The sequence below is a fragment of the Myotis nattereri genome (genome assembly GCF_964212035.1).
Source record: "Myotis nattereri genome assembly, chromosome: 4".
In the NCBI taxonomy this organism is placed as follows: Eukaryota; Metazoa; Chordata; class Mammalia; order Chiroptera; family Vespertilionidae; genus Myotis; species Myotis nattereri.
The window spans coordinates 102,046,883-102,157,645 of record NC_138079.1 but is presented as its reverse complement, the minus strand read 5'-3'; the positions used below and the strand labels follow the sequence as shown (position 1 = coordinate 102,157,645).

The 110,763-nt window shown below is 52.8% G+C and overlaps 3 protein-coding genes across 4 annotated transcripts; 2 read left to right on the top strand and 1 right to left on the bottom strand.

Moving 5' to 3' along the window:
- Nucleotides 1–1,702: 1,702 nt before the first annotated feature.
- On the top strand, nucleotides 1,703–15,344 carry TELO2 (telomere maintenance 2). 2 transcript variants are annotated; one of them, XM_081088844.1, is made up of 22 exons: nucleotides 1,725–1,796; nucleotides 2,638–2,973; nucleotides 3,623–3,900; nucleotides 5,599–5,667; nucleotides 5,945–6,092; nucleotides 6,431–6,533; nucleotides 6,771–6,839; nucleotides 6,973–7,114; nucleotides 7,195–7,331; nucleotides 7,846–7,925; nucleotides 8,154–8,255; nucleotides 8,391–8,510; nucleotides 9,067–9,155; nucleotides 9,368–9,459; nucleotides 9,717–9,833; nucleotides 9,947–10,018; nucleotides 11,145–11,309; nucleotides 12,018–12,109; nucleotides 12,761–12,860; nucleotides 13,039–13,103; nucleotides 13,363–13,478; nucleotides 14,759–15,344. In XM_081088844.1, exons 2-22 carry the CDS (start codon nucleotides 2,639–2,641, stop codon nucleotides 14,863–14,865), a joined length of 2,598 nt encoding a protein of 865 aa, XP_080944970.1. In that variant the 5' UTR covers nucleotides 1,725–1,796; nucleotide 2,638; the 3' UTR covers nucleotides 14,866–15,344. The 2 variants fall into 2 exon arrangements, with proteins under 2 accessions (XP_080944971.1, XP_080944970.1); XM_081088845.1 differs by lacking the exon at nucleotides 8,391–8,510 and having other exon boundaries at nucleotides 1,703–1,796.
- Nucleotides 15,345–15,446: 102 nt separating this feature from the next.
- IFT140 (intraflagellar transport 140) lies at nucleotides 15,447–108,317 on the bottom strand. The gene is made up of 30 exons (XM_081089344.1): nucleotides 108,265–108,317; nucleotides 103,006–103,183; nucleotides 98,021–98,242; nucleotides 90,439–90,560; nucleotides 90,114–90,256; nucleotides 88,090–88,265; nucleotides 86,879–86,970; nucleotides 86,256–86,362; nucleotides 85,395–85,540; nucleotides 79,408–79,611; nucleotides 79,199–79,271; nucleotides 76,907–76,998; nucleotides 71,277–71,404; nucleotides 69,083–69,200; nucleotides 67,344–67,474; nucleotides 65,170–65,338; nucleotides 63,300–63,431; nucleotides 59,676–59,875; nucleotides 30,877–31,054; nucleotides 29,905–30,095; nucleotides 29,307–29,402; nucleotides 28,806–28,938; nucleotides 28,583–28,726; nucleotides 27,820–27,948; nucleotides 27,492–27,674; nucleotides 23,959–24,165; nucleotides 23,514–23,726; nucleotides 23,272–23,438; nucleotides 21,633–21,774; nucleotides 15,447–16,212 (listed from the first exon to the last, which is right to left on the bottom strand). The coding sequence occupies exons 2-30, from the start codon at nucleotides 103,150–103,152 to the stop codon at nucleotides 16,006–16,008; spliced, it is 4,392 nt and encodes a 1,463-aa protein (XP_080945470.1). The 5' UTR covers nucleotides 103,153–103,183; nucleotides 108,265–108,317; the 3' UTR covers nucleotides 15,447–16,005.
- TMEM204 (transmembrane protein 204) lies at nucleotides 36,997–58,707 on the top strand. The gene is made up of 3 exons (XM_081089345.1): nucleotides 36,997–37,900; nucleotides 42,962–43,117; nucleotides 56,993–58,707. Exons 1-3 carry the CDS (start codon nucleotides 37,621–37,623, stop codon nucleotides 57,235–57,237), a joined length of 681 nt encoding a protein of 226 aa, XP_080945471.1. The 5' UTR covers nucleotides 36,997–37,620; the 3' UTR covers nucleotides 57,238–58,707.
- Nucleotides 108,318–110,763: the final 2,446 nt, after the last annotated feature.

The following is a 110,763-nucleotide window of genomic DNA, read 5'->3' as shown; positions in this document are numbered from 1 at the left end:
AATTGACCCTGAGAAAAGAATAAAGGCATTTTTCCCCCAGATATGTAAAGGCTTAAGAAATTGATCTTCTGTGCACTGTTTTGTGAGAAGTTACTGAATCATAGGAAAATAGAGGAATAGATGATTGCAGTCACTGTAGGAAGTGGAGATCGAGGGCTCTAATCCATAAGTGGACTGGGAGGAATTTCCAGAGCGACTCAAGACGTCACCATCCTCACTCCTCCCTCCCTGTCACCCCCCCCACATCCAATCCATCATTTGTATTCTGCAGAAATATCCTAGGTCAGCCAGTTTTCACCACCTGGCCCCCACCAGCCACCCCGCTGGCTCCCTGCATCCCCTGCCGTCCATTCTCCCAATTGCACCCAGAGTGCACGTTTTAAAATGAGACCGTCATTAATCACTCATTTTCTTCCCTGCTTACTTTTTCGGATCACTATTTGCCATTTGGTGTATTGCTCATGTCCTTTATTTTCTCACTTGATATGTGAGAAGGAACTTAATCTGCTTCATTCTCTTCCCTGGAAGAGTGCTTGCTGCACGCATTTAATGAATGTATGTTGGATGAATAACTGTTTCCCAGATGTTTCCACAAGGACATACAGCCAGCGATTTTCAACCGGTGTGCCACAAGAATTTTTAAAACATGCAATACCTGACCTTTTCCCCCTTAGATCAGTGGTTCTCAACCTTGGCTGCACATTAGAATCACCTGGGAATCTTTAAAATCCTGGAATCAGGATTTTAAAAAGAAGCCCAGAAATCAGGATTTTAAAAAGATTCCCAGGTGATTCTCATGTGCAGCCAAGGTTGAGAACCACTCACTGCCTTAGATTGTCAAATAAAACAAATGGCAACAGCCAATACAATAGCATCCGGCGTGAAAGAATCAAAATTATACCTGTTTTTGTCAGATCGGCAAGTAATGTATTTTTTGGTGTGCTGCAGAGTTTTAGTAATTAGTGATGTGTACCACGAGATGAAAGAGGTTGAAAATCACTGGTCTGGGCTGAAATGGCAGGTTCTTGTGAAGTCTTCCCGGATCACTCCCGCAGGCTGCCACGCGCTCTGCCAGGACGGAAGGTACCCTGCCTGCGCTGTGCATTACGGCGGCTACTGCCTACAGGTGTGGCTGGTGCGACCAAGGAACTGGCCTGCTCCTTTGGTTTGATTTCAGCTAATGTCCATAGCCACCTGTGGCTGGTGGTCACATGCTGAACGTGCGGCTCCTATGCCAGGACCCGGACTCACACCGCTACAGTCACGCATCCCCACACCAGCCCCGTAGTCACTGCTTCCCTGTCTGCAGGGCGTTTTCCTATCACGGTCGCACCCTGGAGCGCAGGGCCTGGCCTCGGGGACGGCCGGTGCTCCATGGAGCCGGTGTAGAGCGCGCACGCGTGGCGCCCGGGAGAGAACTGGCCTCGGGAGCTGAGAGCGGGCTGGAGATGACTCCGGGTAACGAGCACACGGAGGCAGAAGAAGGGCGCCCCCTCGCGCACTGCGGAACCCGGCTCCGAGCCAGGTCGGGGCGCGCGGCCCCACCCACAGGGTGACGCCGCCCCCCCTCCGGCCCCTGCGCCGCGCGGCACAGACCCCGCCCCCCGCCCGGCGCAGGCGCAGATGCGGCCGCCCGCTCCGCCCCTTCTGGCTTCCGGGCTTCGCGGATTCGTCGCGGTCGGTCAGCTGACCCACCAGCTCAAAGAAGTTCCGCGGCAGCTCTGCCCGGGCCCGGGAGCTCGTGCTCCGCGGCCGCGCGATGGGCCCCAGCTCAGAGCTGGGTCTCGGCGACCCCAGTGAGTCGGAAGCGCGTGCACAGCGGCGGCGCGGGGTCTGAGACCCCTGCCCTCTGCGAGGCCCTCCTCCCGGCCCGGAGACCCCACCCCCACCCCACGAGGCCCCTCCCGTCGCTCGCGCCGCGAGGTGGGCTGCAGCCGCACGCTGGGTGGGGGGCGCGGGACGGCTGATCGCTGCTGTTGGCCCGCATGCACTCTGCGTGCCGCCGCCCTCGTAGACCCGGCTGGGTCGGGAGGCACCAGGCCCTGGGGGACACCGTTGGGCCCCTAATACAGGCTTATCGAGAGGCTGGGTGCACTGGTAACAGACTGGCGCCTACTTAATGGTACTTAGTCCTGCCGGGGCGCTCGACCCGAAATAAATACTACTCACAGACGGCGATGGTTTCAAAAAGAAAAAAAAAAAAAAAGGGGGGGAGTTTGGCGAGTGGAAGTCCGAAGGGCATTGATGGGTTCCTCGAGACCAGGTCTCCCAACCTCAGCACTGGTGACATTTGGTTTGGATAATCCTCTGTTGTGGGGGCTGTGTATGTGGAATGTTTTACCAGCATCCCTGGCCCCTGCCATCTCCAGCTACTGGCATGTGTCCCTGGACGGGCTGACCTACTGTAGAGGGGGTCATAGAGGGCCTCCGGTCCTGAAAAGGACTCTCGGTGAAAACAGTGAAAGAGGTGGGAGGGAGGGGATACTGCTGGGTGACAGAAGGGGTGAAGAGGAATGAGGTCCCCAGGAAGTTTGCTTAATAAGAGGCCAGAGGGTGGGAGATGCGTCCTTCTCCGAGACTGGGTCCCATGTGGGTGCCCATGGCTCCGTGCGCTTTCACGTCCTTTCCTCTGAACAGGATGGATCCAGTGCCGTCTTCGGTCCGGCTCACTGTCCGGGAGGCTGTTCACACCCTTTCCTCTTCAGAGGATGGTGGCTGCATCTTCTCCACCCTGGGGTCCCTGAAGCGCTATCTTGGAGGAACGGAGAACCCGGCCCTCCCTGGGGAGGAGGAGGAGTTTGCCAGGGTCCATTTTTCAGCCGTTCTCAGATGTCTGGTCAGCAAGCTGAACCCGGACTGGCTGGGGCTGCTGCCCAATGGCCAGTTGGAGGAGTTGTGGGCCAGCTTCTTCCTGGAGGGCCCAGCTGACCAAGCCTTCCTGGTGCTGATGGAGGCCCTTGAGGACACGGCTGGGTGAGTGGGGCTGCGTCTCATTACGGGGTGGCTGGTCACGTCCAAAGCATACGCATGGCCTGAGGGATTGCAAACCAATAGCAGGGCACCTGAAAACCAAACCTGGTTTGTGTTCATCTCTGCAACGAGGGTGTTCCAGTCCCTGCGGCTGGGGCAGTGGGTTAGCTCCAGACTGAAGTGTCGGGTGGCAGTGCATGGCCATCGCCCTCTCCTTCACCCTGTGGCTCCCAGCTCTGCAGTGAGGCACCCAGGTGCCCCAGCAAGCTCCTGGGACCCCTCACTTGGGGGGGGGGTCCTAGATTCCACATCAGAGCACAGGACAGTCCTTGTGGGATGCCTGGTTGGAAAGCGGGGCTGCTGAAGAGAGCAGGCCCGTATGAAAACCACGGCCAGGAGAGGGCGGTGGTGTCCAGAGTGATTCCAAGCGTAGGGGGCGGCACTGGGCCCAGCAGGTGCTTGTGCCCCGCTGGCAATCTTAGCTACTTAGTGAGATTTAAATACTCTTCCTTTCAACGTATGTGGAGGGAATAGCGCCCGTTAAGTTGTTGGGATTACCTGTTTCATGACGGCCGTTGCTGCTCCCATTGGCCGAGGATGCTGCGGATGGAGGAGGTTGGGGTTCCGCCCCTCACACCTGCTCTTGGTTCAGTCCCAGTTTCCGTCTGATGAAGATGGCAAGGCTGCTGGCCCGGTTCCTGAAGGCGGGCAGGATGGCTGCAGTCATGGAGGGGCAGTGTCGGCAGCAGGCGGAGCTGGCTTTTCCTCGGCTCCAGGAGGCGCTCCTAATCAAGGTGGTGGGCTTGCCCGACCGCCTGGGCAACTGCCTGCAGCAGGAGAACCTGGCTGAGTTCTTCCCTCAGAGCTACTTTCCTCTGCTCGGGGAGGAGGCCGTGCGGGTGCTGCAGGCGGTCGTGGACTCTCTCCGAGGTGAGCCCGCCCCACCCCCAAAGTGACCCTCTTCCAGCCATTCTCTTGATCTGCCGTCCCCTTCATCTCCCTGGCCTCTGGGCGCTTTGCCGTCTCTGGGTGGTGCTGTTGGTGGGTCAGACGTTGTCTCCTGTTTGGGGCGACAATGACCCACATCCTGAAGTTTTACCCACTTCGTGGCTGTTGACCTTGGAGGTGGAGCTGACACTTTATTTTTTTTAAATATATTTTTATTGATTTCAGAGAGAAGGGAGAGGGGTGGAGAGATAGAAACATCAATGATGAGAGAGAATCATTGATTGGCTGCCTCCTGCCCGCCCCCCACTGGGATCAAGCCTGCAATCTGGGCATGTGCCCTTGACCAGAATCAAACCTGGGACCCTTCAGTCCGCAGGCCGACGCTCTACCCACCGAGCCAAACCGGCCAGGACATGGAGCTGACTCTTGATTTCTTCAGTTCTTGGGTGGACATTGGAGAAGTCAGCCAGATGGGGCTGCTCACTGCTGGGCCCTTAGTGTCGATGGGAACATCTGAAAACTGTTCTTACTGTGACAGGGCTCGTCTGACGTGACCGTTGACGAGGGCCTGCTTGTCCTTGTTAGCTTGCGGCTCTCAGTGTCTTTGTCACTGGCCATCTTGGCTGCCTGGAGGGAGCGGCTTCTTATTCACCCCCTCATCACAAAGTCTTTGAAGCGTCATTTGTGGGGTCAGGTGTCTCGCATGGGCGTGCCCAGCGCTCCAGCAGCTGAGGTGGTGGAGCTGGTGCCGCGTCAGGTGCTGCTCAAGGCCCTTCACGCGTGTTGCTTCGTGGAGTCCCAGGACTGTCCTTGAAGGAGGCAGCATCACTGTCTAGGGGGAGGGACCACAGGGAGGTGAGGCTCTTACCTTGCCAGGCCTCCAGCCCCACTGCCTTTTACTGGGTGATGCCCTGGGATGTTCTGAAGGTGCCCAGAATGTCTAGTCTACTTCACCGGCAGGGGCTGTGCGGGCGCCCCTCTCTAGATCACAAACTCCGAATTCCTGTCGTTCCCACTGTGCGTGGGTCCTGCCTGAAACCTGGTCGGCTCCACCATCCTGGCTCTGCTTGTGGAGCCGGTATGGCCCACCCTCTCCTGGTTCCTGTGTCCTTGTTTCCTCCCTTCCCCACTCTGGGCGGCTCAGAGCCCAACCTGTGTCTGTGAGTAGCTGACCGCCTTGGCCAGGCCCCTCTCGTGCTTCTCCTGGTGCTACCACACTCGTCCCTACTTCGGAGGATCATTGTGACAATTAAGTGATCAAATGTGTGTAACGGTTTTTAAAACAGTTATTATTGTTGGCTCTTCAAGTTAGAACAGACCTATTATGATTATGGTTGGTTGCAGCGGCTCTCAACCTGTGGTCGCAACCCTTTCACAGGGGTCGCCTAAGACCATCGGAAAACACATATATAATTACATATTGTTTTTGTGATGAATCACTATGCTTTAATTCTGTTCAATTTGTAACCATGAAATTGGGGGTCACCACAACATGAGGAACTGTATTAAAGGGTCGCGGCAGGAGGAAGGTTGAGAACCACTCGTTTAGAGTGAATGAATTGGCATTTTTATGACACGGAGTCTGCCTGCCCAGTAATGAGGGCTGGCCCCACTTGTCAGGTATTCTTCGGTAGCCTTGCCGTAGCCCTCCTTTAAAATCTCCTTTCCTTCCTGTCCTAGGCGGCTCAGACTGCTCTGTCTCCTTTGTGTCTCAGGTCGTGGGGAAAGCCTGTGTCTACGGGAGGCAGAGTGAGTGTTTCCTGTCTGGGGAGAAGCTACAGCGTGTTCTGGCCCCCTCCCCCTTCCTCTTGGTGGCTGTCCTGTGGGTGGGGGGGCATTTTTCCCTGGCAGAGGGTCGGAGCATGGCTGTGTGTCCTGAAACAGCAGCAGTCCCCTTGCCTGGGCTTGGTCGTGGGTGGGCTGATGCCACCTGTCGTGGGCTCCTTGGTGGGGGCTTGGCTATGCAGCCGGTGGGCCTGTGGGCTGCGGATACTGGATGCCCATGGCCCTGTTGGCTTTCCCGCAGAGGAGATCCTGGGTGTGCTGGTGCCCCGGCTGACAGCACTCACCCAGGGCAGCTGCCTCTGGCAGCGGGTCTGCTGGCGCCTGATGGAATGCGTGCCCGACCGGGCCATGGAGGCCGTGCTGACAGGGCTTGTGGAGACTGCTTCTGGGTAAGAACCAAGGTACCCGCCCACTGTAAGTGCTTCTCTTCCAAGAAGGCAGGAGGTGGGTCCAGGTGACACCTTACCTGCCATCCCTGTGTAGATAGTCAGTTTCTGGTCCCTCATAGGGAAGGCTGGCACCCCTGCTCTAGGGGAAGTATTTAACCTGCGATGCAGCCAGATGCATTGAGGTGCTGGGCTCTCCTGGTTTCCGTGTTAATCAGGAAGAGGGAGAATCAGGATCCACTCGGAGCTGAAACACCCCCCGGGCTCCCTGGGGTTAGAGCAGAGCCCAGGATCCAGCCCCATGTGTTGAGATCCCCTCCCCCCTCACCGGTGCCTCACAGGCCTCAAGTTCTCGCTCGACTGTTGGGGAACCTGGTTTTGAAGAGTAAGAAGGCCCGGTTTGTGATGACCCAGAAGCTTCTGTTCCTGCAGTACCGATACCCGGTGAGAGTGCCGCAAGGTGGGCGCGGCCCACCTCAGGCCCCAGGGAAATGACTGTACCGAGTGTAGCGGGAACAGTGCTCATTTCTGGGAAATGCCCGTCCTTTAGCCCAAACCCGTTCCTGCTCTGGGACTCCTGCGCAGACAGCCCTTGGCTCCCTGGGCAACTCTGGCCAGGCAGGTGGCAGGCGGTGGTATCTGCCTGGCAGACAGTGACGAGATGCTCGGCTTCCTTTGCAGACACCTGTGCTGCAGAGCCTGCTGGGGTACCTGGCCATGGACAGCCAACGGCGCCCACTCCTCGTACAGGCAAGTCCTGTCGGGCCCTCAGTCCCTGCAGCGTCCCAGGGCCGCCTACTGGTGGGACGGGGAGGGAGCCTCCTGCCTGGGTGGAGGGGAGGCTGGGGCTGTCTGACCAGGCCGGGCTTGTGCTGCCCACCAGGCGCTGAAGGAGCTCATGGAGACGTGGGGCAGCAGCAGCGCCATCCGCCACGCACCCCTGGCCCAGCAGTGCTATGTCAGCAAAGCTGTCTTAATCTGCTTGGCGCACCTGGGGGACGCTGAGCTCCAGGACAGCCGGGACGGTGAGCAGGTGGCACGGGCACCCTGTCCCCATTGCCCCCTTCCCCAGGCACATTCAGCATGTATGCGTTGGTTTCCCCAGAGCTGCTGGCCAGCCTAATGGCAGGAGTGAAGTGCCGCCTGGACAGCAGTTTACCAGCCGTGCGCCGCCTGGGCATGGTCGTGGCCGAGGTGGCCAGTGCCCGGATCCACCCTGAGGGGCCTCCCCTGAAGTTCCAGGTGAGCGAGGGCTGTGCCCACGTGGTCTCCCCAAGCTGCTGTCGCTCCAGCCTCGATGTCACCTCACCTTCCTGGGTCTCATGGAGCTCATGGAGCATCTCTGTTAGTGCGGACTCGGCCTTGGTGGCCCTCCCGAGGGTTCACAGCTGAGAGGGAGTGGAGGTATTGCCCCTCAGCTGGGCCCGAGCAGGCCCCCCAGGGGATCCGTGGGTGTTTAACTCTCAGGTCATCCTAGGCATCCCCTCCTCGCCATCCGCTGAGCCCTCAGGGCATTGCCACGTTTACTGTGTCCTGGGGGATTCTTATTCTCGGCTCCCTCAGGATGGGGGGGCCCTCTAGCCTTCAGTACACCCAGTGCTGCCCTCTGCAAGGTGGAGGCTTGGAAGGTTGCCCTTGGAAGGCTCTGGCTGTCAGAGGCTGGACCAGGGCTGCAGCGGGAGGGCCTTGGAGGGGCCCTGGCTCTGCTGCTCCTGCCAGACCCATCCCAGCTGACTCCAGATCTTTCCTGTTGCAGTATGAAGAGGATGAACTGAGCTGCGAGATGCTGGCCTTGGCCACCCCGCAGCCCGCTGCGGACAGCCCCTCGGAGGCGGGGTGAGTTCCTCCCATTCGGGGGGCTGGGCACGGTGGGCACGGTGGGCCGGGTGGGGCAGCTTCTGCACGCGCTGGGACTCTGTCTTGTAATCCTGGACCCACATTGCCGAGACAGAAGCTCAGTAGACTAGGGTTGGGGTGGAAGGAGTGTTTCCTTGGGAAGCATAGATTCTGGGACCAGAAACTTGTGAGTTAGTCCCTGAAGGGTTCCTCCTTGTTTCCCAAAAGCTCACCTGTCCCTCCAGTCGCTGCAGAGACCCCTGACAAACAGACTGTAGAGGGTGGAGTCCCGCAGGTGCGGCCACAGGGCTCTGACTCTGAGCTTGACAGGTAGGACGGAGATCTTGGGGAGGGGGTGGGAGTGGGGAGGCACTGAGGCCTGGGGCAACCCCATGCTGGTATCAGAGCCACGAGGTGAACTCAAGGGGTGATGGCCTCGTCTCAAAACAATGGGTCAGCCTACAGCACCGGACTGGCTCTGAGCTCTCTCCAGTCTTTCGCCCAGTATGAGGACCAGCATGGAGGGCCTCAGCGTCACTGTAGCCTTACCCTGTCTGTCTTTCTTGAAGCTTCAGGGACTGGGAGGTGAATTCTTATGTTTTATTATTTACTTACTTATTTGTGTATGTATGTATTTATGTTAATCCTCACCCGAGGGTATTTTTTCATTGGTGTTTAGGGAGAGTAGAAGAGAGAGGGAAAGAGAGAGAAACATTAATGTGAGAGAAACACATTGATTGGTTGCCTCCTGCACAAGCCCTGACCAGGGCCTGGGCCGGGGTGGAGCCTGAAACCAAGGTGCGTGCCCTTGACCAGAGTCCAACCCGGACCCTTTGGTCCTCAGGACGATGCTCTATCCACTGAGCCAAACCAGCGAGGGCTATTTTTTAAGTACTCATTGGTTGCTTCTAATATATGTCCTGACTGGAGAGCAAACCCACAACCTTGGGATGTCGGGACATCAGGATGACGCTCTAACCAATTGGTCTACCTGGCCAGGGCCTGGGACATGAATTTTGGTGACTCAGGAGCTTGTCCTGTTGGTGGAGGGTGCCCAGCCTCAGCTCTCAGGCACTCCCTCCTGGCTGCTTTCTGCTCCTGGGTGACCAGCAGGCTCCTCATGTCTGTGATTCTTCCACAGCGATGATGAATTTGTTCCCTATGACATGTCGGGGGACCAAGAGCTGAAGAGTGGCAAGGTGCCCATGTACGTCCGGGACTGCATGGAAGGTGGGCCTCTCCACATGGCATGGGTCCCTGCTGAGTGCCCTGTGGCAAGGCCCCAACCCCAAGCACAGCCCTGCCCTGGGATGGTTGGTCCATGGCATCTGTTCATGTTCTGGGGGTTCACCTGCCTTCTGCCCAGCGCCCAGACCCTGGCTGCTGGCTCTGCTGTGGTCAAGGTCAGGGCCAAGGAATGATGGAGGCCTGTTTTGGTTCAGCCCTGACCACATCCGAGGACTGGGAGCGCTGGGAGGCAGCCCTGCGGGCCCTTGAGGGGCTGGTCGTCAGGAACCCGGCTGCCACTCGGGAGGTGAGCAGGTAGAGGGACTGGGCCGGCAGGGTCATGGGAGTGAGCAATGCCCTCGGAGCCTAGTGTGGCTCGTGTTGTATGTTTCGTTGGTTCTCTGTCCCCTTAGGAGGCCTGTGTCTGGGGCCTCTGCTGGGATGGGAGGTGGAGAACAGGGTCCCAGGCTGTCCAAGAGGTGTCCCTTCCATTGTAAAGAAACGGAACGCTGTGGGGGACCCGGGGCAGGCCCGGGGGCTGAAGGCGCCCTGACCTGTTTGCAGGTGAGTGTGGAGCTAGCGCAGGTGCTCCTGCACCTGGAGGAGAAGACGAGCGTGGCGGGATTTGAGGGGCTGCGCCAGAGAGGCCTGGTGGCCGTCACCGTCACAGACCCGGCCCGGGTGAGTCCCGCTGGCTATGGGGTGCCAGGGTTGTGCCCCCCCAGCTAGTGTCTGTGTGGGGGCCCTACCTCTGGAGTTGTGATCCACTGCGACCTCTCATCTGCCTGGCTCAGGTGGCGGAGTATCTGACCTCACAGTTCTACGCCATCAACTACAGCCTCCGGCAGCGCATGGACATTCTGGACGTGAGTGCCCTGGGGCCCCTGTCCCACTTGTCAGGCCCAAGCTGCCCTCATGGGAGGGGCCAGGCCTGGTGCAACGCCAGGGAGCTGGTGTTTGCCAAAATCTACCTGGGCAGAGCCAGAGGCCTCCTGAGTACCTGTCACTGGACCTGAGCCTGAGACCAGCATCTGTGTGATCTGCTGCAGTGTGGATGTGTTGGGAAGTAGTTTTCCTAAGTGAAATAAGCGAGACACAACACAGACACTGTATGATTACACATACATGAGATCCTAAGGAGTTAAAGTCTTAGACAAAGTAGATGGTGGGTGCCGTGGGCTGAGGGAGGGGGCGAGTTAGTGTTTAATGGGGACAGAGGGTCATTTTGGGAGGCTGAACCAGTTCTGGAGGTGGATGGTGGTGATGGTTGCACAGCAGCGTGCAGGTACTTAATGTCACTGAACGACGCACTTGACGCTGATTAAGATGCTACGTGTTATGTAGAGCAGCGTCGCCAACCGGTGGTCTGCGGACCACTGGTGATCCGTGAGTTCTGAAAGGTTGGCGACCGCTGATGTAGAGTGAAGCAAAGACTAAGGCAACACAAAAAATACAGCATTTTGCTGTTTACAACTCAATGGCATTTGGTACATTTGCAATGTTGTGTGTCTATCAGATCTGTCTACTTTCAGAACATCTTGCATCTCCCACAAGCACTTCCTCCCCTGTAACCACCAGTCCACTCTGTTCTCTGTGGATTTGCCTGTTCTGGGTGCTTCCTATAAGGGAAGTCGTACTGGCGGCCACCTAGGTCTGGCTTCTTCCACTCGTGTTTTCAGGGCCCACCCACATGTAGCTTCATTACCCTTTCCTGTGAGGCAGCGGTCAGGACTGGATGAGCTTTGGGAAGAGAAGTGGCCCTTGTGATGGGAGTGAAGGCTCTGGCTGGTCTCCAGGGAGCATGCCCCCCTTCCCCTCCTGTCCCCCACAAAGCGAAGTGATTATGGGGTACGTGGCACTGACTTTCTAGGGGGTTTCCTGAAGCTCCCCCTCGACGCAAGAGCTGCTGGTGCTAACGGGACACTCGGTTTACCTTGAGCTAGAAATCCTTCCCCAGATCGACAGCGGCTGCCCGGGGTCTCTCCCCTTTAGGTCCTGGCTCTGGCAGCCCAGGAGCTGTCTCGGCCCGGGCGCCTCAGGAGGACTTCCCAGTGTGGCTCCCCAGGCCCCACCTGCCCGCCCAGCTGCGCCGTGGCTCCCACCTGGCGGGCTGTGGTGGACGAGAGGATCAGAAGGAAGACCCGGCGGTTCTCAAAGGTCAGCCAGGACTCGGGTCGGGCCCTCGTGGGTGGGGGCTTTGGGCAGGCTGGAGGCCCGGTCTGCATGGACGGGGTGGCTGCAGTGCTGGTGTTCTGTGAAAGGAGAGTTTTGGGCACAAACGGAGGGACGTGACATGCTGTAGGGCATCAAACTGAACTGGTTTTAAGACATGGATGCAGAGTTAGGTATGAAAAAAGGGCCCAGGAATCCTGTCAGCAGCAGGTGACCTGGTCTGGGCTGTGTTGGGGGTCTGCTAGGCTAGGCTGATCTTGCCCCCCAGGGACATTTGGCCATGTCTGGAGACATTCTTTTTTTTAAAAAATATATTTTTTGTTGATTTCAGAGAGGAAAGGAGAGGGGAGAGAGAGATAGAAACATCAATGATGAGAGAGAACCACTGATTGGCTGCCTCCTGCACGCCCCCTACTAGGGATTGAGCCTGCAACCCAGGCATGTGCCTTTGACTGGAATTGAACCTGGGACCCTTCAGTCCTCAGACCGACGCTCTATCAAGTGACCCAAACCAGCTGGGGCTGGCGACGTTCTTGGTTGTCATGGGGTTGGGTGCTACTGGCATACAGCCGTAGGGCCCAGGGAGGCTGCATACTCTCCCATGGCACACAGGGCGGCCCCCCCAGGAGAGTGTCCTGCACGGGGAGGGGAGGCCGTGCTCCACACCCATGTGGCTCCCTGTGTGTTTGGCAGGGCTCTTCCAGGCAGGGACCAGCTGGCAGCCCCAATGAATTCAACTCCGTGGCTGGCTACTTCTTCTTCCCCCTCATTCAGGGTTTTGACAGGTGAGTGGGAAGCCCGTGATTTGGGGAATGAGCCCTGGATACCTCTGAGGACAGGCAGCTTCCCAGGGTGGGGCCCGAGGTGGGGCTTTAGGCAGCAGCAGGATCATGACTTGTGCTGTGGTCGTTCGGAGCTTAAAGTAAATGACGTGGCAAGGGCATTAGGAGTCACATTTTCTGTCACACTTCGGGTTTGTGCTGGGGCCAGAGCCTTGCTGTGCTGTCTCGATGCTGCAAGTGCTCTGCCCACCCCCCCCTTTGCCTCCTTGTCCAGCCTCAGCCTGAGTGGGCTAGACGTCCCCTTGGCCACCGTCACACATGGAGTGATGCTCTGGTGATGGTGGGGAGGGCCGGGGACTGAGCCCTTCCCTTCAGGGACAGGGTGAGGCGACTGCCTTCACTGCAAGGCCGGGGTGGGTGGCCTTGTTTCCCTCAAGTCCCGGCCCCTCCTTCCTGACCCAGGCCGGGGCTTGTGCCAGGCAGCCTTGCAGGGTGCCTGGGTGTCTGTCTAACACCTTCCCATATGGCTCCGGGTCCCGCATGGGGATAGGCGGTGAGGAGCAGCATCCAGGGGCCAGGGATGTCCATTGGTCCAGGCGGTTGGGAAGTTGACGAGTGTTTGACCTGTGTCATTCACCTGATTCTGTGTTGTAGGCCTCTGGTGACCTTCGATCTTTTGGGAGATGACCAATTGGTTCTCGGGAGACTGGCCCACACCTTAGGGGCCCTGATGTACCTGGCTGTGAATACCACGGTGAGCTGGGAGCTGCAGCTGACGGCCCCCACCTTGCATAGATTGTGTGCCAGCAGTTTGTTCTTCCCGTGGTCCACACCTTGGCCCTAGGGACAGGAGTGTTTGCACCTGAGGAAAGTGGCCAAGGTGGGGACTGCTGGGTGCCAGGACTCATGCCCATTGGCCTCTGCTCTTTCAGGTGGCTGTGTCAATGGGCAAAGCTCTGCTGGAGTTTGTGTGGGCCCTTCGCTTCCATGGTGACACGTGAGTGGCCAGGGACTGAGGGCAGTGGCCCCACATGGACACGGGTGGGCTCTGAATCCTAGAAAGTGGAAATTGGGCGTCTGATGGCGACTCCTAGGGGTGGCCGAGAGGCAGCTTGGCCCTGCAGTAAGAAGGAAGGGGGCTAGGCGGGACTAGGCATGCTTTGTGGCTGGCATGGCTGCTGTGCTCGGAGGAAAATCGGGGTTTCCCTGCCTAGCCTGTGGCTCCATTGGGGCTTAGCCCTCACTTTGCTCGGCAGCTACGTGCGCCGGGGCTTGCTGTCTGCCGTCTCTTCCGTCCTCCTCAGCGTCCCGGCTGAGCGACTGCTCGAAGACCTACCAGATGAGCTGCTGGAAGCCCGGTCATGGCTGGCAGGTGAGCGCGGGGCCCAGGCTGCAGTTGCAAGGTGGGTGGGAGGCCAGTGCAGCCTGGAGGGTGCCGGCGGCTGTCAGGGTGCAGGGAGCACCGTGGGGATCCCCAGAGCTGAGCAAGCCCCAGTCCACGGCTGTGTGTCCCCCAGTGTGGGGATTGGAACGTGGCCATTGTTGGGTCACTCTGGGGAGTCCTGCAGGGCACCTGGGAGAAGGCGCCCTGATGTGGGAGATGGCATCTGTATTCATTCTGGAAAATTCTCAAAGGTTAGAAGACTCATAAAGTGAGCACTATGTACCCTCCCTAGATTCTCTGATTATTCGTGTTTTGACATATTTTGTCCCCATCTCCTCTCCTACAAGCTCTTTTTAAGAAGTCTGTTGTATACTTACCTGGCGGGGAGAGAACATGATCACGAAGGTGGCTTTCCCAGGGCGAGGCTTAGCCATTGCCCTCCGGATGTGCTGACCTCGGTGATTTCCCCAAATGTGGGGAACTCGACTGCATAATTTGTGGTAGCGGGGAAAACAAACAAAAAAAAGAAGTCTGTTGTGATGAGTATAACCGCCCACCTCTAGCCAGCTGAGCCGGCCTCAGAGCCCCCCCACCCCCACCCCCTCCAACTTCTACCCTCGGCACACAGCTGGGACTGGACCATTTAATCTGTGGCCACACTTGGGGGCCCAGTGATGCAAGGACGGCCTTTTTCTTTCTGCCGGATCCCGGGTCCCGCCCAGGGTCCCGAGCTGTCCTGCACCCCCAGCTCCTCCAGTCCACTGTCCCCAGTGTCTTTCGTCCTGTTGGTCGTGTGCAGAGCCCGTGTGGGTTTCTCTGATTATGTCTCATGTCACATGTCTGCACAGTTCTGGGCGCTGCCTGGGCTTTCTCGGGGTCTCGTGATGCAGGCGTGTGGCATCCAGCGACCCTCGTCCGTGGTCTTGGGTGCAGGCTCCTTCCCTGGGGTGAGAGCTGCAAGCTTGGAGTGGCTTTGTGGAGGGGTGTGTTTAGCCTCCCCCTGCCTCCCCACCTGCTGGAGTTCCCAGCCTGGGTGGAGGGGAGCATTGCTTCTGTCAGGGACCCAGTGAAGGCCCTTTGCTGGCATCTAAGGTGCTGCTCTCACCGGGGACCTCAGCGAAGGGTCTGGTGCCTGAAGCCCAGGGCAGCTGGCCACGCCGGGCCCCCGTGGGGCCTCCTTCAGGAAGACTTAATGAAACACAACTGAAGAGGGCGGCTGCTCAGCACCATGTAATGCTGTGCTCTGGTGTGATCTCCTCCTTTGGCAGACGTGGCTGAGAAGGACCCGGATGAGGACTGCAGAATGCTGGCCGTGAAGGCACTGCTGCTGCTGGAGAAACTCAAAGACAAGCTCCTCCCACTGTCTCCTCCTTAGTCCCTGGGCGCCATTCCCACTGGAAGAAGGCAGGCCGGGAGGGCCGAGCACAAGGCCCGCGGAGCGAGGCTGACCTGTGGGCTTTGTGGTGCAGCCCCTCGTGGGATGGGCTGTCACCTGGTCCTGAGCGTGCAGGCAGGAAGGCCCCGCCTGCGCTGTTTATAGCCCAGAAGGTCAGAGTGCCCAGCCAGGAGTCCACGTCAGGGCCTCTGGTACTGCCCCAACGACAGCACCCTGAACTCGGTGGGGGGCTCCCGAGGAGCCGGCTCTGCGGGTGGCGGCAGGGGAGCGGGGGAGGGTGCGCTGCTCAGGGCCTGGATGTGCTCCAGTGGGAGCTGCCAAGATCGGCAGAGCAGCGGGCTGCTGGGCCCCTGTGGGCTTCTTGGCATTGTGTCCTCAACCCCCCACCTCACCTAATGGCAGGTTATGTTAAAAAAACAACAAAGAAGAATAAAAAGGAGCTACAGGTGCTCAAACCCACGCTTTGTGGTTGTCATTGCTCGGACAGGGACCCCCGTGCCTACACAAGCCCTCTGCAGGGGAGACATGAAAACGTGGGGCAGGAAGGGGACGCACGCCTCTGAGGAAATAAACTTTATTAGGAGAGCTTTGGTGGCCGGTGGGTGGAGCCCGGGGTCCCCCTCCCCTCACGATGTCATGGTGCCAGCTCCTCCCTCACAGTGGGAGCTGGTGCCAGGGCACAGGCTGCCTGACAGAGAACCCACCACTGGCCGCTCGTGTCTGCTCAGGTGGCCCTGGGGTCAGGAACTGTGTATCTTGCTGGAAACTGTTGGATGCATGTCAGGCAGCCTTTTTGGGTGCTGGGAGGAGGCACAGTGAACATATTAATGTCTTCAGTCTGCGAAGTTCTAGAAGTTTCTTAGGCTTCAAAATCTGAGCTTGGAGAATGCCATGGGAAAAAATGAACCAACTCCCTCAACAGTAAAGCGGCTAAACCGAAGTTCCGAAGGACCAGAGACGTGGAAGGGATGCTTAAAATTGCTCCCTCCCTCCTAAGCAGGCCGCCTGTGCCCTGGGCCCTCCAGCTGTGCTCAAACACAGAAGTCTTTTCAAAAAGACAGGCTCGTGCTGCTGTTGGTAACTAGGAAGTTCCAGAAGCGCTGTCGCAGCAGCAGGCCCTCAGGGGTCGTTCTCCACCTCCTCCATCACCTCCTCGTCCACCTCCTTGGGGTCCTCCATGCTGCTGTGGTGGATCCGCTCCGGCACGACGCGCGCCAGAGGGATGCCCAGGCCCTGGTGCACGGCGTCCACAGTCCGCTGGTTCATGTAGTAGGACAGCTTGGCGGGGGGGAGCCGCCTCCGCATCTCCTCCAGGTACTTGTAGGCCTGCGTCACACAGAACAGCCATGACTGGGTTAGTTCATGTCAGAACCAAGGGCCCACACCCTTCGCTGCAATGGTTCCCTGAACTCCTGACCCCGGAGGTCAGAGGAAAGCTGTCCCTGCTTCTGGAGGGAGGGACTGGGTGCAATCTGCGACTTCCCAGCCTTCCCAAGGGTGGTGGTGTCTGGGGGGGGGGCGGGGGGGGGGCAGCCCACGCAGGCTCTGATGGCCGGTGCTGTAAGCTGTGATCAGCACAACCAGCTGGACAGGAACAGCCAGCTTCCTGGGAGCACTGAGCAAGCAGCCCATGTGTGTTTTGGGACCATGGTCCTCTTAGGACCTGTAAGCACACCCAGGGAGGCTTTGACGGAAGGATGGGTTCACATCTCCATCTTTTCCATGTATGTTGGGGCAGAGGCGAGTCTGGTTGGAGGGGAGGTAGCAATATGTGCATGGTTGGTCTTATTTATTTTGACCAAGCATCCAGTGTACCCCAGTTGATTAGGCCTACGATTACTGTGAGTCTTTGTATGTGTGGTCCTTGATCCTAGGTCGGTAAATTGGAATTGTCAGTGTTGAGCTGTGGAACTTCCTCTGGACCTGCCAGTGGGAATATGTGGTAGAGCAGGAGGGTGCCACCCAGAGCAGCTCCGGGCTGGGGGTTCTGAGGTAGAACCGGAGTGCTTACATCTGCTACGCCTGCCCACACCTGCTAACACCTGCCCATACCTACCATGCCTAACCACACTGGCCTATACTTGCCCATATCTGCCTACACCTGCGGTGCCTGCGCTCAGCTGCCATGTCTGCCTGCACCTGTTAACACTCGCTATACCCATTCACCCACAGGAAGGGCCACACACAAGGATGGAGGAACAGGGCCTCATGTGGCCTCTAAGACTTACCCACAAGGTACACTTTATATCAATTCAGGATGTGATAAAAATTTCTAGGAGCTTTTAATTTTTCTTTAGGAGGAATAATGATCAGATATTAGTATTTATTTACTTTTTTAATCCTCACCCGAGGATATTTTTCCATTGGATTTTAGAGAGAGTGGAAGGGAGGGAAGAGGGGGAGGGAGGGAGGGAGAGAGAGAGAGAGAGAGAGAGAGAGAGAGAGAGAGAGAGAAACATTGATGTGAAGAGACACTCTGATTGGTTGCCTCCCATATGCACCCTGACGGGGCTGGGGATCGAGCTTGCAACCCAGGTACATGCCCTTGACTGGGAATGGAACCTGTGGTTTACGAGCCCAGGCTCTAACCACTGAGCCCCTGGCTAGGGCAGCTCTTAGTATTTCTTAAGGATGATAAAAACTTTTAGAGCAACTTTATTTTGGGCCAAAATAACTAAGATAGTAAAAGTAAATAAAAGATAAAGATAACAAAGATAAAAATACAAAGATGGTTTTTGGGGGGATGGGGGATGGGCAGAGTACAGACCCCCAGGAGTTTGCAGACCAGAGGAAGAGGACAGCCACACAGGAAGTGGCTTCTGTAGGAATTTACCACTTGCCTGCTGTGGGCCAGGTGCTGTGCTAGGCACGCAGGACACAGCACTAAGACAGGCCAGCCAGGGTGGTGAGGGTAGCCGGAGCTGCAGGGGGGGACGAGGTCTGGCAGCAAAAAGTGCCTACACTGAGGCCCTCGCCGGTTTGGTTCAGTGGATAGAGCTTTGGCCTATGGACTGAAGGGTCCCGGGTTCGATTCCGGTCAAGGGCACGTGCCCGGGTTGCAGGCTCCATCCCCAGTAGGGGGCGTGCAGGAGGCAGCTGATCAATGATTCTCATCATTGATGTTTCTATCTTTCTATCCCTCTCCCTTCCTCTCTGAAATCAATAAAAATAATTAAAAAAAAGAAAGAAGTGCGTACACTGAGAAGGGAAGCAAGCAGAGCTGAGGAGGGAAGAACTAGGAGGTCAGAAAGGACCCAGCGGTGTAACTGCTTGGTCTCAGAGCTGATTTCTTCAATAAAGGGCGGGAGCAGAGTTTCTGGAAGGAAGACATGGTCACCAAAGACAGATGAAGGACAACAAAGAAATGTAACTAGACACCTGACCCCTGAAGATATCACTGTCCAACTGTCAGGACCTGACTCTCAACAGGCAGTGAGAACTGAGTGGGCGGGAGGAAAATGAAGAAAGAAATTTGGGGGAGAGAGAGAGAGAGAAACACTGATGTGAGAGAGACACATCGACTGGTTGCCTCCCACACACAGCGCGACGGGGGCGGGGGAGAGGGGGCAGAGGATGCAGTGGTCTGAGCACCTTCACAGTCCAATTTTGTCTCACTTTTTCTCCTTGTCGAGATTGGATTTAGAGTTGTTTTCTCCCAACAAAAACATGGGTGAGTGGACATGGTGGGGGGCAAAGAGGAAATAAGTGCTTAGGTCAGGAAATCCGGGTTTCATGGTGCTGACCTTTCACACTGCGGGGAGCTGCTGCTGAATTCTGGAAATTTCCTGTGAATTCTGGAACCCTCAGCTAATGAGGCTGGCAGAGTTCACTAGCAATGTTTCTGAAACAAACCTGTCCATACTCAGTTTGTGAGACTGAGGAAGGGGAACCGAGAGATTCCTTGGGGTCACTGGAGTCTCACCAGAAAAACTACCTGGGAGTTAAGGCAGCGGGTGGCCAAGGAGATGTTGCAGGCGGAGCAAAGTCTATGGCGCCCCGTGGAACACGAAGGAAAAAGGCATCCAGGAATAACTGTTACGTTGGTATCAGAGGCTCATGATGGGAAAGAATGAGGAGGAAAGCTTCCGGTAGTGGCAGAGTAATTCGTGTTAGACCAACCTTCCCACCCACAAAAATAACTTAAAGGGCCCTGGGGAACGACCTCGGGCAGGAAGACGGGCAAGAAGATGGGAATCGACAGGTGGAAGACGGGAGGAGCAGGGGACGCGTTTCCATCTAATTGTAACTTATCACATGCGAGGCCCCAGTCAGGGCTACTGTGAGGAGCTGAAAGTCACATAGAAAAAAAAAGGCACATAGAAACCCAAACCCTTACTGGCTTAAAAACCAGCATCAGAATTGGGTCAAGCCTAACAGCTGGAATGTGAGGAAATGTTGGAAAGGAGAGAGTCTGAGGGGAGCTCAAACCTGAGTGTGAACTCCACCCTGATCTCTGGCGGACCCTGCGCTCTTCAAGGGGTGGGGACAGGGGCAGACTCCAAGGAGCCGGACCAAAGCTAAAGTACCGATCAGAGATTCTAGCAGAGATTCTAGCGGCTGCCCAGGCTGCCCAACACGGGGGAGAGTTTAGACTCTGAGTTGAGCAAAGATGATTACAGAAAGGGAGGGAGAGAAGGAGGGAGGGAAGGAGGGAGGGAGCGGAAAGAAACAAACAGTAATACTCTTTGGAGGAACATAATGGAATCCAGATGATGTATAACTGCTGAGAACAAAATATAAAAAGAAAATCAGAGGGAGTGAGGAAGGGGGCGAGACAGAGCGAGCACGCATGCTCCAGACCTGCCGAGGGTCCTTCTGAGTCTTTATCTGAATAATGACCAGCGCGTGTGCGCGGGAAGCACGGAGGCCAGGGAAAGACCTCCGAAAGGAGCCGGAGGGAGAGTCCCGGAGGCTGAGCACAGGGGCCAGCCGTGCACACTCCGCCAGCCGGCCCACTCAGCCGCGTGGGAGGCTGCAGCACCGCGCACAGGGGGAGTTCTCGGCAGGGCACTGCCTTGGAGGTGCGATGAAATCGGCCCTAACTCAAAGCTGGCAGATCGTGTGCTGATCAAGGAAACGTGTCTAGAACTTATAAAGACCGCAATCAACAAGAAGACAAACACCCAAATAAGAGGATCTGGACGGTCACAGGAGGAGGTATGCAGACAGCCGGTGAGTCACCTGGTCATTAAGAAAGTGGACATTAAAAGCACAATGAGATTCCACCACCCGCCACCAGGAGGGCTGAAATAACGGGATGATCGTACCAGATGCTGGCGAAGATGAGGAAACACGCTAGCGTGGCTGTGAGCTAAATTCGTTACTTGCGTGGAACATCATTCTTACTGTAAAAACGACTGAAAGATAAACTGTGGCTATTCAGACGTGGTTATGTGGCAGATATTTTTTCACAAATGAACAAAGCGAAACTGTCACTTTAAGGAAAATAGTAACTGACAGTATTTTTTGCCAAGGATAATAAATATGAGTTTTCAAACGAAGTTAGAATTTCGGGCCACCACGAGCTGGAGGTTTTCACGATACTTAATGACTTTTCTGATGAGATTGGTGGTGATATCAGCAAATGAGATTTAAAAAAATATGTATCATGAAATGTGTTAACATTTGTCTACCTCAGTGAACCAATATTTTGCAAATGACCAACATGATTTTACAAAATCATGCAGGTGTACAAGATCCAGGAGAAACCAATGGGCCAGTGCAGCAGAGCACAAGACGTACAGCGGTAGGGCTTCCGTTCCTCCCTGCAGCTAACTTAGGAAACAGCACTTGTTGGTGTAGCGTCAAAGAAGATCTACAAATACCCGAGAAGGCGATTAAACGCCCCTCCCATTCACATCAGTGGATCTAATTCACATAAACTGGGTGCTCATAGCTTTCCTAGGGCAAGCTGTTTGAGACCAACATGTTTGAGAACCACTCTGTCAAACGGAATTATCAGAACCTTCCACAAAGAGACCTCCAAGCCAGGTCGGTTCACGTACGCATTCTACCTAACAGGTAAGGAAGAAATGACACAAGTCTGACATAACGCTTTCAGAAGGTACCGGAGATGGGCCTGGTTCCTAGCGTTCGACAGGACTAGAATAACCCTGCTACGAACCACGACAAAGAAAATAAAGTTTGGTAGCTTCTTGGAAAGTTACACATACACTCATCCTATGACCCAGCAATTCAACACCCAGGTGTCTACATAAGAGTTAGCAATCTAAGGGGTGGAGGGGCAGCATGTCTGCACCTCTCAAAGTGGCTCAAAAAAATACCCATTTCCTGCCTATAATAGAAATGTAAAGGCATACATCAGAATGAATAAATGAATATGGCAAAATGTTATAAAAACTGATGAGCTGGTAAAGGAACTACACTGGGGTTCTATTATTCTTGTAACTTCTTAGTTTGAAGTTATTTAAAAAAAAAAAAAGCTACCCCGGTTGCTGTGGTGCAGTGGAGGTCACAGTTCGATGCCCAGTCAGGGCACATGCCCGGGCTGCGGGCTCGATCCCCAGTGTGGGCCTGCAGGAGGGACCCAAACAATGATTCTCTCTCATCACTGATGTTTCTATCTCTAGCTCCCTCTCCCTTCCTCTCTGAACTCAATAAAAAATACATATTTTTAAAAGGCTAAAATAAATAAAAACCAACCAAACAAACAAAAAACTCCCCATAAAACAGGAGCGGTGCCTGCTCCAAGGTGAGCTCCCAACTCCTGCAGGCTGAACCCTCACCATCTGGAACTCCTCCATCTGCAGGTAGTGCTCCACCAGGAAGGCATAGACGTCCCCGATGCGAACCGTGCTGTCCAGGTCTGGCTCCTCCAGGAGCAGCTCGCACTGCTTGACTGACTCCTTGGGGTCCTCGCTGTATGTCCTGCCGAGAGCAGAGACAGCCTGAGCCCAACCCAGGACCTGGACTGGCGGTCAGAGGTCAGAGCGGGGGCCCTCTGCCCCGAAAGGAGCTCAGGGAACCAGGGACCAATCTTCTGTGAAGGTAATTCTTGTGAATTAAAATAACTAAGGAGTTCATTCATAAATTCACTCATTCACTTAACAAAAACTTGCTGACTGCTCAGAGTGCCAGTATTGCGCTTCAGCAAGGATTTGTCAATCCTAGTCCCTGCCCAGGAAACTGTCTACAGAGGGGCAGTGTGATGCAGGGGGGCACCCGAGAGGCTGAGGAGGTTGGGCAGGGGATTGGCATGAACAAAGGCTTGCGCAGTGACACGTTTGTGGTTTGTGGAAGAGCAGCAAGTGGTAGGAGAGTGAGAACAGAGCCAGGAGGGCCTCAGGAGCTTCCGGAGCAGGACTTGGCTCAGGGTGGTTGGCTAGAGCCTCTAGGGCAGGGGCGGGGAACGTCCAGCCCTCAGGCCGCATAAGGCCCACGAAATCATTGGGTCTGGCCCTGCCAAGGCATTAGGGGTGAGTTAATTAATTGTTTGGCCACATAGAGCAGGCTGATTTTTTAAGCTGATAATTTTGTATGGCCCACGAATGCTGTTATAAACATCCAAATGGCCCTTGGCAGAGAAAATGGTCCCCACCCCTGCTCTAGGGGCTCAGCTCCCACTTCAGTAGGACCAACTGGCCCGTTCCTGTCGAACCCTGACTTGGCCACCCCAGGCAGGCTGCCCTCTGGCCCTCATGAGTCCCCCGACTCCGTCCACAATGTCCTGTCCTGTGGCTGCACAGTCCTTGCTGCCCAGCCTCCTCCCTTCTCCCTCCTGTATCTCAGACTCAGCAGATGTTCCAGAACTTACGCACCCGAGTGGGCAGTGCCCCTACGAGAGCCCCACTTTGCACAGCCGTGTTCAAAATATGTGTGGCGCTCTTTCAAGGGCCTGCTCTCAGATGAGGAAAATGCTTTCATTGGTTTAGACAGAAGCTGAGCTGCTGCTTACACAGCGGGCTCCTGGAAAAGCTGGATGAGTCGCCAATAAAAACTGGTGTCATGTACAAACCCAGATCTGTGGTCTCTCCTAATTACAGAGAAAATGTGCTGCGCGAGCCTCCTGCCCACAGGCTCCAGCCGCCCCCGTGGGGGGAGCATCTGTTTGATCACCACAGTCCCTGCCACCCGGGGTACAATGGCCCCTCCCGTAGAATGCCCTGCCCGCCCCTGTGCACGGATTGGTCTCTGGTTGTTTCTTGAACAATCTTCCCAAGCACGTGCCCAGGCTCTAAGGGGCCCCCCAAGAGGAGCTCAGACCTGTTCCTGTCTAGGTGTCCAGGAAGTTCCTTTGAAGAATGTTCTCTGGAAATTGAACCTGGGTCTGGTCCCTGGCAGTGAGGGGGAGCCTGGGGGGGCTTCTCAGGGCTTCCCTGGGGCCCGAGGTGCAGTGCCCGCCTCCCAGCCTCCTCAGGAAGGCACCTGCGGGCCTGAATGAACCGCTTCACCAGCGTCATCTTGCTCTGAAGCTGCGCCAGCTTGGTCTCCTGGTCCAGGGGGCTCTTGGTCTTGGCCTTGGACAAGCACTTGTAGGCCTCAGTGAGCGCCCCGTGGGCCTTGTCGTAGTTCTGGTATTCATTGATCTCCACCTGCGCAGACGAGATGATCAGGACCCATGGGCCAAGGACCCTCCGGGGCCCCCAGACGGCGAGCAGGGGCTGTACCTGGGCACAGGCATCATAAAAACTCGCCAGCAGGTCCAAGGCCCGGCCTTTGGTGTAGAAGCTGATGATGGTCTTCATGGTCTCCGGCTCCTTCCGCCAGTCCAGGGACTGGAGGTAGTTGGCCGCCATGATGTAGTTTTCCTTTTGCCTCGAGACACCCGCGAAGAACACAATTTTCTCCGTGTCCCCAGACTTGAGCAGCGCCCTCATGGCCTAGGAGGAGGAGGAGGAGGAGCCAGGGCCGGGCTGGGAGCTGGGAGCATGGCCTGTCCCACCCGCAGCAGCAGGCGCCCCCGGCTGGGTCCGGGCCAGGGGCCAGGCACGGGGCGCAGGGCTCTGGGTTCCCGCAGGCACCCTTCAGAACCCGGGCTGGGAAAGCTCCCCCCACTGGGCTAAACTCGGGATAAAAGGGAAGGTGTGCGCGTGGCCGCTCCGGCCGGCTCACCTTGAGCTTGTTCCCGGCCTGCGTGTACTTCTTCGTGGCCAGGTGGTAGTTGCCCTGGCGCATGCAGCAGTTGGCAATCTGCTCCAGCAGCTCGCGCCGCGACTCTTCTGACAGGTCCGTGCAGTCCTTGGACACGGTCATCTTTTCGGCCATCTCCTCGGTGATGGTCATGTTCTGCTCCAGGCAAAGCTGCAGGGCTTCCTGGTACTGGGAAGGGGCCACGGACGCTGAGGCGGGCCGTCGCCCTCCCACCCACCACCTCCGCAGGGGAAGCCGGGCCAGGCTCAGGGGTGGCCCTTGACTGTCTCCCATGCTACTAACATTCTGGAATGCGACGAAGGAAATGCGGAGCTCAAAAGAACCTTACATTTGTTGTGGAAGAAAAAGGAAACCAGAAATTAATTTTCTTCTAGAATTCTTTTGAAATTTTTCAACTGATGAATTTAATTAATTAAATGTCTTTAAAATTTAAGAGAAAATTTATGTTTTTCATAGGGATATGTCTTGGGGAAAAAAGAATTGTGTCTTGGAGATGATTCCACCTCAGTAGCAAGGAACCGCACCTCCTTTTGACAACTGCGTAGTATTCCACTCGACCGAGAACCACAGCTAATTCAACTCTCCTGCTGACACACGCAGAAGGGGGTTATCCTTTGCTGGCACAGCCCTTGTGCTTAGGCCACTGTCACGTGTATAAATGTGTTAGGATAATCGCTGAGGACGGAAGTGCTGGGTCAAAGGGATGTAATTTTATTTGTGACAGGCCTGCTTGGGTTCCCACCCACAGCCTGAGTGCCTTTGTTTCCCATGACAATCTAGTGGGCTTTCCGACCTTTTCACCTTTACCAGCCTAATCCTTGAAAAAAGGAATCTCCGTGAGTTTCGATCTTATTATGAGTGATACATATTCCGTCCATATTCTTTGTTCTTTCCCTTTGAGTTTTTGGTAACTTTCTTATAGATTGACACAAACGCTATACATACGAAGAAAATTAGCTTTTAGGTAGGATATATTTTCCTCCATTTTATTATTTATCTTTGCTTTTTACGGTGTTTTCTCCGTGTGCTATTTTCAAATTCGGTCAAACTGATCAGTCTTCCCCACTATGGCTTTGGGTTTAAATCATAGAGAATGCCTTCCCTCCTTTAAGACCATGTGACATCTCATAGCTTCTGGTGGAACTACTGCTATTTCACTGACAAGCTTACACCTTCTACGCACCAGGAATTTCCTCGGAGGACTGGAGTAGGATTTAACTTTGTTTCTCCCGGAGGCTACCTGGTTGTATCAGCCCCTTGCTGAACAGCTCATCTTTTCTCCACGGGTGTGAGTGCTCCTGCATCTCATACTCAGCATGCATACACGGATGGCTCTCCCTCTGGGTTCCTAATACTTCCCACTGATCTGCAGGCCTGCCCAAGCACAGGCCCCAGTTATTCTAGCTTCGATATGCTTTCAGGTCTGGAGGTTTGATGACCCCCTACTAGTCTTCTTTTCCAGATTTCCCCTGGCTATTCCAGTTTATCTGTTTTCACTGTGAAACTATAGGGTCCACTTATCCAGCTACAGGTTAAGTGCAAGACGGTCTTAGGGAGGATCAGATGTACATCTGCTGGGTCTTTTCTAACCAAGAACACGATAGGTGCCTTTTCATTTGTTCAAAAATGTCTTCCTCACTCAGTAGTGAGAGACAAAACTGCCTAATTCTGGCTGCAGAAAGAAAGATCTTTTATTTCTTTTAATGGTATAAATATATTTTTATTGATTTCAGAGAGGAAGAGAGAGGGAGAGACAGAGATAGAAACACAATGATGAGAGAGAATCATTGATCTGCTGCCTCCTGCATGCCCCACACTGGGGATCGAGCCCGAAACCTGGGCATGTGCCCTGACAGGGAATCGAACTGCGAGCTCCTGGTTCATAGGTCAATGCTCAACCACTGAGCCACGCCAGCCGGGCAGAAGAAAGATCTTTTAAGTGGATAGGCATGCCCTGGCCAGGTAGCTCAGCTGGTTAGAGTGTCGTCCAGATATGCTAAGGTTGCAGGTTCAATCCTCAGCAAGGGCACATATAAAATCAACCAATGAATGCATGAATGGGTGAAACAACAAATCACTATTTCTCTCTCTCTTTTCCCCCCTTCCTTTCTCTCTCTAAAATCAATTTTAAAAAATGGCTCAGTGGCTGAGCGTTGACCTATGAACCAGGAGGTCACAGTTTGATTCCTGGTCAGGGCACATGCCTGGGTTTCGGGCTTGATCCCCAATCAGGGGCATGCAGGAGGCAGCCAATCAGTGATTCTCTCTCGTCATTGATGTTTCTATCTCTCCCTTCCTCTCTGAAATCAATAAAAATATATTAAAAAAAAGTAAAAAAATGGATAGGCTAAATTTGTATGATTAACAATTTTCTATATCCCCATTCAGTTTCTATCTGCAGATCAGTGGGAAAAATTAGTGCACATGCCTATGAGGATGGCTACTACCAATTTTCTATTAACTAGAACAATGGTTCTCAACCTTGGCTGTTACTAATGTTGTGGCCCCACCCCATAACAAAGAAACAGAATTTCCGGAGGATGAGGCCCAGAAACCAGGATTTTAAAAAGATTCCCAGGTGACTCTAATGTGCAGCCCAGGTTGAGAACCCCTGAACTAGAAAATAACAAGTGTTGGTGAGGACGTGGAGACATGGGGACCCGTGGGCACTGCTGGTGGGAATGTAAACAGTGCAGCTGCCGTGGAAAAGAGCATGGCAGTTCCTCAAAAAATTAAACGTTACCATATGATCTGGCAATTCCATTTCTGGATAAACACCCCAAAGAATTGAAAGAAGGGCCTCGAAGAGTTATTCATACACCGATGTTCATAGCCACATTATCCACAATAGTCGAAAAACAGAATTAACTCAAGTGTCCATCTATGGGTGAATTGATAGGCAAATGTGGAATATGATTCAGTCTTAAATAGGAAGGAAATGCTGAAATATGTCAAACATGGATGAACCTCAAGGACATTTGCTCAGTGAAATAAGCCAGTCACAAAACGGCAAGAACTGGGTAACTCCACTCATACGCTGTCCCCAGAGCAGTCAGGTTCGTAGAGACAGGAAGTAAACGGAGGTACCGGGGCTGGGGGAGGCGGTTTAATGGGGACAAGATGCAAGGATGAAAAGAGTTCTAGAGATTGGCTGCATGAAATTGTGCGTGCACCTACTGCTGCTGGACTATACACTTAAAAACTGCTAAGATGGTAAATTGTAAGTTTTGTTGCGTGCATTCTGTCACACACACACAAGATGAGTGGAACTCCCTAGCTGTAATTTGAAGACACGGGTGAAATGGGCAGTGAGTCCACATCGGGTCGGCTCTAAGGGTGGGCTTATTCTCGGCCCTGCACCCCAGGGAGGCTGCAGCCAACACCTTCCTGCAATCACGGGACAGTGAAGCCAAGCGCCCTGTGCCTGTGGAAACGGTGGCCTGGGGCTTCGGGGCCCGCGAGTGTGCCTGGCGGGGACCCGGCCGTCTCCGTACCTTCTTGGCGGCCAGCAGCAGTTCCACTGCCTTCTCATACTGATTGTGCTCAAGGAAGAAGTCCGAGCAGCGGGCCAGGAGGGCAGGGTCCGACTTCTCATCCAGGTCCTCTGCGATGAGCTGCAGGGCCCCAAACTGCTGGGTGGCGAAGGCCAGCTCCAGGGCCTTGGAGAAGTGGCCGGCCTGTGGACGGCAGGGGAGCTCTGAGCAGCTGCCGGACGCCTGGATCCGGAGACCGCTGGCGTGGTCCCCTTGCACCCAGGCAAGTCCCCCGTTCCCGGGAGCCCTGTGCTGCCCCGCTTCGGGTCCAGGGCAGGGCGCCCCTCACCTTGTGGTAGAGCATGACCGCTCTGTCCATCTGCTCGCCCTTCTCCTCGTAGTAGCATGCGGCCTCAATCATGTCCTTGGGGGAGCTCAGCAGGGCCAAGTTCATGAGCTGGTCATCCAGGCCGTTCTCCTGCGGGAAGGGGGCGGGCAGGGCTCAGAGGTCCCTGCTCCGGTCTGTGAATGATGCCGTGCGGGGCCCATCTTCCCTGTTTGACACACACCAATCCACGCGATCGTGGTTTCCAATGAGTGTCATGTCTTACTGGGTGAGTGTAGCAGAATTTTCAGAGGTTTCCTTCCCCCCCATTATACAGAACACGGTGGGGACTAGTTTACGTGAGGGCTTTCCACATTTGGGATTTCCCAGGAGTGAGGCCCTGGGCTGGAACACTGTCATGGACGCACAGTGAAAGGCCGCCTGTGGACAAGGCCATAGCAGCGAGCCAGCCTCAGCGCGGGCTCAGAAGCCCAGGGACATCACAGTGACTCCTCCTTGCTTTACAAACACCAGCAGGGAGGGGAGAGCAGAGATGGGGAAGGAGGGGCAGAGCCAGTGTGACAGGCAGAGTGAGGCCTGAGTGGTAGAAGCCAGCCCAGGTGGGAGATGCGATCGATGCTCATGATACAATTCTCTACCTTTTCTGTTTGGAAATCTTGTCATCGACTGTGGGAAACGATGACAAAGCACCGTTTCCCATCTTCCACCTGCCTGCGTTTCACAGCTTCCGCCCGCGGCTCCGTGTGTGCTGCACGCGGCCGCCTACCTTGCACAGGCGGATGGCATTGTTGAAGGCCTGGGCACGCGTGTAGAAGTGCACCGCCTGCCTCACCTCCTCCTGGCTCTCGTACTGCCGGGCCAGGTGATAGGACGCAGCCCAGTTTCCTGTCTCGTTGGCGATTTCGGCAGCCTAGAAAACCAGCAGAGAGACCCGGGGGTCTGCCTGCAGCTCACTCCCCCCACAGGGCCCACTCCCAGAAGGCGCCTACCTTCTGAATGTTGCCCTGGAAGCAGTGAATGCGGACCAGGGAGAAGTAGTCTTGTGTCAGCTCATAGTAGCGCAGCGCAGCGTCCATCTCTGCCTGGCTTTCCAGGTACTGGGCCCACCACCTCCACAGGGTCCTGCGAGCAGCCCGTAGGGATCCCTTAGGTCCCCACTCCCACTGGAAATGAGCCCCCGGGTCCCAAATGCCGCCCTCAGAGTGCACTTCCCATGGCCCGCAGCCAGGAGGCGTGGAAGCTGGCGGACAAGAGTGAGGTCCCCGAGGTCTGAAGGAACCATGTCCAGAGGAAAAGCCCTCCCCCCGACCCCCCATCGACCTTCCCCACCCAGCATCCTAGGATCTGGCTCTGAGGGACCAAGAGAGTGATTCGTACTCTCACATGTAAAGCTCCAGGAGGAGGTTCCCTGAGCAGCCCCGGGCCCCCAGACCCCATATGCCAACCCAGCCTCCCCTGCCATGTCCCCTCACCCCGTGGGGGACACTCACTTGTCCTTCATCTTATTGATGTAGAGCTCCAGGGACTGCAGGTCCTCCGAGAGCATCCTGGGCACCTCAAAGCGGTGGGTGTCTGACTTCTCGTAGCTGCAAGAGGAGAGAGGGAGCAGCTGGTTCCCACGGTCTCAGCCGAGTTGCGTGCATGGAAACAGGCCCGAGCCTCTCTCCCGCCTACAGCTCTGTGGCCCGTGGACCCGCTGCCAGGAGACAGTGGGGCTTCCTCGCTGCTCTGGGCCTGCCCTGGAGAGGGCTCAGCTGTGGCCGGGCCCCCAGGCACCACCACCAGCACTGCCCTGGGAGGCACCACGCTGGACTGGGGCTGCAGCAACGCCACCAGCGAGCCCAGGTCTCAGCATGCCCAGGACCCGGGGCAGCCAGGCGAAGCCGAGGCCCTGCCTCTGAGGTTCTCTTAAAGCAACAGCTCAAGCTCCCCTTGGAAGACACGCCCTGAGGTCACCACCTGCCCCAAGAAGGTGCCTCTATCTAGACTCTTCCTCTGAGAACCTCTTTGGCCACCTCACTGGGGCAGAGAAAAAAGCAAGAGGCAACCAGGGCCTGTCCCAGAGTGATGGGAGAGCCCCCCGCTCACTAGCTGAGGGCCAGGCTGCAGTCGGCGCTGGCCTCCAGGTGCTTGGCGTAGTTGTAGTAGGTGGTGCGCAGGTGGACACGGTCCTGGTGTTCGGCGACTTCTATGGCTTTTTGCCACTGACCGGAGGCCCGGTAGAGCTTGTTGAGAAGGTCGTAGCGCTGGCATTTCTTGTACAGCTGCTCAGCCTCCTCCTGAAGAAGGGAGTGCACGTCAGCGCGGCCACTGCTCTGGCCCCCACACGACCCACCGCCGACGCCACACGTGCTGCCGACCAGACCATGACCGAGGACAGACGGACACTTCAGGCTGTGTTCTGAGACCTACATGATGAATGCTACATGCCGATGTGGCATCCCATCTCCACGAGCTGAGCCCACCCAGGTCCATGTCCAGTGGGGATGTCTTTGCTGGACCGCTGCCACGCCCTCAGAGCAGCCTGCGCTCACCCCTGCAGACTAGGCCATGGCTGACCACTCAGGTGTGCTCAGTTCTACCATGTAGCAGACACATGGGTACCCCACAGCCCTCCTCTCAGAGGGGGTGCTCCCCTACCCCGACATGGTGCAGGCCATCTGAACTGCCCCGGCCACAGCGCACCCCATCTGGCACTCAGCTTCTGCCTCCTGCGTCTCCCAGTCTCCCGAGGCCTCCTGGGGTACGATGGGCCATGAGCTCCATGAACATGCAGGGCAGGCAGGAGACCTGGCTGAGGGGAGAGGGGCCTTGGGGGCTCCTTGGGGACCTCATCCCCTTTTTGCCTTAAGCTAGTTTAAGAGGGTCTGTGTTCCTTGCAACCAAATGGGCCAGACAAGAATATACCATGGCCTTCCCTCTTACATCGCAAGCAGGCACCCCCGAAAGCGAGCAGTGGGCCCGCCTCTATGGCCAGGTCCTCTGCCCCAGAGCCCAGCTGGCTAAGGAGCAAGGAGCAGCCTCCGGGCAGCGGGCCCATCCGTCCGCTGCCTGACTCACCAGCATGCCCAGCTGTATGGCCAGCATAGCCACGCGGGCCTCCAGCTCTGGTTCCTGCTCCGCCTCCCGCAGTGCTCGCGCTCCACGTGCATGGCCCATGTTGCCCAGGCACACCTTGGCGACGTCCAGGCGCTGGGTCTTCACACACATGCGTGCCATGTTCTCCCAGACAGCCTCACTGCGACAGAGGACACGGCAGCTCCGTTAGCTTCCAGCCCCCCAACCTCGGCCCCATCTCGACCAATGCCAGGCAGCGCAGGGGACTGAGGTGGACAGGCAGTCATCAAGAAGGGAGACAAATGGGAGTTGAATGGGTTCTATCCACAGAAAACATGGCAAACTAGGGGCCACATACCCCCCAGAAGAAAACGTGTGTGTCCCCCGGGTCCCATGCCTGGTGCACGACCTCTCACGGCACCTGCTCCTGAGCAGCCCTGGGACGCGGCTCCTTATATCAGGGTCCCTCCCGCAGTCCCGGGATTCCTGCATTTCCCCTGCAGTGGACAGGAGGGTGCAGTCCATTAACAGAGAAGGGCCTTCTTTGTAGGTTGACAAATGCCATCTCTTTCCTGTCTCAGTAGGTCCATTTGCTCAGCAAACACTGGCTTCTCTTGGCCAGACCCATCACACCCACAGGGGGTCCAGGACTGCCCCTCCCCTCCCCTATCCCAGAGATGGTGGGGCGAGGTCTGGGGGCCTGCAGAGCAAGCTGAGGAGTGGGACCGAAGAGCTTCCCTGCAGGCCCCCAGAACTCCTGGCCCATCCCCATGAGCCTCGTAGTGTCACCAGGGCACTCGGCTGGGTGCACCCCATCAAAGGCTCAGGGGCACAGGTTCCTCCTACTCATTGTAAGGTTTCTAGAGTGTTCACTTCCGCTGACACTGACCTGGGGCTCCCGCCCCACTCCCTGGCAGGTCCCAGGCTCAGGGTGAGCCTGGAAATGGTTTCAGACCCCGGACGCCACTCTGCAAGAATGAGGCTCCACAAAACTCAACCCAGTGTCCTTGCAGGGGCTGCCTGAGAGGGCGCTCTCCGGCCCTTCCTTCTGGGTGGTCCTCAGGCCTATTGGCCCTGAGCTCAGACCCAGGCCCTTTCCAAACATCCAGGTGTGAGCTCCACCCACAAAGGCAAAGGTTAACAACTGTGCTCCTGTGGACCAAATGGATGTCTTCCTATCATAAACCTGCGGTCCGCGCACATGCTCATGCACACATGGGCCTGCACACACATGTACATGCACTCTGACACTTAGGCACAGGTACGGACAACCACATGCTCATGCACACGCACACCCTTGTAAACAGACTCACACACGAATCCCCAGCTGCTCCTCTGGGGCCCTCCCGTCAGATGAAGCCTGGCCTCAGGCAGGGCAGCCCCTGGAGCAGGTGGGCTGGCGCTGCTGCTTCCCTCCCACCTGGGCTCAGCTCAGCAGCACGAGGGGCTTAGGCCACTCCACTCACAGGCTCAGGACAGGGGCCTCTGAGAGGCACAGCCAAGGTCCCGGCGAGGTAGGGGTGCTCCGTGTGCAGGGCCCAGCTTGTAGCCTCGGTGCCGTGGGCATTTACCTAATGGCCTTGCCTGAGCGTAGCCCAAGGATGGACGAGGGAAGGGGCGGCGTTCATGTCAGGCTTCCTGCCATGGACATACTGGGGTGAAAACAGCTCCTGAGATGGGAAGCTGGGCGCTTGTCCAGAAGGATGGGCCTCACTGTGGGTGTCTGTGGTCTAAACGCTGCACAGCTAGGTGCCCTTTCCTGCAAGCAAACGTATACTTCTGTATGTTTTTGGCTCTACGTGGGTCCTGCTGGAACTTTTTAAAATCCACGAGATGTAACTACGGAGGGACGGCCGAAAGGGCAGGGGTGACGTCACGCGCCCCAGGTGTGGCCATGGCCTGGCTGAGACTGGCCTGTGAGAGGGGACGTTGGAGCTCAACCCCCTTTGGTAACCTCACGGGGGCCTTCCCACAGCGCTGAGGAACAGGACCCGGCAGTAATTTCTGGGGTAGAAGCCACTGGTAGAGCTTTCAATGGGCAAAAGCCACCCCGCAATCCACTCCTCTCCTTCGGACTCGGATGAACAGGTGCGGAGAGCAGAAGCTCAGGGGCGGCCGCTGTCTCTTGCCCGGGCCAGCCGTGCTGCGGCGACATCCGAGTCAGCCCCTCCTGCCCCTTCCCCATCCAGTGGCTTCAGGCAAGAAATCACCTTCCCTGTACCACACATCCTTCCTTACAGTAAGCGGAAAATCGGAGCTTGTCTCCCCCGTCCTCATGTGCTAGTGGGAATGCACGCAGAAGCACCACGGGTGGGAAGCCAGTTGTCTAGAAACACACATCTGGATGCAGCTTGGAGGCCTCCTGCGGCGGAGGCTCGCTGGGGCCCTGGGGGTCTAGGAGGCAGCCTCGGACCCAGCGACGAGGCTTTCCGACATACCGCTCGCTGGTCCTGGAAAGGACAGCGAGTAAGAGCACCACGTCCTGGCTCCAATCTGGAATCTCAAAGCAAACACCGGTCTCACCCACAGCTTCTAGTCAATTCTGCACAATCTCTCCACTGACGGGCCTGGCAGGAGTTGTCACTTCTCCTCAGAGGCTGCTCATTCCCTGTTAAACATGCCTCAGTGCTTCCAAGGTTTGGCCCCCGAATGGGCATGGGCAGCCCTGGGCAGTGGGTAGCAGTCTGGGGTCTGGGCTCATCCTGGCCTTCCCGGCTGCTGTGCAAGACCCTGGTTAGACATGCCCTCCCCCTTTTTAAATATCTTTATTGATTTCAGAGAGGAAGGGAGAGGGAGAGAAGAAGAGAAACATCAATGATGAGAGAGAATTATTGATCGGCTGCCTGCTGCACACCCCCTACTGGGGATCGAGCCTCCAACCCGGGCATGTGCCCTTGACTGGAATCAAACCGTGACCTCCTGCTTCATGGGTCAAGGCTCAACCACTGAGCCACATAGGCTGGGCGAGATGGGGCCTTTTATGCTCCCTTTCCAAAAGATGTCACACGATTGGAACCTCGTTTAAAATACTCTACGCCAAGGGTGTAAGAGACCAGTGCGAGGGTGATGAAGGCTCAGGGTGACCTCTTCTGTCCCCTCCCCCTTCCCTCTGCCTTGTCTTGAAAGCAGATGGTTGGTATCTGAATCCAATTAAACTGGAAAGCAACCTGTACAAGAGAGAAACCTGGGAGCCACGGATCGGCTCTCTCGCAGTGGGCAGACCTTCGCGTCTCCCCGTGCGGCGGCTGTGTGCTTTGCCGGTACCGAGCGCTCTCGGGAGAAGAGGACGGGCCCTGTTGACCTGACTGGGGTTCATGGTGCCTCCCTGGACTAAAGAAGCATCGGGCATGCTGTGTGCACGTATGTGACAAAGGGCTCTGTCCTTGGATTTAAATCTCCACCAAGTGGGAGCTCGAGAAAGCGTGTGCTGGAAGCACATCCTTGGGTATCCCGCTGGGCCGGGCTGCCCAAGCGAACCACAGCGGGCAGGCGCCTCCCCACACAGCTGAATGCGGGACAGCGAGAACGTCGGCCCAAAGGCCCGCCGAGTCCTTGGCTGGCCCCCAGCACAGCATCAGCACCAGCTGCCTCTCCATGGGCAGCTCCAGCTCCAGTGTGCGCTTCTGGGGTTTGTGCATCCAACATATACCCCAAGAAGCAAACACGGCCGGTCTCCATCCAAGCCTTGAGAGTTTCCTGTTGTCTGAGCCAGTCCGTGGACAGCACACACATCTGCACTGCATCAACTCAGAGAGGCGCCTGCGCGCGAGGCGAGGCAGCCGGGAAGCCGAGGGGCCGGCCTGGATCCCGCCCAACTTTCTGGAAAGCCTGTCCTCCGAGAAGCTGCTAGAACCAGCCCCAGAGGCCCCTCTTCTCAGCTGCTCCATGGAGACCCCCTGCCAGAGCATGGATGACTGGAGGATTAACGGCCTCATATTCTGCCAGCCGCACACACACTGCTGCCAAATCTCCCCGCCTCTCTGCTCTAAGATAAGCAGCCCTGTTTGCCCGTGTGCGGGAACGGGAGGCACTCGCGGGCGCTGCCCTGGACCCCATGCAGGACCCAAGATCAGGAACTCTGGAGGACAGGAAGGCCCATGGCCCGGCTTCCATCCCCCACGGGACCCCCACGGTCACAGGATGGGCAGATGGATGTGGGGGGTGTCCTCTGAGGACAGGGTCACTCCTAACTCAAGTCCAGCAGCCACCAGGCCTGCTGCTCTCCCTGCCCCACCCCCTCCACCATGAGCCAGAATCTGGGGAAATGACTGAGGCTGCAGGGCCTGACAACCCGACAGAGTCCCTTGAGGATCCTGGAACCTTCCCTGCCCAGTCTGGGAAGCAGCTGGATGGAGCTGGCCCAGTGGCTGCTCCGTAGGCAAGCGGAGCCAGAGCTTTGTTTCTGAGACCATGTGCTGCTTTTTGTCAGAAACGAGCCCTTTAAAGACTCGCTAAGAATCCGTGATTTACATCCACAAGGAGGGGAGTTGATCCTCTTCTCATGGAGACCTGGGAAAAATGCCTTTTCAAGGCCTCCATCTACTGCTCTGTGCACTCAAGGCCTCCCGAGAGAACAGGCTGCCTGTGGGAATGAGGGCAGACAAAACTGTCAGGCCCTCCCCCATCCAGTCCCGGGAACCGAGAGGCAGGACCACAGGGAGGGGGATGGGAACAGCAGCTTTGCTCCTGGCACAAGCCATGGAAAGTGGGGAAAAGCCTAAAATAGGTCAAATTCCTCAGAGAATTTGGACAGACGTTTCTGGAGACCCAGATTCTCCAAAGACACCCTGCCTTTCAGAAATGCAGACGTAGTGGCGTGGGCAGCCTCACCCTGTGCGCGGCACCCAGGGGCCCTGAGCACACCTGGGACGGAAAGCACCCAGGGCCAGGGCCAGGGCTTCCACGGCTGGGAACTCTCCAGAGCTCCAGAAGTGGGGAGGTGAAAGGTGAGGACTGGGGAGACCAGACCAGCTGACCCCCGCTGAGGTCATCGCATCATCTCTGTGACCTCTCTGAGCCCCAACTTTCTCTCCTGTGAGGGTACTGGTGGTTCCTACACCTTGGGGCAGCGCGTGAAGACGGCAAACAGTCAAGGCACGTGCTGTACTCCCTGGAGCTCAGGGGTTTCACGTTGTCGGCAAAGGCCCACGGGCCATGCTGCCAACCTTCCTTTTTGCTCATACAGCTGCTCTGGGGCCTTGGCTGGCTGGCTGCCCTGCGCTGGGCGGGGTCTCCGAGGTGATGGCACAGAACCTCCCGCTGTGTTGGTCGGCGGGTCCGGAGGGGTTTGAGCAGAGCAGATGAGGGCCTGTTGAAGCCCCAGCAGCTGACGGGTCAGCTCGAAGTCCAGCACACACCACCGTGATGGACCTGGTCCCTTATCCGCTGTGCAGACTGACATTCCCGTCAGCAGCAAACAGCCCAGGCCAGACCCCACATGCAGTCCCTTTCAGGCCTCGCTGGGTGCCCTGTGCGGAATGTCCAGAGCGCCACCTTCTCGTATTTCAAGGATGACGTCCTGGTCTGGTAGTTCTCCAAGGGAGTCCTTGACCCGCCAGATCTAGGCAGTAAGTGGGTCTGAGGTGGGACACGAAGGCCCGTCTCAGGGGGCCCTCTACCACGCCCGGCCCTCCTCTGCTGCTCTCCCCTCTGAGCATTTCCCTCCACCACCTGCATGTCCCTGGGACAAGGGCGGTCCTGGCACACCGTGGGCTGGCAGTACCTGTGTGCGGAGGAACAACGGAGGGTTGGGTGGGCGACTGGTCACCAGCGTGCTGCCTGCCCTGACCTTCCTGCCGCTGTCCCAGACCCAGCACGGGAGACTGCCCGGAGCGCTGTGGGCAGCACCCGAGTGCCAGGCTGGCCACGGCCCAGACAGACAGGTGGGCCCGTGGGTCTGTTCTGGGCCAGCACCCCAGCCCTCCCTTTTGGAAAGGAAGATGGGGAGGAGCCGGGGAGGAGGGTCATGGAGCAGGACTTCAGAAGGCCCCCCTGCCTTTCCTATCAGGAAACACATCCTGTTAGTGTCTGGCTGCTGCACAGGCAGCTATTTGTTGCAGTTGGCTACGCCCTCCAGCTCACCAAAAACAGCCTCAAAAACAACCATTTCCTCTCTGCTGAGACACAGAGGGAAAATGCACGCGTGCGCGCGCGCACACACACACAGACACACACACATACTTCCCCATAGCGAGCTCTCTGCTTTCCAGGACCAGCCGTTTCGTGTTGGAGGCACCAGGCAGGGGCTCAGACAGCAGAGAGGCTGCTGAACCCGCACTGCTCCCCGCGGCCCTGCTCAGAGCCTGCCTACCGCACAGGCTGTGCTCGGAGCGCAGCTGGTTCTAAGGGGTGAGGCCGCTGACACCACGCTGCCGCCTGTCTCTCCTCCCCAGTTACTCTCTGTTCTCCCGCGTGGGGGGCAAGAGGCTGCCAGTCTCCCTGGGCCTCTGCTTCCCAGGACAACGGCGCATTCAGGACTCTGGGCTCTCGCTGGTGCCCTGCTTCCTTCTCGGGATGGGCCACGCAGTCACCTGCAGAGCAGGTCTGCCCCTGCTCCAGGTGCAGGAAGGCGGGTAAGGAGGACCGTGAGGTGGGCTCACCGGCACCTGTTGCACGGGCCTTCCCAGCCCTCCAAGAATGAACGGTGATGTCCTCTAGCCGCCCCTAGCGCGTCTTGGTTCTCCCAGGCCACAGCAGCTGACCAGGACCGGGACTTTCTCCACAAGCGGCTGGCACCAGCAGTCAGTGATGACTGTCCAGAAACTGGTGGCCACAGCCGTGCTGGTGGCCCTGGTCTCTCTCATCCTCAACAATGCGGCAGCCTTCACCCCCAACTGGGTGTATCAGACGCTGGAGGACGGGCGCAAGCGAAGCGTGGGGCTCTGGAGGTCCTGCTGGCTGGTGGACAGGGCCCGGGGTGGGCCGAGCCCCGGGGCCAGGCCCGGACAGGCGGACACCAGGGAGTGCGAGGCCCTGGGCTGGGGCTCTGAGGCCGCAGGCTTCCAGGAGTCCAGAGGCACCGTCAAACGTAAGTGCTCGCTTTTCTGTCTCCTTTAGGGCGGCAGGGCCTGCTGGCCCTGCGAGGCATGCGGACGGCGTGGGTGGAGTGTTTGCTGACGGGTGAGGGGTGCTTTGGTCTGAGGGGCAGCGCTGGCTCTTGGAGGACCAGGGGGGCCCCCGAGCTCCATGCCCACCCTCCCCTGGCAAGTCACAGGCACACTTCAGTCCTATTCGGCTCAAGCCTGCCTGTCCTTCACGACAGAGTTCTCCTCACGCAGCGGTGGGCTTTTCTCGGGCGTACGCACGCTAAAGAGCAAATGCATTAACCAAACCAAGAAACATACATTTTTTTCCTGGTGGAAATTAAGATGGTTAACGAGAAAAATAAACAAGAAGCTTAAGGACACATGGCTGAGTTCTGACTTCATTCCACAGTCGTCAGGGTGGTGACGGCAGTAGGCAGCCCAGGGGAGACCCAGCAGGGCTGACTGTGGGTGGGACACCGGCCGGCTGCAGCGCCCGGCCCCCCTGCCCCTCCGTGGCGTCGCGGGCCCTGGCTGGCCACGCGGAGCACTGGGTCTGTCCCTGCTCGGGAAGCTGGGAACCCGACTTTGAAAGTACGGTCAGGTTTGCGTGTCCCAGAGGGAAGGGTTCACCTACGCAGCCACGGTGGCTGATGGGCAAAGTCTCCCAATGGCTGAGAGGGTCTAACTCGCAGGTGGGTGTCATCCGTTCTGAGGACCAAGCGTGTCTTTAAGGAAATGTGACACACACGAGACTGCAGCCGGGCCTTTGCTAGATGCTGTCGAGGGTGTCCCCAAAGTCTTCAAGCAACACAAACATGTGATGTGCCCGCTGTGTGGCTGTTCCCAACTGCTGTGGCTCGGAACCCCGGCCTGTGAGGGAGCCCGGGGGGTGGGGGTGGCGGGGAGGATGTCGTCCCATTTCATAGGCAAAAACCGGAGGCTGCAGGAAGCACGGGCTCAGACGAGGTTCCTGGGGGCATGCAACCCACTCTGTCTCCTCAGAGTCCCACACCACAGCCTGAGGGGGTGTCTGTCCGAAGGGTGGCTATCTGCCCGGCAAGTAGGGAGCGAAACGTCTCTTTAATAGACCAAGTGCATGAATGACTTCAGACTTTTCTATGAGCTCTCAGAACTCAGGGGCCTGTGGGGAACTGGACAGATGCAGATGGACTGGGGTGTCTGTAACTGGCTGGTCAAGAACGATCCTTCTGGTAGGGGACTGCCCTGAGGAGCAACGAAAGCCAGTGGCCCAGCATGGGAGGGGGAGCCCTGGGCCTCAAGGACCCCTGCCACGGTCCCCCATGCTGACCAGGTGCCCTCCCTGTGTGTCTACTCCCTCTGTCCCCATGCTAAGGACTGGTCACCTCAGGCCAGGAGGACACACAGGGGTCCTTCTGACCACCACACAGCCAGCCCATGCTGCGCTTCCCTCCTGCCCTGCCACGTGTCCTGAGCAGCCCCACTCACCCGCCCTGGTTTGCTGTCCGTCCCAGACCACCTGCTAAGCTCCCTGACCAACTTTTTCCAGTTAATCCTCACCTGAGGATATTTTTCCATTGATTTTTAGAGAGAGTGGAAGGGAAGGAGGGGGTGGGGAGAGAGAGAGAGAAAGAAACATCGATGTGAGAGAGACACATCAACTGGTTGCCTCCCGCATGCACCCCAGGTACGTGCCCTTGACTGGGAACTGAACCTGTGACCCTTCAGTATGCGGGCTGACACTCTAACCACACTGGCCAGGGCCTGACCAACTTTTAAATTAGCCTCCTGCCATTACTATGGTGCCCGTGGCAGCTACCCTTAATGGATCTCTGAGCATCAAATATTTACCCAGAACAAGGGAAATGTCTACAGAAGCTTCTCTTAAGCAACTCTGAATTGAGCAAAGTGAGCCCACTTCACACCAGGTCCCTGGGACATGAACAGGGAGCAGCAAGCCGGCATCCTGGCCCTGGTGGCCCGGAGCCGGGGCTTCCCCCACCACCTTAAGTCAAGCCAGTGCCCAGTTCCATTAGCTCTTATGAATAACCCAGCCCACGCTGTGCCCACAACCTATCCGGGCATAGAGACGGAAGAAGAAGCAGGGAGTGCTTGGACGATGCCTGCTGCCTCTGCATGAACACCTCCCCATCAGCCAGTTGTCACTGTCAAATGATCCTGTCTGTCCATGATGGGGCGGTGGGGTCTGGGTTTCGGAGCTGACGTCTGGTGCACAGTTCAATCCCGAGGACCCATCTAGGGACGCCAAGGGGACGCGCATGTCCCTGGTCACACATCACTGGTCCTGCTTTGCCCAGAGAGCCAGGCTGCCCTAGAGATCCCAGACCTTGCGCAGGCAGCCAGGGCAGCGGTTGGGGACAGCAGGAGGCTCCGGCCAGCTCTGAGCCAGCGGTCCTGGCGACGCCCTATGGCAAACATCTGGAGGAGACATAACTCGATCCCTTGGTCAGGGATTTTGTGCTGCTGGGTGTGCTGAGCCAACTGGGCAGGGGCACAGGGGCCAGTCCAGGTCCTCCAGCTGCCCTCAGATCCAGTGGGTCGCCTTGAGGATGCTTGCTGGGCAGGATGCAGCGATCCTGACTTTTATTACTGACCAGGTGGCTTTTTCCTTGCTGTGAGGTTTGGGGGGAACATGGGAGACTTGAGGGCCCCCTTTGGCTCCCAAAGAGATCTCACAACCTAACTCCGGTGTCTGTCTTACTCTGGTCCGGTTTTCTCCGTCATTTTTCATCTTTCCCTATTTCATGCATCCTGTCAGGCACCTGATGCTTTTTTTCTGAAGCGAGATGTATCATGAATAAACATAATTAAATCCTGGATACATGCCCTGCCCATTGGCGATTTGATGCTCTCCGGCCCCAGGTGGGGGGCCTGCGTCTCCCTGGAAATGTAGGTGGACGGGGTGTGTACCACTGCTGCCCGGCCAGGTGACATCCGTGCCACATTCACATTAGGCTCCTTAACAGCCAGGCCCTGCCTGGCTCTGGCTGGTGTGGCTCCTTTGGTTGGGCATCGTCCCGTGCACCAGGAGGTTGCTGGTTCGATTCACAGTTAGGGCGCAGGCCTGGGTTTCAGGCTTGATCCCTGTTGGTGGTGGTGGTGGGAAGTGCAGTTGGCAGCTGAGCAATGTTTCGTTCTCACATCAGTGTTTCTCTTTCTCTCTCTCCCTTCCACTCTCTCTAAAATCAATAAAAATGTATTAAAAAAATTTCAGGTCCTGCTGTCCAGGCTATGACATAGGCAGGGTTAGAACCTGTAGAACGCCTGGGCGTGGTGGGTGCCAGCCTCCGAGGGAAGGGAGTGCGGCTCAGAGAGGAGTCTCCTCAGGCCGCATGGCGAGTCTCTGAGCGTCATGTTCCATCCTTTACAGCCTCTGGACACCTGCAATATGGATCCTCAAGGACTTGGGCAGGGCCTAGGTGGCGGCTTGTGAGCTTGGGGACGCCACCTGGAGCCTCTGCTGGGTGTGCAGCGCAGGGCTGTGCACACAGAGCTGCTAGGAAGGACGAAGCTGGATGCCCGGGTGGGCAGGGCAGCAGGCGGAACACGGGGAGGGATCGGCCAGGTCCCTGGTGCTGAGATCCTGGCTCTCCCAGCCTCGGTCATGTGGTCTCACTGTACCAACACATGCTCCTCTGGTGCCCATGTCCACCCCAGGCCACTCCCCTCCTCAGCCAGCAGTCCATTCAAGTCTTTCCTCACCTGCAAGGCCGAGCCTGGGAAACCGGACGGACTTCTCCGGGTCTGGCTGTTAACCTCCGTCATGTCTAACACCCTCATCTATGAGGTCACTTCCACCCCCTAAATTCTACATCTTTTAGAGAAGCAGAGCCTCTGTACAGTCATATAAATGGCAAAAATAATTGCAAAGAAAATCAGTGTGAGGAAGGAGGCAGGAGCCCCAGCCTCAGCCTTGGGGGAGGGGAGGAAATTGCAGGCCCCGGTGAGCACACGCCCCTGTGCTAAGGCTCAGAGCACTGCAGCTGCCCTCCGCCCCGTGTCTGCTCCTTCCTCCCAGTCCTGGACCCATCACCATACCTGGCCTGGCCTTGCTGGCACCCTGGGCTCCCCAACCTCGCCCAACCCCTGCCTCCTGGCCCTGTGAAGGGCTTACAGTGATGGCAGTTGTTTCTGTGATTGCTCTGAAGACTACAGATTGTGAGCTCAATCATGGGGAAGTACAGCCCACCTGGGTAGGGGCTGTGCCTGCAGAAAAGCGATTGAGAGAGCAGGACCCACGGTGCTCAGGAAGGTGAAAGGGTTAATGTGGTGGTGACTGTCATGCATCTAGTGGCATGTTCTCTCCCTCTCTCTCTCTCTCTCTCTCTCTCTCTCTCTCTCTCTCTCTCTCTCTCTCTCTCGGCACTTGGCCCTCGGCTCTGGGATCTCCTAGAATCTGCTCTTACTTCCCAGAAGCGGTGCCTCTGCTACTGTCCTCTGGCATCCATCTGGCCTCAGAGCCAGTGGTGCCACCCCCAGGCCAGAACGGGCACTGGGAGGAGGCCTGGGACTGGGGAAGGGGAAACCCTTCAGGCTGAGGATGACAGATGGATGGCAAGAAGGAAGCAGCTGAGACACAATGGGGAGGAGGAGCGCACCCTCCATGGCGGGAAGCGGCACAGCACCTCCACTCGACTCAGGCTGCACAAGCCCAACTGTGACTGCTGCCTGGCAGGGACAGGGAGCCACAGAAACCCTCGCCGCCTGACATGGGCGGGGGGCGGGGGGCCCCGGAGGCTGACAGGCCTCGCTTGGCTCTGTGGTGGCCACCTTAACTGTCCAGAAGGGCCGCCGGGAAGGGATGCCCGTGGCCCTGGCCTTTGCGGGTCACCCACAGCACTGCTCTGTGCTCCCTCTGCCCTGTGTGTATGTCCCTTGCACCTCACTCCTGGACTGGGTGCGGGCGGGGGAGCAGAGTACACGGAGCCTGGGTTGGGGGGCAGAGGGAGCTCAGTGAGGCTGTCAGTGCAGACAGAGGGATGAGCCCCAGGAGGAGAGAGAGACCCACCCTGAGCCGCCCGCCTGCGCTGACCACCTGCCTTCTTTCCTCTTGGCCCCTCCAGTGCAGTTCGACATGATGCGAGCCTGCAACCTGGTTGCCACGGTGGCCCTCGCTGCGGGCCAGCTCACTTTCATCCTGGGGCTGACGGGCCTGCCCCTCATGTCGCCGGATTCCCAGTGCTGGGAGGAGGCCATGGCTGCTGCGTTCCAGCTGGCGAGTAAGTACCCCTGGGCCCCGAGGAGGCAAACCAGCGGCAGCTTCTGTTGGGGCTGGACGGCCCATTGTGGCCTCCTACTGCCACAGCGGCCCCTGGGTCACCCTCCTGCCCCACCCGTCCCTGTGGGCAGGAGCAACGGGAACGTGCGCACGGGGTGGGGTGCGCGAGGACCCGAGCAGCAGTGGTTTTGTATCTCCAGTGTGGCCCTCGGCCCTTTTCCATTTTGAGAGAAGGTGCTGACTCGGGGATGATGTGCCGTCTTCCAAAGTCTTTGGCATCTAGCATTTTCTCTGGCCCCTGCGGGCCATGTGGCGGTGGCCTGGGTTCACGCCTTCCTGAGGGTGTAGCAGCTGGAGGAGGGGTGCAGCAGCCTGCCCTGGGCAGGGAGCGAGTGCCATCTGATCCTATGCCTGGTAAGAGGAGGTAGCCCCGCTTTTCCGCAGGGCAACCAGGACCAGAGCCACCAGGGAGTGAGCCTCTGGAACAACTTGGAAGCCGCCACAGCCCCGGGGGGTGGCTGGAGGGTGAACTGGGGCTGGGCATGAGCACACCTTGTGGTCTTGGGTGCGAGCGGTGGTGTCAATGGTGGAATTGCTCCGAGGTGCCCTGGTGGCCGTCGAGGAACCGTGAGGGGCCGCTCTGCTGGTTTCTCTCGGCCTCTGCTCCTTCTTGCTGGCTCGGGGTTAACCACCATGGCAACCTGGGATGTTCAGGCTTTCCACTACCTGCCGGGGAAAGGTTCGGCCCGTGGTCCCAGCGGAAGAGGCTGACGAAGGGGCCAGGGCAGGAGACACTATTGGCTGACGTGCCTGGCGGAGAACGGCAGCTTGTCCCAGTGTTGAAGGTGCAGTTCCAGCGAGCCCAGTGGAAGGAACGCCGGGAAGTCCGAAGTGAATCATTCTAGGAATAATGGGTCCCAGCCCCATCCTTCGGGAGAACAATTCCCAGCAGGAGGCTGAGGCTGGCAGGTGTTTGTGTGCGGGAAGCGCCTGGGTGTGAATCGGAAGGGCCTCCTGCGTGTGGCCTGAGCAGGTCCCTGCCCCAGGCTGGACGCAGCAGGGGTAGCTGAGGGCCGGCCGGAGGAGAGCGCGGGGTTTGGCGCGAAGGGGACTGGATTGCATCTTGGCTCCATCAGTTATTCTCCATGTGACCCAATCCACACCTGTTTACCCAACTGCAAAGCAGGGAGGAAGTCTGCCCCCCACTGGGCTGATTCTGAGAATTAATGAGGCAGGAGGACGGATCTCTGATCACTCTGCCCCCCACCCCCACCCCCTCCTCCATGGACTGTGGGTGAAAACCCAGACATTCCAAGTGATTCAGGAAAAGTACCCATTTGCCCTCTGCTAACCCGAGGGCTGTGAAACAGAACTGGTTTCTCGCCTCAGTGAATCAACCCGTCTCTATCTATCACGTGGGGTTATCTGAAATTCCATCCCTTCAAGAAGGAAGTGGAAGATTTCGAACCGTGATTGGAAAAGCTAGATTAAAAACAGACATTTTAGTGGCATGGAGGAAATGGAAGTAACATTTCCTGATCTGAAAATAACTCTTAGCAGCATCATCATATCACTCACTGCAGTGTTTCTCAAGAATTTCTTTGAAACATTTATTTAGAAATATTAGGAGAAATATTGTGGGTTTGGTGTGAAACTGACATCTTACTTCCTGCAAACTCTTATTTTAGAACAAGATAGTGTTATTTACAAGTAACATTTTTTAAAATCTCAAAGGGCGGGGGGAGCCCCATGAGCTAAAATCGAGTTGTCTTGCAGCAGCCCTGGCAGTGGGAGGGCTGCCAAAGGTCTGGGGGGGGGGGGTCCTGCGCTGGTGGGGGGCAGGGACATGTGCTCCTCTCCTAAGCATTTCCAGGCCAGCACGCCCTCTGGGCAGGCAGGATGGGGCTCTACCAAAAAGTCAGGCAGCTGTGGATGGAAAAAGCCAGGAGCACCGGGCGGCAGCCCGCGCTGTTTCGGACACAGGCAGCCTCTCCCTTTGGTGTCTGCCCGCTGCTCCCCACAGGTCTGTTTTGCCCAAAAAGGAAATGCATTTGGCCCTGTTTAGACTTGTTTCATTGACAAACAGTACAGAATGCAGCTATGTGCCTTTCTTCTATCGCGCTGCTAATTTTAGAGTTAGGTTTTTTCCTGTGCTCCGGTCTGTTTTAAACAGTCAGGGGGAGACTGAAGGGCGCCAGGATATCCTGTCCCAGGAGGGGGAAATGCCTGCTAGTACCTGTTACGCAAGCCAACCTTGAGTCCCCAGTGCCCGGGCCAGAGGGTGGGCAGGGGAGGAACGAGGAAGGGAAAGCACATGGCGAAACTGGGGGCCGGGAACAGCTGGAACCGGGCAGAGGCGGCACACGCTGCCAGGAGGGCGCCCTGGCCCTGCAGCCCGCAATGGGTATCTGCCCACTTGCTCATTCATTCCCAATCATTTCTGGGCACAACCCACACTTACACGATGCCTGGCCTGCGTCTGTACAAGGACAGTCTCAGCCCCTCAGAGCTGTGGCTCCAAAGGGCCAGCTCACATTGGGGACCCTACAAAACGGCCATTTCCATGGATCAAAACCTAGGAAACAGCAGCCATTTCACCCGGTTTGCTCTGTCATGTTCAGGCAGGCGCATGCAAGTGTCTACTTTCTTTGCAGAATTTTCCAAGTGTCATTTTAATTGACCTTAAAGGTGAAAAAAATTCCTTTCTGTCCCTCATTTCATCCCCCACGCCATGAGCTGAATATGCTGTGAAAAGCCTGCATTTTCCCTGTGGAAAGCACGCTGCATGTTAGACACAAGCCCAGGGCCCGCTGGGTCTCTAACAGCCCCTGGAAGTCGGGGGCAGGAGGGTGCAGTCACCATGGAGGGGCTCTGCACTGTCCCCGGCCACTCCCTCCCCCCAGCTCTTCCTGTTGTAACCAGTACATGTCAGACACCAACGGTCAGGCACCCTCTCTCTTCCTCCCACCACTCAGTCTGCTGGTATCCAACTTCAGAGCGTAGAGGCCTCTCTGGAGGCGATGGACAGTGAGGCTGCGACCACGTGCCCCTCATGTTCTAATGACGGCAGAGGCTCCTGCAGGGTGGGGCTCTTGGGCCATCCCAGCCCCCGAGCCAGCAGCTGCGACACATGGGCCCTGCCTTGGGGGCATAAGTGCTCTGTCCCACGGCCTCACACAGGCATGAGCTTCGATCTGACTCACTCCTTGACCCTCCTGGTTCCTCCTCTCGCTGCTTCTCCTGTTTCTTCGTGTCTGTGGTCTCACTGATGTACACAGAAAGGCAGTCAGAGCAGGGACAGCAGCGCCGAACAGGGGGTCAGAGGGCGCCACCTACGAGAGGTGGAAGGCCTTTCCCAGACTCGGATAAGCGCAGATGCTGACCACTTGTGTCCGATCCTGGAGCAGAAGGTAGAGCCGGGGCGCAGGCTGCAGCAGCTCAGCCGTGGGCCCTCAGGGTTCGGAGAGCAGTGGCTTTCCCAGGGCGTGTGGGGAGAGTGGGCGCGAGCAGGCTGCCTGGCTCTGGATGGGGCACCTGATCATAGGCCTGCGGACCGTCTTCAGCTGTGCTTGCTGCTGTCGGCATTCTGACTTCCCACTACGGCCCTGCTGGCCACCACCACACGGAGACGCTCCAGTCCCCAGGCACAGCCTCCGTGCTCTGTCAGGACTTAGGGCTCCCCCGAGCTCACTGCGAGAGCCGGAGCCCCCCAGTGCGCCCTCAGCCCACGCCATGGGCTGACTGACCTGGGCAGAATGCTGTGGGGGCTTGGAAATGTCCTAAGTGTGACCCTCCTGCAGCGGCCTTCACTGTTGGCTACGCAGGACTGACTGCCACATAGGGCCCTCGCTGACGTTTTTAGGTGGGACGAATGATCTAGCGGTTATTCGGGGCTCTGTACTTGGGTCAAGTTGCGTCTTTGAAGGGTAACTCCTTGGCCACCGCTGAGCCTCTGGGGCAGTGCACTGTCGATAGGAGTCCCAGCCTGAGAGCCTGTGGCCGCGCATGCTCGGTCTGGAAACATAGCGGGTGTCCCCCACAGCTCGCCATCCTTCGTCAGTGCCTGTTGGTGCTCCCCCTGGGGTGGAGGACTGTGCACCCCACTACTGAGAGCCCTGGGCTAGCAGGCTATCCCCCTCGTCTTGGGAGCCAATGTCTTGCCTGATGACAAGATGGAGTCATGCAATGGGGGACCCAAAGACCAGGCTTCTCATGTACTCCCTCCCTAAGCCCTCCTCTCTCACCCACTGCTCATTCAAGCCTGTGCATATGCCACCTCTGATCCGTTCTGGAAAATGCCGGTATATACGTGAAAAAAATTCCCTAGCGCCGCCGCATCAAGGACCTGAGAAATGGTGTCCCGGGCTGCACCCATCCATGCCTGTGACACCCAGACACTTTATGATAAAAACACAGTCCCCTTCGCAATGTCCCAAAGTGGGGCTTCTACCAAGCCATCTGCCTTTAGACAGTGGCTGCAGGTCCACTAGCCACACATTTATCGCAGGGTTTCTTCTCAGGCATCCATGGGTTTCTTATTCTAATATTTGATATTATTCCTAGTTTATGATTTATCAACCCTCATCATAAGTAGCCCTCACCCTCCATCTCAGCGGAAGTTTCATCTGGCCTCGTCAATCATGTGAGTGGCCCTGGACCTTCCTCTAATTTATCGTTTTCCTCAAAGTGCAATAACCGCAATGAAATGATGCAGGTCAAGTACAAATGGTGTCCGTGCCGCACCATCCATCTTTGCAGAGGCCGGCTGTTCCATGTCTCGTTCTGAGCTGCCTTCACAATGGCCTTGGGGGCTCCTTGGTACATCCCCAACAGCTCCTCAGCTCCTCTATGCAGCTGCCCAGCAGTCCCAAGCCCTTGTGCTTTTCTCCCAAAGACGGGGACCAGCACTTGTCTGTTTCGGGCCACTCGCACCCCAATTTCCAAAGACTGGCACCGTAGAGAGTTCGGTGCCATCTGCACGCTGAGCTCTTCCCTGCACACGCGCGCTGCAGCCGGGACAGCAGTCCTCGCATGACCGCCTCCGGCGCCAGCTCGGGGCTGCACTCTTTCTCTGGCCTCGGCCAGTCCCCTCCTCGAAAGCTGGAGCAGGATGACTAAGAGAGGAGTTTACTGTGGAACCTGGTCAAAAGCCACTTTAAAAGCCTCACATGGACTCATGTCTGCTGGTTTCCTCTTTCCATTTCTGGAAATCATTAGAGGTTTTCTCATGATGGCAAAACCTATAAACACACAAGGAGCCACTTACCCCCGCCCCTGAGAATGCTGATTTTATCAGTCCTCTAAGGTCAGTCGAGGTGATAAATGGCAATTGTCTTGGCATCTCAGGAGCTGGTGGGAATTCTGCTGTTTTCTTAGGCTCAGGGACCTTCTCATAGGACAATATGAGGTTTTGCTTGGTCTGGATAAATTTCTATCATCTGCCTCTGTGTCCCATGGCCCAGCCTACATCCCCGCTGCACCTCTCATTTCTCCTTCTCCTCCCTTTCCTCCATGCTGCTCCGAGCACTGGCTCCTACGGACGTGTCTGATCATACCCATCGTACCATCTTTAGTCTGTCCTTTCTCCAGAATCCCTCCCTCTAGGGCAGCGGTTCTCAACCTGTGGGTCGCGACCCCTTTGGCGGTCGAACGACCCTTTCACAGGGGTCGCTTAAGACCATCCTAGATATCAGATATTTACATTACGATTCATAACAGTAGCAAAATTACAGTTATGAAGTAGCAACGAAAATAATTTTATGGCTGGGTCACAACACGAAGAACTGTATTTAAAGGGCCAGAAGGTTGAGAACCACTGCTCTAGGGAGAAACACTGGACAGCCACTGTTTTTCTGCTCACAGTGTAGCAAGAACCCAACCACAGCTGTGCCTTGAGTGGACCCATCAACTAGCTGGTTTGCCCTGTAAATACTCTCTCTCGAAGCCTCGCGCCAGCTCTGTCGCAGGTGCCCGCTCTGCCAGTTCGGCTGCCGCGCACGCGGAGGCAGGTGTGCTGGGCGAAGAGCTCGGGGTCAGCCCCGCGGGCTTCCACTTCTGCCACCTGCGTGTGCTGACCGTCACTCAGGAGGAAGGCCCCGTGACAGACACCGCCGCCCGAGGAAGCGGGCAGGAAGGAAGAGAAAGGAAAGGGCGCTCTGCAGGCCGAGTGTGAATCACACTGCCCACCGCGAGGCCGGCTCACAGGAAGGGGCTGCTGCCTTTGCAAACAGAAATCCATGAGGCGGGAACCAACTCCATGTGCAGAATTTGGTGTGTTTGCTCAAACCCTCCCCTTTGATTTGTTTCTGGGCAAACATGAACAGCACTGCAAAGTCTTTCCAGGGACAGCTCTGAGGAGAGAGGGGTCTCTACATCAGGCTGTAACAGAAACAAAATCTGAGGTTGACCAGCACAGCCCCATATCTAGCGCCTCAACACCGCGCTCCCCCTCAGCCAGAGCTCGATGACAGTAAGAGGCTAGTTTGATTTCAGAAGGACGTCTGTACAGGCGATTTCCCGGCCTCTGGGCTGAGGCTGGAGGCGCACAGGGAGCCCACATGCTCTGCCTTTCCGTGTCTCTGTGGCTTTTTACTGCTGACACGTGGCACCCACAGAAGATGCCACGCTGCCTGTGTCTGCTCAGTGCCCACAGCTCCCATTGGCTCGGGCGGGGCTGGGCGACTGTTAACCCCTGGACCAGCGGACACTGTCTAGCAGCTGCCCCTGGACGAGGGGGGTGCGAGTGTCACTGCACCGGCCCTGCCACGCAGCAGCCGCCGTGGGGCCTGGGCTCTTCCCGCAGCACAGCCCCCGGGCCCGCTGTTTCAGAAGGTTCTCTGCACCTTCCTGGTGCAGAGGAGGGTTTTCCTAAATGTGTTTTTTAGTGTGAGGGAAGCAAACCCCTTCTCTGACTATATGCTGCACTAAAATAATGCAAAGCCCAAACTGATCTTTACACAGAATAAGTCGTGTAAATGTGATAACTGTCCCTTTCTACTTCTCCTTTCTACTTCACCTCTGAGTTACACCAGCTGGGAAGTGAGACACCCACACCTGTGCTGGAAACAGCCAGTGCTGCTCACTGCTGCCTTTTCCAGTTTCCAAGACAAATGATGAAATAGGAGGAGGCACCGCTCGTCCATTTTCACTCTGCACAAACGCCATGTGTCAGGCCGTGCATTGCCCCTGCCCTGCCATCTTTATCACTTTCCTGCTCGTGTTCTCAGGATGAGGTGGCGACACCCAGGGTGTCTGTGAACAGGTGAATGTACACTTCTCTTTTCTTTTGTTAATCCTTACCCGAGGATATTCCCATTGACTTTGGTTGCCTCCTGCACACGCCCCAACCAGGGCTAGGGGCTGAACCGGCAACCCAGGAATGTGCCCTTGACCGGGAATCGAGCTGTGACCCTGTGGTGTGTGGGCCAGTGCCCTAACCACTGAACCACTGGCCAAGGCAAATTGACACTTCTTGAACCAATTATCCATACCCTGAATGTTCTTTCATCTTGTAATGGGAAAACCAGGCACACTTTGAAACGGCAGTTTGTGTACCTTGTAGGCAACATAGCTAAACATAGAGAGGAAATAATAAACAGATTCCAGTGGTTACAAAATCACAGCCTAGCCCAGCTGGGTGTGGCTCAGTGGTTGAGCGTCGACCCAGGAACCAAGAGGTCACTGGTTCGATTCCCAGTCAGGGCACATGCCCGGGTTGTGGGCTCAATCCCCAGTAGGAGGCAGCCGATCAATGATTCTCTCTCATCACTGATGTTTCTCTCCCTTTCTCTTCCTCTCTGAAATCAATAAAAAATATATACTCCGTATATTTTTAAAAGTCACAGCCTACCCTACTTTCAAAATACAATAGTGATCTTAAGAAAAGAAGTAACAGTACAGTTGAGTAGCCTGAGCTGCTGGGAAATTTGAGTGTGGGCACGGGACAGCATCCGAGTCTTGCCACTCAGTGCTGGGACGGTGCCTTGGCACTGCCCGGGGTTAGAAGCCAGTGGCCGCTCTGCCCCCGCAGTGTTCAGTGGGTCAGTATTTTCACCACTTGGAGCTCAGAGTGCTCTCTCCACATGCTGGTCTCCTGGTGCCACAGGCCTCGCCTGACTGCTCGCTGGGAGGGCTCGCCCAGCCACCAGCCCTGCTCACTGCCAGAGTGCTGGCCCCTCACTCCCACCGCATGTTCTAAACGTCTCTTTCACAGGGCAGACCACGCTATAGTGACTAATTTTGTCTTTATCTCCCCAAGAAGAATGCCAGGTCCCCAAGGAAAAGTCCACTGAGCCTTAGAAACCCCCGCCCCCGCCCCAAGCACACGTGCGTGGAATCTGAACACATGAGTAGGTCTGCCGAACATGCCGTGGTGACCAATGCCAGGTGCCGGCCGGCACAGCAGCCCGGGCTCCACACTCAGTGACATCTACTCAGTTGTGGGGACCGGGGTCCTGTCCCTATGACAGGTTGTAGTCATTAAGAAGCTCAGAAGAGCCTTCATTCAAGATGGCAAAATTAGTTACAATAGTAATAATTTCCTTAATAATAAATGAACGTAGTAAAACAAAAGAGAGAAAGAAGCTTAGAGGACTTGCTACGGAAGCTGCTATTCATCACGTCTTCTTTCCCCGCGACCACACTACACTCTACTCTGCATTAGGGGATCTCCTTGCATTCGTCTCAAACTGGGTGACTCCCTGAGAGGCCGAGATGAACAGGTGGGCCGCACTCCAGCTGCAGGGACAACAGCTGGAGGAGGCACCGTGCTGTGAGCTTAAGCGGAGTGCTGAGGGACCAGGGACCAGATGATAGAAGGCAACCCTCCCGCCAGGGCTCTTGAAACACAGGGATGGCAGCACCAGGAAAGGCCTGGAGGTAGAACTTGGCATCTCAGAGGCACAGAGAGGCACCAATGTGGCTACAGAGTGACAGAGACAGGGCAGCCACAAGAGAGGGGGAGGAGATTTGAGGCGGGCCCGGGCCAGGCTGAGGTACGTCCTAGGGCAACAGCTGCCACAAGGCACCTGTGCGTGGGGGGCACATGATGTGTGTCTTCCAGAGCTGACGGTGCGCTTGGAGGAGAAGCGTGTAATGCATCAGTATCTGCTACAGAACCGGCTGTGCACAGGCGAAAGCAGAGGCTGATTGCCAGTGTCAGGACGGACTGCAGGAAGTGCTTGTTAATTAAAGAATCCAAAATGAGGTGCACTTCTAAGATATTCTAAATGTCTTATTGTGAACTATGTATGCAGAGAACTCAGTGAAACGTGTGTGTCCTGCTAAAGACACGCTGACATGAAACGAGAAGCCCTGGGTGTCCTTCCCATTGAGCCCTCTCTCCCCCGGGAGATGACCGCTGTCCTGCACTTGTGTCGGCCACTCCCTGTTTTTTAAATCCTCACCCAAGGATATTTTTGTTGTTTTTAATTGATAATTAGAGAGAGAGAGAGAGAGAGAGAGAGAGAAACAGCAATCAGGGGCCTCCCATACATGCCCCAACCAGGGCTCAAACCTGCCACCTAGGCATGTGCCCTGACTGGGAATTGAACCTGCAACCTTTTGGTACGAGACGACGCTCCAACCGACTGGGCCACCGGGCCAGGGCTCCCGGGTGTTTTATACTTTTATTCCCTCGTCAGGTTTTCTTAAAGAGCAGCCTGGCGGCTGAGCGTGTGGGAACCACGCACATGTGACTGAGCTGTGTCCCTGGGACGTCCTCTCGCACCACCGTTTCTGCGGCCCACCCCAGCGCAGTGCTGCTCACGCAGCCGTGCACCTGCCCCTCTCCTGTCCCGGCTGCCCAGAGCCCACTGTGTCCCGTGGACACGAGTTTCAGACATTGCACCTTTGGGGCACAGTTGTTTCCTGGATGAGCAGGAGTTTCACTCCGGTGTAACCCTAGGAGGGCAACACCGTGCTGTCCTGAGCTCCCACTCAGTGAGGGTGGGACCCCTCCGCCTCGAACCTGGGCCGACACTTGTGTTTCCTCCCTTTCTACTTCTGCCAATCTGGTGAGTGAGTGCCTTCTACTCCTTTCTAGATTAGGGTCACCTCTTTCCATCCAGCTCTCATAATTCGCCAGTCTCCACGGAAATGTCTTACAACGAAATTCAAGGTCCGCTCTCTGTTCATCAGTGATGTACACCAACCTCAAGACAGGTAACTGAGCTGGGAGGGGGGTTGCCCTGGAGGCCAGAGAGGCCCAATTCCTTCACACTGTTCTGTTAGGACCAATGATGTGGTAGAACTGCAGCCGAAGCCATGTGACAGATTTAAAATATTCTTATAACACACACAACATGAAAAGAGGCTTAGTTTAAAAAGAGGGCACTGACCTATGAACTAGGAGGTCACGGTTCGATTCCAGGTCAGGGCACATGCCTGGGTGGCAGGCTTGATCCCCAATAGGGAGTGTGCAGGAGGCAGCTGATCAATGATTCTCTCTCATCATTGATGTTTCTATCTCTCTCTCCCTCTCCCTTCCTTTCTGAAATCAATGAAAAAATATTTAAAAATAACCCTAGCCAGTTTTGCTCAGTAGATAGAGCATCGGCCTGCTGACTGAAGGGTTCCAGGTTTGATTCTGGTCAAGGGCACATGGTTGGGTTGCGGGCTCGATCCCCCCTGGGGGGCGTGCAGGAGACGGCCTATCAATGAATCTCTCTCATCGTTGATGTTTCTCTCTCTCCCTCCTTCTCCCTTCCTCTCTGAAATCAATAAAAATATATTTTTTAAGAAATTCTTTTCAAAAAATATATTTAAAAATAAGTACATAAAAAGGAACGGGTTGCAATCACAGCAGAGGATAAGCATCAGTACCCCTCCTCCGGGCGGGTGACTGACGCAAACCAGCTGCTGCGCTCTGGGTAAATTCCTTCTGGTCGAGTTAAGTCGTCAACGCTGCCCTCCCTGCGGGCTCCCACTGGCCTCGCTGGGAGCCCCCTTCAGTCAGGGCCTGGCTCCTCTCATCTCAGACATAAGCTGGATCCTAACTTGCTCTCCCTAAGCTCCCATCCTGCCCCATCCTTCTGAGTCTTGTTGAAACCAGGCATAACAAGCTCCCTTGGATGATAAAAAATGCCCAAAGGCAGTAAAAATGACGAGGACACATAAAGCATTTTCATTCTCATTACACAAAAAATAGCTACAGTTTCCTCCGCACTAATGCAAAACTCGGTGCCATAAAATCGTAAGCAGAGGGTGCACCCTTCCCTGGGAGAGAGAAATGACAGGTTTTTTTGTCAGTGTGCATGACAAACAGAATTAGCTATTTTTAACAGAAAGGAAGTATCCAGAAGCTTTCCATGTATAAAAAGCTCCACAAAGTACTGTAAGAATTACAATAGAGATTAGTCACTGTCACCATTGTTTCCGACACGGCTGAGGTAGGTGAATGTCTAATTCATACATTCTAGAAGGTGCGTGATGATGAGAACGTCTGCTTGTTTTTAGAAAATTCAAGCCTGTCCCCCACACCGCACCCCAGCACTGACGTGTCCCCGAGTGAGTAGGACCATTAGCTGGCGTCGCGCTGCTCTCTGCTCCGCCCCATGCTGGGTGTGCATGACACGGTTTCCTGAGGAAAGCAGGGAAGGCTGCGGGGCGGGACCAGCAGGAACAGATGTGTGGATGTCACAGTGCGGGGCAGGCAGGGACCACAGCAGCAGCAGCCTGGCCAGGGCACAGGGCAGGGAGCGTGGACGGGCCTGAGAGGGGCCAGAGTCCCACCTGGACGAGGCTGGGTTACACAGAGCCTATGTCTTTGTCAGGCATTTTGGTTCCAAGAAACAGATTCCCTCAGGTCAGCACATCAGAGGGTGGGGTGCTGGTGGAGAAGATGGGGCTCCCTGGGCCTCCCAGGGCTCTGCTTCTGTTTCTGTCCTCACTCTTGCTAGCCATGGCTCCACTCAGCCCCACAGCCTCCTCCGTTTCCTCTGCCTCATTTAGCCCCTTTCCCCCCAGCTGAGAAGTGCGACGATCTCAGGGGACAAGAAGGGACAGGACCAGCCTCCTCGATAGCAGAGCAGTGGTGGCCTCTCCTCCATCCCAGTGTCGGGGTTTCTAGCCTGGATTCAGAGCTGAACTCCATTACATCAGTTCTGGGTGAAAGTCCTGGCTTTCCTATTGTAAGAATTAGTAAAATCAAGTCTCTGGAGCTCCTTAAAGATAAAATTATTAAAGTAACAATGCTGTGGTGTTAGCTATGAACTCAATGTGAACAAGTCTGGCCTGGCCGGTGTGGCTCAGTGATTGAGCGTTGACCTATGAATCAGGAGATTGTGGTTAGATTCCTGGTCAGGGCACATGCCCGGGTTGCAGGCTCGGTCCCCAGTAGGAAGTGTGTAGGAGGCAGCCGGTCAATGATTCTCTCTCATCATTAATGTTTCTCTCTCTCTCCCCCTTCCTCTCTGAAATTATACACACACACACACACACACACACACACACACACTAATAAAAGGGTAATATGCTCATTAGACCAGATGTCTTCCAGATGTTATTCTGAACATCCTTCCTGACAAAGCTGGGGGTGTGGCCGGCCTGCAAACTGCCAGCGTCCCTTTGTCCAGGCTGGCCCCGCCCCCTAGCAGGGACCCCTACCCCAATCGGGGCATGGCGGGCCTGCAAACTGCCTGTGGCCCCTCGCCCAGGCTGGCCCCACCCCGCTGCGGGGAGCCCCCAACCTGCTCCAGGGCCCCTTTCAGGGCAGGCCAGCTGTCCCCCACCCATGCACCAGGCCTCTATCCTATATAATAAAAGGGTAATATGCAAATTTACCCTAACAGTGGAACAACCAGAACGACCGCTGGACCAGTCACTATGAGGCGCACTGACCACCTCTTGATCCCTTTCCCCAGCTGGCAGGCTCCGATCACCTGATGGTGAATAGAGAACCGGAGGTGGGTTGGGGTGGGGGACAGGGCTGGCAGCGGGCAGCTGGGGAAGATGGCCCTGATCGCAGGCCAGGCCTAGGGACTGTACCTGCTCACGAATTTTGTGAGCTGGGCCTCTAGTATATATATAAAAAACACCACAGGAAACAAAACAAAAAATAAATGTGAACTAGTCTGTGGGAACTGCCATCAGTGGAAGACTCTGGCCACAGTCCCAGCACAGCCCCCTCCCCTTCTAAACAAATGCAACTGGGGGTAGGGGGTATGGGTGAGAGGGAAATTCTAGAACCAGCTGCATCTATTTAGAAGCAAGAGGAGAAGCCAAACGCGCCGGCAGGAGACTCGGACACATCTCCGATCTCGGCTCTGCCCCTGCCTAAGCATGCAGCTCGAGGCCACCCGGACTTCTGAAGGAAAATCTCTCTTTCTTTAGAAGCAAATGCTAAGAACAAGAAAACGCTTAGGAACAGGAATTCAGACCGAGTTAAACACCAATCAGAGTTGTTACTAAATGAGATTTAGAAAAATGGTTTGCTTTCACTTTGAACGAATGGAGTGTTTATAAAGGTCAGGGAGGACCTACACAGCTACCACTGGGTTTGCTGGGGTGAGGGAAAGCGAGTGACAGTGCCACCTTCATGGGGAGGTCGGCTCAGGAAGCAGCCTGACCCCTGGAGGGTCCAGGAAGCGCACATGGGGACAGACTGCTTTCTTTCCAGTCCTGGCAAGGATCCTGCGCAGGATTTAGCGGGGCGCACACTGCACCCCCACCCCCAGCTACAGACTCAAAGGTCATAAAAACCCACGCGGGCGTAGTGCGGAGCACCTCCACCCTGAAGGCCGGCGCCAGGAACTGGGCTCCTCACCCACCCGGGGAGCGCCGAGGGTCAGGGCAGAGGCACAGCTGCCTCAAGAGGGGAGTCCGCAGGCTTCCCCCGGCTCCGAGGAAAGCTTTCTCAATGCCTGTCTTTCACTTACAGGTTTTATCCTGGTCATTGGGCTGGTGACGTTCTACAGAATCGGCCCGTACACCAGCCTGTCCTGGTCTTGCTACCTGAACATTGGCGCCTGCCTCCTGGCCACCCTGGCAGCCGCCATGCTCATCTGGAACATTCTTCACAGGAGAGAGGACTGCATGGCGCCCCGAGTGATTGTCATCAGCCGCTCCTTGACGGCTCGGTTTCGCCGGGGACTAGACAATGACTATGTGGAGTCACCGTGCTGACGGGTGCCAGGGAGAGGCTCTGCCTGGGACTTTATCCATTGTAATGGAACAGTCTAGAAACCGAGGGACTGCCTGCGTGGAGGCGGCGATTCCCAGGGTTTCTTCTATATGCATATGTACGATACACAGGTATGTTTACTATGTTTATATAAATATATGATCATATATCGTCCGTGCCAGCCTCCCCGACCCACTCACAACCTGGCTTCACGCTCACGCACGTCGCAAGGCGGCCGGCCCGAGATGCACGTGAGGGCGCAGCTGCCCTGCTCAGCGCCCTGGTCTGGGGTTAATTTATTCTGTGCCTGCTGAGATGGGCACCGCGGCCACCCTTTCTTTGGTGAAGCAGAACATCCCGGGAGATTTTCTGGAAATGGCTGTATTTTCCTCGAGGGGCTCAGAATCTATAATCCGATGGTTACGGCTTTAGGACAGGAAGGAGTTAGTAATGTCTGTTTGTGCCTGATTATTTTTCTAAGTTAAAATAAAATGGAAACCTCTTACCACTGTCTAAAATGTGTGTTGTATCTCCCTACACTGTCACATGGTAAAAGGAATTTGGTCTGTTTTATGTGTTTTTTGTGGGTTAGCAGTAAGAGAAGGGTTGAGACATTTTTAAAGATCTGGTGGGAGTGAAACTTCGGGTGACTCATGTCCTTGTTCTCATTTCTGGTCAACCGAGCCTCAGACGCCCACCTTCCTACAGACTGCATACTGTGGTCATATGTTGGCAGATGCACAGTTAGTGGAGCCGGAGGGGAAAGTCTATTTGTTTAAAGAAATTCTGAGAGGGGTCCACTTCTCCCACATAAAACCTTTGGCCTCTCTTCAGTCAAACACTTGGTGGGCGATACCTTCACGATGCTACACGGATTCCAAACCACCCAGCTCTTAAACCTGTGAGAGGTGAACAGGCCGTAAGTCTCCAGGCTGAACAGAAAACATTAAAAAACTGGCCCATGTCCTCAAGGACTGCCTGACGACATCGAAAGGACCGTCCTTTGATAGCTGCACGGCCTGAGCTCATGCCACCTGGAAGTGGGATCGCTGTGGCCGTCCTCTGGCCCAGGAAGTTGACCCTGGGCGCTGTGGGTGCCATGCAAAGCCAGGGTAAGGCCCGGCTGTCACTGGGCTGAGCCTCCAACCCCAAGAAACTTTTAGCTTTGTTGCTTTTAACGTTCCAGAGAAGTGAGGTGGCCAGTCTGGAATTCAAAGACTGTATCGCTCCAGGATAGTCAGAACAAACGGTCCTGCTCACCATCTGGGGTATGCGGATGCAAACAGTCATAAAGCAATTGAGGATGATTTAAAAGCATCCACGGCCTCATCCTCTATAATAAAGCTAGCAGTCAGTGTAGCAACAGCCAGATGCCTGCCCCACAACCAGTACGCTCATGGGAACATTTAGGTTTGAGCTTCTTTCCGACAATGGATTTCCCCCAAATCATTTGCTAAAAATAATTGTTTTTGAAAAAGAATAATGAAATATTTAAGATGTATAATTTTAATAATATTATGTATATGATTATATAAATGTTCATTAAAGTTTTAAAGTTGGCCATGTGGTTCATTCTAGTCTGTGATCGTGTTTATATTAAGTGAAAAGTGAGCAGAGAAAGGCTGAGCTACGCCATCCAGCCACTCTAGGTCACTTCCAACAAGAGTCCCCTTGTCCACATGGCCAGTGTTGAAAAGGCCTCCCAACTGGAACAAGGCTTGGCCTGTTTTAGAAATAAGCCAAGCAACCAGGGTCACACACTAATTTGAAAGGCGCATCCATGTTACAGAAACCATCACTGCCAATGAGGAAGGCTTGTTCCAGGCAACTTAATTTTCCATCTTTCTCTTCCCACTTTAGTTTCATCCTGTAATAATTTTTCTACCCTTTCGAGACTGAAAGCTGTCAAATGTCCCCGGGAAGAATTGCAGAATTCTCTCAGGAACAGAGAGGAAGCTGCTTTTAGACAGCTTTGACTGACTTCTTTCAGAGTAATTTTAATTGCATTTTCACTGTACTGTTTTGAGTGTTTATTATCAAATCTTTTTTGTTTAATAGCAATTGTTCCCAGAGGGACAGATATTACAAATACTTAGCAACTGCAGAACTTTCTACTAGGAAGTGTCCAGAACACAATAAAATGAATTAAAACAACTAAATAACAGCCCAAGAGGCTCTAAGCATTGCAGAGGCCAAGAGCCAGGCTCACCTGCTCCCTACGCCCAGCTGTGCTGCACCAAAACTCACTGCTCTACAGCACATGCCAGGCGTGTCCTGGTGCCGGCAAGAGCAGCGTCGTTTCACTGAGTGAAAAGACCAGGGAATACAGCATGACAGTCACAGAAGAGTTAATGATCCTTAGACTCTCAGCTAGAAGGGGAGAACAAGTACCCTAAGAGTGTACACATCCCTTCGACACCTCTGAGAACTGAATCCTTACCTTTTGATGAGTTTGATAGATTTGAAAGCTTCGTCCATGTCTCCGACGGCGATGAAGAAGCTGAAGTTGAGCATGGCATTCCGGGTGGCCTTGTCGCAGTCCTCCAGCCCCACGAAATCTCGCAGGGGCCTCCTGCCCACCATCTGGGGGATGCGGTTGTGCTGTGAATCCACCCAGTTGTCTCTGTCTGCTTCTCCTGGCTGATTGAGAAAAGGCACTGATTACCTGTCAGTTCATGTAAAGCTAACGTCTACACTAAGCCGCTCTCATATGTCAGCTACGGGGTTTCCTCTGCAGACAGATGTGGATAGTCAGCAGGAGGCCCTGACAAATGCAACAAAATCAGTCCTCATTTGAAATCAGAGCTTTTGGGCTTTGGTTTCATACAGCAGATAAGCAAAGGCAAGTCTATGCACATGAAATCATTTTTCAACCTCTGGTTCCCTAATATCAACTTTTCAAAAGTTATACAATAGTTGTGAAAATCCTCAGCCCTGGCTGGTGTGCTCAGTGGTTAGAGCATTGCCAAGTTTGATTCCTGGTCAAGGGCATGCTCCTGAGTTGCAGGTTTGATCCCCAGCCCCAGTCTGGGCACAAACCACAGGCAACCAATTGATGTGTCTCTCTCACATCAATGTGTCTCTTTCTCCTCCTCCCTACTTCCCTCCCTTCCACTCTCTAAAAATCAATGGAAAAAAATATCCTTAGGTGAGGACACACACACACACACACACACACACATCCCCACCTACCAGCTTTGTTTTGTAAACTAGAAAATTTTTACTAACAAGTCAGACATGTACACATGTGCACAAGGTCTTAAGATGATACAATGCCATCATGATTTCAGGTGGAATTTTCCAAAATGATAACCTGAATTAGTGGAGTGCCCTCCACTGGTTTTTCTCAGAAGAAATGTCAACCTAGTGCAGAGCTCCCCAGACAGGTGTGCGGAGAGAATGAATGTCTGAGCAGGAGCTCCATGTTATAGTGGCTGCCTGAGGCCTTTGTGTACCTGGCACCTTGAAATACAACCGACTGAGGGGACCAGCTCTGCCAACAATTGGCTTCCTTCCTGACTGCTGGGCGCTGCTCTCGCCTGCATGCCCACCAGTCTCCTCCAGCCTACCGCCCCCATATACCACCCTCTGCTTCCCCACTGTCTGCTTCTTTCTCTCTGCAGGATCCGTTTCTCTGATGTACACACACGCTACACTGTGTGAAACGGGGTCATGATCCATCCTCCTGGACCAGTGCCCCTGCACGTCACTGGTCTTGAATTTGTGCTACTCCATGATTTCTGCAAGGCTAGCCTCCCCCACCTGCTCAGTTCCCAGCAGCTCTTCCATCTCACTGCTGCTTCTCAAGTTCATCTGTGGTCCCCAACTTCAGGGGGTGCTTGACCGGGGCCTTGAGACACTGGTAGGAGGTGTGGATGGCAAGACCCTTCCAGGCACCAGGGCATAATAAGCAAAGGCCCTGAGGCAACCCAGGGCAGCTGAAATTCAGAGTTCATGGCCATCTGCAGGCTGGGTCACACTGGGCAGGAGGCTGAGGTTTGGACTGACTTTGCATGGAACAGGGAACCTTTGAAAATGTGCATGTACAACAAACAACTGGCAATGCTGACCATGGTGGTTTAACAATCACAGGGCAGGACCTGAGGCCCATCAGCCCTGCTGTGATCTCATCAGAGCCCTGCTCCTGGGAGCACACTCGGGAATTCTCGCAGAAGCATGAGCACCTGAGGGCCCTGCTTCGCCTGCCCCCTGCCCCAGCATTTACACCCACTCTCATTACAGCTCCTCGAGAGACAACCACCTGCCCTGGCCACACATGGGAGCTGGGGGCCCAGGGCTGTTGACTCTCAAGTGTAGGGACAGAAACCTCCAGGACGTGGCCAAGGGAAATAAACACAGGCCAGTAATCAGAAAAAGAGCAGCTTTTAAAGAAATACAAGGCTTTATGACAGCGGTTCTCAGCCTGTGGGTCGCGACCCCTTTGGCAGTCGAACGACCCTTTCACAGGGGTCGCCTAAGACCATCCTGCATATCAGATATTTACATTACGATTCATAACAGTAGCAACAGTAGCTATGAAGTAGCAACGAAAATAATTTTATGGTTGGGTCACAACTTGAGGAACTGTATTTAAAGGGCCAGAAGGTTGAGAACCACTGCTTTATGGCCATTTACCACAAGCACCGTAAGAGTCAAATTAATAAGACTTCCTACATTGCAAATGTAGGTCAACTATTTCCTGTAAAGCAGACATCAGGTGACAGCCTGTTCATGCCACGTCTGGCCAGGACAAGAGCTCTGTGGTGACATGGGGAGCTGATACGGTGTCATATCCTTGATAAATCTGATTAAAGAGGACATGCAGGTGAGGTGGGAAGTATTGTCATAGACAAGTGTAGCTCAACATAAAGAAAGATCTTGAGAAAAGGGCAGAGTTAAGGTAACAGAGGATAAGTGGGGAGTCATCTTACACTGCATCACGCTCGTCTCCTCTCCTGGACAACTAGGGGAGTAGCACAGAGAAGACAAGAAAAGAGAGAAAGACGCATAAATGTGTGAGAGGAACCAAAGTCCACAATGTGAGACGGCGGGGGGGGGGGGGGGGGAAGCAATAGAAAGAATCCAAATGTCTCCCACAATTTTCTGTGTTCTCAAGTCCAAGAGCAGAAAATGCCAAAGGAGCACGAAACAATGGAATTCAGAAAAAACGCTCATCTGGTGGAACCGATCTATTTCAAATAAGGGATTGAGAAAACCTGCATCGACAGAGCACAGGGATTCTGGAAAAGTCACGAGTCCATTCCCAATTTTCACGAAGATCCATTTATCACAAGTAAATGTCAGTCCGTGCACTATGCATCATGCCAACGGCCATGCCATGTCATTTTATGTGGTATTTTTAGGGACATGGGAATGAACTGTGCCCAGGTTCGTTGTTTCGATCACTCCTGCCATGACACGAGCAGTTTTGCAGTCTCAGAACCACAGACCCACACTCAGATCGTCAGGGGACGTGCAGAGGCCAGGGGGCCACGAAGCTGAGGAGACCAAGTCCCAGGGAAGGCAGGTAACTCGGCCACAGTAACCACATTGGGGCACGAGCATGTATGTGCTGAAACAACCCTGTTCCCTCACAGACTTAAAACCTACATGTATGTGACATGCACAAACGTAGGTAAGTACAGACACCTCTTGCAAGGCCACATGCCAGCCTGGCCACAGTGGCCATCTCTGGGGCCTGGGTCTATGGAGATTTGCATCATCTCTGGTCTTTATTTCTTTTTTTTTAGCAGCGTCTAACTTTTCTAGGAATACACAATTTTAAAAACACAGCTGAATAAAAAGGGCAGGAAAGCTGCAGGGTGTGGTGCCCTCGGGGGAGCCCCTGGGAGGACACCCGCCTCCTCAGCACAGCTCTGTCTGGAGAGCAAAGCCGTCTCCGGCTCCACCTGACGCTTGCTGGAATTTCCGGGGACAAATCGGAGCAGACGGTTTGCTTTGTTCGTGAGCAGTGAGCAGAGGCGCCCCACTTCCCGCCGGGGAGCCCCAAGCCCAGCCCAGGAGAGGGACCCGAGAACACGCCTGGTGCTCACGAGACTCGCACCTTCTTTGTGAAGTAATAATGGGGCACTTCCATCCCCAGGAGAGACTGGTAGGTGGGAGGCCGCGAGAAGTTGTCCTGGAGCAAGAAGCCATGCTCTTCGGAGATGAAGAAGGACAGGATCAACGCGTCCGCCTGGGAGAGGGAAAGATGGTTGTTAGTCTGGCAGTAGACTTTACTATTTTGTGTCTAATTCCCATTTTCCTTACCGAGGTATTCACATAGAACACAGATAAAACAGGATGAGCGCATTCTGACGCAGATAATCCACACTCCCCCGGGCCTACGGCAACACCAGCCTCCACCGCCATCTCCTGTACTTTGGAAAAACTGATGCATCTTCTGGAGGATGCACCTCATCCAGTTTGAGAGCCACTATGTCATTCTCACTGACTGATGTCCTTGTGGCAAAGACTAACATTCCCACTGAGCTGGGGATGGAAACTCTCATGTTTAAAAGATAGCCCCCTCAGTCTCTTTACTCTGATTTAAAACCACCCGGAGCAACGACGACAAAAAGATTCCTGCCGCAGTTTCCAAGGAAGAGGGAATGCACTGGGGGGGGGGGGGGGGGGTAGGCGGGGGACTCTTTAGGATCCTGTCCTGAGGGACTCAGAACAGCAGCTCCCGGCTGCAGCCCCTTCTGAACAGGAAAGCAGCAGGAGGCCTCGGGGTGCCGGTGCCTTTTCTTGCTGTGTGAATTCCTACACTTTCTCATCATCTGCAGAAGAGACCCAAAGAGCTATCTATTCGAACTGCTGGAAAGTGCCCTTCGCGTGTACCAGTGCACTCCCTCATCATCAATTTGCCTGTTCTTATCACTTGTCTAGACTTGTCACAAGGTCCCCTACCATGAGGAAAATTCCCCTGGCAATGTCTTTGCTTCTCTCAATCCAGTGAAGAGATGCTACCTCAATACACTTTCCCACTCAGTGCTTCAGAGGCAATGGTTGGATCCACTTCTGAAAATCTCGGAGCACGGACACAGATTGCTGATAATCTCAGGGCGTCCGAAGGGAAATTCCTTCAGCAGGGAGACAAGCCCCCTAAAGTTAGAGGGCGGCTGTCTTTGCTGACTTACTGAAGACCCTGCATATAAATTCTCTTGGAAAGAGATGGCTTAAAAAGCGGCACAGCACCCATAACCGGTTTGTCTCAGTGGATAGAGCGTCGGCCTGCGGACTGAAGGGTCCCAGGTTTGATTCCGGTCAAGGGCATGTACCTTGGTTGCAGGCACATCCCCAGTGGGGGGTGTGCAGGAGGCAGCTGATCAATGTTTCTTGCTCATTGATGTTTCTAACTCTATATCCCTCTCCCTTCCTCTCTGTAAAACATCAATAAAATATATTAAAAAAAAAAAGCAGCACAGCAAACCACTGGGCTTCCCCAGGCGCTAGACATCCGTCCCACAATGCAAAAGAACTGGAAAGTGTCAGCATCCAGGCCCTCGGGATGCGGCCCCGAGAGTCATCAGGTGGGAGAGGGAGACCCTGCAGAGCTTGGGGAGCGGGTGGCGAGAGCAGACACCGTGACTGAGGCGAGGAGGCTGCTTTGGTCAGCATCGTCCCTGTCTGAGCGTCACGGCAGGTTGCGGAACGAATGAGGAGTCAGCACGCTGCCTCAGGCCTCAGTCACAGGACATGCTGACATCAGGTGGAGAGAGCAGGAGAACAGAGTACTACACTAGCCAGGCAAGACACAGGGTGGGCTCAGCCTCCTCGTGTCCGCCCACGGGAGAGGCTACACCGGCACACATTCACGCTCCACGTGAATGAATTTCCCTGTAACTTTCCTATAAACCTCGTCACCAAGATTGTGCACCCCTAAGTCCCAAGTCCCCATGCCTCTAAACACAGATGCGGCTGCGCAGTACCGTGGGGCCGGCGCTGTCCCTGGCGTGGGCCTTTCTGTCCGCGGGCTGCAGCTGGGCTCCCGTTGCCTCCCGCACGGCCTCGCACACCAACAGCCTGGGCTCGCTCTGATCCCAGAAGTGGCTCACGGGAACAAGGTGCGCCAGCGTCCCATCCCCGAAGGCATAGTTCCTGAAAGAGAGGCCCATGGGAACCCATGAGAGAGTTCCTGTTCTCAGCCTCGGAACACCTTCAGGCCGGTCTCCAACCAGCGTCGCAGGCCTCACCGGAGCTCAGCCTGGGAGCACACCGGCACACCATGTTGCAATGCAGCCCGTCTGATCGTATCCTTTCACATTTAAAACAATTGGTTGAAAGAGTCCCAGTGGAGTCTAATGGGAGAGACAATGAGGCTTGGGCTCTAGAGATCACGTGGAAGGTCCCTGATGCTGGTCCCAAAGTCCGGGACCTGGGGGTGGACCTCAAGGTGGGACAGCACCCCCTGCTGGGCAGCTTTGCGCCTGGGGTCCATTTCCAGCTGTGACCCGTGTGATGCGGTGCATTTACCCCTGGTCCCTCCCTCCTTTAAATCTCCTTGCTCTATAGGTCCAGAATGCAATGAAGAACTGGAGGGAGAAAAAATGGGCTGGGTGGCAAAGAATGGAACAGATCTCAAAAGAAGGCAGGCAACTGACAAAAGACAGGGAGCCCCACCCCACCCCAGGGAGTATGAAGGCAGGGACAGGCTCCATGTGCCTGTGTGGCCATGCAGGAGCCTGGGGACCTGACCAGCAGCCCTCACAGATGTCACTGCTCCAAGACCGAGCATACAGCAGGGCAGGTAAACAAGCATTTGTGGTGACCCACAGAGTGCCAGGGGCACCTCGGGACTGGCCTGGTGAGGGGGGTGGACACAAGGGTGTGGCTCAGGGGCTCCCGCAGCACGAACAGCAGACAGAGTGCAGAGGGGGAAGTGTGACTCAGAGGCATTTCCAAACAAGAACACTGGGGAAGAGTCACAGAGCGTGGAGGTAAAGGGAAGGTTAGTTCTGAGGTTTCAGATCGGGTGACCCAGAAAAGCGGTGCTGTGGGCAGGAACGGGGCTTCTGGGGAGTGAGGCGGAGCTGGGGGGCCGTTTTTGAGGTGATGGCAAGAAACTCCAGGGATGCTTAGAGATGGAGAAGTGAAGCCAAACTTGATGAGAAGTGAAGATAAAGCATGTTCAGGTGGGGCCACCAGCAGATGCGAGTTTAAGCCACCAGGTAAAAGAGGTTTCCAGAAAGGGACCCTGAGGAGGAGAGGTGGGACCGTGGGAGGCAGGCTGGACGGGGGCAGGAGGGGGCTGTGACAGGAGCAAAAGGAACAGGGCAGCCAGAGAACAGCACCGGCTCAGCCATTCCTGGCAGCCGCTCTGCCCTGCCCCAGCCTGCAGGCTTCCCGCCTCTGCACTCCCTTTTGCTGCTTAGACACTGACCTGCACAGGGGCCACGCCGCTGCTCCCACACGGGCCGGAGTCAGCCCCCCTCTCGCCCCCCAGCCCTCTGAACACTGCACTTTGCTCTCATGAGGCACTTTGTGCAGAATCAAATGTGAACTGTAGGCGGAATAATATAAGGCCCAGTGGTCGGCAAACTGCGGCTCGCGAGCCACATGCGGCTCTTTGGCCCCTTGAGTGTGGCCACGAAGTTTCAATCGCACTGAACGTGCGCGCCCGCATGTGGTATTTTGTGGAAGAGCCACACTCAAGGGGCCGCAGTTTGCCGACCACTGGTATAAGCACTTAAATTCTGTGAATATTTTCTTAGTAGCAGAAGGACCTACAAATACACATTCTGTGAACTCCCTGGAGAAAGAGTCCTTTTTTTCTAGAAACACATTCTCTAAAGACACACGCCCTCCCGACCATCGGAGACGCGGATAGGTCTAAGGGCCACGCAATTCTCTCTCCTGGGATGTGGGGCCGTTTCTGTAGACACCTCAGTCATGGCCCTTTCAGACGCTAATTCCAGAACCTCAGAACCTAGAAAACAGAGATTAAAGGTCCAGATCGATCCCAACTGCCCAAGTGTGCTTCGCCTCCACCTTCCGTCTTCACTATGAATAACTGCTGGGCTCTTCCGAGGTCGTAACTTAGAAAACCCGCCGAGAGGCTGCGGCTGAGTCTTTTCAACAAAATCCCCCCAAACCACAATCTTACCTCGTAGTATCCTGCCCATTAAAGGACAATGCCTCTCTCTGATCAATCTGTCCCATCTTGAAGTCGAAGACGGTCACCGTGTCCATTTCCACGTCATAGAAACAGATTCTGGAATCGGGGCTGCTGTCAGCCTAGGGGAAGAGAAACCAGAGGCTCAGAGCCCGCGTGAGAAAGCCCGTCCTGGTGTCAATGGTCCCGCCACTCTGGCCAGAGTGCGTCCAGCATCAGAACCTGAATGTCAATTTACTGTCATCCCACAAAATGGTTGTTGAGTTGCTACTTTATAATTTCAGAGAATTGAAAATAAACCCCCAAATGTTGTGAAGGTCAACGACAGCTGTCCAGCTGTTCTCAGTATGGACTTGAGTGCGACATCCTTTTAGCTGCGGTGGACTGACCACGGGAACAAGGAGGAGTCTGGATTCGGAGAAACCAACTCTGATGCAGCTCCCTGGGGGTGACTGGCGTCTGAGGAACGGCTCGGCACCCGTGCGGAAGGAACGAGGTGGCCCTCCCTCTGGGACTCTTCTCCCAAGTATCCTGGGCTCTGAGCTCTCCCTCTCACCTGCTCACCAGCCGGGCTCATACTCCCCCACTCCCTAAAGACATTCCCTTGATTAGGTCAACCCCAGGCACCAGTCAACCTCTCTTTGTTCTTCCCAAGTCCCAGCCCTTCCCCATACAGTCAGGGCGTGAGCAGGGCTCTCAGTCACAGCTGCATCTTCGGACAAAGAATTTGTCTCAATCTCTTCACTCATTAAACAGGAATTGTTAGGTGCAAGATGCCACAGCTACCACTGCGAATGCTATCATCTCACTCATCATCTCTCCTTTGTTCTTGATCCTCACACGGAAAGGTACATGTGCACACGCAAAAGAAACCGAGAAAAGGGAACCAGCTTGGTTGCTAGGGGCAACAGATGCCAAGAACTTAGGTAGACTTTATTCTACTGGGGTTCACAGCTTGGCTCCACTATCACCGCGTTTGGGAGCCTCCTGACCTCCCTCGACGGCAACTCCTCCCTGTAACTCGCTCTCGGGGCACTGGCAGTGTCCTCCCAGCTCTCACCAGGGCTGTAAAAAATGTATGTGTTTGCCTCACCCTTTGATCAATGTCTGTTCAACCACAGTGGGGAGCCAGATCCTCGTTTAACTGATCAATCTGTATCTACAGTGCCCAGCAAAGCACACGGTGCATGGAAGCAACCCATAATCAGCTCCTGAATGTGTGACCAAGAGTACAAACGAATGAAAACATGAACATGCTAGTGGGTGGCGAGGCACCAGCCACCGGCAGCAGGACCCACATGCCCTCCGTCACCTTGCCTTCAGCCCTCCACGCAGGTGCCCACACCCCGACAACACGCCGTCTCCAGCAATCCTGTGAACCCCTTGGGCCGGAAGAGTTTAGTTGGGCAATGAAAAGAGACAGAAAAGAGGAGAGGTGAGAGGTTCTGTAAAGAAGAAACCCATGTCTGATTAAATCAGAAACGAAGAAAGGCAGGGAAAAATGGAAGCTGCGTAGGCGGGGAGGGCAAGGACAGCACCAGGCGGGAGAGGGCATGGGCAGGAGGAGAGGATCCCCTGGAGAGGGGAGGAAAGAGGAAGAGGAATGGAAGCTGGGACACAAAGGGACAGGAGTGGACGCAGAAGACACGGACAGGAAGGCCCAGGGTCCTGTGGGAGCAACTAACGGAGACCGAGGAGGAGGAACAGAGGCCCGCCCCATGGGCACCCACCTTGCTGGGGTGGATGCTGATCTTGTTGCCGTTGGCATTACATCTGAGCGACACAATGCCCCCCACACCAGGGACCAGCTCGGCCAGGTTCTTGCAGCTGCAGTGCACCTTCGCCTCCCTGCAGGAGAGGACAGGGTCAGCGCACACTCACCGAAGTGCACGGCAGGTCAGAGGAAGGCCCGGCTTTGCCAGTGACCCCAAACCTTTGTTCACAGAACTGAGTCCCACCCAGCGGCCCAGCTGCTCTCACTCCCGGGTGCCTTATGCCCCGGGAAACAGGCAACGGGCCAGGGTGAATGCAGGGTGAATTGTTAAAGTTCTCACGTTCTTATCAGCAAATATGAATATGTCATTTCCTCCTCCTCCTGCCCCCCTGCGTTTCCCTTGCAGCATTTTGTGATCTCTCCTTTCAGAACGGGATTGCTATATCACGCTATTACAACTGCATATGTTCCATCACAGGGATGAACTAAAATGTACTTAACTCCTCCCGTTCAGCTGGTTCTAGTTTGTTACCTATAGAAACAACCCTGGGTTGCTCATCATGATTTTTTTTTTTTTACTTTATTCACTCTTCCTCAGTTCCTCCCTAACACCCCTTCTGTCCCAGGATCCCAATGGGACCCACATGACTTCTGGTCACCAGGCCTCCGTAGGCTCCTCTGGGCTGGACTCCTGCTTTTGATGCCCACGCAGATTTGAGGAGGACTGGTCAGCTGTTCTGTAGAGTGTCCCACCGCCCAGTGGGAAGGAAGGGTCTGGTGTTTTTCTCATGCTTCGCCTGGGGTGTGGGTTTTAGGACAAGAACCCAAAGGTAGAGTGCCGTTGTCATCACATCATGTCGGGGTCTGTGCTGTTGATCCTGGTCTCTCCTGTCTGGGGTCATGTCTGTACAGTTACTCCTTTCCCCCTCCCCACACTGTCCCCTTTGGGAGGACGTCACTTTGTACAGCCCATACTTACGAAGTGGGGGGTTATGTCCCCCTCCATGGGGAGGAGGATCTACATAAACTATTTGCAATTCTTCTGTGGATTATTTGTCTCTCTTCCTCTACTTATTAGCTTATTTGTCACCTATTTATATTAGCATGAATGCACAGGTATTTATTTTCTACTTTGGGTTCTAATACAAAGCTGTTTTATTTATGTTGTTGCTCAAATTGTTCCAGCTTTCAGCTTGGGCCACTAGGAACTCTTTTGGGTGGCTCCTATGTCCCCTGACACACCCCATCATTATATATATATTAGCATTTTCTCACTTTCTGACATTTAAGACACTCTGGGCTCATCTTGAACATTGGCTGCCTCAGCCCTAGATCAGCCATTTCTCCAAGGACCCTGGCTCCTTGTTTGGGAGATGCTGTTAGACACCGGAGTCTGGGCCCTGGGGTGCTGGTTGCTCTGGGGGGTCCTTGCCTCTAGGCCTTCAGCTGAGAGAACAAGGAAATGTGTGTGCACTGACTGGTGTATAGACACATATGCATAACTATCTTCTTATGGATCTTTATCAAGCTAATCAAGACCTCAAACTTGTGTCTCCAGTTCTAACCCATCACCACAGAGATCAGTCTTGCCTCCTCCATGCTTGTCCCAACCTCCCACCCAGCTCCAAGCACCCTCCATCCATGAGCTTCACTGCTCACTGCCAGCGTAGCAGTACCGGATTGTCACCCTGCCCCTGTGGGAATTAACTTTGTCAACCAGAGCACCGTGCTGCAGGCAGTCCCTGTGCTTTGAGTCTTACAGTCGCCACTCGTTCCCAAGCGGCTCAGGTCGGCCACACGCCCCCCAGTGAGCTTGTCTCATGCACTGGTAATGCAGGTGGATGTTCTGTCACCTTCTGCATTCCATTCTGGGATCCCCCAATCTAAAAGATTTGTTAAAAATGTGCACATGCTTTGCTCATTTTTGCTGAGAAGTTCTATGGGTTTTGACAAACAGACCAGGCTCTGTATCTATCACACTGAAGTTTCCTTACCCTAAGAAACCCCCCATGCATCACCTGTTCAACCCCTTCTTCTTCCCCATCATGGAAAGATTGAGAATTTAAGCCAAAATAGGTGTTTAAAAAAATTTAGTGGCATGTTAGTGTTGAAAGGAGAACATAAAGAGTTTTCTAGCTCCTGTCCATTTCATACCCGCCACATTATCTCCTAACTTTTAAAATGTAATCTTTTTTGGATACACAGTGTACCTTCGGGAAAGATCGAAGCTTTTAAAGTGAGCCAGGTCTGTCCCGATGACCAGGTAATTTCCACAGATGTCAAGGAAGCATGGGTTCCCCTCTGTCTCAGAGAAGAGCAGGAGCTGTTTCACGGTCCCCTGAGGAAAGGAAAGATGAGGAGCTCAGAAAAGCTGCTGTGTAGCCTTTCACTTTTATGACTAAACATTATTTACAGAGGATCCCGTGTGCTCCACTCACGCACTCAGACAACGAACTGGTGGCTCAGTGTGCGACCAGCACTCTGCTGGGCTCTCACACGACACAGGGAAGGTGGCCCTGCCCTCAGGGAACCCCTCATGCTTACAGTCCCGAGAGGGGGACAGACATCCACTAGGTCAACAAGCAAATACACATGTAACTTCAACCTGGGGAAGCGCTAGGGAGGTGACAGGATGCTAATGGTGGTGAGACCGTCAATCCCATCTGTTTGGGTTGGTCCAGGAGGCCTTGTCTACATAGGTCTTAAGTGAAAGCCTCTGATATACTTCCTATGTTGCTGGTGTCACATAACCGGTGCCTTTGGGGGGAGAGGCCAGTGAGTGGATGGGGCAGTAGTTACATCCTGGGTATGTTCCACTTGTGAAAACTCACTGAGCTGTATGAACACTCTGGACGACATGGCCCTTTCCTAGGCGTGTATCACACTTCAGTAAACCGTTTGAGGAGTAAGTCTTGTCTGGAGGCAATATTTAAACTGAGGTTGGGGAGAAGGAGCCAGCTGTCTGGAGGGCTGTGGGCCATCCTTTCAGGAACAGAAGATGGCATGCACTGGAACAGGAAGGGCTGGTCTGGGAACCCGAGGCCCCCGCGGTGGGAAGGAACAAGCCATGGTGAGGCCACGCGGGGTGGCACTAGTGCAGGCCAAGAGTCACGTCAAGAGGGAAAGAGTCAGATTTTGTTGAAAGTGAAGCTGGAGGACTCTAAAGGGTTTTGAGCCATGAGGTAATTTCATAACTAATTACATTGTTTAAAGTGTTTAAATGTCATTTAATTTAAAACATCACTCTTAACAGCACATTGAAAGAGTGGCCACAGTCAGGCTGGGCAGAGCTTGGGCTTTGCAGCATGTCTTGTATACAGCTGACCTGCTCCTCTGAGTTAAAAGAGGCTCCTGGCTCAATTCAAGCAGTGATCAGGGAGTGCCTGCACCCTGCATAGCACCAGGGCGGGAGCAGGCACCCTGACAGTGAGCAGCATGTCCCTGGGAGCTTGGAGAGGGGGCGCGAGGTGTGCATAGCTGAGGGCATCGCAGGGCTGGGCCCGGCAGCAGTAGGGGCATAGGTCCAGCGCACGGGAGAGTGAGGAAGCAAGCTGGATGACAGGGAAGGTTCCAACTGAGCTTAGTGAGCTCATAATACTAAACAGAGAGAGACTCCAAGAGCAGGCAAGGCGGCAAAAACCTGTGCAAACTGTCCAGGAGTCTCGGGTTGGGGATGAATGGCTGGGGGGGGTGGGGGGGGGACAGGAAAGGAGGAATTCTAAACTAAACAATATGATCTTCATTTTGATGCACCGAGCAGGAGCTTAATAAATGCTTGTGGAATAAGCAAACAGCTGCTTACACATAGGGTCAAAGGAAGAGTCACAGGCGACTGCTGACTGGACCAAGGACGACCGCATTAATGACGACAGGATGGTGTATCAGCCTCCTTTGCTCAGCCTCTCCGCTGCTGCTCCTTACACTCTGTGTACCCAGGGTACACACTTGAACTCGCTTGCTTCTACCTTGGTTCAACTATTATTTTTACATCAATGTATTCCAAATTCCCAAATTTATTGCCTTAGAGCACTGATCCGGCCCCTGATCTCCAGAATCTGTATTCCTTTTTTTTTTAATACTTCACCCAAGGAGTGAGGGTATTATTTTTCCATTGATTTTTAGAGAGACAGTGGAAGGGAGGGGAGAGAGAGAGAGAGAGAGAGAGAGAGAAAGAGAGAGAGAGGGAAACATCAATGTGACACACTGATTGGTTGAAACCTGCATGCGGCCTGACTGGGACCGGGAATCGAACCTGCAACCCAGGTACATGTCCTTGACCGGGAATTGAACCCGAGACCCTCTGGTGCTCAGGCTGACTCTCTAACCACTGAGCCAAGCCGGCCAGGGCCAGAAACGTATTTCCAACTAGCTCTTGGGCATCTCTGAAGGGTGTCCAAGGTAGGCCTAGTACCTTGCACCTTGTACCGCCAAACCTGCACTGTTTCTGTAGTTTCCATCTTAAGGCATCACGCCTGGCCAGTGTGGCTCAGTGGTTGAGCATTGACCTATGAACCAGGAGGTCATATTTCAATTCCAGGTGAGGGCACATACTAGGGTTGCTGGCTCAGTCCCTAGTGTGGGGTGTGCAGGAGGCAGCCAATCAATGATTATCTCTCATCACTGATGTTTCTAGTTCTCTCTTACTCTCCTTTCCTCTCTGAAATCAATAAAAATATATTTGAAAAAAAATTTAACCCAGACTCCCAAACTAGAAAACTCAGCCCTGGCTGATTAGAGCATCAGCCTCTACACTGAAGGGTCACGAATTCCATTCCCGGTCATGGGCATGAATCTGGGTTGCAGGGTCGATCCCCAGACCCAGTCAGGGCCCATGTGGGTGTCAACTAATTGACGTGTCTCTCTTCCTCTCTGCCTCCCTTCCACTCTCTCCAAAAATCAATGGAAAAAATATCCTCGGATGAACATCCTCAATTTTTTCCCCTCTGTTGCCACCCACCATCCAACTGCTCACCAACTGATTCATCCCTCCCTCCACTCTGGCCTCAGCTCCCAGCCCCCTGCCTGGCTCCAGGCCCTTAGACCTCTCACCTTTGGCATCTCCTACCTGACTTCACTGTGTGCTGCTCCCCTAGTCTTTCCCGCCACACTGACACAGAACTTACCTTCTAGGAGGAAAAAATAAACACAAGAAAAAAGCAAGCCAAAACGCCCCCTTCCCTCCTCTCCGGGCTGCACAACCCCCGCTGTGTCTGGACTGGCCCACCGGCCCTCCGGCTGCGTTCCCCACTTCTCTGCTCTCGCCTCGGGGTAAGCCTCCAGCAGTACCTGTCAGACACCAGCCCTTTCCTCAGCCCCAGCCTCTGTATAAACGAGCCCACCCCCTGGTGCCCGTCACTGCTCTTCAACCCAGGCCACTCACTGCACAAACAGTATGAAGGCCTGGGAGGAGTGGAGCTCTACGGGTCAGCCCGGAAGGAGGCCCCATTAGAAAACTGCAAGGTGCCTGTCATGGTCCAAACGAGCACCAACTGTCGTCTGCGTGGCTACCGCTGCACCAGCAGGAAGAAGGGTCTGAAAAGACACACTCCAGGCGTCCACCACGGGAGCGCTCCCGATCTTCCCCTCACACGTGCTGGCAGGGTGTTACTCGTTACAGTGGGCACGCACTGCTCTAGTTAAAAACTTAACAGAAAGGACAACTCCAGGCCACCTGTTGTGGGACATCCTCCAAGCCCACTGGCAAGGCTCCTCAGCTGCCTCCAGGTTTCCCAGCAGGCCCCTCTCCCCTTCCGAGCAGACCCTTGCCTTTGCTCACTATGCCGTTTTCCCTTTCTCAGTGTGCTAGCAGTCCTTTCCCAGCAGGCCGTCCCCCCCGCACCCCCCCCCTCCCGCCACACAAACACACACCGCCCCCCCCCCCCCCCCCAGCCCCAGAAAGCCTCCAGCCCTCCAATGCCCCGCAGGTCATCTCTCTGCTGACAGAGCTGCCCCCGTCATCTGTTCTTAAGAACATGACCCCGTCCTGCCTATGCTATATACGTCCAGGGCAAATGCCCTCACCCAACTGTCATTGCAAGGAAGGTGAACTTTCTTTTTTGGTTAATCCTCATCTGAGGATACTTTTCCATTTATCTTTTAGAGAGAGTGGAAGAGAGGGACAGAGAAACATCGATGTGAGAGAAACATCGATTGGTTGCCTCTTGCACGTGCCCTGACCAGGGCCCAGGCCGGGGAGGAGCCTGCAACCAAGGTATGTGCCCTTGACCGCAATCGAACCCAGAACCCTCTGGTTCGCAGGCTGACATTTTATGCACTGAGCCAACCACGCTAGAGCAGGAAGGTGAGCTTTCTTTGCACGGGATGCCCCCGCTGGGCTCTGGCCTCCTTCCCTCCAGCCTCTGCCTCCTCCCTGACCTTCACAGGCAGAGGGTCTCATGGGGACTGGCAGGTCCCTTCATCTGCACTCGCCCCTGGGAGGGCACGCGGGCTGTGGGCTGCTTCCCACACCGTCCAGTCTCTACTCCCCTGACTCCCCTGTGGTGTCCCCATCCCTCTCCCGCTGAGTGTGCCCCTTCACTCCTCCCACGGGAGCTCCTTGGGGAGCTGCTGAACGAAGGAGTGGGGGAGCAGCATTGAAAGGTACAAGAACATGGATACAGATGCCCCAGAAACCAAACGCTGGACCCCAGGACAGGATCCAGAGCTGGACGAAGCAGTCGCACTGAGGGCTAAAACCAGGGCCATGACAGGTATTCTTGACCTTGACGCAAAACACTGCTACAATTACTGGGTTGAATGGTGACCAGCAAAAGGTATGCCCACTCGGAACCTGGAAACGTGACCCTATTTGGAAAAAGGGTCTTTGCAGATGTAAGTTAAGGACCCCGAGAGGAGACCTTTCTGGATTAGGGTGGGCCCTAAATGAACCCAGTGTCCTTATAGGACACAGAAGAGAAACACAGACACAGGGAGAGGCCGTGAGAAGATGCAGGCAGAGGCTGCAGCGATGCATTTACATGCCCCGGAGCAAAAGCACCAGAAACTGGGAGAAGCCTGGGATGCATTCTCCCTCAGCCTCAGCAGGAGCCAGCCAGCCCACACCTGGCGTCCTGAACTGTGAGAAAATAAACTTCTTTGTTTGAAGCCACGCAGTTTGTGATACATTTTTATGGCAGGCTCAGCAAACAAATACAGCACGCCAGCTGCTGGGCTCACACATTCCGTGTATGTGGGGTGCAGACAGATAAGGGTTTCTTTTGTTTGTTTGTTTTTATTGATTTTAGAGACAGGAAGGGAGAGGGAGAGAGAGATAGAAACATCAATGATGAGAGAGAATCATCGATCAGCTGCCTCCTGCACGCCCCTACTGGGGATCGAGCCCAGAACTTGGGCATATGTCCTGACCTCCTAGTTCATGGGTTGATGCTAACCACTGAGCACACAGGCAGGGCAGGTTTCTTCACACCACCAAGAGGGAACAGAATAGGGCAGGTTTCTTCACACCACCGAGGTCTGTCATTTGGAGGCATGAATTGCTCCCATCCTGGCCTCTCCATCAGACACATGTACAGAAAGGCCTGTCTAAAGATATTACGTCCTAAACTAATGGCTCCTTCGCCCCCAAGATGCACAGCAAACATTGCCTCCCATTCCACAATCCCATGTACTCAATCAAGGTCCAGTAATCTAACCTCCTCACTGCAAAAGGCCGTTGCCCTGCCTACTGATTGCTGAAGTCACAACAGTTACAGATGGAGCAGCTCTCCGGCTTCTGATCTGTCTGGATAAAACCAATGTGCAGGCTCTGGCTTGACTTGGAGAAAGTTTGCCCTAATTGTCTTCATCATCAGAGCCCACTCGTTCTGGGGCAGCAACTTACCTGCCAGGTTCGAACTTGAACTCGATTTGGCTCCACCGTGTAAAGGTTTTCCTCGTGCATCGCTAACACTGGAGACTCACACAGAAAGGTCCCTAAAATAAAGATAAACATGACAGCAACAGCTAAATATCTCATGCTTCCTCAGAGTTTAAGAAGCATTTTCACACACGTTCCCTAATTCGCCTCAGACCTCATAATAGCTTTGTGAGGGGTGTGTTTTCTGCATGTTGCAGGTGAGGAAAGCGAGGCTCTGAGGGACAGGGAACTGCCCACAACCAAGCTGGCAGTGACGGCTTGTGCAGGCTGCAGGCCTGGGGTGGACACTCCGTGCCGGGCCCTGCACCACACATCAGTGGTGTCTCTTTTCTCCCTCCTGGCAGCACAGCCCCTAGGAGGGCACAATGGTTTAAGCAAGTGTCTGCTTAACTTATGTGGAACTTTGGAGGCCACAAGCGCTGGTCTCTACACTAGTTTCTAGACAGGCTCTTATCTGGTTGGGGAGATGATTACACACGCAAGACAGAATATCTCAGTGCCTGCCGTGCTGTTTGTCCTGTGGAGTGAATAAGAAGTTCATCCTGCCCCTAGGGGGCCTACACTAGAAGAGAGGAAAAGATGCCAATTACCAGCAAAACACAAGGCAGAGCAAGAAAAGTGTTAGGAGAGAATTTCAGGCAACAAAGCATTAGAGGAAAAAACAGGGAATGGTCTGAGGGAGAGAGGTGATAACCAGCACAAACATCCCCAGAGAGGTGAGGTGTTCAACGGAACACATGGAGGGCTCATCCTTGGGTCGCGTGAGGGGAGAGGGCCGAGGTCAGGACGACTGAGCCAGCTGAGGAGCACATCTTCATGGTCGCTGTGTAGGCTGGAAGCCACCCCCTAAGGTATCACGTCCTCATCCCTGGAACCTGTGAATCTCAGCTTCTGTGGCCAAAGATACCAGGGTCTCAGGATGGGGACATTATCCTGGGCCTTCCAGGTGGGCCCCAAATGCAATCACAAGTGTCACTATTAAGAGGGAGGTAGAGCCCTGACCGGTTTAGCTCAGTGGATAGAGCGTCAGCCTGCGGACTCAAGGGTCCCAGGTTCGGTTCTGGTCAAGGGCATGTACCTGGGTTGCGGGCACATCCCCAATAGGGGGTGTGCAGGAGGCAGCTGATCGATGTTTCTCTCTCATTGATGTTTCTAACTCTCTATCCCTCTCCCTTCCTCTCTGTAAAAAATCAATAATATATATATATATTTTTTTTTTAAAGAGGGAGGTAGATTTCAGACAGGAAAAATGTGACCCCAAGCAAGGACTGCCAACAGTCACCAAAAGCTGGAAGAAGCAAGAAACAGATTCTTCCCTAGAGCTCTGGAGGGACGCAGCCCGCTGACGCCTTGACTCTGGGCCTCTCACCTCTACACCTGTGAGAGAATAAGTTTCTTTTTAAGCCACTGAGTTTGTGCAGCTTCAGAAAACTCCTACAGGCATGTGCTGAAGAGTGGAGGGTAAGGCAGCCTAGTGAAACAAGAGAGCTGGCGAGACTGACGGGACAGAGAGAGCCGTTTGAGCGGGACGAAGCCTCTCTGGTGATCCGTCCTGACATTTCCAGACAGAGGCTGGCCTTGGTCAAGAGGCCCTGGGGCTCACAGCTCTGTGCGGTCTGGATCCAGTCCAAAAGTCGGGTGTGTAGCAACTCCGTCCCCTGGGCAGCACTGTGATATGTGCCAGTGCAGCCTTATTTCTGAGCTGTTTTATTGTCCTGGATCCAGCTTGCTGGCCCTGGATCCAGCTGCGCTTCTCAGCCACCTTTTTTTTTCTTTCTTTCTTTTTTTTAAATATATTTTATTGATTTTTTACAGAGAGGAAGGGAAAGAGATAGAGAGTCAGAAACATCGATGAGAGAGAAACATCGATCAGCTGCCTCCTGCACATCTCCTACTGGGGATATGCCCGCAACCCAGGCACATGCCCTCGACCGGAATCAAACCTGGGACCCTTCAGTCCGCAGGCCGACGCTCCATCCACTGAGCCAAACCGGTTTCGGCATTCTCAGCCACCTTGAAGGGCTTCAACAGGGTGAGGCCCAGGAGGCCTGAGAGGCCCTGGCAGCTCAGGGCCAGAGCTGCACCACTGACTCTGGAAACACAGGCATGAGAACTGATGTGCGAGTCTCCCATGGCCCTGTGCCAGCCCTCTGCCCAGACCACAGCACCAGCACATCCCACCCCATTAGACCGTGAGAAAAGAAAGCATGGTGCTGAGTTTCCCTTCTGCTGGGGTGGGGGTGGGGGGGTTCCTACCTGCATTTCGCAATATGGCTCCAGAAGGCTCAAAGACCACCACCTGCTTTCCATTCCAGACAGCGACAGCATCCTAAAAAGGACCGTGGACATGAAAAAGCAACCCGCCATCTGGGCCCCTTACCATCCTGAATGACCCTACAACTGACCGGGTCTTCTGTCTACACTGAAGACCCCCAACCGACCCCACAGGTCAGCCTCGCAGATACCTTGGTGATGAACACTCCGCTGATGTGCATGTCCGTGCGCAGGTTGTATGTCAGCCCCGTGGAGAGGAAGGACACGTTGAGTAAGCTCGGGGAAAGCTGCACCGCGGCCGCCTGCTGGTGGAAGTGCGAGGACATGGCCTGCGCGCTGAGGATCACCACGGCGTTCGTGTTGTTCACCGCCAGGAGGTTCTTCCTGGAGCCCCACTTCATTTCCACGTTGGAGAGAAGGAACCAAAAGTGTGAACAGAGGAGAGATACAGTCAGGAAAACATCATTCATACGAGGATTCATAAACAATTTCCCAGCACTATTTCTTCTTGTTCAAAATTATTTTTAAAATGTTGTAAGTATAAAAGGTGTACATTGTACAAAAATTTTAGAATACTGATACTCAGAGTTGTGATGAAGCTGGTAGCTGCCTATATGGCTGTTTTCGCTCGTGTCTGTTCTCACTGGTTGAACATCTACAATTTACTTTTCTTTAAAAAATGTTTTTATTGATTTTAGAGAGATGAAGGGAGAGAGAAACATCGGTGTGTGAGAGAGAGAGATTGATCAGTTGCCTTCTGCACGCACCTCACCGGGGATCAAACCTGCAACCTGGGTATGTGTCCTGACTGGGGATCGAACCAGCAACCTTTTGGTGCCCAGAACAATATTCAACCACTGAGCCACACTGGCCAGGGCTACAATTCACCTTTCTGATATTAATTTAGAGGTGCTTACTTTTTAAAATTCATAGCAAACCTAACATAACATATTAAATTATCCAGCTTTCCTCTGATATAAAATGCACATTTATAATTTCATATTAAACTTCCAATCTATATAAATCTGTTTTTGGATCTCCTACTCCATTCCACCGATATATTTATCTACTCCTGATTAACCACTGTTGTTGTTTTTTTCCAATTTTTATTTATTGATTTGAGAGAGAGAGAGAGAGAGAGAGAGAGAGAGAGAGAAACGATTTTTTGTTCCATTTATTGATGCATTCATTGGTTGCTTCTTTTCATTAGTTGTTTCTTCTATGTGCCCTGGCCTGGGATCAAACCCACTACCTTGGCATACTGGGACAACACTCTAACCAGCTGAGCCATCTGGCCAGTGTCATAACCATTGTTTCAATTGCTAAAGTTTGAGATATATTCTGGTATATTATACAGAAATGTTCGGATTGTTTATACTTTTTTTTCTTGGCCATCTGCTCTCCCAGATGAGTTAAGAATTACTGTGTTGAATTCTCCCAGGGGAAAAAGTCCTTATTTTTACTGTGTATACATGTCATTTGTGGACTTATTTGGGAAGAAATGACACTTTTACAAGATTGAGGCTTCTCTTTGAGAAACGTGATATATCTAACATTTACTCTGCTTTCTTTTACGTCCTTTAGGAAGGTTAGTGTGGCTCATTCTATTATTTTATTTTTATCCCTATTTGAGGGCTGCGCTGGGCTGCCTCCTAGTTATTTTTATTGATTTTTAGAGAGAGAGGGAGGGAGAAAGAGAGAGAGCGGGAAATATCGACTAGTTGCCTCCCATATGCACCCCGACTGGGGATTAAACTCTCAACCTAGGTAGGTGCCCTGACCAGGAATTGAGCCTGCAACTGTTTGGTGTATGGGACAATGCTCCTATCAACTGAGCCACCTGACCAGGGCCCATTCTATTATTTTAAATGGCATTTCTTTCATTACCAGTGAGGTTTCACGTTTTTCATGTATTTTACTAACTACTCCTAGGTAAATTACCTCCACCATTTTTTCCATTAAAGCTCTCAATATTTTTCTTTTTTATTTTAAGAGTGCGTTTATTAAAGTTGCGACAGTGAAACAAAAAAAGGGCTTAGGATAGAAAAACAACAGGGGAGAGCCTATGTGTGCTCTGCCTTGGCTCTCTAGATATGTTATAGGGAAGAAGAGAGCCACACTGAGCTGTGCAGACTCACCTGGGAAGAGCTCCCCTGGATGCAAATCTCATGGGGACCCTTAGCATTTAGGAGAAAAAAATAAAGATGCATGCCCGAGAAGGAAGAAAGGTGTGGGTATGCTCCAGAGAGAGCACACTTGATATTTTCCTTATAAATGTCAGTTTTCTTCACGTCCTCTATTCTAAGACTAGAGGCCTGGTGCACGAAATCATGCACCAGTGGGGTTCCTTGGCCTGGCCTGCAGGATCGGGCCAAAATCTGCTCTTCAACATCCCCCGAGGGGTCCCAGATTGCGAGAGGGCACAGGCAAGGCCAAGGGACCCTACTGGTGCACAATCGGGGCCGGGGAGGGACACAGAAGGTTGACCAGCTGGGGAGGGACCATGGGAGGGCTCCAGGGCGTGTCCAGCCTATCTTGCTCAGTCCTGATTGGACAGACCCCAGCAGCAAGCTAACCTACTGGTCAGAGATTCTGGGCCCTGGTGGTCAGTGAACATCATAGCTAGTGGTTGAATAGCCTTAGCATATCATTATCATATTACGCTTTGATTGGTTGAATGGATGACCAGACACTTAGCATATTAGCCTTCTATTATATAGGATATCACTAAAGGTAAGCCATAAGTTAAAAGAATAGCTATGTAAAGATTCCGTCCTCCCACCGAAAAGTAAAAGTAACAAAAGAGTTGTATGCAACTTTATATTAAAATAAAGAAAACAATATGCATTGAGAATTGGGAAATACAGTGTTTTAGAGCTCAGATTTGCCTTCAGTTCTAGTTTTGTTCTCCATTGCCCGGTTTGACATAAGTTTTTATGTACTCAAACTTGTTAATCTTTGCTTTGCAACTACTTTTTTTTGTTTGTTTGTTTGTTTTTGTTTTTTTTTTAAATATATTTTATTGATTTTTTACAGAGAGGAAGGGAGAGAGATAGAGAGTTAGAAACATCGATGAGAGAGAAACATCAATCAGCTGCCTCCTGCACATCTCCTACTGGGGATGTGCCCGCAACCCAGGTACATGCCCTTGACCGGAATCGAACCTGGGACCTTTCAGTCCGCAGGCCGACGCTCTATCCACTGAGCCAAACCGGTTTCGGCTGCAACTACTTTTATTACTTCAAATCTGAGAAAGTTATGTTTTTTCTACAGATCTAATAATATTCTGTGCTATTTTTAGCCAGTTATTCTGTCCTAATTTGTAACATATTTAACTTGTTAATTCATTTTTATATATGGCCTGAGAGGAGGATCTGAAAGTAATTTCCCAAAATTGCTAAAGGGTATCCCTAAACTATTTACTACATAAATTTTCCTTTCCAGATTAGTATAGGATTAAAGACATTTTAACTTAAGAGATTTACGTAGAGCAGATCTTTTAAAAAATATATATTTTTTTATTGATTTCAGAGAGGGAGAGGGGGAGAGATAAAAACATCAGTGATGAGAGATGTCTGCAGGCTGATGCTCTATCCACTGAGCCAAACCAGCTAGGGCTACACAGAGCAGATCTTAGAGACAACTTCCAGGATGGCAGGGTAAAGAGCCCAGAGGACATACAGGCATAAATGGTAAAAATTATGAAAAAAAATCTAACTCTCTGGAAATTGGGCATAAAGCAAATGAAGACGCATTTATTTAAGAGAGTCTCTCTAGCACAACCGGAGTGGCTCAGTTGGTTGAGTGTCATCCTGTGCACCAAAAGGTTGCTGGTTTGATTCCCGGTCAGGGCACATCTCTCTCTCTCTCTTTCTCTCTCTCTCTCTTGCTCTCAGATTGAAAAAGAAAAAAAAAAGATTGTTTACTAATTCTGGTAAGAGCAGTACAATCTGTGACACCTGAGCCACTCTGCTCCCCTCCTCCTGTCCCCCAGCTCAGCATGACTGAAGCCCCACCTGAGTGGATAAGACAGGGCTCCCTCTCCTCCAGCTCCCAGATGAGGGCTACAGCATGCTGGTAGGGGTTAACCACCTGCATTTCTCGTCCCCTGGGCTCTGTGTTGTAGAAGCTAATTCCAGGTGAGTGGGGCAGAGAGGTGGGGGCCCTCTCCTTCTACCAGCCCCTGCTCACAGCATGGTAGTCTGAGAAGACTGTGCCCCCACACCCTGGCCCCTGCTTGCTCACAGGGTAAAGGCTCCATGCTGGGAGAGGCAACCTGAGAAGACAGAGACTACTGTGCCTGGCTCCATGCCCATAAAGCAGGGTGTCTTTTGAGAGAAGCTATCCCACTCCCAACCTCTGGAGAACTAAGATTTTTTCCCCCCAAGGCAGAGGCTGTCCACAATATTGACACGATATTTAAACTAAAATGTCTAGCTCACAACAAAAAAAATCAAGTGCCATGCAAAACAGAAGACTATAACTCACACACAAGAAAAAAACAGGCAACAGAAACTGCCCCCAGAAGGCCCAGATGTTGTACTTAAAGACTCCAAAGTAGCCATCCTATATAATAAAAGCTTAATATGCAAATTAACCAAATGGCAGAACGACCAGTGGAATGACTGGTCGCTATGACGCGCATTGACCACCAGAGGGTAGACGCTCAAAGCAGGAGCTTCCCCCAGCCCACAGGCCCCAGGCCAGCCAAGGTGGGTGCCAGCGGGGGGCCCCCCCATCACCCCACGGAGGGAGGCGACCGGCAGCGATGGCGGGGGGCAGGGCTGGCGAGCGGGCAGTGCCAGCCCAGCCAAGATGGGTGCCAGCAGGCCCCACTCCTCCCGATCACCCCACCGGTAGCCCCACAGATCGGCCCTGATCGCCGGCCAGGTCTAGGGACCCTACCCATGCATGAATTTCATGCACTGGGCCTCTAGTTAAAAATATATTCAAATAACTAAAAGAAATCAGGCTTAAAGAAGTAAAGGAAGTATGATTCAATGTCTCACCAAACAGAGGCTATCAATAAAGAGACAGAAATGATCAAAAAAGAACCAAATACCCAGTAGAAATTAAAACATATGTCAACACAAAAACTTGTACATAAATGTTTACAGCAGCATCCTCATCCTATATAATAAAGAGGCAATATGCAAATTGACCATCATGCCATCACAAGATGGCAGTGCCCACGGGGGTGGGGGGAGCGAGGCCAGCTGCTCCGCGCCTGCCGCTGGATTCCCCTCAGCCCTGCCGGGGGCTTCGGGTCCTCCTGCACCCCCCACTGACTGAGGCTCAGGCAAGCCTCAGATGGCGGCTGCGCAGGGCTGAGGCGCAGGTAACCAGGGCCAGCCGAGGCTTGTGCTGCTGGCAGTGGCAGCAGCAGACGTGTGATGGGGCGTCACCTTCCTCTGAGGGCTCCCTCACTGTGAGAGGGGGCAGGCCAGGCTAAGGGACCCCCCTCCAGTGCATGAATTTTCATGCACCGGGCCTCTAGTTATTAGTAACAGTCCAAAAGTATGAACAACCCAAATGTCCGTCACTGGATGAAAGGATAACAAAGTATGGTCTATTCAGACAGGGGACTACTACTCAGCCATGAAAAGGAATGAAACACTGACACATGCTTCAGTTGGGATGAACCTAGAACACGTAATGCTCAGTGAAAGAATCTCATATCCAAGCATATTGAGTGTGATTCCACTGAAGTGTCCAGAATAGGCAAATCCACAGGCACAGAAGGTAGATTAGTGGCTGCAGAGCTGGGGAAAGGGGAATGGGGAGTGACTGCTAATGGGTATGAGATTTCTTTCTGGGACGATGAAATGGTTCCAAATATATTGTGATGATTAAAAAATTCTGCGAATATACTAAAGACCACCTGGTATGTTACGTAACCCAATAAAGCCGTTTTAACATAGATAGATAGATAGGTAGATAGACAGACAGACAGACAGAAAGATGAAGGATAGAGATAAAGGGGTGGGTAGAAAAAGTAAATATAGATTACTACAGATCCACAATCCCTTTTCTGCAATTCTAAACACCAAAAGGCCTTTATTTTTATATTATAGTCTTTTAAACTGAATAACTTACAATGATAGGTACAAAGTCAATTACTTCCTTCACTTTTGTAGGGCACAAAATGAGTGTATCCGATGCCCTGGTAGAGTTGTACCTTTATCTGCGTGATGTTCCCTTCGAGCTCAGTAGGGGTTTGAAGGGTCCACATGTCTTTGCCCTCCACTCCCCGGCTGCTATGGGGGCCTGGCACTTTCTTCCACATGGCTACTCGCCCTTTATCAGTGCCCGCTGCCAGAAGACCTACAGGTAAAAACCGAGTCCACAGTCATTGACTTGAAAAGGGATTAGAACAGCAGCAAGCTCCCTTCTCTGACCACCCTCTCTGAAATGCCAGTCCATCAGCCCTCTACCCAGCAACTCTCCAGCCCTCGCCTGCTGTATCTTCCTTCGCAGGAACTGATGGCTGGCTACCTGGCGATACAGTGGGTGCATGTGCGCATGTGATTGGTGGGGCTACGGATGCTGGTTCTTCTTTTTCTCCATGAGAGCGGAGGCCTATCTGCCTGCCCATCTGCGTCTTCAATGCCAGAGCAGCACTTAGCACTCAGCAGGCACGAAATAAATGCCACTCTGGCTCATCTCCTGTTCTGTCTTCCCTGTGTGTACACTTATACACATACATACATACACACATACATACATACATACATTTACATACACGTATGTACATATATTTCTAAAGTTTCCCACACTGTCTTTTTCTTGGGGTCTGGGAGAGAATGGAGATCAATTGCAGACAGCCAGGTTGGTCACACTTTGGACCAAACTCTTGACCTTCATGTGGGATAAAAAGCTTCACTGTTACTTTCTCATTCTTGACTGATTTTATTCAAATGACTTGACAGTTATAACCGAGTTACCAGCCTTTAAATAGCCACCATCATCATTTTGCAGCCAAAGAGCAAAGCAGGAGGTTGGTTCTCCTTCTCCCTTATGCCAGCCCGAGAAATCTCACCTTTGATCTTACAGTAAGAAACACAGTTTATATTCTCTCCTTTTTCAAAACCGAACTTCTCCTCTGGACTCAGCACGTAATTCTCTCCTCCTTCTAAGTCCCAGAATCTACAAGGGAAGGAACAATGCTCACCAAGGAGACTGCCAGTGAGCTGCCCTCGGCTCTGAGGGGCTTGTCCAACTCGCCGAGCGAGCTGTAAACCCAGGGAGAAGTCATGGCCCTTTGGACTCTGGCGTGACAAGCAGGCCGTCATTACATTTAGATCTGTTTGGTACCCTGTTCGTCTTCAAAGGAAGCAGCTATTAATAAAAGAGGGTCCATGCGTGACAGACACCAGGTCACGATGAGAACAAAAGACCTGCAACCACACGCACCCAGGAGAGCCACCAGTATCATGTGGAACCGCAGCAGCGAGAAGCAGGCGCTCACAGAAACCAGGCAGAGGGACTCCGCAGGCAGACGGGACAGGTCCACCCCGGCGTGGGGGCAGGGACGCCTGGGTCTCTAATGTGCTCTGTTCTCTGATCTCGGAGCTGTTACCTGGGTGTGTCCAATTTGTGAAAATTCATCACAAATTTGTGATTGACTTTTCATCCCACAATCCCTGGCGTGTCAAGTCTCACCTGAGGGCTGCTTCCCCGATGGCGGTCACCAGAAGGCTGCCTTCAATCAAAGCGATGTCTGCCTGGTGACCCGTTTTCCCACTCAGCTTTACCTGAATTAGGAAAAACAACCCGAAATGAGCATGCCGTTTTGCTGGGGCTGTGTGTCCCTGCCTGGGAGCCTGGACTCTCTGTCTGCAGTGACTTCCTGCAGACTCAGCAGTAATGGAGGTGCGAGGTGAAGATGAACATTTGGAAAGGCACGCCCAGCTTTCCAGGCTGCACAGCCAACGCTGAGAGCCGCCCTTGCACACTAAGTGGTTAATATAGTGGCTGCCGGCGCACCGCACGTAGCCCATTTCCAGCGTGACTACCAAGCTGAGCCGAGGACCAAGGTCAGGAACCACCATGCCCCCCAAGGCAGGCATCATACCCGTTTTGCAGTGGCTCAGGGGGAACTTGAACCCAGGTCCACGTGATTGAGCAACCATGTTTTCAACTGCTGTGCTCAAAGATACACAAATGACCAAACAAATGCCGACTGATAAAAAATCAATCCATTCCATAATCTATGGGTATCTTTAGGGGAAGTTCAGAGTTCTCCAAGGAACATGAGTTCCTCTGGTATAAACCAAGAAACTAGCAGGTGGGCAGCGATGAGCAGCACCTGACAGGACAGGGGTGTCCTCCTGGCGCTGAGGGCCCGGGGCTGATGCCGCGAGGCACCTTCAAGGACGTCAAGGTATACGTCTCAGTAGCCACAGTGGAACACCTGCTGAGGGATAGACATCCCTCAGGTGAAACCACGTGCCTGTGTGCCTGGGGCAGCTGGGACAGACGCACATGGGGGGAAATCCCAAGGCTCTCAATGGTGAGTGAGCCCCCTCCAGGCCTTGTCTGCACAGCCAGGAACCAGGGCGATGCCCCTCCCTCCCCACAATTCCATGGTGGAGGTTGAACGGGCTGCTGCAAAGTGAGCGGTTATTCTCACGCCCGGGTCTGCAGGCCGCCAGTGAAGCAATCCTGGAGGGCGCAGCCTGACTCACCTTGTCTGTCCACTGACGCCAGAAAAATCTTCACTCTCACTTCCCCTCACCTGAGCGGAAGGTGGTACAACGCATCACGGTACTAAACAGCTCTGGGAGTGGCCGTGAAACAGCTTTGCTAAGGAACTGGAAAGGGTGATTAATCAGGTCAGGAGAACCCAGCCGGGGCCCTGCCCCCCTGCCCACCTTCATCACTTCTTCTGCTTTGCCCTCAGGCGTCACCGAGTACAGGGACAGCAGCAGGTTCTCCGTGACCACCACCAGCGCCTCCCTCTTCTCGAGGTAGAAGAGTGTTTGGATGGAGCTATCTGTGGACGCCAACTGAGTGGTCTTGCCTTTCTCATCCACGTAGTGCACTGTCCCTGAGGGCAAAGAGGACCGTCACCAGCAGCCATTTCTATGTCCTTAGGGAGCGTTCTCAAAATAAACATCTTCGTTATAAAAATTTGCAAAAAATTTGCAAAGAAAATATTTCAAAAACATCTGCATATGACCTCACAGGCTGCCATCTCGGGAATACGTTCAGCCTTGACGCCTGATGCCTCAGCCATCACTACCTCCACCAAACCAACCTCGGATGATTCGGACTTTCACACTGATGACCGCCTGACTCCGCAGCCTTAGAACTCTTTGTTCATCCTGGTCCCCTAACATGAGGTGCTCATCTGTCACCCATGCACCGAGGTCCTAGGTTGTGACCTGCCCTACCCCTAGGTCTGTCCCCTCTGTCCCGTGCATGGTTGGTTGGCTGTTTTGCCCTAAGCCGCAGGGCCTCTCCAGCCTGGAACCCCTCCTTCTCCTGTCCACCCTGAGCGTGCCAGTCCCTTGCCCACCTCCTGGTTTCTCTCCCAGCTTCTGAGGTTGGCAGGTGGAACCCCCCCGGGGATCCAGTTCACTGCTGCTGCTCTCTGGAGCCTCCTCATCTTATTCCTAATAGGTAACTTGTTTCTTATGAAACTGAAAGTTCAACATTCTCTAGAGGCTAATTGCAACAACAACGAGCATCTACTCAGCACGTATGTGTGGCAGGCTAGCTAGGTGATAAGCACTCACATGCGTATTAACTCCACTCTATTTCCGGCGAGCTCTCGCAGCGGTACTCTTACTATCACTGTCTCCGTTTTATACACTAGGAAGCCGGGGCACACAGATATGAGATAATCTGCCTTTGAAGCCCAAGTTACCGAGGGGAAGGAAGAGCTGACACCACTGCACAGCCCTCTTCCAGACGCCAACGTCTCTCCCTTCATGCATCTCTTTCCACACCATCTTGTCAACTCTTCCTCAGGGGCCCCTGCACTGGCATCTCCCCTCCCTGCACCCCCATGGCACTGTGCGCGCTCCAGGTCCCTGCGGTGACCTCCCTGAATTCCCTCAGCGCGGTCTCTTTATCGCCTAAATGTAAGGTATCTTAAAAGCCCCAGCCCCTTCCAGCTCTCATCCGCTCTCCTCTTCCTGTCATGCTGACACAGCCTCCTCAAACTTCACCGCCTTGTGCAAGCCTCATTTCCTTGGCCTCTTCCTCACAGCAGACACACACTTGTGAACGTCTCATGTGACTACAAAGACTCTAGTTTTCTCTTAACTTCATATTGCATGTATCAGCTGTCACTGGGGCAGCCTGTCTCACTCTTTACACTAAGGAGGAGTTGTGTTCAAATCACTTAATGTGGGCCACTCACGAAGGCTGGCTGGTGACTGCAGGCTGGAAACAACACCCATCCATCCTGCCTGGCCCATGTGGCTCAGTGGTTGAGTGTCAACCCATGAACCAGGAGGTCACCGTTTGATTCCTGGTCAGGGCACATGACCGAGTTTTGGGCTCAATCCCCAGTAGGGGGCGTGCAGGAGGCAGCCGATCAATGATTCTCTCATCATTGATGTTTCTCTCTCTCTCTCTCTCTCTCTCTCTCTCTCTCTCTCTCTCTCTCTCTCTCCCCCTCTTCCTTCCTCTCTGAAATCAATAAAAATGTGTTTTTGAAAAGCCTCCAAATAAAAATAAAGTTCAATTTGTCTCTAATTAGAACTAAGCGAAGCCATTCTTTGAATACTGGATAAATAACTGCAAAAAGTTGGCGAATGCATCACTCTGAGGTTGGCACACACGCAGCCTGTAGTTTTATGCAGAAACGCCATCTATTTGTTTTATATCCTTATCAGACGCCCTAGAAAGGCTTCCGTGTCCTAGAACCCCAAACGAAGCTTCTTACCATCCATCAAGCTGACAAAGAATGACAGTCCCTCTTGAGATCCCATTTTCAAGAAACTTCCAAAGCCACTTTTCCTCCAGTTAAACATGTCCAGGGCTTTCTCATCTCCGCTCACAGCTGCCTTTGCCAACTGAACGAGGTCCCTGAAAGCAAATACGACCCAGAACGTCAGGATTCCTTGTTATTCCTCGTAGGAAAGTGCTGTCACTACAGATGCTGAGAGCGGCTCATTGCTATGATCCCTCCAGTGTGTCCGGAGGAGCCACACCTCTGCTCATCCCCCCAAAGGATTTAACCTCAGGCCACTACGGAAGCTCAGACTTACTCTCCGGGAGGGGGGAGCCGGAAGATGCAGTACGTCAGGTGTCTTCCGTATTCATGCTTCAGCAGGGGTGTCCCTTGTACTCGGCCCCTTTGATCCAACCTCCACACGAGCAGGACACCAAGCTGGAAAACCCATCATGTGGAGGAAACGCATTCTTACTGAGTGACTGGTCAAGGCAAGAGTTACACTGTGCAACAGAACACATGCTTATTTCTCTCTCTCTCTCTTTTTTTTTAAACAAAACTACATGTGCACCATGACAAATACAAACAATTCAAGTGTTCAGTGAAGGAACCAGAAACTTTTCCATGTACCCCCTCCATCCTTACTCCCTGGAGATAACAACTGTCACATTTTTAGTTAAAACAAACTTTCAAGTTTGTAATAGATTCAGATTTGTGGAATAGTTGTGAAAACAGTTCCAATAAATTTCATACCCCCGCCTAATTTCTCCTATCGTTAGATCTTACATTGGTGTGGTACAGCCCTCAGATTAATAAGCCAATATTGGTACATTATATTAACCAAAGCCTTTGTACAATTTCTTTAGTGCCTCCCTAATGTCCTCTTCCAGCCCCAGGGTCAACAGGACCATGTGATGTTTGGTCTCCTTAGGCTCCTCTGGGCTGAGACCACATGTCAGACTCTCCTGTTTTTGATGATCTTGACAGTTTTGAGGTCTATAAAGGGATTGTGTGGATTGTCCCTCTATTGAGATCAGTCGTTTTTTCTCATTGTTGACTGGGGTTGCAGGTTTTGGGAGAACACAGATATAAAGTGCTCTTCTCGGCATATCGGACCATGGGTCCATGCCATCACGTGACTTGTCTCTGTGACACTGACCCAGATCTTCTGGCTGAGGTCATGTTTGTCAGGTGTCTCCGCTGTGCAGGTCTTCCCCCCACCCCTCTATCCTGCACCGTTTGGAACGACGTCACTATGCACAGGGGAGGGGAGTTACGTCTCACCTTTTTGACCATGAAATGTCTACATGAATAATTTGGGGTTCCTCAGCACAGGGAGATGCCTCTTCCCTACCACTTATTAATTCAGTCATAGATTTAAATCAGTATGGACTTATTTCCTACTTTGGGTTATAATCTAATACTGTTTTATTTATTTTGTTGCTCCAGTTCTTCCAGCTTCGGCCACTGGGAGCTCTTTCGGCTCGCTCTGTGAGCACTTCCTTACTTCCTGCCACTACAGAATCTCTAAGCTCACTGTCCTGCTCCAGTCCTAGAGTCAGCCATCAAGGAGCCCTGGTTCCCTACGTTGGAGGAAACCAATAGAAACCAGGATCTGGGTGCCAGGGCTATTATATGTTCAATTTAAACACCATCAAAGTCTCAATCAACAGCAGGGAGGAGACGGCTGCATTGGAACTGGTCTAGGAGGCTCCTCGACCAGGGATGAGAGCCAAGCCATGCACATGGCAGTATTTCCATCTGAATCTGTCTGCCAAGCGCCTTTGTTTTGATGCCTAGACATTCCTCAAGGCATGTTTCCTGTTCAAGATCAGTGGATGTTTTAGCAAACAGTATACTCTTCCTCCCACCCTGCTTTCAATTAGCATGGATTCCAGCATCCCCACATGCTGGGTAAATCACTTTATTGTACATAGGAATATGATCTTCCAATAAGGTTGACTTTAAAAACAAATTATATAGTAAATCTCTAAGAAAAGTGATGGAAGATTGAAAATAGTATGTAACAAATATATATATTCATATATATTATGAATAGTATATAGTATCACACTAATTCTTGACTTTGCCAGCTTTATGAAGAATAAATGCATTATTGGTTCCTTTAGTTTCACTTGCATAGTGAAAAAGAAAACGAAAATGTTTCCTTCCCCAGTGGCCCAGCCTCCCCCCTAGAGAACCATACTGTGGGATGCTGTGTGCCTGATGGTGTATGATGCGTACATAACACTTGTAGAGACGTCCCTTTGCTCTGCCCTTCATGTGCAATCAACCAGTACTTATTCTTTAACGTAACAATGAACTTCATAGAGATCTTCCTTAGCACATACAAGCTTCTAACTGGCAATTCCTGAATACAATGAGGGCATACTTCGAATGTCCAGACTTCTAGACTGTTGTTTTGAGGAAGGTGTTCAGAGCCCCTGGGCCCCGGGAGCAGTGATTTCATGTGTGAGTGTACACCCCTTGTGTTGACAGGATAGATGTAGCCCACCGCAATCACTGCCTCCCAAGGAGGCAATGACTCAAACGTGCTTTGTGCCAGGGTCTGGCTGACCGGCGGGAAATGCAGCACAGGGTGGCGATTTAGAGGTGAGCTCTGAGATGTCTGTTTCCCTTGTGGCAGCCTTGCTCCTCATCCCAATTCTAAGTGTTTTTTGCACCTCTCACTACTCCTGCAGGGCAATTCTTTGTGTTCAGAGCTTTTCTTCACTGTCATTCCTTCTGAGTTAGAATTACTTCATTCACCGTAATTTTTATTTTGTTTTTATTTTTATTGATTTCAGAGAGGAAGGGAGAGGGAGAGATAGAAACATCAATGATGGGAGAGGATCATTTATTGGCAGCCTCCTGCATGCCCCTTACTTGGGATTTTGAGCCTGAAAACCAGGCATGTGCCCTGACCAGTAATGGAATGGTGACCTCCTGATTCATAGGTTGATGCCCAACCACTGAGCCACACTGGCTGGGCTCATTTACTATAATTTTACACAGTAAGGCTCTAAAGAAAACCTACCCCAAAAAAAAGAAAAGAAAAAGAAAACAAAAGAAAAGTTACCCCAAAGATGAGAAATTAGCCCTATCTGTGAAGAGCAAGAGTTGAATGTATGAAGGAACTGATGTGAAGTTAATAGTGTTTTAGATTCGATTGTTGTCGACATACTGTCACTTCAAAGAAACAGGTCACCCTGCTAGGTTCTCTAATAGTTTATGCTGACAGTAGGAACTGACTTGCCCTTTGTCCTGTGTAGATTTACTGGATCCTACACTTGGCTCAGTGAAAGCATACAGGGAAATAAGACCTGGCCCACATGACACTCTCTCCACTTCTTTACTGATGGAACTACTAATGGACACTTCTCGGATCTGCCCAGTGCCCCTTTCCTAGGGATCTCCCCACCTCCCTGGCCACTGCTGACTACTGCACATGTGGGCACTTGGCCTGAGCTGAATTTGGGCCGGAGGAGTGTCAGGTGTTCTCTGGGTGGGAACTGAAACGAGAGCAAGTGATTTCATTTGTTTTCATCAGCTAGGGGTCCTCAAACTACAGCCCGCGGGCCACATGCAAATACAAATATTGTATTTGCTCCCGTTTTGTTATTTTACTTCAAAATAACTACAAATTATGAACAACAAATACACATCTATCAGCAAGTGAATCTGAAAATCAAGTGAATAATCTGATGAACAGAATGAACTGGTGATTATAATAGAATCAGGGGCATAGAAAGGGAGTGGACTGGCTATTCTTGGGGGGAAAAGGGGTGAGGGGGATGCGGGAAGAGACTGGACAAAAATCGTGCACCTATGGATGAGGACAGTGGATGGAAAGTGAGGGAGGAGGGTGGGGTGGGAACTGGGTGGAGGGGAGTTATGGGGGGAAAAAAGAGGAACAAATGTAATAATCTGAACAATAAAGATTTAATTAATAAAAAATAAAAAAAATTTAAAAAATTAGATATGTGCAGTATGCATAGGAATTTGTTCATAGTTTTTTTTTAAACTATAGTCCGGCCCTCCAATGGTCTGAGGGACAGTGAACTGGCCCCCTGTTTAAAAAGTTTGAGGACCCCTGATGATTCTGCCTCATGGACAGAATGGGTCAGAGAGAGAGAGAGAACTTGAGCAGGACAGTACACAGAAAGGTACAGAGCTGGCAGACAGCTGTGTCTGTCAGCACCTCACTCTTGGTTCTAGACCAGTGGTTCTCAACCTTCCTAATGCCTTGACCCTTTAATACAGTTCCTCATGTTGTGGTGACCCCCAATTTCATTGTTACAAATTGAACATAATTAAAGTATAGTGATTAATCACAAAAACAATATGTAATTATATATGCGTTTTCCGATGGTCTTAGGCGACCCCTGTGAAAGGGTCGTTCGACCCCCAAAGGGGTGGCAACCCACAGGTTGAAAACCGCTGTTCTAGACCGTCATGAAGTCAGTGTGTTCCCATCCCTGGAGACCCCGGCCTCAGATTAAGTGCACGGTCTGCTTCAGCTAATCTGGCTTGGTTTCACTGGTAACCAACCTACCTAAAGCAGGGTCTTTGGTGAAGACCCAAGGAGACCCTCCGCCAAGCCAGTGCACTCAGTGGTGCAGCATTCCAAGTGCTTATACATTTGTTATGAATTACTTTCCTGCTTGAGCCATTCATTCATTCATTCATTCATCCATTTATTTGGTTAATCCTCACCCAAGGATATATTTTCCATTGACTTTTAGAGAGGGGGGATGGAGAGAAAGAGAGAGAGAAAAAAAACATTGATGTCAGAGAGACACATCAATTGGTTGCCTCCTGCACATGCACCATCTGGGACTAGGGATCGAACCTGCAACACAGGTACATGCTCTTGACTGGGAATCGAACCCGAGACCCTTCAGTACTTGGGCCAACACCAGCTGGGGTGAGCCCACTATTAAATTAAGACCAGCATAGTCTAGATTTTCTTAGAAGGATTAGGTATTTCTGCTCTTAAATATTTTGACTCATAGAACTTGGTCAGCAAACATATCCGAGTTTAGTTACATGCCTAAATTAATTTATTTTGTTAGTTTTTTTTTTTAAATATAGTCAAAATGAGAATAATGCAATGCAATCATCTTGAAATCTTTTATTCCTACCGGGAATTTGCAGAGCATTCCACAGCAGGGAGGTAGGAAAGGCCACTAAGGGAATCAGAATCTGGGGACAGCCATGTCTTTAGGTGGGAACTGAGTAGAAAAATCATCAAGAAAAAAAGGAACAAGCTAATAAAAGAATGTGCAAGTGATATGACCAGTAAAGGAAATGTCAATGGCTCTGGTAAGTGATGCTGATCCTCAATATTAAGAGAAATGCAGCCAAAGCCGGTTTGGCTCAGCGGATAGAGCGTCGGCCTGCGGACTGAAGGGTCCCAGGTTCGATTCCGGTCAAGGGCATGTACCTGGGTTGCAGGCACTTCCCCAGTGGGGGATGTGCAGGAGGCAGCTGATCGATGTTTCTCTCTCATCGATGTTTCTAACTCTCTATATCTCTCCCTTCCTCTCTGTGAAAAATCAATAAAATATATTTAAAAAAAAAAAAAGAGAAATGCAAACTAGAACATGACTGGGATGCCGCTTCTCTAGGCAAAATTCTGTATTCGGATACAACACTCTGTGAGAAAGCACAGCTAGTGCGTTGGTGTGAACTGATGCAAGCCCTATGGAGGGAGGTTTGGGAACATCCACCAAACCAAAGGCGCACATGCCCTAAGGCTCTGCCACCCCACTTCCAGGAACGTCTCTGAACTTCCACATGTGTGAAATGACAAAAGCATGAGGTTAGCCACTGTGTCACTGTCTGTTTAGCAAGACTGGAAGCCGCTGAAATGTTTATCAACAGCGGCTGGTGAAGTCATATCATGAAAGACAGGTTAAAAGAAAAGAAGGAAGTTTGCTGTTTACCACCATGGAGAGATCTGGAAGACACAGTGGAAAATGAAAAAGACAAGAGACAGAAGAGAAGCTCGATATCACTTATGTGAAAGGAGAGGAGGATAAGGAGACAAGATCCTTTGTGTGATATCTGCAACCAAAAGTGTTTAATCTAAAGCAACAAGCAAACAAATCTAAACTGAGGAATATTCTACACAATAACTAGTCTGAACTCCTAAAAAGGTTGATCCTTATTCTTAGGGATTGATGGCAAAGTAGTTAGGGCTGAATGAAGTATGATGTCTTTGACAAACTCTCAAATGATCAGGAGGGGAGGTAAATATATATATACACACTAGAGCAGTTGGTTCTCAACCTTCTGGTCCTTTAAGTACAGTTCCTCATGTTGTGACCCAACCATAAAATTATTTTCGTTGGTACTTCTTAACTGTAATGTTGCTACTGCTATGAATCGTAATGTAAATATCTGATATGCAGGATGGTCTTAGGCGACCCCTGTGAAAGGGTTGTTCGACCACCGAAGGGGTCGCAACCCACAGGTTGAGAACCACTGTACTAGAGGCCTGGTGCACAAATTCGTGCATGGGTGGGGACTGGCCGGCCCACCCCTGATGGGGTGGGGGAGGCTGATTGGGGGCGGGACCGGCTGGGGGCAGGGGCCACAGGCAGTTGGCCGGCCCCACCCCCTGGTCAAACTCCCGGTTGAGGGGACAATTTACATATTAGGCTTTAATTATATATATATATATATATATATATATATATATATATATAGAGAGAGAGAGAGAGAGAGAGAGAGAGAGAGAGAGAGAGAAAGTAGATGTGTCAAAATGTTAATAACTAGTGAACTTAAGTACTAGTAAGGGGTATATGGGTGTCCCTTGTACTATTCTTTCAAGATTTGAAATTTTGCAAAATTGGAAGTTGGGGAAAGAATGCATTTTTACGTGACTTTAAGGGAGTAGAGGGGAAACTGATGGGCATGGGTGGAGAGGCTTTTCTTTAAGTTTATTTATTTTTTGTTTTTTAATCCTTGCCCATGGATATTTTTCCATTGATTATAGAGAAAGTGGAAGAGAGAGGGAAAGACAGAAACATCCACGTGAGAGAAACACATGGATTGGTTGCTTCCTGCACCCGCCCCGACCAGGGAGGAGCCTGCAACCATGGTATGTGCCCTTGACCAGAATCGAACCCAGGACCCTTCGTTCCTCAGGCCGACGCTTTATCCACTGAGCCAAACCAGCTAGGGCTAGAGAGGCTTTTCAAAGTACATACCATTTCATGGCTTTTGAAATTTGAAACATATAAATGTATTACCTGAAACATGTGTTAATGAACACACTGCAAAATTTCTGCTGTGCATGTATGAATCAAATTGAGTCTAGACCAGGGTTTCTCAACCTGGGCACTGTTGGTCTTCTGTGTGGGGTCTGTCCTGTGCCTTGTAGGATGGTGAGCAATCTCTCTGGCCTCTACCCACTAGATGCAGGTCGAGCAGCCCCCCTCCTTTGTGACAACGAAACACGTCTCCAAATACTGCCAAGTGTCCCGAGGGACAACCGAAGCAGGTGGAACTGCCTGAGCCAGACAATCAGGACCAGGGACTCCTAGGCAATGAAGAAATATGTTCAGGGAAGCCGGTGATTTGGTGATGCCATAAAAGTGACAGTACCCGGGGCATTCAGCCATCTTTATGAACATAGTTACCTAGAAAAGTTCGTTTTAAAAATGACAGACATGCCTCTGCCATAGGGTGGGATGGTAGAATAAAACTGTCAAACTTTGCTTCCAATATAAAACAAACTCTCCCATGACATCTGACAGGGTCAACTTCATTTGGCAAGCACATGTTTCAAATAATTTGGTCCTTAGCACCCTTCCCAACGTGTCCCTAACGGCACGAACAGGGAAACGCCGAGACCTGAAGTCAGTGTCGCCGGGTGGGTGTCCGCTTACCCTGTCCCCCGACAGGAGGCAGTTCCCGTTGGTGCTCCAGTTGAGGACAGTGATGTCAGCGGTGTGCGTTGGGGGGACCGCATGCTGCTCCTTCTCCTGCTTATTGAACATGATCACCTCCCCGCTCTCCCATCCAACAGCCAGGATCAGCCGGCTCTGGTGCCAGCACAGGGAAGTGACCCGGCAGGACCTCTCCACATGCGTGTCGGGCACACGCTCACCCTGTGATGGACAAGAGGCAAATCCCATGTTACAGAGAGTGGCAGCTACTCCAAGAATGCATAGCTAATCCCCACGGGACATCAGCTAGAAGACATAAAGAGCTGTTTTTAGGGAACTGCTTTATTTCATTGTCATAGAAACAGCAACCTTGACCTAGCAGAGCTATGAAAACAAGGTTAACACACAACAGCCCATGCTGACCAGCTTATCAGAAAGTGTGACCTCATACTCAGAGCCGCTCGGTGGCTAGCTAGGGTGTTTTGTTGTTTGTTGTTTATGTTTTTATTCATTTCAGAGAGAGGAAGGGAGAGGGAGAGACAGCAACATCAATGATGAGAGAGAATCATTGACCGGCTGCCTCCTGCACACCGCCTACTGGAAGTCGAGCCAACCTGGGCATGTGCCCTTACTGGGAATAGAATTCTAACCTCCCGCTTCAGGGGTCGACGCTCAGCCACTGAGCCACATCGGCTGGGTGCTAGCTAGCATTTCAATGAGTTCCAATGAAACTTTATTATTTATTTATTTACTTTTAATCCTCACCTGAGGATATTTTTTTAGAGAAAGTATAAGGGAAGGAGGGAGGGAGGGGGGAGAGAGAGAAAAAAACACATTAATGTGAGAGAGGCACATTGATTGGTTGCTTTCCATACACTTCCCGACCTACAACCCAGGTACATGCCCTTGACCGGGAATTGAACCCATGACCCTTTGGTGTGCTGGCTGATGCTCTAACCATTGAACTGCTGACCAGGGCTAAAACTTTATTTATAAAATAAGTGGTAGGCGAGGTAAAGTTTGTCAATACCAAAGTTCTCAAACTGTGGTCAGATGACTCCCAAAGCCTTTTCAGGGTCTGCAAGGTTATGATTATGATTATTTTTTTTACTAAAGGTTTTTTTAAGTTGATTTTTAGAGAGAGAGGGAGGGAGAGGGGAGAAAAAGAAAAGCATTGATGTGAGAGCAAAACAGATCGGTTGCCTCCTACACGCCCCCTACTAGGGATTGAGCCCGCAACCCGGGCATGTGCCCTGACCAGGAATCAAACCAGCAACCTTTCAGTGCATAGGACAACGCCCAACCGAGCCACCCCGCCAGGGCTGCAAGATCAGTTATTTCTAGAATGATGCCAAGAAGTTATTTGCCTCATTTGCTTTCATTTTCTGACCAGTGTATAGTGGACTTTTCCAGAGGCTATGTGATGTGTGATGATTCATTGCTCTGATAGCTAACGGAATATGTACTTGTATATTTTTGTTTTCTGTAATTTTCTAAGGAAATAGGTTTAGGGTATAAATATGTATTTCTAGCAATTAACACAGTTTGTTCTCAGCACTTCTACCAAACTCTCTCTAGTAATCTCCAGTTATACCTGCTACATCTGTAACCTTATTAACATCTAATAATTATTTAGAAATCCTAAAGTTTTCCTGTGCCAATTAGAAACACAAAAAGTACATTGTTTTGTAATAGTATTTTTTAATTTTCTAAATTTTAAAATTTTGTCTAAAATTGCTATTATTTTGGAATATAATTGCTGGGGTCCAACCCCAGCAGGTCCAGGGGTCCCCAAAGGTGTGGACGGAGTCGGCGAAGAAGGAATGATGTGGAGACAGCGTTCAGTTGATCAGCAGCCTAGCCAGGATCTCTAGCCAGGATCTCCAGCCAAGTTCTGTTCAGGATCTCCAGCGAAGTTCTGGTTAGGATCGCCAGCCAGGTTCTGTGTCCATGTTCTCTTGCTAGGTTCTCCAGCCAGGTTCCCCAGCCAGGTTCGGTCACCAGATTCTGTAGCCATGTTCTTCAGCCAGGTTCTGGCTAGGTTCTCCAACCAAGTTCTGTAGCCAGGTTCTGTCTCTAGGTTCTTCAGCCAGGTTCTCTCGCTAGGTTCTGTCTCTAGGTTCTGTGGCCAGTTTCTGTCCAGGATCTTTTGCCATGTTCTCTCGCTAGGTTCTGTCTCTAGGTTTTGTCTCCAGTCTCTGTCCAGGATCTTTTGCCATGTTCTCTCCAGCGAAGTTCTTCTGTCTCTAGGTTCTGTGTAGGTTCTGTGTCTAGGTTCTGTGTCCTGTTGTCTTGTTACATCTGTATTTATACCAGTTGATTCCAATCCTATCAATCTCTATTCCAAAGGTTAGGGCATTTCTTATCTCCATTCCAGGGAGTAAAGATTATGTAGCTTAAGCATGATTGTTGGTAGTTGAAGTGATTAATTACCCGCATGGCACTTAGTTAAGGGGTTTTATTCCCTCCCTAACTTCAGGGGAAAATCCCTACCTGGGGAAACAACCTTTCTCAGAGAGGTGACCTTGGTTAAAACACATAGTGCCAAGAAGGTGAGCAAACATATTAAGAACAGTATGCCATATATGCCAGGTCCCTTGAAACAGCAAGGATGGACTGGCTCCCGGCATATAATATTTATTCTAAATAAGATTTTATAATGCATACTGGAGTGTTCTCTGACTCCTAGAAGGGAGGAATGTGCTCCAACGAAGCTGGGCGACACTGCGCTTGGTGCTGGGGCTACATGAGAGCAGCCGGGGCCTGGCTGAGCTCCCAACCGTGGAGGGGCCAAGGACCGCCAAGTATCACAGATGAGCCCTTCAATGGTGAGGTGGGTGAGAAAGCAAGAGGGTCTGCCCTTGCATGGGGGGAGGTAGGGAAGGACGTCCTCAGGAAGTGCCACTGAGCCACTTTCACCTGGAGGACTAATATAGTAATTAAGCAAAAAGATCAAGGAGATTCCGACCAGTGTAGCTCAGTGGTTGAGTGTTGACCTATGAACCAGGCGGTCATGGTTCGATTCCTGGTCAGGACACATGCCCAGGTTGCGGGCTCCATCTCCAGGCTGGGGCATGCAGGAGGCAGCTGATCTATGATGCTCTCTCATCACTGATGTATCTATCTCTCTCTCTCTCCCTCTCCCTTCCTCTCTGAAATCAATAAAATATATATAAAAAGTTCAAGGGAGACTCTCCTGTGCGGAAGGCACAGCACTGGCACTTGGAAGGCGGGGAAGGCCAGGTGTGTGTAGCGCGGAAGGCGGAGCACCCTGTGAGGCAGGAGAGCCAGGCCTTGGGGGCACTGGGGGCCACATCAGCGACTTCCGTCCTCACCCAAAGAGCAAGGCAGCGGTGGGGAAGGTGGGGGTAGTGGGTGGCTCCAGCTATGATTCCTAAGGATGGCTCTGCCCTGTGTGGGGGATGGGGAGGACCTCCAGGACACTAGCGGTGCTAGTTTGCTGGGTGGAGGGTGTCACTATCATCCCCAGGCCCCTGTCCTGGGCATTAGGATGGAAAACACTCAGCCTTTGAAGGAAAGTGTGGGGAAGGGGGCAGGGGGGGCGAGGTTCAGTTCAGTCTGGACTTGTGAAGTTTGAGGCCTGTGTCAAACACCCAGGTGTCCTGTGGGCAGCTGGATTCCTAAGTCTGCAGCTCAGGGGGACTTGTGGGCTGGAGATAGGTTTCGTTACTGTTCATCGATAGACAATGACAGGTCACAGTCAGAGGAGGAAACAGAGGGAGAAGAGGCCTAGACAAGCTCAGGACATGCCAACAGCAGTCCGGGCTTGGAAGGAGAGGAAGGCTGGGTCCAGGAGACAGGGTGGGGGAACACTCCTGCCAGCTCCATGGCGGGTTTCCCAGAGAACTTCACAAGCGCGTGGACCAGCACAGAGAAGGGGCATCAGGTAAGAACCCAAAACACACAGGGCGTGTCACAGACACTGCTGATGACTCCAGCTGCTTGGGTGAAGCATCTGGTACGACAACGAAACTACAGAGGGCTGAGAAGTGAGTGGGAAGGGAAATCTGACTTCCTTGGTGAAGTCTGTGGTGCGTTGTGCACTGAGAATTGGGGGGGGGGGAGGGGCAATGAAAATCTGAAGAGCATCTCGAAAGTTTTTGCAATGGGTTGAATTGTGCTAATTCCTAAAAAGCTATGTTAACGTCCTAACCACTGGTACCTGTGATATGACCTTATTTGAAATAGGGTCTTTGCAGATGATCAAGTTAAGATGAGGTCATTAGGATGGGCCTTAGTCCAATACGGCTGTGTCCTTAATAGAAGTGGAGACACCCAGAGGAGGCAGCCCTGTGATGAGGGAGGAAGAGACTGGCGCGGTGCAGGCACAGACACAGGAGCACCAAGGACTGCTGGGAACCAGAAGCAAAGACAAACCATGCAACGGATCCTCCCCGGAAGCCTTCAGAGAGAGTGAGGCCCGGCTAGCCCCTCATTTCAGATGTCTGGCCTCCAGATCTGGTAAATAGTACATTTCTGTTGTTTTAAGCCACCCAGTTTGCAGTCGTTTGTTATGGCAGCTAATTGTTTTAAATAGGGAGATTGGATCAGGATGAGAGACAATGCTGAGAGGCCATATCTGGTTGGTGACTGTGAATGGACTGTTAATTCTATCTTAAACATTCCTAAATCTGTCCCCAAACCTAAACTGCAGAGGTAAAATAATAATACTGGGAGTTAAGACCTCAGCGAGAATACACACACACACACACACACACACACACATTATATCCCATACTCCTCCCACAACGTACCCTACACTCCCTAACCCATCCACCTACAACCCAAACCATAACACATATACCCCTTCCCCCACACCCATATCTCTCCCCTTCCCTCCCCTCCCCTCCCTTCCCCTCCCCTCCCCTCCCCTCCCTTCCCCTCCCCTTCCCTTCCCTCTCTCACCAAAAAAGAGACAAGAGCCAGAAGCTACTGAAGTCATAATCATTGCTTCCAGTACTTACTTGCTCCAGGTATATATCCACGCTGCCTCTTGAGGCTGTGCCGACGGAGGCCACTGCCAGGAATGGATGAACAGGGTGCCAGCTGATGTGAGAAGGAGATCCAGCCGAGTCTGGGGCTTCTATCCGGTGGTCAAAGTAGAGGGCCATGATGAAACTCAGACCTCGTCAGGGCTGGAACCTGCAGGGGAAAAACAACCAAGTCCTGCGGGGTTTTTTGTTTGTTTTTACAAAATGACTGTGTACAGAATCAGGAAAGAAAAGCATCATGGAACTATCACACACAAGACACTCAGTAACTTATAAATGTCCCTTCACACCGATTCAGGAGATTTTATGTGGAAGAGATCTCTAACAGGAAAAACAAAAATAAATGAGAAGCAAGGGGCTGGAACCGCAATGATCCAGAGGGTAATGAAAAGCAGTAAAACTTCTTGCCATCGGAACAGCAAAGAAAAGCCCTGCCGCCTGGACATGTAATCCTTGATCGTTTGTATTCCGATCATAATGCAGATAATTTATATTTCTATAGTCCCCCTTTAGCAAAATTTTCAAATCAAATAAAAGCAAACTGCTTCACAAAAGAGAAATGTATAGAAAAACCCAGTTCTCAATTTCTGATAAAGCTTGAAAAACCAAGGCAGTCTTCACCTCCGACTCTCAGGTGGTAGAAGGCAAAAGGATTCCTTTGTTAGAGTGTCAAGAACAAACCCACAGCAACTGCAGAGAAGCTGAACTTCAATAGTTACAGGAACTTAACCCCTCCCTCCCTCCCTCCTTTTCTCCTTTCCTTCTTTTCCCCCTCCCTCCCTCCTCTCTCCTTTCCTTCCTCTCTTTCTTGGAAAAGATGTGCATACTGTGCCTTTGAGGGAAGGCTAGAATGGTGAATGAAATGAAATGATACCCCTAACTGGTTTGGCTCAGTGGATAGAGCATCGGCCTGCAGACTGAAGGGTCCCAGGTTCGATTCAAGTCAAGGGCATCTACCTTGGTTGCAGGCACATCCCCAGTAGGGGGTGTGCAGGAGGCAGCAGATCAATGTTTCTAACTCTCTATCCCTCTCCCTTCCTCGCTATAAAAAAATCAATAAAATATATATTTTTTTAAAAAAGAAATGAAATGGCCGAAACCGGTTTGGCTCAGTGGATAGAGCGTCGGCCTGCGGACTGAAAGGTCCCAGGTTCGATTCCAGTCAAGGGCATGTACCTGGGCTGCGGGCACATCCCCAGTAGGAGATGTGCAGGAGGCAGCTGATCGATGTTTCTCTCTCATCGATGTTTCTAACTCTCTATCTCTCTCCCTTCCTCTCTGTAAAAAATCAATAAAATATATATATATAAAAAATAAAGGTTCTGTTTAAAAAAAAAAAAAAGAAAGAAAAGAAATGAAATGATAGTCAGACTTCTGCCCAATTTTTCATACCAGAGTCTTTGGGGAAGCTAATTAGTGGAGAAGAGACTATGTGTAGAGTGGTTTGCTATCACTTAAACTTATTCAACTTCATACTCATTAAGATGGCTATTATCCAAAAAATAGAAAATAAGAAGCGCTGGTGGGCCCTAACCGGTTTGGCTCAGTGGATGGAGCATTGGCCTACGGACTGAAAGGTCCCGGGTCCAATTCCGGTCAAGGGCATGTACCTTGATTGTGGGCACATTCCCAGTGGGAGGTGTGCAGGAAGCAGCTGATTGATGTTTCTAACTCTCTATCCCTCTCTCTTCCTCTCTGTAAAAAATCAATAAAATATGTTTTAAAAAAAGAAGTGTTGGTGGGGATGTGGAGAAATTGGAACCCGTTTGCATTGCTAGTGGGATGTAAAATAGTGCAGTCACTATGGAAAACAGTATGGTGGTTCCTAAAACATTAAACATAGACTTACCATATGATTAGGTAATTCCAGTTTATATTATATTATTTATATTATTTATATACACAAATAATTGAGAAAAACAGGGGCTTGAACCGATATTTGTACATAAATATTCATAGCAGCATTTTTCGCAGTAGCCAAGAGAGGGAAACAATCCAAATGCCTATCAACAGATGAATGATTACACAAATTCCATTTTCAATGGAGTATCATTCAGCCTTAAAAAGGAATGAAATTATGACACATTAAAACATGCATGAACCGCCGAAACCGGTTTGGCTCAGTGGATAGAGCGTCGGCCTGCGGACTGAAGGGTCCCAGGTTCGATTCCGGTCAGGGGCATGTGCCTGGGTTGCGGGCACATCCCCAGTGGGGGATGTGCAGGAGGCAGCTGATCGATGTTTCTCTCTCATCGATGTTTCTGGCTCTCTGTCCCTCTCCCTTCCTCTCTGTAAAAAATCAATAAAATATATTTAAAAAAACAAACAAACATGCATGAACCTAGAAGACATTAAGCTGAGTGAAATAAGCCACACACAAAAGAGCAAATAATGTATGATTCCACTTATATGAGGTACCTAGAGTAGTCAAATTCAGAGACAGAAAGTAGGTTGGTGGGTGCCAGGGCCTGCTGGGACTGGGGCTGGGGTTGAGGTGGAAGGGGGCAGTTGTTTAATGTGTACAGGGTTTCAGTTTGGGAAGATGGAAAAAGTTCTGGAGATGATGGTGGTGATGGTTGTACGGCAATGTGAAGGTACTTCATGCCACTGAACTGTATACTTAAAAACGGTTAAATTTTACATTATGCATATTTAACCACAACAAAAAATTATGCACAATAAGTATTCAACACCTGTAAAATGCTGTCAGTCTATCATTATAGGGGATGGACTATGACATTGCTTTTAGTAATGCCACAGTTGCATCCGAGGAAGCCACAAAAGCTCAATTTGGATCCAGAGAAGGAAACCCCTTCAGCGGGCAGTTGGAAAGCATATGGGTATAAATGAACAGTCACATTTCAAATGTTTACTTTTTTGTTATGAATATGTACCCTGAAAAGGCAACATTTTCGAGGTTGTGCTCTCACCATCACAAACCACTGAGCACTTCTTCAGGGCTCCTGAGGGAGCAGCCAGGCACTGGTTGGAGGAGCAACGGGTGCCGTGGTGGGCAAACTGCGGCTCGTGAGCCACATGTGGCTCTTTGGCCCCTTCAGTGTGGCTCTCCCTAAGCCTTAGGAGTACCCTAATTAAGTTAATAACAATGTACCTACTTATATAGTTTAAGTTTTAAAAATTAGGCTCTCAAGAGAAATTTCAATTGTTGTGCTGTTGATATTTGACTCTGCTGACTAATAAGTTTGCCGACCACTGGGTTGCGGGGACTGGAGTCAGGGGAAGGGGCAGATGCAGGGTTCTCCCGCGCACACACACATCACTAAGGACATCTATACTGGTCGGGGCTCTGATTTCTTTGAGTCAAGCCCTTATGCAAACCTTCAAACAAAGCTATTAAAAATGAAAATACACCAGATAAATACCTGGTGATTCAATATAGCAAAGGAAACCCTTTAAAGTGAGTTTTAATATGTTGCAGCCAGCCAAGTGTCTAAATTCTGGACTATGGGAAATTCCTATTCATGCTTAACAAATTTACTTTGTGAAAATATTCCTCTGCAAAATGTGAAATGTTAATTTGTTGTAATGATGGAGAAAGAATTATAATAGCACTTGAAAAATTTAAACCTGATTTCCTCAGGTTTGAAATAGTTTTTATTTCCAAATCACTTTGTAGTAAGTATGTATGCAAACAGATCTTTACATTACTCGTTCCCTCCTGCCTGTGGCTTTCCCAGGGACTCTCTCCCTGACACTCCTTCTCTGGGCACTCAGGAAGCCTCTCTTCCTCCAGGGAGCTCTCCACCTTGATTTCTAGTGCCCATAAAACCCTGTACTTCTCTTTTAAAGTATATTTTTATTGATTTCAGAGAGGAAGGGAGAGGGAGAGAGAGAAACATCAATGATGAGAATCATTGGCTGGCTACCTCCTGCACGCCCCATACTGGGGATCAAGCCTGCAACTCTGGCATGTGCCCTGACAGGGAATCAAACTGTGACCTCCTGGTTCATAGGTCCACGCCAACCACTGAGCCATGCTGGCCTGGCAGAACCCTGTACTTCTCCATCGCTGTACTTAGACTTTATTATAAATGTGTATTTGGTCAACCATCCTCCACTCCCTGCCAGGTATCTATCCCACAGAGTGGGAGACTGCTAGAGCGTTACCAGGCCCTAGAACAGTGCCTTGCACAGAACAGGCCCCCAATAAGTGAATCCCTGATGAAGATATTTATTAGCAAAGAAAGATGTCTTTGATGTTCTGTTAGCTGTAAAAAGTGGTTTACAGGCCAGAGTGAGTGAGTCCATTTATACAATGCATAAATGCACTTTAACATTTTCCTACAGTATCATCTGCATAATTACAAGTTACCAGAGTAAACACAAGGAGAAATGACTAATAATAAAATCATTGCCAATGACGTCTATTTATTGCACCAGTTCAAAAACAAGTGAACTTTTCCTGAAAACAAACTCAGGGTCACTAGAACATTAAAAGCATTTGGTAAATATATATATACACTTTGGGGGAAAGAAAAAATTCCATTTGTTCTAATCAATGAACTCCTCTAGGCTCCAGCCGTCCAACATCCATCTACCACCTCCATCAAACCAACTTTTGGGAAAGAATCTGTTGTTAAGCTCATTCAACGGAGGGGTTCGTGGTATTAAGGTTAATTAATGTAAGTTACTTTACTGCTTGGAGATGCTGCAGGAGAGAACCTGAAGGAACTTGGGGAAATAGAGCTGAGTGGACGAGTGTGGGGGGTAGATATTAGTGCCCCTTCACAAACTCCCAGCCTCTAGGCCACAGCCCGCAGGCCTGGGGACATGCAGGGTCAGAGCTGTATCTTGGGGATACGAAGGAGAGCCTTCCCTGGCTGGGACCGTGCGGCCCAGAAAGGTACTTCTTATTCTCTCCCTGCCCGCGGACACAAGTACTCTGCCAGCGTCCGCCACCAACCCACCTGGTCAGCTCCCCGGGGATCGCACGGCCGCGCGACCCTCACTAGAACCTGGACTGCGACTGAGGAGGCCATAAGCCCCTAGCCTGGGGCCGCGGGAGATCCGCGGAGACCGGATTTCCGGACGAAAACAACTTGGGATGGCGATGGACCCGACTGGCTCGCCTGGTCGTCGCCCTCCTCCCGGCCCCGCACCCCCGACACCACCCGAGTCCGTCCCCGGTCCCGCTTCTTCGTCGCCCGCCTCGGGGCTCCCGCCTCCTGATCCCTCACTTCCCCGACCCCAGCTCCCTTGGACCGCTCTCACCTCTCCCGGCCCCTGCGCCGCCGCCGCGCGTTGCTAGGACAACGGCTGCTCGCGGAACGCGGAAACAGCCGAAGTGAGTGACTACGAGGCCGAGGCCGCCCGAAGCGCCACGCGGGGCCGGAAAGAACCGAAAATGATCGGGAACGTTCGTGCAGAGGGTTAGATTGCCAAGCGGGTTCCCGCGGGCGGCGAGCTCCACGGTCTTTCCCGGCAGTTTACCCCCATCCCAGCCACGGTCGGGAATCAACAACGCTAGCTCGTAAAGTGGGGCCAAGAGGCCAGGGTATGACACCCTGCGCAGAGAAGGGAGCTGGCGAAATTCTTCTAGGGGTGATGGCGATGCAAGACCTGTTGGGATTCGCTCCTGTAGTTACACCTTTTCAACCGCTTAGGTCTGTCAGAAGGTGGAGGAAGGCAACAGACTGTGGGGGAGAAACGGAACGCCATCTTCTTTAAGAGCGCTCTCTTGTTAATCTTATTGCTGGGTCTTCTGGACCCCAGACCGTTTTTCTAGGTTCTGCTTTGTCTGATCTTAAGAGGTGGTTCAAGAGTATTCCCGAGAAAAGCCAATTGACTCGACATACTTCCTTGAAGTTATTAATTTATCACGTGCATTCGATGCCTTGGGAGACATGGACGCCTTTGGCGAGAAAATGTTAGCCAACGATACGGGTTCATCCCATTAGAAACGAACCTGACTCATGGAGACAGACTGCATCCCCAAAGGTATTAACAACTGCGCTCTGACCTTATGGTTTGAAAAACAAAGCAATGTCATGGCATTAAAAAAAAAAAAGTCACTAAGGCAAAAGGATCCATTGTTAAACAAATGAAAAAATAAAAAGTGTAGATACCACTGGATGAGATGGGATAGGCGTCTCCAAGGAAGACTCCGAAGTTTATATTTTTTAAAAACCCACTTTCATATACAGAATATTTTTGTGTGTCTACTTAGGTGCCTTATGAACATTTTTTATTTTTCCATTTTTATTGGATATATTGGGGTGGCACTGGTTAACAAAACTATACAGATTTCAGGTGCACAATTCTACAACACATCTGTGCACTGTATTGTGTGTTCACCACCCAAGTTTCCCTTCACCACAATTTACCCCTCTATATCTCCCTCCATCTCCGCCACCACCCCAGAATTTTTAAGGAATAAATTTGTGTAAATTTAAGGTATATAGCGATGTTGTTTCGATGCACTTAGATACTGTAATATGATTGCTCACATAGCTTATTTATCACATTACTAATTGTAGTACATTATTGTGTGTATTTATTATACTGTGCATTTGATCTCTATGGCTTATTTACTACTCCCTACAAGTTTATCCTTCAACATCATTACTCTTATCCCACCCATAAACACTAGAATTTTAAAAACACTCCTTTATTTCCCTAATGAAGAAAAAGGGCCTAAGTGCCCAGCACTATGTGCTTGCCAAAAAAAGTTAAAAAGCACACACCCAACCCAATAAAGGGTGTATTTATCCGCCTCGGTTGCACTTCCACACTTCTTTCGCGCGGGATTCAACTCTCGGAGCTGAGGCGGCGTTTTCTTCTCACGCATCCGTCATACGGCCTTAACCAATCATAGCCAGGTACTGATTCTATTGGCTGTCGCCCGACCAATCCGAGGAGACGCCCCAACCTGCAAAGCCGCAAGACGGCGTCACAACATTACCCGCGTCGCAGACAACACCCTCTCGCCCCCGCCCAGCGTCGTGCATGCAAGCAAGCGCGCCACAGATGGCCAATGGGAGCGCCCTTAGGGGGGCGCGCTCGCTGAAAACTTCGGACGTGCTCGTCTCCGCGCGCTTCGCCCCTCCTCTCCCCGAGCGCCCGCCGCCTTTGTCCCGCCCCGCGCTCCGCCCTTGCGGTCTCCTTCGGCCGCCGTAGCCGGAACTGCTGCTGTGCGCGGCTGGCCGGGTCTACGGGAGGCTGAGCGGCGGTAGCCTTGGCTCCCGCAGCCCAGTCAGCCGCACCCCGGCCGCGGAGAGGACGTGCCGGGGCAGGCGTTGCTGGTCGACTGTTTCCGAAGCGGGAGCACCACCCCGGCGTAGCGGTCTTGCTGCAGTCGGGGCCCGGGGCTGCCCGGCCCGGCCGGATCTGCGGGCACCCGGGAGGCTCCAGGAGGGCCCGGGAAGCCAGGCTGCTGCGGGGCATTGATGAACAAGGTGACCGGAGGCTGGGGCTCAAAAGGGGTAGGCCGCCTCGACCGGCTGTCATGGCGATACCGGGCTCCTTGCTTAGGTGGGGGCTGCGGAGGAGCGGCCTGCTCCCTTGCCGCCGTAGTTACGCACGCGGTGCTTTGTCGGAGCGGCTCCGGGGAGTCCGGATCGAGAAGTGTCGCCTTGACGGTGCGCTTTGTGTGCAGCCAGAAATCGGCTGGAGAAGGGAGGGCTTTGCTTTTTCCTTCCAGAAACGTGACAAAAGGCGTCGAGCCGAGATTGGGCTTGAGGCCGTTCCATCTCTGTGCACGTTCAGGAAGTA

Coding starts and splice junctions, on each gene's coding strand:
- TELO2 (XM_081088844.1), top strand. CDS start 2,639: ATGGATCCAGTGCCGTCTTCGGTCCGGCTCACTGTCCGGGAGGCTGTT. Junction 6,840..6,972: donor GGCGCCCACTCCTCGTACAG/GCAAGTCCTGTC, acceptor GCTGCCCACCAG/GCGCTGAAGGAGCTCATGGA. Junction 7,115..7,194: donor GCTCCAGGACAGCCGGGACG/GTGAGCAGGTGG, acceptor TGGTTTCCCCAG/AGCTGCTGGCCAGCCTAATG.
- TMEM204 (XM_081089345.1), top strand. CDS start 37,621: ATGACTGTCCAGAAACTGGTGGCCACAGCCGTGCTGGTGGCCCTGGTC. Junction 37,901..42,961: donor GTCCAGAGGCACCGTCAAAC/GTAAGTGCTCGC, acceptor TGGCCCCTCCAG/TGCAGTTCGACATGATGCGA. Junction 43,118..56,992: donor TGCTGCGTTCCAGCTGGCGA/GTAAGTACCCCT, acceptor TTTCACTTACAG/GTTTTATCCTGGTCATTGGG.
- IFT140 (XM_081089344.1), bottom strand. CDS start 103,152: ATGGCCCTCTACTTTGACCACCGGATAGAAGCCCCAGACTCGGCTGGA. Junction 79,612..85,394: donor GGAACATCACGCAGATAAAG/GTACAACTCTAC, acceptor GTGGAAATGAAG/TGGGGCTCCAGGAAGAACCT. Junction 59,876..63,299: donor ATTATTACTTCACAAAGAAG/GTGCGAGTCTCG, acceptor TTTCTCAATCAG/CCAGGAGAAGCAGACAGAGA.